Source organism: Myxine glutinosa, chromosome 3 (genome assembly GCF_964187855.1).
Source record: "Myxine glutinosa chromosome 3, kmMyxGlut1.1, whole genome shotgun sequence".
Lineage (NCBI taxonomy): Eukaryota > Metazoa > Chordata > Myxini > Myxiniformes > Myxinidae > Myxine > Myxine glutinosa.
In genome coordinates this window covers 197,290,000-197,434,178 of record NC_136263.1, presented here as the reverse complement: position 1 = coordinate 197,434,178, position 144,179 = coordinate 197,290,000, and the positions used below count along the sequence as shown (strand labels likewise).

General features: G+C 44.9%; 2 protein-coding genes across 6 annotated transcripts; one reads left to right on the top strand and one right to left on the bottom strand.

Moving 5' to 3' along the window:
- Positions 1-49,051: 49,051 nt before the first annotated feature.
- LOC137422881 (sulfotransferase 1C1) lies at positions 49,052-83,903 on the bottom strand. Of its 3 annotated transcripts, XM_078774960.1 has the most exons (9): positions 83,557-83,817; positions 83,046-83,209; positions 77,417-77,487; positions 67,418-67,552; positions 65,369-65,466; positions 60,169-60,295; positions 57,181-57,275; positions 53,253-53,427; positions 49,052-49,458 (listed from the first exon to the last, which is right to left on the bottom strand). In XM_078774960.1, exons 3-9 carry the CDS (start codon positions 77,472-77,474, stop codon positions 49,343-49,345), a joined length of 804 nt encoding a protein of 267 aa, XP_078631086.1. In that variant the 5' UTR covers positions 77,475-77,487; positions 83,046-83,209; positions 83,557-83,817; the 3' UTR covers positions 49,052-49,342. The 3 variants fall into 3 exon arrangements, with proteins under 3 accessions (XP_078631086.1, XP_067965610.1, XP_067965611.1); XM_068109509.2 differs by lacking the exon at positions 77,417-77,487 and having other exon boundaries at positions 83,557-83,903; XM_068109510.2 differs by lacking the exon at positions 77,417-77,487 and having other exon boundaries at positions 83,046-83,212; positions 83,557-83,865.
- A 9,228-nt stretch (positions 83,904-93,131) lies between these two features.
- Positions 93,132-129,857, top strand: ANAPC2 (anaphase promoting complex subunit 2). 3 transcript variants are annotated; one of them, XM_068109521.2, is made up of 16 exons: positions 93,132-93,327; positions 93,437-93,505; positions 99,015-99,405; positions 99,654-99,784; positions 103,556-103,695; positions 104,369-104,501; positions 105,907-106,084; positions 109,864-109,980; positions 110,927-111,044; positions 111,437-111,618; positions 113,937-114,078; positions 121,757-121,832; positions 123,704-123,928; positions 124,082-124,211; positions 124,400-124,680; positions 127,753-129,857. In XM_068109521.2, exons 2-16 carry the CDS (start codon positions 93,455-93,457, stop codon positions 127,975-127,977), a joined length of 2,520 nt encoding a protein of 839 aa, XP_067965622.2. In that variant the 5' UTR covers positions 93,132-93,327; positions 93,437-93,454; the 3' UTR covers positions 127,978-129,857. The 3 variants fall into 3 exon arrangements, with proteins under 3 accessions (XP_067965622.2, XP_067965623.2, XP_067965621.2); XM_068109522.2 differs by lacking the exon at positions 93,132-93,327 and having other exon boundaries at positions 93,348-93,505; positions 99,015-99,134; positions 99,249-99,405; XM_068109520.2 differs by lacking the exon at positions 93,132-93,327 and having other exon boundaries at positions 93,348-93,505.
- Positions 129,858-144,179: the final 14,322 nt, after the last annotated feature.

Here is a 144,179-nt window from a genome sequence, read left to right as displayed (position 1 = left end):
AAGCTATCTCTGAGAGCCTTTCACTCACTCTCCGCAGGCAGGTAGGTGGTCTTTCTATCTTTTTCGACTCCTCTCCGGCCTTGCACCCCCAGCTCTCTCTGTGCTCTGTCCCCCAAATATTCCTACAGGTCGCACAAGATCTGCCAGCAACCCTCTGATGGATAAACTGCCGAAATCTCGGCTGTCTGCTCACCTTCACTCTTTCATTCCTCTTTTCTCCCGCCTCTAGAACAAACTCCCTCACTCCCTTCAATCCCACTCCTCCCTCCAGGTCTTTAAAACAGCTGTTCACCACCATCTCTTATCTTCCCCCATCCAAAACCTTGATCTTTTCTACCCCCGCTAATTCACTCCAGATCCACCTTTTTTGAAATTCCAACTTCTTTCCTGGAAGTCCTGGCAGTGTCCATATGTTTTATACCTCTCCCACCCACCCCCCTTCCCATGCCCCCCCCCCCCTTCCCATGCCCCCCCCCCCAAAGCCCTCTCCCTCTCACAGATCTCTCGATGTCTCCATGTCTCTCGGTCCCTGCTCTCAAATGTTGTGTTTGTGTCCTACCCCCTCTCTCCCCATCTTGTCTTCCGCTCCCGATGTTATATGTTTTATGTGTCGGTTTGTCTTTCTGTGTGATTAATGTTCGCTCTTTCACGAGCCTCGATCTTGTATACCAAAAAAAAACAAAAAAAAAAACTCCCGCGATGAACCTAACTCCAGGGGCCTTTCACTCACTAACCACAGGCAGGTGGGTGGTCTTTCCGTCTTCTACCGACTCCTCTCTGGCTTTGCCCCCCCCCCAGCTCTCTCTGGGCTCTGTCCCCCAAATATTCCTACAGGTCGCACAAGATCTGCCTGCAACCCTCTTATGGTTAAACTGCCAAAATCAAGACTCTCTGCTCACCTTCACTCCTTCATTCCTCTTTTCTCCCACCTCTGGAACAAACTCCCTCACTCTCTTCAATCCCACTCCACCCTCCAGGTCTTTAAAACAGCTGTTCACCACCATCTCTTATCTTCCCCCATCCAAAACCTTGATCTTTTCTACCCCCGCTAATTTCACCCCAAATCCACTTTTTTGAAATACCAACTTCTGTCCTGGAAGTCCTTGGTGTCCTTGTGTTTTATACTTCTCCCACCCCCCCCCCCCCCCTTTCCCACGCCTCCTCCCCCCAAGCCATCTCCCTCACACACATCTCCCTGCTCTCAAATGTTATGTTTGTGTGCTTCCCCTTCTCTCCCCATCTTGTCTTCCGCTCCCTTTTTTGATATATTTTGTTTGTCTGGTTGATTTGTTTGTGAAATAAATGTTAGCTCTTTCACGAGCCTCGATTCCGTAAACAACAAAAAAAAAATCCCTTTCGAGTCACACCACCGATCAAACATGGTTTCCTTCATTCTGGCAAACTCCACATGGGTCTCACTCTCCCTCTTCCTGGCATGCCTGAATTTTTGCCGGCAAGCTTCACGGACCAATTCATAGGCTTTGAGAGTGGTTTTCTTCACAATCTCATAATCTGCACATTGGTCAATCGGTAAAGCCGAATAGATATCGTGAGTTTTACCCACCAAAACACTTTGCACTAACATAGTCCAGGACCCCACAGGCCATTTTAGCATTTGAGCCACTTTCTGAAAGTGTAAAAAAAACTTGGCTACCTCCTTTTCATTGAAGGGTGGAACCAGCCTCACTTGCCTACCAACATCCCAAGTGTTCTGACTAGTTGTCGAACTAGCCGGCATGGATACTACTTCTCTCCGTTCTCCCATTAATTCCAGCTCCTTGAGTTTAAGTTCCTTCTGATACTCCATGTCACGTTCCTTTAACTCCCTTTTGGCTCTCCTTTCCTCTGCTCTTTCCCCTGCTCTTCTTTCTTCTTCAGCTCTCCTTTCCTCTGCTCTTCTCTCTCCTTCAGCTCTCCTTTCCTCTGTTCTTCTCTCCTCGAGTTCTCGTTCCTGTTCTACTCTTCTTTCCTCGAGTTCCCTTTCAGCTCTCCTTTCCTCTGTTCTTCTCTCCTCGAGTTCTCATTCCTATTCTGCTCTTCTTTCCTCGAGTTCCCTTTCAGCTCTCCTTTCCTCTGCTCTTCTTTCCTCGGCTTTCCATTCCAAGTCTTTTGACCTTTCCTGGCTCTGCAGTTGCATCTCCATTTTCCGGAGCTCCACATTTTCTTTTTCCTCGGGTAACCAATCCAAGGCTACCTCTTTCATGTTCCTTGTTGTCATGTATGCAGTGCAAATGTTCACCGTTGTATCCCTACACCGGGACCGGGTTGTATCCCTACGCCAGAGCTCGGATGGCGCTGCTGTGAATCGGGCCTTGATCGGCAGAGTGAATAAACGCGTACGACAATTGATCGCAGTTTGTCGAGATACTTTACATGGCGACGAGGATAAACATCTAGACCATGACATCTTTCGGCCATATCGATGAATTCGACCCTCATGAGGGGGATTTTGACACGTATTCTGAGCGGTTGGCTTTCTACTTCGAGGCGAACGGCATTGCGACCGAAGGCCGGATGAAGGCCGTCTTCCTGTCCGTTTGCGGAGGTGAGACGTTCACACTTGTTAAAAACCTGATTCGGCCTCGGACAATCCAGGAGCTCACGTATGCAGAGCTCAAGGCCGCTTTGAAGGAACATTGCAACCCATCTCCTTCAGTCATCCTGTGTCGGTTTAATTTTTACATGTGCAGACAGCAGCAAGGTCAGTCGATCGCAGACTTCATTGCACACCTCAAAAAACTGTCACATCTGTGTGAGTTTGGGGACACGATCGATGACATGCTTCGTGATTTGCTGGTGGTTGGCATGTCTGATGACCGCACTCGTAGACGCCTGCTTGCTGAGAGAAGACTGACGTTCCAAAATGCCAGAGACACCGCCATTTCCATGGAAAGTGCTGAACGCAACGCTACAAGCATCGGTGCCACTCGCTCGTCTGGTACCAGCCCTGCTGTGAATCGGTTGGATCATGTTCAGCCACAACGTTGGAACAAGGCTCCTCGTCAGAAGCCAGTGCAGTCTCAAACCCACAACAACTGTTTTCGGTGCAACGGAAAGCACCCTCCGGAGACGTGTCGGTTCAAAGATGCCACCTGCCATTTCTGTTCGAAAACTGGCCATATTGCTCCAGCTTGCATCACTCGCAAATCGGGAAAAGGAAAAGCTGCTGACAAGATTCATCAGTTTATCGGTTCGGAGGAACCCGAGCTTGACCAGGTGAGCTCTGTTTCCGACAACTCAGAATCGTATGACCTGCTTCATATTGATTCTCACCATAGGCGGGACCCTCTTCTTGCCAATGTTGTCGTCAACAATCGACGATTGCAAATGGAGGTCGACACTGGTGCGGCCGTCTCGCTCATCAGCCATGCTGTTTTCACAAACCTGTGGAGTGATGCTGACCGACCCCATCTGAAACCTACTACCTATGGACTCTCCACCTATACAGGTGAGAAGATTGTTCCCTGCGGTACATGTGATGTCACGGTGGGCTACGATAACCGTGAGTTTCACCTACCCCTGATCGTCATTCCTGGAAAGGGCCCTTCCTTACTCGGCAGGAACTGGTTGAGCATAATTCGACTGAAGTGGGAAAGCATTCATCAACTCCGGGCAGCCAACGTTTCTCCTACCGCAGCATACACACTCAAAAATGTGCTGGATATGTACCCGGATGTCTTCAAGGATGAGCTTGGAACCTTGAAAGGACATACGGCTAAACTCAGGGTTGACCGGGATGCCAATCCTATATTTTGCAGGGCTCGCCCAGTCCCTTTCGCCCTGCGTGAGCGGATTGACAAGGAACTGGATCATCTTGAAAATCTGGGGATCATCGAGCAAATCCAGTATGCCGAATGGGCGGCGCCCATCGTTCCGGTCATAAAATCGGACCAGTCCATCCGCATATGTGGAGATTATAAAATGACCGTGAACAGGTGTTCTTCATTGGATAAATATCCAATCCCGAGGATCGAAGACCTCTATGCTCGTCTCACGGGAGGCAAGACTTTTACGAAACTCGATCTCAAATCCGCCTATCTACAGCTCTGCTTGGACGAGAATTCGAAACAGTATCTTACCATCAACACGCATCGTGGGTTGTATAGGTACCACCGACTTAGTTTTGGAGTGAAATCTGCACCTGGAATTTATCAGCGTGTCATGGACAGTTTGTTTGCCGCCGAACGCAACGTCGTTTGTTACCAGGATGATATTCTGGTTACTGGTCGTACGGACGCGGAACATCTACAGAACCTGGAGAGAGTTCTGAAGAAGATTTCGGACTCCGGCCTACGTTTGCGTCGAGACAAGTGCAAGTTTATGGTGCCATCAGTCACGTACCTGGGTCATACGATTGATGCCGAGGGTCTACACCCGACAGATGAGAAAGTCCGAGCTATCAAGGATGCTCCTTCTCCACGAGATGTGACCGAATTGAAGTCATACCTCGGTTTGCTTCAGTTCTATGGTCGTTACATCCCGAATGTGACCGACGTTTTGGGCCCCCTTTATCGGCTTTTGAGGAAAGGAGTCTCCTGGAGCTGGGGGTCTACTGAACAATCGGCATTCCAGACCTCTAAGGATCTGCTCAAATCGTCCAATGTTCTCGTTCATTTTGATCCAGAGAAGGATCTTGTGCTGACATGCGATGCCTGTCGGTATGGAGTGGGGAGTGTATTATCGCACGTGATGCCTGATGGTACGGAAAGACCGGTTGCATTTGCATCCAGAACGTTGTCCCCGGCAGAGAAAAACTATTCCCAACTTGACAAGGAAGGATTGGGAATCGTTTTCGGCGTCGGCAAATTTCGCCAGTACCTTCTTGGACATCATTTCACGATTCGCACTGATCACAAGCCGCTGATCAGTCTGTTTGGTCCAACTAAGGCGACATCTGACACACTACCGCCCAGGATCATCCGCTGGTCCCTGTTTCTCGCTGCTTATGACTACACCATATGTTATAAGCCCGGTTCGTCTATCACAAATGCAGATGCCATGAGTCGGTTACCCCTTCCAGAATCCGTTGATGATTCGCCTACACCAGGATCCATTATCGCACTGATGGATCATCTGGAAGATTGTGCTGTCGATTCCGGCCAGATCCGCACTCATACTCGACGAGACCCCGTTCTGTCCAGAACTGTCCAGGCTGTACAGCTTGGATGGCATTTGCTACCTGAGGGTGACCCAGATTTTGCGGCTTTTAAAGCACGTAAAAACGAACTCAGCGTGGAAAATGGTTGCCTACTCTGGGGATGTCGTGTCGTGATCCCGAAAAATCTGCGTTCCAGGGTCATGGATGAAATCCATGACTGTCACCCCGGGATTGTGAAGATGAAGTCACTCGCCAGAAACTATGTGTGGTGGCCGAATCTTGATGCTGATATCGAACATCATGTTCGACATTGTTACCCCTGCCAGAGCACCCGGAATACACCTGCGAAAGCGCCACTGCATCCCTGGGAATGGCCCAGCGAACCGTGGCATCGCCTACATCTCGATTATGCCGGGCCTATTAACGGCAGCATGATTCTAATAATTACGGACGCGCACACAAAATGGATTGATGCCTATGTGACGCGTGGTACTACGTCAGCCATTGTCATCGAAAGACTCAGACGCTGTTTCGCCACTCATGGTCTGCCCAGGATGATCGTGAGTGATAACGGTTCGTGTTTTTCCAGTACCGAGTTTGCCAAGTTCACACGTCGGAACGGCATCAAACATAAGTTTGTCAGCCCACATCACCAGGCTTCAAATGGCTTGGCCGAACGATCCGTGGGAATCATCAAATCCGGATTGCAGAAACTTCAGGAGGGAACCCTGGAAACAAAGCTGTCTCGTCTCCTGTTCAAATACCGCATCACGCCACAATCAACAACCGGTGCAGCTCCGTCTGAGTTATTGATGAAACGACACTTGAGATCGACACTTGACAATCTCAAACCAGACATATCATCAAATGTTTATCAGAGCCAGCTTAATCAAAAGTTGGTGCACGATAAGACGTCCAACAGTCGATGTATCAACATTGGAGATCCAGTGTTTGCCCGAAATTTTGGTGCAGGTGCGACGTGGCTACCGGGAGACATCATCGAGAAGCCAGGTCCACTGTCCAGTGTGATTCGCCTGCAGGACGGCCGCGAAATTCGTCGACATCAAGACCACATAACCTACCGTCACTGTGAGTCGATGGAGCCTGTAGCATCGTCACAGTCAGGACAACAGTTCGACCCGCCACTGCCGGAGATCGTCGTGGCCGCTCCAGCCGGCTCGGATGCCCCGAAAACCTCTGCAAACGCTACACCCTTCGTGGAGACCAAAGGAATCACCTCGGACTCTGTATCCACTGGTACACCGCGACCCAAAGGAATCACCTCGGACTCTGTATCCACTGGTACACCGCGACGCTCAATGCGTGAGAGAAAAGCACCCGACCGGTTGAATCTTTGAAGATGTTTTTTTTTCACGTTGACACATGTTCTATTTTCACGTATTTTCATTATTCTCATAACCGTTTGCACACATATTTTCACATGTTTTGGAAATGTTGATTTTGAAATGTCAATTCTGGAAATCTAGCACGTATTGCTCTTGGTAATTTTGGACTTAAAGGGGAGGATGTCATGTATGCAGTGCAAATGTTCACCGTTGTATCCCTACACCGGGACCGGGTTGTATCCCTACGCCAGAGCTCGGATGGCGCTGCTGTGAATCGGGCCTTGATCGGCAGAGTGAATAAACGCGTACGACAATTGATCGCAGTTTGTCGAGATACTTTACACTTGTCCCACCAGAGATTCTACCACCAATGTCTGCATCTCTGCTTTCTTCATATGAGCTCGGATCTCCAAGTTAAAATGTTTGGCCAATATCAAGAGTTCCGATCTTTTTAACGCTTGGAACTGTGCCTCATTAGGGGACGCAGCAAACTTTTCTGCGTCAAACACCATGGTGACTATTAGTTAGCACCTGTTAACCTTCACACAAAAATTTTCCAATTTTTTTTTTGGACAAATTTGGGAGTGTTAGAAAAATTCCAAATTTGGGAATTTTTGGGAATGTTAGGGAATTCTATCCCGGACGAGTGTTAGGGAATTTAATCCCGGACGAGCCCCCAATTTCTGTTATGTGCTCCTCCCCAACCCCCGGTCACGGTGTACCTCTGAGCCCCGAGAAGGGTCACAGCAGAAAAATGTGTTATTCTGTATGTCAAAGATCAATGGTGAAGCCACACCAATTGCGACAAACAAACAAATATTGTATTGAGATCACACAAGAATAACAGTACAACAACAATAATAATCAATTGTACAACCAATATATATTTCCTATGATGGTACCATCAGGTTCGTACAATATAACTCACTGTGTTCCAAGTGAGCGAAAAAAAGAACATTCCCCAATGTCTCTATTCCAGCATGAAGCCCAAGTCGATCCGCTCCAGCGATCGTCAGAACGATGTCCAATCGAGACCAGAATCCTGTTCAGATGACAGTCACAGTCACGCGGCCAAAGCTGCGCAAAGGTGCCCTCAAGGCGACGGGGAAATCCAAAGGCGCCCTCCAGGCGACTGGGAAATCACACCCTCGGGTATGGACGTTTCATGGCTCCAAACTGGCGACCTGCAGATTTACCTTCAAAATCCACGTGACACACACACACACCAGATAAACGTCTGGATGCGGTGAAAATGGTTCAAGCGAAGCGAAAAACCTTGCGCGATGCACAAAGCGCGCGAGTCAAAATGGCCGACGGCCCGTTCTCGAGGCGTAACGGCAGGACGATGATTCTCCTCAGAATCAACCGCCAAAACCTGACAAGCAGGTTGATCTGTCACAGCGATAACAACTCTGTCGCAAGAATCCCTTTCCCGGGAAACCCGAAGTTCGCTAGTGACCTCCATTCGTCAACGTTTGCTCCAGACCTCGAAGCAGCTAGGCTTCTTCCCCGACTCACTCGCTCCGCCTTCTTCTCCACCTCTGCCTCTTCGTCGTCGTCCGGTTCCGGTTTCATTTAAAACAGTGACTTTTTTACCTTTTGAAAATAGTAACCTCTTACTCCCTTAAATGACAACAATAGTACATGGAATCAAAAATGTTTACAGTGGATTAAAACCACAACAACGGAAGTGACGAATCCATAACAAGATATAATATAAAGTCACTCTCTCGTGGGGAATGTTTTATTGTGTGTGGATATAATATAAAGTCACTCTCTAGTGGGGAATGTTTTATTGTATGTCGATTTAATATAAAGTCAATCTCCAGTAGGGAATGTTTTTTTGTATGTAGATTTAATATAAAGTCACTCTCCAGTGGGGAATGTTTTATTGTATGTCGACTTAATAAAAAGTTACTCTCTAGTAGGGAATGTTTTATTGTGTGTAGATTTAATATAAAGTCACTCTCTAGTAAAGAATGTTTTATTGTATGTAGATTTAATATAAAGTCACTCTCCAGTGGGGAATGTTTTATTGTATGTCGACTTAATAAAAAGTTTCTCTCTAGTAGGGAATGTTTTATTGTATGTAGATTTAATAAAAAGTCACTCCAGTTGGGAATGTTTTATTGTATGTAGATTTAATAAAAAGTTACTCTCTAGTCGGGAATGTTATATTGTATGTAGATTTAATATAAAGTCACTCTCTAGTGAGGAATGTTTTATTGTGTGTAGATTTAATATAATGTCACTTACAATGTGGAATAATAATGTGGAATTTATTGGTCAACAGATCAAGATGAAATTTTTGAGCATAATCTAGGAATAAATTAGTGGAGAAAAAAAAATAATGATGACGTCATCGGTCACATGGTTCGGCCACCATATCTTCCTATAATTCACCAAATGTCCGTCCGTCTGTCTGTCTGTCTGCCTGTCTGTCTGTCCGTTCGAAGGTACCGTAAAAACTGCAAAACCGATCGCAACGATATTTTGGGTGGGTAATCCTGGGATCTCCAGGAGTATATTAGGCTATTTAGTTTTACCAATTTCAGCTTTGGTCTCCAGCATTCTCAGGTTTGGACTCCCGCATAACATTCGCGTTCTCATAACGTTCATTGTGATGATGTTTTCATTGTGATGATGTTGTTTTCCCGGGTGCCGCACAAACGGCTGCACCGATCGCTGCACGGCTGCACCGATCGAACTCGGTGACCTCGGACAAAGACCTTTTATAAGGACACGGGTTGAATCCCTGCTTGAGAGAATTCCATCCCCCTCCCCGCCATCACGGCCGTCTCTCCAACTCACAATCCCACAAGATATGTGGAAAGGACGACCCAAAAGCAATATAAACATCATTAAACATCATTCGTATATAAACATCATTAAAAGTAAATAATGACCTCGGCCAAAGTTCAAACGACATTTAATCTCTACAAGAGAGAATTCCACATAGCTATTTGGGCGGTGTATAAGCTAACAGATCGCTGTCTCCATCGATCTTGACAAGGCCGTAACACCTATCGGCTCAAAATCCTTTTAACTGTTGATTTGTTAGTTTTTACAATGAAGGAAACATTAGCAATGTTGTTAAAAGTTTATTTTGTGATTAATTTGTGATTGGAGTTATGTTTTTTGGAATAAAAAGGAGTTATTGAGTTCAAGTGAATGACGACATGCCGTGATGGTTTCTACTTTCTGAACGTGAACTTCATAGATCGCCATATGCAGATTCGCCACGGTCCCACGATCGATGTTTCCATACGTGAACGTACCCGTTTGTTTGTGAATGGGTACGTTTTACATGGAAGTCCTTCACGAACTTGCTGTCCATGTCTGACGTGTGACTGAAGGTGCTCCAGGAATGTGGAATTTATTGGTTTCATGCTTTAGCATTCACCGTATCTGCATTGCCTGTTTGCTGTTGGCCTGCCACTCGTGCGTAGCACGGGTATCTCACTAGTTTGTTTTAACACAAAAGCCTTAAAAAACCACTGAAAATACATACTGGTGAGTGTTTGCAATCTCTGATTGCTCTTTCTTGTTAATCTTGCAAAGTAATTCATTTGTGGTGTAATTTTGAATGAGTTATGTTCCTTTTTATATTTTTTTATTATCATTAATTAAGATAATCACAGAATATACAGTGTTTATAGGATTTTGACTCTGTGTTTAATCCCACTCTATCACAAGCAGGACAATTCTCTAATTTATCGTATGGAGCATCAGGAAATTCAACTCAACATCTGCTATATCGTTTGGATTCATCATGTTTATATAGTAAAACTTTGCTTGAACTAAAATTCATCTTCACTATAATCAGTGCTTTCGTAATCATCATCATTGATAAAACTACTTTCATAACTATCGTTTGAACACAAACTCTCACTATCATAACTGTCTTCTGTTCCAATAGCGATAGTATCACTATTGTACACCGCTCCTTTCCTATGCCATCTCCAGGCATTGCAAATCGTCACTGCCGGGCACCGAAGGGGACTCGGCAGTGACGCACGCTGAAAGGGAATTCTCAGTTTTCCCTGTGGTTGTTTTCTTGCTTTCTTTCTTGTTTGTTTGTCCTGGCGATATCTCAGCCATCCTTTGAGCTAGGAAGCTGAAATTTCGGCACAATAGTGAGCAAGTCCTTGTCAAAAACAGACTTTATTGTTTTTTGATTAATCAATTAATTGAGGAGTTATTTAATTATTAGCGATTAATTAAGTACTTATTTAATTAATCAAAATTCCTTTATCTTCTGACCATTAACTCAGGCACCTTTTGAGTTAGGAAGCTGATATTTGCACATGCCAATGACCAGGTGATTTGGCTGCAAATGCTATTTTTGATTTATTAATTAATCAATTAATCAATTACTCGATTAATTATTTAATTATTCGATTAATGACAAAAAAAAAATTTTTTTTTAAAGTTACAGGTTCTGATGAAATGGTGGTGGTTTATGTGTTCTCTGACCGAATTGATTAATAATTTAATTTTTTTTATGATTATTATTTATTTATTTTCATTATTAATCATTTATTTATTTTCTTAGTCATTTGGCCAATACCTCAGGCACCTTTTGAGCTCGGAAGCTAATATTTGGACATGAGTGACCAAGTGATGTGGCTATCGAGGATATTTTTGATTTATTGATTAATCAATTAATCAATTAATCGATTAATTATTTAATTCTTCGATTAATTACTAAAAATATATATATATAAAAATTCAGTTACAGATTCTGATGAAATGGTGGTGGTTTATGTGTTCTGTGACCGAATTGATTCATAATTTAATTTTTTAATGATTATTATTTATTTATTTTCATTATTAATCATTTATTTATTTTCTTTCTCATTTGGCCAATATCTCAGGCACCTTTTGAGCTCGGAAGATAATATTTGGACATGACAGTAACCAAGTGATGTGGCTATCAAGGATATTTTTGATTTATTGATTAATCATTTAATCGATGAATTATTTATTGATTAATCGATTAATTATTTATTGATTAATCAATTAATTAATTATTTATTTTTTAATGAGTTATTTAATAAAATTTCTAAAAGATACATCTTCGGATGAAGCACTAGTGGTTTAGTTATGCTATTAGCCAATTGATTAAGAAAACATTTTGTGATAATCTTTAATTGATTTTTATTATACAATTAATCAATCAATTCGTGTACACTTCTCCCTCCCAATGCAGTCTCTATGAGCTGCACTGCGGTATTGCCGGGTGCCGGAGGTGCCCCGGCAATGCCGCGCTGGAGGATATTTAATTATTTGGCATGGGGGCAGTGTACTTTGAATGTATCTGTACTTGTCATTACTATTACCACTATCATAATCCCCAAAATCTTCAGTTGTATAATGACTCATATTTAATTAGTAAAAAAAACATTACCCATAGCGAGTGAGAATGGGTGATAGAGGGGGAGCTATGAGTAGTAGTTGGTATATTGAGGATTTAATATTTGTAAATAGGTCATCTCAAAAGAGGGAGAAATCGGGAGGAACTTTTTAAGGATTTGGGGTTTAGTCAATAAGTTTCCATAATTTTTCTCATTCACTTCAATGTTAAATTTTATGTGAGCCAGAACCCGCTTTTTCCCTCCAATAATGTTGGTAAATTCAGCGTTAAAAAAGAGGAATTAAGAAACAGGAATTCAGTTGAAATTAAGAAACAGTTGGTGGAGCTGGTAACCTTGACAAAATCGTTTGATACCAGCTACGTTTTCCAATCCATGTTTGTTGTACCTCCAAAATACTGCTTGGGAGCGAGGGTGGAATTATGAAATCTCTGCTGGGAAACAGATTTCAACACATTTTGGGCATATCCCCTGACCGACGACAGCAGATGTTCTTTTAATGCCAACCAACCACCTCCATGCACCAATCCCTCTTCACATTGCTTCTTCAGCCCCCAACCCAACTCCTCTCTATTACCCCCCTTGGCTTTGCTTTTGACAATTTCCATTCAGTATTTCTCTCAGCAATTCATTCTGGTTTCACATTTGATGATCTATGGATCACTTGTTTCAGTTGTACTTATGAACATCAGTTACACTTTGGGATATCAGTTTCATGGTGATTGTTGTTGTGGTTCTTGTTTGAGGTCGATTTTTGAAATGTGCACCCATAAGTCGGACAACTGTCAGACCCCACCCACATTTGTCACTTGACTCCATCCACCATGACCATGGCACCCAGACAAAATAATATGGCCAGCATGGTTTTCTGGTGGGCCGAAGACATCAGGTCTCTAGGCCTCTGCTGATTATACACTGCCTGGGTTTGGTGCATCATACGTCCATTGGCTTTGTATGGGTCGAATGTTATCACGATGAGGTACCCCAAAAAATCTAGCCAATGGCAAATAAACGGCTCCCTAAAAAATAGCGTTACATAATTTTTGAATGGCTCCATATTGAGGATAAACAAGCGTTACGCCTTGGTCCCCCGTCGGTGAAGTGATGTGAGTTGACAAAGTGGAAGACGCAGAAAACATGGAAGAGTTGATAATATTTGCGGGTGGGTTGGAGACACACCCACACACCAGATTAGAAGTTAGTAGTTCGTCTAATTTTCAAGATATTCCGCTCACAAGGTTCAGACATATATGGTGGTGGCCATCTTGGATTTTGATGTGGCAACCCAATTTTCAATAGCGTTCTTCCTTATGCCTAGATACATCCACACACTGGATTAGAAGTTAGTAATTCATTTATTTTTCAAGATATTCCGCTCACAAGGTTACGCACGCACGGACGCACACACGGAAGTAGATGATAAATGTTGTTCCTGGGACAAACCCATTTAACATGGGAAATCCCTATCTAATGTCGTTTACCCCCCTGTCTTTTCCCACTTTTGGAAAACACCCCTATTGATCCAAAAGACTCTATGAGCCTTTTGGCCTTTTGAACCATGAGCTTATTGGCCTTATGAGCCAATTAATCTACTTGGGCTAATACATAATGAAGATATTTTAATTGAGCTAGGGTCGAATGGTAAACCCATCTTGATGTACCAGGCTGAACACCAACAGCTTGGAACCAATCCTTCATTGAACCTCCAAATCTCCATTCACTTACATGTTAATTTTCCTCTCACCATCACTTTTCTTCATTTCCCCTTAACACCTCTATTCCTTCCCCCCTTGGTCTTATGGTACTCTTACTATCAATGATCATTGTTGTTTAGTAGACCACTGAAACAATGATCCTACAAATATTTGTTTATGCGTGGGAAATAATTTAATTTTTTTATTAACTTTTTTAACTTTTAACTTTTCAATAAGTCTTATTTGATATTTTTCACATTCGTTATGTTTTTCATTTTTAAACGAAGGCTACAAAACTTGGATCTTTTGTAATTAATAGCTCACCTTTGAGAAATGACTTGTGATAAAACTTGAATAATTTCCCAGAAATCCCCATTGTTTCGTTTCCTGTTTTCACACACACCCTGAATTTCCTCGAAATGACGACAGGCAGCACTTCCCTTCCCGAAATAAATTTTACATTATAAAAGCCGTGTTAGATACAGTTTTAAACATTGGGAATCGACGGATCTGAATGACAACATGTCTTACTCCAGCCTTTACTCTGATGAAGATTATATCAACTCACCAGGACTTTGGTAAGTTTCATTCAGAATTAAAGTGTTCAATGAGAGTTTTGTATGTGATTAATTATACAACTCATGACTTAATCCCCCTTTATCTTTATTTTAGCAATGTGAATATTGTGAATAACCTGGCAGAATATCAAGTTTTTCCTCAAGAGATTCACAACGAACTGAATATGGGTTTGAACAACCTGCCTGTTTCACCATTCTTAGAAGATTCATGTGGAAGGTATGATATTAAATAAAATACGTTGGTGTTAAATGATGCTGCCTTAGTGTGTGTGTGTGTGTGTGTGTGTGTGTGTGTGTGTGTGTGTGTGTGTGTGTGTGTGATGTTTTGTCTGGTTTACTTCAGCGCAGTAATTTCTCCTTATTTTGTTTGCAGTATTAACCTCGAAGACCAAAATTTTGAGTGGGATGATTTTGATCTCCCTAGGAGTGGTTATTTCCTGCCAACCTGTGATACTCTACATTTTCAACTCAACGATCTTGACGCTAAGCTTGATTTTTTAGAGGTAAGCATGTGTGTGTATGTATTGTATGTGTGTATGTGTGTGTGTCAATGTGTGTGTACACCGTTTCGAATAGGTACACCATATCCCTGCACATCATAAGAGGTGATTCAGGGTATATCATTCATATATTTCTCTCCTTGCTTCACCCCCTCTTGTATTTAATAGAAAGAGATTCAAAACCTGAAGACATCTGCTGAACCAACCTTTGACCTATGCTGGGGAGAAGTTGAATGTATACCTCAAGAAAAATGTTTTGTTAATATAAAGATTTTGTTTTCAATATTATATGAATATATTTGCTTTGTATACAACTATTTAATAATTAATTACAAAAAGAGAATAAAGGAAAAAGGACGGAAAGGTGCGTCCCCCACCCTTGATCCCCCCCATCCCACCCCTCCCCTCCCCTTGTGTGTGTGGGGAAGGTGGGGGTGGGATGAGGGGGGATCAAGGGTGGGGGACGCACAGGGGGTGGGGGATGATGGGTGTGGTCTGTGTGGGTGGGGTCTGTGTGGCCGGGGTCTGTGTGGGCGGGGTCTGTGTGGCCAGGGTCTGTGTGGGCGGGGTCTATGTGGGCGGGGTCTGTGTGGGCATGACTTATGATTTTTTTGGATTTTTTTTAATTACCACTAATTAAATACACTTTACTAATTGTATTTACACTAATTACCATACACTTTTAGATTTAGTTTTCTTTTTACATTTGAGACAATAACTCATATTTATTTATCAGAAAAATTCTGAGAGTATCAAAACCTTTTTGGTTTTCAACATATACATTTCTATCTTAATTTTTAAAACATAAAGAATCCTTAGGAATGCCTTCACTCTCTCCTCCATTTATTTACAAATAAAAACGAACTAAAGTCAATAGCACCAACATCATCAACTATATGACCTTTGTCTTCTTCATGTAAATCTCCTCGCTGAACTCATCCCAACCATTTTAAAAATCATTATCTTAGTAAGAGTCGTTAATTCTTTATTTTCCTCTTCGGTGCGTTGAGATTGATTTATTTGCTGTAATACACTCAATCTTTTACGAATCTCACTGATTTCCATCTTTTTATATTTTTCCTCCCTCTCTCTTTTTTCCCTCTCCTCCTTCTCTCTTTTCTCCCTTTCCTCCCTCTCTTCCTTCTCTCTTTTCTCCCTTTTCTCCCTCTCCTTTTTCTCTCTTTTCTCCTCCCTTTTCTCCCTTTCCTCCTTCTCCTTTTTCTCCCTTTCATCCTTCTCCTTTTTCTCCCTTTCATCCTTCTCCTTTTTCTCTCTTTCCTCCTTCTCCCTTTCCTCCTTCTCCTTTTTCTCCCTTTCCTCCTTCTCCTTTTTCTCCCTTTCATCCTTCTCCTTTTTCTCCCTTTCATCCTTCTCCTTTTTCTCCCTTTCATCCTTCTCCTTTTTCTCTCTTTCCTCCTCCTTTTTCTCCCTTTCCTCCTTCTCCTTTTTCTCCCTTTCATCCTTCTCCTTTTTCTCCCTTTCATCCTTCTCCTTTTTCTCCCTCTCCTCCTTCTCCCTTTCCTCCCTCTCTTCCTTCTCCTTTTTCTCCCTCACCTCCTTCTCCTTTTTCTCCCTTTCCTCCTTCTCCTTTTTCTCCTTCTCCTCCTTCTCTCTTTCCTCCTTCTCTCTTTTCTCCTTCTCTTCTTCAACTCCTTCCTCATCCCTAGCTACCTTTGAGTTTGAGCCCCAAAGAATATTATACATATACTCATCTGGATTTTGAGATATTCTTGTATCAATAATTATTTTTCTCATAATAGGATACCAATAAGATTTGTTGATGATTTCTAAAAGAGTTTTATATTTCATAACTTTGAGAAGTTCATTTTTATTTAATATTTTAAACAAGTCTCTATTTGTGGGTTTAGCAATATCAGTATAAGGCCAGTTTTTTATGACAAAATTCCCATGTATATGCTCCAAATCATAAGGTATGTAATACCGAGCACCCTTTTCTTGTAGGTATCCTTGAATACAAAAATTATAATTCTCTTGTAGTCTTCTTCCTGCCATTTATGTATCAGAAATATATGTGAGATTAATATTATGACAGGTAATACCACCCCATCTTCCCACTACCAAATCGGTTTGTATTCCTCGGCTTTCTATCCTTATCTCATTACCTACCTTCTTTGTCATGCTAACCATCGCTATACTATCATATATTTTTCTTTTCTTAAAATCACGTATTTGTTGTTTACTAATTGTACTTCCACATAAATCCTTATCCTCGCCAAGCGGATAATATTCTTCTTTACGAGACTGATTCAAATCATGTAGGTCTTCTAAGTTTATTGAAAAAGACCAATTATACCCTAAATCAGGCATATCATACCCCCATTTATTAATTCGCATATTAACTATATGTCCTTCTTTATAAAATTCAATTGTAAGCAGGTAGTTAAATTCAATCAGGAAAGGTGTATGGTCAGTATAACCATGTGTTGTGGTTGTAAATTTTACTTGTTTAACAAAACGTGCTGTTTTCTTTAAAAATATATATTGTGATAAATCACTGAATCTAATTAAGTCATTCGCATCTGTAGGGTTTGGATAATTGATTAATTTTTAAGTATTCTTCATATTAATATTTTTACTTATACTATATTTTTGTCGTTCAGCCTGTGCCTTTGTATAATAATTTGATAAATCAATATCCTGAGAGGATTCTCCAAAGATAGAACCATCTTTTCCAACATGTCATTTATATTAGATTTAAAATGATATCATAAAAATTTTCATTATTGTTGAGTTGAAATAATACATATAAACAGAATTATTATTTTTTATTTTTTTATTTTTTGGATACTGGATCGAGGCTCGTGAAAGAGCTAACATTTATTTCACAAACAAACAAACAAAACAAACCAGACAAACAAAATATACAAAAAGAGGGAGCGGAAGACAAGATGGGGAGAGAAGGGGAAGCACACAACCGCAACATTTGAGAGCAGGGAGAAGTGTGGGAGGGAGAGGGCTTGGGGGCAGGAGGCGTGGGAGGGGGGGGGGGGGGAGAGGTATAAAACACAAGGGGACCGAAATTAGCGGGGGTAGAAAAGATTAAGGTTTTGGATGGGGGAGGATAAGAGATGGTGGTGAACAGCTGTTTTAAAGACCTGGAGGGTGGAGTGGGATTGAAGAGAGTGAGGGAGTTTGTTCCAGAGGCGGGAGAAAAGAGGAATGAAGGAGTGAAGGTGAGCAGAAAGTCTTGATTTTGGCAGTTTAACCATAAGAGGGTTGCAGGCAGATCTTGTGCGACCTGTAGGAATATTTGGGGGACAGAGCCCAGAGAGGGCTGGGGGGGCAAGGCCAGAGAGGAGACGGTAGAAGATGGAAAGACCACTAACCTGCCTGCGGTGAGTGAGTGAAAGGCCCTTGGAGTTAGCTTCATCGCGGGAGATTCCAATGATTCTGAACGCTTTGGTTTCAACAGCGTGAAGACGGGCTAGGTGTGAGGCAGGAGCACCAGACCAGAGGGGAGAGCAGTATTCCATAGAGCTGCGGATGAAAGCCTTGTACGTGGTGAGGAGCTCAGGCGTGCCAAGGAAGGACTTCGCACGACGGAGGATGCCCAGTCGGCGACTGGCTTTGGAGGCCAGATTTGAAATGTGGTTTTCCCAGGAAAGATCATGGCAAATAGTGAGACCCAAAAGCTTGAGTGACAGAACTTCTTGGAGAGGATTATTCAGAAAGTGGATGGGAGGGTTTTCCAGTCGGTCTTTTCGGAGAGACATCGTAAGAGTGTGAGATTTATCAGGATTGAAAGACATGTTCCATTTGTTTGCCCAGTCTGTGATTTTGTCCAGGTCTGCAGAGAGTGAGGAGGCTGCAGACTGCCGATCTGAGGGATGAGGAATGGAGCGACAGAGAGTAAAGTCGTCAGCAAAGAGATCGAGAGGATTTTCAAGAGAGTCAGAGAGATCATTGATGAAGACCAGAAAAAGCACAGGGCCCAGAACACTACCTTGGGGAACACCAGCCTGAACAGGAAGAGGAGATGAGAGAAACCCATTCAGGGCCACACGTTGACTACGACCAGAGAGGAAGTCCGCCAGCCATGCGTGGAGATTTCCATGGATACCAAAGGAGGCGAGTTTGGTGAGCAGAGCGGGGTGCCAGACCGTATCGAAGACACGTGAAATGTCAAGGGAGACAGCTCTAATTTCCTGTTTGGCGTTGAGGACCTCCATCCATTGTTGAGAAAGCAGAAGCAGCATGTCCAGAGTAGAGTGACCAGGTCTGAAACCAAATTGATGATCAGAGATCAAGCCATTGGAGAAGAAGAAAGATTTCATATCTGAAGCAATGATGGATTCCATGACTTTGCTGATAATTGGGAGAAGGCTGATTGGTCTGTAGTTACTGGGATCTGTTTTTGCACCTTTTTTGTGCAAAGCGGTGATGTTGGCTGATTTCCAAGCAGATGGCAGATGACCTTGAGCAAAAGAGAGGGTGAAGAGAACAGAGAGAGGGAGTGAAAGAGCGGAAGAACAGGATTTTAGGACCCGTGGGCTGATGCCGTCAGGACCAGTTGCAGAATCAGAGTCGAGGGTTGACAGAAACTTTTCCACCTTGTCAGGAGGAAAGGACACAGAGTCCAGGAGCAGCTGGGTACGACTGGGTACGGTGGGTACAGAGAGGGATTGTCAAGGGATCAACAGCAGCGTGCCCTGGGCATGCTGCAAGGCAGACTGAGCTACCGTGAGGTTTGTTCTACAGTACAGAACAGCACAGGGTGCAATGTCAGTCCCCTTTCAATAGCGTGTGTGGCCACCATTGTTTTGGATACAGGCAGTGCATCGTCGGCGTATACTGCCTACCAGTCTTTGGATGGATTGCTGCTGGATTCTGTCCCACTCAGTCCTCAATGTCTGAAGCAGCTCTGCCCGTGTCCTGGCCCTGCCAACTACGCGTCTCCCAAGCTCATCCCACAGGTGCTCTATGGGATTCAGGTCAGGGGAGAGCACAGGCCACTGCATGGTGTTGATGTTCTCCCCTTGGAGAAATGCAGTGGTAAAGCGAGCAGCATGGGGACGAGCGTTGTCATGCTGAAAGGTTCTCAGTTCTGGGTGGTCTAGCAGGAATGGCAGCAGATGAGGTCGCAGGATGTTATCCACATACTGCTGGGCGTTAAGATTCCCATCCACAACCACCAGTGGCGTCCTGTACCGGCCTGATATGGCGGCCCACACCATCACACTTGGGCCACCCCACCTGTTGGCTTGACGCACGCAACAATCGGCATATCGCTCGCCATTTCTTCTCCAGACATGCTCACGCCCATCAGGACTGTCCACACAGAACCTTGACTCATCGCTGAAAGCGACCTCATTCCACTGCACCAAGGTCCACCACTGATGCTGCTGGCACCATCTCTGTCGGTTGCGGCGATGGGCAGCCGTCATCACGGGGCCTCTGTATGGTCTTCTGGCAGTCAGACCATAGTCATGCAGTCGTCTTCGTGCAGTATCATTGGAGATCCGTGGGTTTGCACGCCCCGGAGTTTCTGCCGCAGTGCGGGATGCTGAACGGAATCGATCCCGCAGGTGACTTCGGACCATCTGCCTGTCCTGCCTTGCAGTGGTGACTCCCAGCCTCCCTGATCGAGGTCTGTCATCTGCAGAGTTGTGGAGGGTGTCTCTGTCCACCAGGGCCGATATCGTCTGGTGTGAACAGCCAAGGCGACGTGCCACCTCACGGTAGCTCAGTCCGCCTTGCAGCATGCCCAGGGCACGCTGCCGTTGATCCCTTGACAATCGTGGCATGTTGATTGAAATGCCCATTTTGCACTGGCCTTTTTAAAGCCAATATCAAGACATCACGTGCAGCTCATTAAAATCATCCCGTACCCCTTGGCTAATCACTGACAGTCAAAACGGCTGTTCAACAGCTGTGCTATGAAGTGACCATTGAAGGTTCAAGTGACCATCCGTGACCGTTTTGTCTGACAGTGAGGACACTGTTGTCCACAAATAAGTTCACACATTTACGACACGCAGTGTTATTGTTGATATTTAAAGGTTTCAAAGGTGGTAAGTTTCTTTTGCGTTTCAGTATATATTTGTTTGCGTTGTCTTAACTTCTTCCATACACAAGAAAGATTAGATAAACATTCAAATTATTGTGGTGAACATAAATCAACGGTAATCAATATGCCTAAAGAAGGCTCAAAGATCACATTCAAAGATGAAAAGAAAAAGATCAAACATCCATATGTTATATATGCTGATTTTGAAAGTATTCTAGAAAAAATAGATACTGCTTCTCCAGATCCAAAAGAATCATACACAAATAAATATCAAAAACATACTCCTTGCGGTTTTTGTTATTATATCAAATCATCCGTTGGTGATGAATATAACAAGTTAGAGGTGTATAGAGGCTCAAATACCCCAGAGGAGTTTGTGAAACGACTAGAAAAAGACTGTGTTCGATTAACCAAGATAATGAGATAAACCAATAAACCAATGTCCTTAACAAGTAAAAAAAAAGGGAATTTATAAAAAACAATGTCTGTCATATTTGTGAGGAGAAAATTGGTAAAGGTCTAAAGGTTAGAGACCATTGTCATCTCACTGGTAAATATAGAGGTCCGGCTCATCAAAGTTGTAATATTAATTATAAACTTCCCTCTTTCATTCCTGTCTTTCTTCATAACAACGCTCATTATGACACGCATCTATTTATAAATGAACTTTCAAAGACATCTGGACACATTTCAGCAATTTCTAACACGGATCAGAAATACAGTACATTTCATTCACAAAAACAATTCACACATCTCCTATTACTCATATCAGATTTCTTGATACATTTAAATTCATGGCAAGTCCATTGGCTAACTTGGTTCAAAATCTAAAAGAGTTTCCATGTCTTTCAGAGTATTTTTCAGATAAAGATTTTCTAACACAAAAGGGAATTTACCCCTATGACTATATGGACTCATTTGAGAGATTCAATGAAACACAACTTCCTTCAAAAGAAAATTTCTATAACAAATTAAACAACAGTCATATATCTGATAAAGATTATGTACACGCACAAAATGTTTGGGAAAAATATAACATCAAGAATCTTGGCGAGTATCACGATTTGTACCTCAAAACTGATGTGCTTTTATTGGCCGATGTATTTGAAGCCTTTAGATCTGTTTGTCGCACTGGATATGGATTGGATCCTGCTCACTACTACACAGATGATGGTGAAAATGATGATTGGAAAGCTATTGGTGAACGTCATCTCGGGATATGCTCCGCAGGTTGGTCGGACCGATGAAGAGAAGGACAAGTTCTGGTGTGCGATAGAGAAGCTGATGGAAAACGTGAAAGATGAGGAAGTTGTTGTGGTAGGAGGAGACCTAAATGGACATGTGGGAAGGAGTATGGACGGTTTTGAGGGAGTTCATGGGGGTTACGGATATGGTGTGAGAAATGGAGAAGGTGAAAGGATTTTGGAGTTTGCTGATGGAGCTGATTTGTTGATTTGTAATACTCAGTTCCAGAAAGAGGATAATAAGCTTGTTACATACACGCCAGGTGGGTCGACGACAACCGTTGACTACCTGATGGTGCGTAGGCGAGATAGGGGGCACTTCCGAGACACAAAGGGTGATCCCGGGGGAGGAGGCTGTTTCACAGCACCACTTGGTTGTCTGCGACGTAAGGGTGAAAGGTGCGAGGAGAGCTCGGCGGGTGAAGTACCAACCGAGAATGAAGGTGTGGAGGTTGAAAGAGGTGACAGTAAGGGAGGCATTAAAAGAGAGGCTGAGTAGGGTCGAGGATGATGTGGTTGAGCTTGAAAGTGGTTGGATGTCAATGAAAGCTCGTCTGTTGGGAGCCGTTGGTGAGGTATGTGGATGGACAAAAGGACCACCGAGGCACTTGGAAACATGGTGGTGGGATGATGAAGTTGGAAAGAGGATTGACGAGAAGAGGAAGAAGTTCAAGGAGTGGCAGAAGGCGAAGGGTACGGGAGCGGAAACAGCAGAGCATGAAATTATAAGGCAGCCAGGAAGGCTGCAAAGAAAGAGGTAGCAAAGGCGCAGGAGGCATGTAGGAAAATGTTCGGAGAACGCTTGGATTCGGAAGAGGGCCAGAAAGCAGTATTCAGGATTGCAAAGCAGATAGCGAAAGAGAGGTGTGATGTGATGGGGGTGAGCTGCTTGAAGGATGAAGTGGGACAAATCGTTGTCGACCCAGATGGAATTAAAGGAAGATGGAAAAGATATATGGAAATGCTGTTGAATACAGAGAATGAATGGGATGGCAACATAGAGAGTAACACAGTTTTAGGACCAGCAGAGAAGATAACTGAGAAGGAAGTTGAGGAAGCGATAAAAGCAATGAAGGGTAGAAAAGCGGGAGGGCCGACGGGAGTTGTGGGAGATATGTTGAAGGCAGCAGGAAGTTGGGGTGTGAAGAGAATGACAGAGATCTGTAATCTGGTGGTGAAAGAAGGCCGCATTCCAGTGGTTTGGGAACTGAGTACCCTCGTCCCTCTGTACAAGGGGAAAGGTGACCCTCTGGAGTGTGGCTCGTACCGAGCGATAAAGTTATTGGAGCATGGGATGAAGGTATTGGAAAGGGTGTTGGAGAGGAGGATAAGGAAGAAAGTGAAGATCGACGAAATGCCGTTTGGATTTATGCCAGGAAGAGGAACGACAGACGTGCTTTTCATTGTGAGGCAGTTGCAGGAGAAGTACATGGAGAAGAGGAAGAAGTTGTTTCTTGGGTTTGTTGATCTGGAGAAAGCATTCGATCGGGTTCCACGCAAAGTATTGACATGGGCATTGAGGAAGTTAGGAGTGGAGGAATGGTTGATCAGAGTAGTGATGGCAATGTACAAAAGAGCGCGCACAGCTGTAAGGACGAAGGATGGGAACAGTGGTGAGTTTGAGGTGAAGGTGGGAGTGCATCAGGGGTCAGTACTAAGTCCACTACTATTTGTAGCTGTGATGGAGGTGCTGGCTCAGAACGTAAAGGAGGGTTTACCGTGGGAGTTGTTGTATGCAGATGATCTGGTGTTGATTGCGGAAAGTATGGATGGACTGAAGGAAAAGATGAACACGTGGAAGGAATGTATGGAGACAAAAGGTCTGAAGGTGAATATCGGAAAGACAAAGGTGATGGCAAGTGGTGGTGAGGTGGAATGAGGTGAGGCATGTGGTGAGGTGGAAAGAACTGGGAAGTGGCCCTGTGCTGTGTGTAGGAAGGGTGTCGGAGTGAACTCCATTCAGTGTACAATGTGCGCTGAGTGGGTTCATCAAAAATGTAGTGGTCTGAGAGGGTCATTAACCAGTGTGGCAGCTACATTAAAATGTAAGGTGTGCACAGAGGGAGCTGCAGATGGAGGAAATGTTGAGTTGGATCTTGGAGACGGCGTGAAGCTGGAAGGTGTGAAAACATTTTGCTACCTCGGAGACATGCTGAATGGAGAAGGTGGATCAGACTCGGCAACGGTTGCTCGAGTGAGATGTGCATGGAAGAAGTTTCGGGAATTGAGTGGCGTGGTGATGATGAGGGGAGTGTCGTTGAAGCTGAAGGGAAAGGTGTATGCTGCATGTGTGAGAAGTGTTATGATTTATGGGAGCGAGACATGGGTAATGAACGTAGAGCAGCAACGAAGGTTGGAAAGGGTGGAAATGCGAATGGTTCGACGGATGTGCGGAGTATCATTGAGAGAGAGGAAGACAAATGATGAATTGCGAAAGATGATGGGAATAGAGCCTGTGATTGATGCTGTGAAGAGGAACAGGTTGAGATGGTTTGGTCATGTGTTGAGGAAGGATGAAAGTGACTGGTTGAGAAGCGTGATGGAAATGAATGTAGAAGGAAGTAGAAGACGGGGAAGACCGAGAAAGACTTGGCTAAAGATGGTGGAAGAAGAAATGCGGGCAAGGGGGTTAACAAGGAGAGATGCAGAAAATAGGGCAAAATGGAGAAGATTGTCATGGGGACCGCAAGGCTAACCCCCGCTCTAGCAGGGAAAATGGCCTTTAAAATGCATGTTGTGTGTTGTTGTTACTACACAGCACCTGGATTGGCTTGGAGCGCGATGTTGAAAATGACAAAACAAGCTTTGGATTTGATAACCGATGTCGATATGCTTTTTTTTTTTTTTTTTTTTTTTTGTATACAAGATCGAGGCTCCCCTCAAGCGCGGACATCGTCACAATTCGATGATTGAAAAGGCAAAAAGAGGTGGAATTTCACAAGTCTGCTCGAGTAGATACGGAAAAGCAAATAACAAATATCTTCCAAATTATGATTCAACGAAAAAGAGTTCTTACTTGATGTACTATGACGCGAACAACCTGTATGGCTGGGCAATGTCTCAGGCTCTTCCTTATGGAAAACTTAGATGGGTAAAGGAAAAAGACTACAAAAAGGTTTTACAAGATATATGTATCTCTACACAAAAAGAATTGGATGATTCAAAGGTTGGTTATTATTTTGAGGTCGATTTAAAATATCCTGAAGAACTTCATATCAAACATAAAGATCTTCCATTTGCTTGTGAGAAAGAAAGTCCAAAGAAAGAATGGTTGAGTGATTACCAACGATCGTTTGATATAGGTGAATCAACAGAAAAATTACTTACTACATTATATAACAAGAAAAATTATGTTCTACACCAAAGAAATTTGCGACAATATTTATCAAAAGGTCTAAGAGTAGAGAAGATCCACAGGGTTCTAAAGTTCAATCAAAGTCATTGGCTAAAGGAGTACATTGATTTTAATACACAAAGAAGAACAGAGTCAAAAACAGATTTGAGAAAGACTTTTATAAATTGATGAATAATGCGGTCTTTGGTAAGACTATGGAGAACGTGAGGAAAAGACAAAATATCAGACTAACAACATCTTGGGAACAAGCATCAAAATTAATTAGTAGACCGAGTTTTACTAGAGCTGAGGTCTTTACTGAGAACTTTTGTGCGATCCATTTGATTAAAGAGAGTTAGTAAGGGCATTTTATGAGATATTTCACAAATCTGTTAACTAAATTGTTACCAAAAAATTTCTTCACCAATATGTTTGTAAAGGTGTGTAATAACATGTGTTAAAATGTTGAAGTTCAACTCCCGTGGGAAACCCAGAAAAAAAGCTGTTGAATTCGGGTGCCGAAAAATTATTTTCGAGAATTTTTTTTTTTTTTTAATCGGCCCTTAAGTAACTTATGAGGGGTCAAATAAGGGTTTTTCATGATTCTGAGTTGATTGTTAACATTTATATTTTCACTTTTACATTTACACACAAAGTAGCTTTTATTTCACATACATATATAATACTCAAGAGTTATTTCTCATTCACAATGTCAGAAGTTTCAACAGTCATTGTCTATGTCTTCTTCAGACTCAACAACATCATGACTGCAGTTTCTGCATGTAATGCCATTACAGACTCCACAGGCCGAGATGCACGTGACCCCATTCTTCTTGCAGCTGCATCGCCGGTTGCTGCAATCTCCATGACAATTACAGCTCGTGAACTGCAATAGCTCCTCAGGAGCCGTGGGGTCCAGTGTTGGAACTGGCTCATACCCATGCACACCTATTGTCCATCCATAGTCACTGGGGTTCAGAGATCCCGCCACCACCGCTGCCCAGATCACCCACTGGTCACCCACCCACTGGTGATCACCCACCCCGTTGCCCAGAGTGTGTCACCTGGAGTGAGGAGTGGCTGATCATGAGCCAGGGAGGAGGAAAGCTCAGCGAGGGGGAGAAACATGATCGCGTTCGTTCCTATCTGTTTCCTGTTCGTAAATGGAATAATCTTTACTTCAGTTCCTCTCAGGATCTTAGCTTTGTCGAGTGCCTTCAACTTCACCTGGGGGAAAGCTGCTGTTGTCTGTGGATCTGGCAAAGGTGGTGCCGGAGAGGTGACTTCGATCCAACCCATTGAGTGAAAGGGAGTGTTTCCGTGAATAGAGACAATGTTTAAATCTATATTGTCTCCAACAAACTGAGTGACTGCATTGTTTGTTTCCCCAACCTCCATAAAGACCACCTGATCATTACTTGACAATTCACTTTCACTGGCTGGCACTTTGGCTGTCATCACTGATTGATCCTCAAGCGCAGCATCAACCGCAACCTCATCATTGATCTGTTCATCGGTTTCCTCCACAATGGTGTCAAGAGTGCCAGAAGTATCTGGAACATCATCTCCACTCCTACTATTAAGGAAGCAGTATTTGTAGTTTTGTGTCTCCGTGTAAGACTCAGTGTATCCCAGCTGGTGGAACTTGTTGAGCATCCATTTTGACCCAAATCTATGATCAAGTTGTATGGCAAGCCCCATTTGGTGTGGCAATACTCCAGACCGAGGTCGACAGGCCTTAATAAAATTCTGCCCCCAAACGGAAACTCTTTCGTCTGTCTTGACAATCGGTCTCAAGAACATCTGAAGGCTTGCAGGAACAAGTGTCAGCTGACTATCGATGTCAGTCATACTGTGTGTGGTGGGGTATGACTTTGGACCTAAATCAATCAAGGCAATATCATTGGATATGAACTTGAGTGCCGTCTTTATGATCTGAGTCTTCTCATCTCCATGGTCAAGATTAGCATGATGCTCTCGCAGAATATTGTCGGTGCCATCTTTGAGACAGAGTACATCTGCCCTTCTTTCCTGTGTTGTGAAATACAAGGTGTCTTCGTATTTCTCTAGAAGTTTTATCTTTAGCCAATGCTTTGAATAAGAAAGGCTCTTCTCTGGTGACTGATCAAACTCCTGCAGCTTTTCATGGACTTGGTCCATGTTCATTACCCCATGCTCTAATTCTGAGTCTAACCATTCGCAGAATTCAATAAAAACTGCCTCTCGCTCCTCATCAATACTCCTCTGTCCTCTCTTCCTTTTTCCTTCCTCATCAGTCTTGGACAAACTGTCACCTCTCGCAAACATAAGTTTGCATCGCAAATGGTACAGTGTTTCTTCTGATACCAAGTCGTTGATCCCTTCCAGGCGTCCAGTGACTTCAGTGCCCCAGTCATCCCCGCGACTCCGTGCTGTCTTCAGCAAGCTTGCCTTCAGTGTATCTGCAGTCAAATTATCTGGCACTCTGTATTTCTTTCTAGCTTGTGCTGGATTATTTTTGTAGAGCTGGGCTGGTTGGTTGCAAAGAATGCATACATCCTTATACAGGAGGTCAACTGACTGTGATCTTCTAGAACTGCAGCCAGTTGATGAACTGAACTCACAAGTAGTGCGTCTTCTCTTCAACTTTGATGACTCTTTCTCTGGCTTTGATGCTTGAGCTGACTTCTTGGTGGTTGCAACAAAGTTGTTGTACAGATCATTTTTACACTTCTGGTGGTACCTCAGTTTTCCTTCCTTTTGAGCCTCCTTCATACGTTCCACAACAGTAACATTTTCGACAGTTTCTGCTTGTTTCAATAAAGTTGAGTATCCCTTTGGAGTTGCCTGTATGAGCCTTTCAGCTGGTGTATCCGAGCGTGCACAGATGAAGCAATTGAGCACAGGTGGAGTAACGTCTTCATCCATATTGCTAGACTCCATGTCCTGCAAAGTAGAAAATGAGATATATTTAGAAATTATTTTTCCACAAAGGAGTGTCTGTGGTGAAATATAAATGTTAACAATCAACTCAGAATCATGAAAAACCCTTATTTGACCGCTCATAAGTTACTTAAGGGCCGATTTAAAAAAATAAAAATTCTCGAAAATAATTTTTCGGTACCCGAATTCAACAGCTTTTTTCTGGTTTCCCACGGGAGTTGACCTTCAACATTTTAACACATGTTATTACACACCTTTACAAACATATTGGTGAAGAAATTTTTTGGTAACAATTTAGTTAACAGATTTTCATATGTTTCCCTTACTAAGTATTGAAATGGACAAACCTATTTTTATTGGAACATCAATTCTTGATTTATCAAAGTCATTAATGCATGATTATTTTTACAATAACTTGAGGAAGAAATATCAAAATGATGTTAATCTACTTTATATGGATACAGATAGTTTTATTTTAAAGATCAATACTGATGATGTTTATTCAGACATGAAAAGGGACATTAATATCTATGATACAAGTAATTAGAGTCCAGAGAGTGAGTTGTTCTCTTCTAAAAATAAAAAGGTGATTGGAAAGTTCAAGGATGAATTGGGAGGAAATGTTATGATTGAATTTGTGGGATTGAGGTCAAAGGCTTATGCTTATAAATACATTGTGAATAACGTTGAAAAGACTGATAAGAAGTTAAAAGGTATAAAGAAAAATGTTATAAAAGAAACAATAAACTTTAAGGATTATTATAACTGTTAAACAACAAATAAAGAAGAGTTTAGAAAGATTAATGGAATAAGAAGTTATAAACATCAACTATATACAGAAGAGATAAATAAGAAAGCATTAGGAGCTTTTGATGATAAGAGGTTTATTTTAGAAAATGGAATTGATCGTCTCCCTTATGGTTATATAAGTATATAAGTGATAAGATATATAAGTGATAAGATATATATAAGTGATAAGATATATATGTGATAGTAGTGTATATATGTTGCTTCTGGGACACTCTCATTTTCCCATTGACTTACATGTTAATTTTTCCCCTCCCTCATTGCCCCTAAACACCTCTATTTCTCTCACCCTGTTCTTTACGAACCTTCTAACCTTTTGACATGTTATCCTTATTCATTAGACCACTTAAACAATGGTCCTTCTGTGTGAACCTGTGATCCTTCTGACCTTATGGACCTTTTAACCTTTTACTCGTAATATCATCTGGTGAAGCATCTTTGGCCCACTCAAACAACGACCCTACAAATATTTGTTTATGCGTGGGAAATAATTTAATTCTCTTGCCACTCTCTTCACCATCTAATATATTAACAAAAAATATGTTTGAGTTTGGTTCTTTATTAAGATATTTTAACTGAGCTAAGATAAAATGGTAAACCTCCCTCAATGTTCTTGTTTGAGCGCATCCAGTGCCACACACTTTTTGGTAGGCTCTGTCCACCTTTTGTTAAGCTCCGTCCACTTTTTGGTAAGCCCCGCCCCCCTTTTGTTAAGCCCCGCCCATTTTTGTGAAGCCTCACCCACTTTTGCTAAGCCCCACCCACTTTATAAACTCTTTAGCATTGTATCATTTCCAGGTAATACATTACATCATTTTCAGGGAATTCCCATCACATCATTTCCAGTTAAGACACGCCCAGGGAATTTCCACAGGAAATGACACACCCAGTCCTTATAAAAGGCACCGACCACACAGGCTTTTTCAAACACGCTTTCTGCTTCACTTGAGAATGGACTACTATGCCGAAATGGAATGGGATAACTTTGCTATTCCTTGGAGTCCTACTACCTGTGTAGAACTCAACCTTCAGATTGATGAACTGGACTCGAACCTCTTATCAATGGAGGTAAGTTTGTTTATTAATTTATTTATTTATTTAATTAATTAATTATTAATTTAATTATTGGCGCTGAGGAAGCGCCTTTAGCGATTGATTTCCAGCCAGTGTAACGCTAATTCCTGTCACAGGAATTCTGAGATCATATAAGTGGGCGTGGCAGTTCCTGATTGGTTCGTGTTGGGGAACGCCTTCTCGCTGCCGACGTGACGTAAATTCGCGCACGTGCACTGGTGATTGGCGCTGAGGAAGCGCCTCTAGCGAATGACTTCCAGCCAGTGTAACGCTAATTCCTGTCACAGGAATTCTGAGATCATATAAGTGGGCGTGGCAGTTCCTGATTGGTTCGTGTTGGGGAACGCCTTCTCGCTGCCGACGTGACGTAAATTCGCGCACGCGCACTGGTGAAGCTTACTCGATCTTACTCGATCTCATATTACATGTACTTTCATTGCATACAAATTATACTTCCTCCTAGAAATTCCATGCCCGAACCTCAGCGCAATCCAAGAGGATTCACTTGTTTATTTTAAAAAATTTTTTTTTTAGATGAGACTCGTGTAAGAGTTAACAAAGTTTATTTTAATATTCATAGAGCTTGATTTATACAAATAAAAATATTGTATTCAATTAATACATTGTTATTTTCTTTCACAGGAAATTGTATCTGAGATACGAAATGAAAATTCTGCTTTTAACACAACTTGGGATGAAGTTATTTTTTTGTTTGAAGACATTTTGAACAACCAAGACCCCCAGAACGAGTTCTACCTTGATGACCCAGCCAAAGAGTTATACCTTGGAGATCCACAAAATCCTGAAAAAGAGTTTTACCATGATGATACTTGTTGTGAGTTATCAAAACAAAACCCACTGAACAAGTTCTACCTTGATGACCCAGCCAAAGAGTTATACATTGGAGACCCACAAATTTCTGAAAATTGGGAAAGGGGAGTTCTCCCTGATGGTCCGCAGTTATACTATGTGAGACACATCATAGAAACCCTAAAAAATTGGGAAACGGGAATTCTCCCTGATGGTCCGCAGTTATACTATGTGAGACACATCATAGAAACCCTAAAAAATTGGGCAAGGAGAGTTCTCCCTGATGGTCCGCAGTTATACTATGTGAGACACATCATAGAAACCCTAAAAAATTGGGAAAGGGAAGTTTTCCCTGATGGTCCGCAGTTATACTATGTGAGACTTATCACGGAAACCCCCAATATTTCTGAAAATTGTGGTTCTACCTTGGGGACTTGGAAAGATGGTTATATTTTTGGAGACTCGGAATGGGGGTTTTGTTTTGATGACTCGGAATGTGATACCTATCTTGGAGGCTCAACAGGAATGTGGTTATACCTTGGGAACTTGGAAAGTTGGTTTTATTTTGGAGACTCTACCTGTGGGGTTCCTCTTGGAGACTCTTTGGATTCTAAAGCAATGAACAATGTTCTTTATTTAATGACGCTTGATTTAAGCAATATCAAGAAAGTTCGAGGAAGAAAATGCTGGAAAATTCTTTCTTCCCATTTCTACTTCTTCAAACTTGAAAGCCTTGAAAGACAGAATTGGAGGAAGAGGAAAAAAAAAAAAAGAAATACGTATTTAAAAAAAGAAGAAAAGAAAGATTATGTTAGGGTTTGGGTGGGATTTTGAATGTGAGGGTTAGGGATGGGGTTGGGTTAGGGATGGGGTTGGGTTAGGGTTGGGATTTTGAATGTGAGGGTTAGGGTTGGGGTTGGGTTCGGGATGGGATTGGGTTAGGGTGGGATTTTGAATGTGAGGGTTAGGGATGGGGTTGGGTTAGGGATGGGGTTGGGTTAGGGTTGGGATTTTGAATGTGAGGGTTAGGGTTGGGGTTGGGTTAGGGATGGGATTGGGTTGGGATTTTGAATGTGAGGGTTAGGGTTGGGGTTGGGTTAGGGATGGGATTGGGTTAGGGTTGGGATTTTGAATGTGAGGGTTAGGGATTGGTTGGGTTAGGGATGGGGTTGGGTTAGGGTTCGGTTAGGGATGGGGTTGGGTTAGGGATGGGATTGGGTATGGGATTGGGTTGGGTTAGGGATGGGGTTGGGTTAGGGATGGGGTTGGGGTTGGGTTAGGGATGGGTTGGGTTAGGGATGGGTTGGGTTAGGGATGGGGTTGGGTTAGGGATGGGTTTGGGTTAGGGATGGGGTTGGGTTAGGGTTCGGTTAGGGATGGGGTTGGGTTAGGGATGGGATTGGGTATGGGATTGGGTTGGGTTAGGGATGGGGTTGGGTTAGGGATGGGGTTGGGGTTGGGTTAGGGATGGGTTGGGTTAGGGATGGGTTGGGTTAGGGATGGGGTTGGGTTAGGGATGGGTTTGGGTTAGGGATGGGTTTGGGTTAGGGATGGGGTTGGGTTAGGGATGGGGTTGGGTTAGGGTTTGTATATTATTATGACTCACTCACACATACACACACACACAAAAGTTAAGCCCCAACTGAAACGTTGTGGGATTCTGTGTTTGGGGTTCACAGATTTAAAAACGTATCCCCATTATACACACACAAAAGTTAAGCCCCAACTGAAACGTTGTGGGATTCTGTGTTTGGGGTTCACAGATTTAAAAACGTATCCCCATTATACACACACAAAAGTTAAGCCCCAACTAAAAAGTTGTGGGATTCTGTGTTTGGGGTTCACAGATTTAAAAACGTATCCCCATTATACACACACAAAAGTTAAGCCCCAACTAAAAAGTTGTGGGATTCTGTGTTTGGGGTTCACAGATTTAAAAACGTATCCCCATTACATTTTATTTATTTATTTATTATTTTCAAGGGTATTAACTGCTTACTTGTGTTTTTTGTAATTCTTGCGATTAAAATGAACCCAAGATTTCTTCTCCATTTAAATCATATAATTTGTAGGTCCAAGGGACTGTATCCATTACATCAATGATTTTAAATAATTCACGAGTCCATTTTTGTGTATAACCTTTCTCAAAATGACTTTTCCATTTGTATATTCTTACAATATCACCAACTTTGAACTTGGGCTTTCTCAAATTAATCTCCTTTTCATATTCTAATTTTGTAAATGTTTCTGATGGTTTTGATTTTGTTGATGAATGAACTGTATTGTTGTAATTATCTACAATATCCTGAATTAAATACACCCATTTTTGAGAACCGAGTTGTGTGAATTTTTTATATAATTTCTCTTTCAAAGTACGATTAAAACGCTCAATAACAACTGCCTTTCCTTCATTAAAGGTGCTGTATAATTTAATACCCTTCCCCTTAAGAAATTTCATGAATATTTTGTTGTAGAACTCTGTTCCCTCATCGGTCCACAGTTTCTTTGGTTTTCTTTTATCCCTATCAAATATTAGCTTAAACGCTAACATTAAAGTATCACCCCTTTTATTTTTTAAAGGGACAACCCAGGCAAATCTACTCCTCAAATCAATAACGGTTAAAGCATACCTGTATCCCTTATCATGATTTAGTTCGATTAAATCAGCGGACCATATGTGGTCGGTGTATTTAGAATAAACTTTCCTTCTTTTAAACTTTGTGATTATAGGTTTATGTAATTCATTAGCCAAAAGCTCCTCAGTCTTGATAACATCATTGGAGTTTAATAGTTTTTTGGGAAATAACCAAGACCAAGTTTCAATTTAACACTTATCATTTTTTTCACAATAAACCTATCAACTTTCTCTCTCAATGTCGGATTTCGTATCAAAGACAAATTATACAACATTTCTCTGTCTGCTTCATGTTTTTCATCCAATGTGGTGGTATCCCCATAAGCAATATCATGCTTCATACACACTTCATCAACCCTATTTTTTGGTCTGGACCAAGGTTTAGGATTGTCAGCCTCATCTAATCTTTTATCCAAGTTTGTTCCTGGACCACAGAAAGAATACCCTGGAAGGTGTAATTCCCCTGGAATTCCAGTTGTTGTAAATTTACTTCCTGACAGAAACTTTTGTATGTCTCCTCCTCTTTTAGGAGAGATGAATTGACACTTTTTAGAGCCACACACTTGACATATTCCTTTTTGACAAACTCTATTATTTTTAGCTTTAACATAAGAGATATTTTTAGATTTAGTTTTCTTTTTACATTTGAGACAATAACTCATATTTATTTATCAGAAAAATTCCGACAGAGTATCAAAACCTTTTTGGTTTTCAACATATACATTTCAATCTTGATTTTTAAAACATAAAGAATCCTAAGGAATGCCTTCACTCTCTCCTCCATTTATTTACAAATAAAACTAACTAAAGTCAATTACACCGACATCATCAACCACATAATCTTTTCCTTCTTCTTCTTCTTTATCCCCACTTTCTCGTTTAAATCTCCTCCCTGAAACTGAAGACATTGACGTTGTTATTCTTGAAAATAATATTTTCATTAGACTTCTCATTTCTTTATTTTCCTCCTCAGTGCGTTGAGTTTGATTTATTTGCTGTAATACCTTCAATCTTTTATTAATCTCACTGATTTCCATCTTTTTATATTTTTCCTCCCTCTCTCTTTCCTCCCTCTCCTCCTTCTCCTTTTTCTCCCTCTCCTCCTCCTTTTTCTCCCTTTCCTCCTTCTCCTTTTTCTCTCTTTCCTCCTTCTCTTCTTTAACTCCTTCCTCATTTATCTTAGCAATTTTTGATATCAATATTTTCACAGCATTCATTCTTTCTTTATTTTCCTCTTCGGTGAGTTGAGATTGATCTTCTTGCTGTAATACATCCACTCTTTTTTGAATCGCTCTGATTTCCATCTCCCTCTCCTCCCTCTCTCTTTGTTCCCTCTCCTCCTTCTCTATTTTCTCTCTTTTCTCCTTCTCTTCTTCAACTCCTTCCTCATCCCTTGCTACCCTTGAGTTTAAACCCCAAAGAATATTATACATATACTCATCTGGATTTTGAGATATTCTTGTATCTATTATTATTTTTCTCATAATAGAATACCAATAAGATTTGTTGACGATTTCTAAAAGAGTTTTATAATTCATAACTTTGAGAAGTTCATTTTTATTTAATACTTTAAACAAGTCTCTATTTGTGGGTTTAACAATATCAGTATAAGGCCAGTTTTTTATGACAAAATTCCCATGTATATGCTCCAAATCATAAGGTATGTAATACCGAGCACCCTTTTCTTGTAGGTATCCTTGAATACAAAAATTATAATTCTCTTGTAGTCTTCTTCCTGCCATTTATGTATCAGAAATATATGTGAGATTAATATTATGACAGGTAATACCACCCCATCTTCCCACTACCAAATTGGTTTGTATTCCTTGGCTTTCTATCCTTATCTCATGACCTTCCTTCTTTGTCATGCTAACCATCGCTATACTATCATATATTTTTCTTTTCTTAAAACCATGTATTTGTTGTTTATTAATTGTACTTCCACATAAATCCTTATCCTCACCAAGTGGATAATATTCTTCTTTACGAGACTGATTAAAATCATGTAGGTCTTCTATGTTTATTGAAAAAGACCAATTATACCCTAAATCAGGCATATCATACCCCCATTTATTGATTCGCATATTAACTATATGTCCTTCTTTATAAAATTCAATTGTAAGCAGGTAGTTAAATTAAATGAGGAAAGGTGTATGGTCAGTATAACCAGGTGTTGTGGTTGTAAATTTTACTTGTTTAACAAAACGTGCTGTTTTCTTTAAAAATATATATTGTGATAAATCACTAAATCTAATTAAGTCATTTGCATCTGTAGGGTTTGGATAATTGATTAATTTATAAGTATTCTTCATATTAATATTTTTACTTACACTATATTTTTGTCGTTCAGCCTGTGCCTTTGTATAATAATTTGATAAATCAATATCCTGAGAGGATTTTCCAAAGATAGAACCATCTTTTCCAACATAAGTCATTTATATTAGATTAAAAATGATATCATAAAAATTTTCATTATTGTTGAGTTGAAATAATACATATAAACATAATTGACCACAACATTTAGAATTAATTTCTTGAACTTGAAATGTTTGATAAACACCATTCTGTAAGAATTGTATTACTTCAACAGGTGGTGGCATACCATAACTATCAAAATAATATTTATCCTGACTATTATGAATACAAACCCAATGAGAACCATTCTGTGTGTCTAAATTCATAATAATATTCTTTGTATTCTTATTTATATGTATTAATTCATCTCTCATACAAATAACCACATTATCAATTTTTAGTGTTTTACAATACTTAGCTAGTTCTATATTTGACGTTGTATTCTTTCCAAATTGTTTAAACCATTTATCCATTTATTTATGAGAAAGATACAATCCATTACCCCGTTTAGTTAGTTTAACACCCGCTTGAGCGATAGAGGAAAGCATATCTCCAACCAACAATCTAGCTTTATCAGGTAGACTTTCAAGTTTTTGAGCAAAATCTACAATTACACCACTTCCACTAATTTGTTTCTCCAACTCCTTGTTATGTCTTTCCAATTCTTTTTGAGCTTTTAGTTGTGCCTTCCTTTCATTAGCAGTTTTTACCGCTGCTGAAATACCACCAGTCAATGCTCCCGCCGCACTTAAACCAGCAAATAAAGGAATTAGAAACGGGAGAAATCCTCCTCTTGACTCGTCTATTGAATATTTCTTTAACATAGGTTTCGTCATTTTAATTTTAAGTGATCCAACATCATTTAGTGTTTTTACTTGTGTGTGTGTGAGTAAAACATCAATTCTTACAGCTCCTTTTCTTTGAATTGTATTAACATTAATAATACAAGGCTTTTGATTTTGAATACAAGATGTTAATTTATTAAGATTGATTTGATTAACATATACCCCAACCATTTATTTATGAGAAAAAACCTATGTGATATTAATCATAACACCATTATCTGTATTAATCTGTAATTCTGTTTCCTCCAAAAGCAAACAATATGCATTAACCTCTTCACTCTCCCCTCTTTCAATGTATAGAGAAGTATCCACTCGATTAGACTTTATAGTTTCCTTTTGAGAACTCAGGTCAATTGCGTAGATTGTATAAAGTTTTTGAAATGCAACCATATCCAAAATAGGATCATTATTACCATTACTTTCACACACCTTTTGGTAGGACTTGTAGGCTTCCGCATAATCATTTTTTTCCCAATCAATTTCCAATCTATCTCGCGGATAAAATGTGCCATCAAGAGAAACTCGAAGTTGTTTCACCTTAGCATTATCACTCAGGGCATTATTCTTATTAGTACCGTCCTCTCCATCTGGTTTTTTAAAAATGAGCCAGAGGTATCGTGGCTTTCCTTGAAGAACACCCAAATTCCAAGTGTAGGTAGTGTATTCCAGTTTAACGTGTTGACATCTTATTTTAAGGTATGATACATTTAGCGGTTTCTTTGAGTTAAGTCTTCTATTTAACATCTCTTCCGTTTTAAGATTAGGAGTATATTCACTGATATACCAACACAAATCATTAATAACAAATTTATTATTTTCTCCAAAAGCATTTTCAACCCCAAAAAGCAATCTATTTACATTATCATTCCTTTGTAGTTGAAATCTAATTTTAAGCCCATAAAAAACTTTATCATAATCACAAAATCCAAATATACCTTTCAGAGGTACTGCTACGGTAAAACTATTCTCAGCTTTTGCGTCATCATTATACATTGACTTCCTTTGACTATAACCAGGGTCTGCGTTTGTACCCATTGACATATCAGGAATAAAACCTTCAACAGCTCCCTTACCCATTCTATCACTAAACGAATATAGTGTAAATTTCATCATTTCAGATGTAGCAGAGACATAATCAACCGCTTCAACCTCTTGTGTTCCAATATACAGGCGGACACTGTCAAACATTTTCCAGAAGAAATCATTTACGAGTGTAGCATTAGTATTATTCGCAGCCTTAGTGAATTTAAATTTACACAGCAAGAAACTATCAGCTATATTCAAGTAAGTTTGTTGATTATTTATTTCAAAACTTTTTGTTCCGTTTGAATTCCAGTCTGTTCCTGTTATAGCATTTACCTTAAAATAGTCTTCCTTTTTCGTGGAGTTTGAAATGATAATTGTATCATCCAAATCATAGATACTATCAATCGCTTCCATACTTGTATTTATATAGTATTAAAATCGTTGAAACCCTGACCCAAGTATTTTAATGATTTTTTGTCGTTCTTGTGAAGATAGTTGAGTTTTACCTTTTTTTATTTCTTTGATTGCTTGTAATTTATGAGACTCCTTTTGAGCATCTTTTATACTCTTTATAGCACCCGCAACTGAACCCACGGCAGAAGCAGTTGAACCAATTAGGTCTTTATGTTTAAGGATGGTTGAACCAATACCCATTAGAGTATCAATTATCCCATCTCCTTTATTTCGAAATTGATGACCTACACCTCGTTGTCTCTTTGGTTTATAGTATCCTCTACCCACATACCTTGTATAGTATGGTGAAAGGTACATGCCCTCCCCTGTAATTATTTTATTTTTTCCCAACTCGTGTTTTCTCACAATAACCATTATTTATTTATTGAAAAACTTCACGTAGGTGAATTCTGATGGATATAATTTCATCATTAAAGGATATCATACGATTATCTTGGTCGGTTATCCTAAAATTTACTCTGTATATGGTTTTTCCTGACACAGGTAAATAGACAAGATTTTTTGGTTCCATATTAAATTTATAACCAATCGGGGTTGAGTATGCACTGAATGAAAATATTGTATTTGTTCTTATTCCATCGTTATAAGCACCATCAATCAAATCACAATGAATTAATACTGAATTTATACCGGAGGATATTTGGATAACATTATCACTGTAAGACGTCCCGTTAGTTTCAATCTTTTTTGAAGAGAAACCCAATAGCTCTCTAAACGAATTTTCAATCGTGAAATCAACTTTATAATTATTTTTTAGTTTAATAGTTGATTTTGAAGTGTGTTTTTGAATATCTATTACAATATTTTTTGGTTCATCACCTTTTTCTTTCATAAGGCGAGAGACTTCTGAAGATATTTGAGAAATCTCGTAAGCTCCAGGTGAAACGGTTATAGTTTTATATCCACCTCCTGGATTATAACTAAACTTGTTGTTTTTCTCTGTGATATTAAAAAGGGTATTGTAAGTTTCCATTGACAACAAAGATGCCTCATATGAGGTAAGGGGGTCAAGTTGTAGTGGGTAAGGGAATGAAGCTGTGTAATCGCTCGTTGTGAAATTAAAACTAAGAATTGTGCTTCTCATCTTATTTAATATCTAATAAAATATCTTTGTATTGACATTTATTAATTATTTTCATGTTCATCAACTGATCTAAAATGGCTGAGGATTCATTAAAACAATTGTTGTTTCCAGCCTTCTTACTATCTAACAACAATAATAGCCTATTAACTAATTGTGATGGGTCATTTGGAAGAAAACTAACACCCGAACCAAGCTTACTTAAAGCATCAATAATATGTTTCTCCTTCTCATTCTTCTTACTTTTACCAGCAACAGAAACTCCATAATCAAGTGCATTTAGCAACTCAATATATACCCTATCTTCCTCTCTTTCCATATCAAGTGGTTCCTCAAAATATTTTGAACCGCTGAATCCGGGGTTTGTTAGAAGAAACATTAATCTTGGAGTTAATTTAACATTTGGTTGAGTAGAACTCAAGAACATCAATTCATCATTAAATATCAATACCTTTTCTTCCACAAGATGAAACACTGCTGGTTCTTCTGTTGGAATGAGACCTGCTCTGGTTTTTGAACCCGCCGAATATTCATTGTTTTGAAGAGCTTCCACAACATAATTAGGGGGTTGATTTACCTCCTCAAGTTTCCGAAATAATCCCTCGTCATCATATTCTAATTCACAAAGTTCTTGTTTTGTTATCTGACTAAAATCTTTGAGCATTTGAAGTTTTTTCGGAGTAAATTCTACCGTGGGAACTGTAGGTGAGTGTTGAGTTTTCAAAAGTGGTTTAAAGAATTTCTCTTGTTTTCTTTCAAAGGCTTCTTCACCAGTTAGTTTCTGTCTCCGTTTCTTCTTTATCTCTTCCTGTTGTTTAACAACTTTTGAAACTAATTGTTGATGTTCCTTAAACTTTCTTTCTCTTTCTTCGGTATTCATTTTCTGTATTTATTTATTGAAAAATATCATTTAATGAATTGCAAAGGTCAATGGGAAAATTTTCCTTTTCTTCATCATTATAGTAAATGTGTTGAAATAAATCTTTTTCTTTAAATATTTCATCAAATTCTTTATTGGTATTAATACGAGTTGTTATTTCTTCTTCACTAATACTTGTATCTCTGCTTTTCATACGTTTGCGTTGAGTCTCCTCATCGATATCAAAACCGAATGATAAAATCTTAACTCCATCACCACACAATTGTTTAATAATTTGTCTCATTCCTTCAGGATTAGTTTCTAAAATCCCAAGACCATTAGATTTTACTTTATTTAACTCACTCTTACAATGTGAATATTTTGTAGAACCAAGAGAGACCTCCTCAAATATTTGACCTTCGTTCCTCAATCGCATATGTTCCTCCATTGAAATGTAGTAATAATCTTTCCCTTCTACTTCTCCTGGTCGCTTTGCTCTGGTTGTAGTACTCACAAAACGAATCATAGGGTGTTTTTAAAAAAAACTTACAATCTTTTCATTTTTACTATTCAAGAGTTTAGATTTATGAAAGTTCTTTCCAGAAGCAGATTTACCCACAAGGTTAAAAATAATTGTTGTCATTTATATATGTAATTATGTTTAAAATAAAAATACATCCTTTAATATCTCATCTTGTTTCACAACAATATATTTATATTTTCCAATCGTGTGTTTCATATAATTTTCAAATTCTTTTTTACTACATAACGTAGAGCAATTATCTCTCCAAAAATTATTTACATCTATTGAATTTAACTTAAATAAAATAAAAGTATTGGCATTGTTTCTTATTGAGCGTCGAGGGAGTTGAAAATATGACTGACTAAGATAAATACAATTACAAGAAGAATGTCTCCCTCTTGTATAGTAGCTATCCATTACTGTTTGGTTTCTCTCATTAACACAATCATCAAAGATGACGAGGTTCTTTTTTGATTTATCTAAATCTTGAGGTGAAGGTATATCATCCGTATTATCACTGAGAATACAAGTTATGGGTTTTGGTTTAGGTTTCTGTGTATCACAAAATAGTTGTATTATATCCTCAATGTTATAATCATTTAGTTTGTTTTGAAGTTTAAATAAACCGATAATGTCTTCCTTTTTAAGACCTGCATTAAAACCCTGTGAGAGTAGTTGATACTCGGGTTGAAAACTTGACTTCGTAAAAATTATTAAATTATCATAATCTAAAAAGTTGGGGGTAAGGAGCATCTTTAAAAGCAAACAGGTTTTTCCACATCCGCTTGAACCAACTATTAGACATCTCAATGAATTTGGAATGTTTTTATGGTTATTAAATTTTATCTTATTTTCCCAAACGGGTAAAAAATCATTCATTTATATATTTGGAAAACAAGTCATCCAACTTTTTTTGAGCTATTTTAGAAACTCTATATTTTATCCTGAGTTCGGGTTTAATTTCAAAATAATTCATTATTTTATTTATGTAGTATCTTGTATTAACATTTCCATTAAAATTATTTTGAATAATAAATATCATTAAACCCTTATACATTTCCTCAATACAAAGTCTCTTTCCTTGTAAGAAATGGTGTATTATCACCATAATGCTTAACATTCATCTCTCTTATTAATCTTGTAAAGTAATTCATTTTTGGTTCTAATTTAAAAGAGTTATATGTTTTTATATATTTCTTATTATCATTAATTAGAATATAATCACAGAATAAACATTGTTTATATGAATCCTCATCATTAAGCCCCACTCTATCACAAGCCGGACAATTCTCTAATTATCATATGGAGAGTCTGGAAATTCTAAATATCCTTCAGAACTTATCATATTTATGTGGTAAATTTTTACTTAAACTAAATGCAAGTTTATTCATTAATAAATACAATGTTTCAAAGCACAAAAGACAAATTTCAATCAATCTCTACTTCGGTGAAAGATATAGAAAAATATGTCAAAGATGTTAAATTGAACAAAGATAAATATGGAAATTTTTGGGTAAAACCAGTTATGGAAAATAACATGAGCCCCTCTATTTCATTTAAAGGAAGAGCTCTAACTATACCTGGAAAGACATCCATTAAAGTAAATCTAACAAAAGTTTCTCCTCTACTCCTGGCAATTTATTCAAAGCTTGAAAAAGTGATTGACCACGATACTTTGAAAAAGAATGATAACACCATCAACAATACTCGTGGAGAAATTTGTATTTACTTTAATAATCCAAAGGGTGTAGATCTAAGTAAAATGAATGATGTTAATATTTCTGGTGAAATGTCATTTCGTTCTATGATAGTTAGAGATTATTTAAAGATAACTTTTGATATTAAAAATGTAGAGATTGAATCCGTTAATGAAAGAAAGTATATTGGTATAGATGGAAAGGTTTTTTCTGCTAATTAAATATGAGTCATTACAGCAGTGAAGATTTTACTATTTCATTGAACTCGGACGATAGTGATGATAGTATTTCATTGAACTCGGACGATGGTGATGATAGTATTTCATTGAACACAGATGATAGTTATGATACTAATAGTTTGTGCTCAAATGATAGTTATGAGAGTAGCTTTATTGATGACTCTGAGTATGATTCTGAGTATTCATGTGATAGTTATGACTTAGATGATTCTGAGTGAAAAAGTGTTTTCGTTTAAGCACAGTGATATATATAAAACGGAGCTGTAAAGCTCAAAAGTGTTTTATTTTAAGCACAGTGATATATATAAAACACCACGTTTTCTCACGCTATAAATATGGTTTATTGTGATACTTGCGAGAAGGAAGTAAAATATTATAAACAACATATTCTCACCGCAAAACATACATACAACATTCTTAACAAACTTTCCCCTCTTCCACCTAAAACAAAACATTGTAAGGTCTGTAAAACAACCATCCTCAAGAAGGGGTTTAAAGCCCATCTTAAAACTAACAAACACGTGTCAAAATTGTTTACTATTAAAAATACTGATGGTGCTTTCAAAAGACATATCAGGATTCGAATCTTTAACTTCAAACCTCCCGAACCAAAGTCTATAGTTGATGCTGTAGAAATAGTCAAACCTGCTGTTCAAACATTGATTGAAAAAACACTAAAAGAAATGAAACCACTTAAATTTTATATGGGGGTAAAATTAGAAATGACAAAGGATAAAGGAGTTATAGATACACCATACATGAGAACTGAGCCACACTTTATATCTTCATATCAAGATTTTAAAACATCAGGAGTCTATGATGAACTTATTAAACAAGAGCAAGATGTGGATAATTCAATCGTAGGAAGTGGATTCAATATAGGAAAAATTATTTACATAGACATTCATATTCTTAAATCAGATCCTCTAAAAGCTTCTTCTTACATTGATTTACCCAGTGTTATCAAAAATAGAAAAGCAGTTATCAATATCAAAAATAAAGACAATAAATGTTTTCTCTGGTCTATTTTAGCACACTTACATCCTCCACATTTTCATGATGAAAGAGTATCTCATTATAAAAAATATGAGAATACATTGAATACGAAAGATCTAAAGTTTCCGATGACTTTAAATGATATTCCTAAATTTGAAAAGATGAATAATTTATCAGTTAATGTTTATGGTCTAACAGAAACAAACAACATTCAGGTTTTAAAGCTTTCTGAAAATTGTAAACAAACTCATATTAATCTTCTATATTTTAATTCAGAGGAAAATTCACATTATATATACATCAAAGATATTACAAAATTAATAAAACCACAAGTATGTAAAAGAACAAATAAAATATATATTTGTATGCGTTGTCTTAACTTCTTCCATACACAAGAAAGATTAGATAAACATTCAAATTATTGTGGTGAACATAAATCAACGGTAATCAACATGCCTAAAAAAGGCTCAAATATCACATTCAAAGATGAAAAGAAAACAATAAAACATCCATTTGTTATATATGCTGATTTTGAAAGTATTTTAGAAAAAATTGATACTGCTTCTCCAGATCCAAAAGAATCATACACAAATAAATATCAAAAACATACTCCTTGTGGTTTTTGTTATTATATCAAATCATCCGTTGGTGATAAATATAACAAGTTAGAGATGTATAGAGGTTCAAATACCCCAGAGGAGTTTGTGAAACGACTAGAAAAAGACTGTGTTCGATTAACCAAGATAATGAGAGAAACCAATAAACCAATGTCCTTAACAAGTAAAGAAAAAAGGGAATTTATAAAAAACAATGTCTGTCATATTTGTGAGGAGAAAATTGGTAAAGGTCTAAAGGTTAGAGACCATTGTCATCTCACTGGTAAATATAGAGGTCCGGCTCATCAAAGTTGTAATATTAATTATCAACTCCCCTCTTTCATTCCTGTCTTTCTTCATAACAACGCTCATTATGATACACATCTATTTATCAAGGAACTCTCAAAGACTTCTGGAAGTATCTCAGCAATTCCAAACACGGATCAGAAATACATTTCATTCACAAAAACAATTCACACATCTCCTATTACTCATATCAGATTTCTTGATACATTTAAATTCATGGCAAGTCCATTGGCTAACTTGGTTCAAAATCTAAAAGAGTTTCCATGTGTTTCAGAGTATTTTTTAGATAAAGATTTTCTAACACAAAAGGGAATTTACCCCTATGACTATATGGACTCATTTGAGAGATTCAATGAAACACAACTTCCTTTAAAAGAAAATTTCTATAACAAATTAAATAATAGTCATATATCTGATAAAGATTATGTACACGCACAAAATGTTTGGAAAAAATATAACATTAAGAATCTTGGTGAGTATCACGATTTGTACCTCAAAACTGATGTGCTTTTGTTGGCTGATGTGTTTGAGGCTTTCAGAACAATCTGTCATTCTGGATATGGATTGGATCCTGCTCACTATTACACTGCTCCTGGATTGGCTTGGAGCGCGATGTTAAAAATGACAAAACAAGCTTTGGATTTGATAACCGATGTTGATATGCTTTTGATGATTGAAAAGGCAAAGAGAGGAGGAATTTCACAAGTCTGTTCAAAGAGATATGCTAAAGCAAATAACAAGTACATTCCAAATTATGTTCCATCGGTAGAGAGCTCCTACTTGATGTATTATGATGCGAACAACCTGTATGGCTGGGCAATGTCTCAGGCTCTTCCTTATGGAAAACTTAGATGGGTAAAGGAAAAAGATTACAAAAAGGTTTTACAAGATGTATGTATCTCTACACAAAAAGAATTGGATGATTCAAAGGTTGGTTATTATTTTGAGGTCGATTTGAAATATCCAGAGGAACTTCATAACCTACACAAAGATCTCCCATTTGCTTGTGAAAAGGAAAGTCCAAAGAATGAGTGGTTAAGTGATTATCAACAATCATTTAATATAGGTGAATCAACAGAAAAATTACTTACTACATTATATAACAAGAAAAATTATGTTCTACACCAAAGAAATTTGCGACAATATTTATCAAAAGGTCTAAGAGTAGAGAAGATCCATAGGGTTCTAAAGTTCAATCAAAGTCATTGGTTGAAGGGGTACATTGATTTTAATACACAAAGAAGAACAGAGTCAAAAACAGATTTTGAGAAAGACTTTTATAAATTGATGAATAATGCGGTCTTTGGTAAGACCATGGAAAATGTGAGAAAAAGACAAAATATCAGACTATCAACATCTTGGAAACAAGCATCAAAATTAATTAATAGACCGAGTTTTACTAGAGCTGAGGTCTTTACTGAGAACTTTTGTGCGATCCATTTGATTAAAGAGAGTATTGAAATGAACAAACCTATTTATATTGGAACATCAATTCTTGATTTATCAAAGTCATTAATGTATGATTACTTTTATAATAACTTGAGGAAGAAATATCAAAATGATGTTAATCTACTTTATATGGATACAGATAGTTTTATTTTGCAAATTAATACTGATGATGTTTATTCAGACATGAAAAAGGACATTAATATCTATGACACTAGTAATTACAGTCCAGAGAGTGAGTTGTTCTCTTCTAAAAATAAAAAGGTGATTGGAAAGTTTAAGGATGAATTAGGAGGAAATGTAATGAGTGAATTTGTGGGATTGAGGTCTAAGGCTTATGCTTATAAATACATTGTGAATAACGTTGAAAAAACTGATAAGAAGTTAAAAGGCATAAAGAAAAATGTCATTAAAGAAACAATAAACTTTAATGATTATTATAACTGTTTAACAACAAAGAAAGAAGAGTTTCGAAAGATTAATGGAATAAGAAGTTATAAACATCAATTATATTCAGAAGAGATAAATAAGAAAGCATTGGGGGCTTTTGATGATAAGAGGTTTATTTTAGAAAATGGAATTGATAGTCTCCCTTATGGTTATATAAGTATATAAGTGATAAGATATATATAAGTGATAAGATATATATAAGTGATAAGATATATATGAGTGATAAGTTAAAAAGGGGGGGTTGGGGATTTTAACGGGCTACCGCCACCTTTTTTACTATTATATAAATGATAGAACCAAGTACCAACCAGACTAAAGAGTGGAGGTGTAATCAACCTTGGTATATAAATGGTAAACATAACGAATGTGAAAAATATCAAATAGGTATAATTGAAAAGACAACTGGTAAAACAATTTACAAAACAAATAAGAGAATTAATTTAAATACCGGTGAATTGGGTAAAAAAGATGGAAATATTTTTGAGTGGACGGAAAACTTTGATGGTTGTCAGGAAAATATATACTTTAATTTAAAAATGGTATGTGGCACTGGAGGCGCTCAAACAAGAACATTGAGGGAGGTTTACCATTTTATCTTAGCTCAGTTAAAATATCTTGATGAAGAACCAAACTCAAACATATTTTTTGTTAATGTATTAGACGGTGAGGAGAGTTGTAGGAGAATTAAATTATTTCCCACACATAAACAAATATTTGTAGGGTCGTTGTTTGAGTGGGTCAAAGATGATTCACCAGATGATATTAAGAGTAAAAGGTTAAAAGGTCCATAAGGTCAGAAGGATCACAGGTTCACACAGAAGGACCATTGTTTAAGTGGTCTAATGAATAAGGATAACATGTCAAAAGGTTAGAAGGTTCGTAAAGAACAGGGTGAGAGAAATAGAGGTGTTTAGGGGCAATGAGGGAGGGGAAAAATTAACATGTAAGTCAATGGGAAAATGAGAGTGTCCCAGAAGCAACATATATACACTACTAGTGATAAGATATATATAAGTGATAAGATATACATAAGTGATAAGATATATATAAGTGATAAGATATACATAAGTGATAAGATATATATGTGATAAGATATATATAAGTGATAAGATATATATATAAGTGATAAGATATATATAAGTGATAAGATAATGGGGTTAGGGATTTTAAGGGCCTACCGCCGCCTTTTTTATGAATATATAAATGCTAGAACCAAGTATCAATCAGACTAAAGAGTGGAGGTGTAATCAACCTTGGTATATAAATGGAAAACATAATGAATGTGAAAAATATCAAATAAGACTTATTGAAAAGGCAACTGGTAAAAAAGTTCACAAAACAAATAAGAGAATTAATTTAAATACTGGTGAGTTGGGTCAAAAAGATGGAAATATTTTTGAGTGGACGGAAAACTTTGATGGTTATCAGGAAAATATATATTTTAATTTTAAAATGGTGTGTGGGAGAGGAGGAGGTCAAACAAGAACATTGAGGGAGGTTTACCATTTTATCTTAGCTCAGTTAAAATATCTTGAAAAAGCACCAAACTCAAACCTCTTCTTTAATAATATATTAGATGGTGAAGAGAGTTCTAGGAGAATTAAATTATTTCCTACACATAAACAAATATTTGTAGGATCATTGTTTCAGTGGTCTACTCGGGATCATTGATAGTAAGAGTACCATAAGACCAAGGGGGTCAGGAATAGAGGTGTTAAGGGGAAATGAAGAAAAGTGATGGTGAGAGGAAAATTTACATGTAAGTGCATGGAGATTTGGAGGTTCAATGAAGGATTGGTTCCAAGCTGTTGGTGTTCAGCCTGGTACATCAAGATGGGTTTACCATTCGACCCTAGCTCAATTAAAATATCTTCATTATGTATTAGCCCAAGTAGATTAATTGGCTCATAAGGCCAATAAGCTCATTGTTCAAAAGGCCAAAAGGCTCATAGAGTCTTTTGGATCAATAGGGGTGTTTTCCAAAAGTGGGAAAAGACAGGGGGGTAAACGACATTAGATAGGGATTTCCCATGTTAAATGGGTTTGTCCCAGGAACAACATTTATCATCTACTCACGGACGGAGGGTAAAACCATAGTGCCCCTTTCGCTCCGCGGTGCGACGGGGGTCAACAAACCGTGACTGTGCGACGCATCAGCTCGTTCTGATATAACTATGGTCGAGGCTGTCATTGGTGAGTGGTGTCGAGTTAATCTTATAATAGCTCAATAAATGTGTTTCCGAGTCACGTGCTGCTCATCTTTTAAGAGTGATTTAAATGCGCGTTCCCCAATTTCGGCGCATTACCTGACTTTGGCGCACTGGCGCAGGTTGTGACCACAGTGGGTCATTCTTCATTGTTAACTTCCCAAATTCAAGCTGACGACATCTCAACTCATTTGTTCCTCTTTTCTCCAGTTTCTGGAACCATCACCAGCAGGCAATCTTGCTTTTCCCTTCAGAGTATCAAGCAGGCAGTGCAACACCATCCGTCATAATCACCCATCCCTGCACCCACTATATTTTTTTCCCCCAATAACCCAAGCTAACCAAACCCTTTACTTGATGCTTTTAGTGTTTCCTCCACTCCTCTCTCTCCACTTTTTCTGTTCATTCATTCCCTGACCTATGGTGTCCAACTGTCGCCCCACTGCCCCACTGTTAGATTGCTCTTCTATGAGCCTTGAATGAAGAAAAAAGAAAAGGGTCATGTGTTTTGAATTTTAAAATATTGTTTTTATTAATCCAAATAAATTATGGACTGATGCTTGACTGCAACGATCATCACAATTCGTGGCATTTAACAATAATTATATTTGATTTTGACGAGCAATTACATTTCTCAGAAGAATCGTTGATAAATCTTGATAGACCTGGTTGACTAAACAAGAATAGCGAAGAGAGGTGACCAAGGAAGAATAAATTCACAGCAAACTCCAAAAAGTGGTCTCATTATTTGGGGTTTGTATTCTTATGTCATGTGCGGCATTTAACAGCAATACATTCTATGGTAATGTGTGTTTGAACTTCAATGACCTTCCAGTAAAGTGCTTATCATACAAAGCATCAAAGGCTTCACTCTGGGCCACAGTCAAGTGATTCTTCCAATCTCCAACTTCACCTGAAATGTCAAAAAAAAAAAAAGGAATAAAAAGGATTATTTTTTTTGTTTGCGGATACATGAGTCAAGGATCGTGGAAGACATAGTATTAGTGCTCTGAACGGATCAGGACACAACAGGACAAAACGAACCGTTGAGAGAGTGGGGTAGGGGTCACCACAGCAGAGTTGAAGGCCAAGATTGAGGCAGACATGGACAAACAATGGGTGCGGGGAGGAATGAGGCAGGAGAGGATGCACGGAATGGACAAGATGGATATAGACGGCTAATTTTAGGAGGGATTGGGAGAGGGTTAATGAGGGTAGAATATATGGTTTTGGATTGAGGATTATCTGAGATGGTGGGGAACAGCTGTTTTGAAGAGCTGGAGGGAAGAGTGATATTGAAGAGAATGTGGAGGTTGGCTCCACAGGTGGGAAAAAGATGAAGGAATGAGTGAAGGTGACAGTGATCCTAGATTTTGGTAGTTTCACCAGAAGGGTGTTCATGGTGGTCCGTGTGTGGCCTACAGAAACCTGGGCATAGGGGGCGCAAAGCATGGCAAAAGCAGAGGGTGCAAGACCAGAAACGAGGTGGTAGAGGACACAGACCAACGACCTGTCTGTGATGGTGAAGTGATAGGCCCATAGACTCAGCTTCATAGCAGGAGCTTCCAATAATCTTGAAAGCCTTGGTTTCCACGGCATCAAGCTGAGTGGGGCAGGGGAGCCAACTCAGAGGGGAGAGTAATACTGCATCAAGCTGCAGATGAAGGCCTTGTAGGTGGACAGGAATTCATGCGTGCCAAGGAAGGACTTTGTATGATGGAGGATGTCCAGGGCAACTTTAAAATGTGGATTGCCCAAGAGAGATCCTGGCTGATAGTGAGACCCAGAAGTTTGAATGTCTGAACTTCCTCAATAGGATTGTTAAGAAAATAGATGGGGTGGGGCGGGTGGGTTTCCAGACGGTCCGGTCCTTTCAGAGAGAGATTGTGAGAGTGAGATTTGTCAGGATTAAAAGACATATTACAAGTGCTTGACCATCTTGTGATTTTGTCAAGATCTGAATGGACGGAAGAGGATGCAGCCTGCCTGTATGAATAATGAGGGGTTTCACGGCACATGCTGGAGTAATCAGAAAATAGTTAAAGATGATTTTCCAGGGAGTGAAAGAGATCATTGATGAAGATCATGAACAAGACGGGGCCCAGAATGCTGCCTTGAGGCACTCCAGCCTTCACAGAGAGGAGATTAAAGGATTCCGTTGAGACACACACGTGGACGACGAGAGAAGAGGAAGTCATAAAGCCATGTGTGGAGTTGACCTTGGAAGCCATAGTCAGAGAGTTTGGAGAGCATGTGTGGAGTTTCGATACATATATGCAGTCACGTGAAAAAGCAAGTACACCCCATGTAAAGTTTTGACTTTTCCAACATATTTCAACATACAGCTATTTGATCTTCATTTCAACAATATTGATAGATAAAGGTGATATAATATAACAAATATCATGAAACATTTACATTTTGTAGTCCATTGTATAATTTAAATAATCATAAATGCAAATTTTGCATGTGGAAAAAGTAAGTACACCCTTGGCTCTAATAGGTGGTATGGCAATGCCCCCTTTGGCAGAAACAACCTCAAGTAGGCGTTTCTTATAACTGTCTACCAGTCTCTGACATCGACTGGGAGAAATTTTTTCCCACTCCTCCATGCAGAATTCTTTCAGCTGTGCGATGTTTGAGGGGTTTCTTGTATGCACAGCTCGTTTCAAATCCCCCCACAACATCTCGATGGGATTTAGATCCGGGCTTTGAATTGGCCATTCCAGAACACTCCATTTCTCTCTTTTCAGCCATTCCTTGGTGGATTTACTGGTATGTTTAGGGTCATTGTCATGTTGCAAGGTCCACCTTCGGTTGAGCTTCAACTTTCCAACAGATGGTCTCACATTATCCTCAAGCACCCTCTGGTACAATGAAGAATTCATAGTGGATTCTATGATGGTGAGCTGCCCAGGCCCTGATGCAGCAAAGCTGCCCCAAACCATAATATTTCCACCACCATGCTTTACAGTTGGTATCAGGTTCTTGTGGTCAAATGCTGTCTTTGGTTTTCGCCAAACATGTCTTCCGGTACTGTGGCCAAATAGCTCTACCTTTGACTCATCTGTTCAGAGCACATTGTTCCAGAAGTGCTGGTCTTTGCTGAGGTGTTCATTGGCAAACTTTAGTCTTGCCCTGATGTTCTTTCTGGACAGCAAAGGTTTCCTCCTGGCTCACCTCCCATGTAGATCAAATTTCTGCAGCTTCTTTCTAATGGTGGACTCATGCACTTTGACATCAACAGTGGCAAGAGCTACCTGTAGGTCCCGTGATGACATTCTGGGGTTCTTAGAGACTTCTTTCAGCAGCTTGCGGTCTGCTCTCGGGCTGAATTTGCTGGGGCGGCCTGGCCTGAACAAGTTGGCAGTTGTTTGAAATCTTCTCCACTTGTAGATGATCTTCTGGACAGTCGAATGATAGATTTCAAATTGTTTGGAGATCTTTTTTAAATCGCTTCCCAGGCTCGTAGGCATCTATAACCTTCTTTCTGAAGGCATCAGAGAGCTCTTTTCATCTAGGCATGGTGATGCTGCACACATCAACAACAAAGAGCAAACCAAACTAAATGTCTGAGGTTTAAATAAGACTGGTTCCTCCAAGATCCTCTCTAACGATGTTCTAATCATTTGCGCCTGAGCTGGTGCACCTGATTCTAATTTTAGGTATTTGAAGTAGTGATAAATGTAGGGGTGTGCTTACTTTTTCCACATGCGAAATTTGCATTTATGTTTAGTTAAATTATACAATGGACTACAAAATGTAAATGTTTCATGATATTTGTTATATTATATCACCTTTATCTATCAATATTGTTGAAATGAAGATCAAATAGCTGTATGTTGAAATATGTTGAAAAAATCTAAACTTTACATGGGGTGTACTTACTTTTTCACGTGACTGTATATTTTTTTATTTTTTTTTAAACACCTTTGGAGGCCATTTTTCCCCGCAAAGTGGGGGTTGGCCTTTTTCGGGCACCGTGGTTGTTGTTGTTTTTGTTGGTCCCCTTTTTGAAGCAATGTTTTACGGCCGGATGCCCTTCCTGCCGCCAACCCTGTTTGTCGCATTTTACGACAAACAGGGAATTACCAGTGAGCTGGTACTCAATTTGCCGACCTCGGAAGGATGACAGGCTGAGTCAACCTCCCTGGCGTTAAGCGTTAATTCAGCGATCGACCCGGGATTCGAACCCAGGATCCTCGGATCCTAAGCTGGCACCTTAGCCGCTAGGCCAACCCCAGGGTTACTGTATATATATATTTCATAAATATTGAACCCATTTGGAGGTTGTTTTTCATTATTAAACTTTATTTATAAGCAAAGGGGTTAATTTCCCCATAAATGAGATATTTGAGTATGACTTGTATTGCCTCTCTGATAGGGAGCAGCGCTATGCCATATACATTTACATAGAGAGAATTGGGGTGCTCCTCCATCGTGAACCACTGCGACAATTTTCTTTTATCTCCTAAAGCCACCCCTGCACATACACCAACAGTTTTCAACTCATTCCATCTCGCGGTTCAGCATTGCATAGAAGTCAAACAAACACACAAACACTTCTCAAATTAAGTATTATTTCATTAGAAGTTGAAGAAAACACAAATACTCGTGTGACCTTTTCACATTTATGACTCAAGTATCGGTAGATTTGTTTTATCAAAATGTGTCATTACATTATTTAATTCACATTTTGGTGATTACCTTTTCTCAGGAATGGAGAGATTGATTGATTCATGGAAGGCAAAGTGGAGTAGTTGGTCATTTTGTTTGTTTTCATGGAGTCGAATGAAGTGTGATGAACAATCTTATCAATTACTTCATCAGAAATATCCTTTTCCAAGAATTTGATGATCTTCTGAACTTCACGCTGTAAGTTCTGTGGCAATAATGTGCTCAAGGTTAGCATGTAACACATACTCGTATATCATCACAGGCCTTGTCGTTCGGTCAATGTGTGGTTTGACTCAGAGGAAATTGCAAAAAAATTCCGGGTTTTTTTGTATACTAAGTCGAGGCTCGTGTAAGATCTATCACATATAACATATAATAAAAGGAGCGGGAGACATGGGAGGTAGAGAGAGGGAAGCACACCAAAAGTAGGGAACAGGGACATCGGGAGATCTTGTGGAAGGGAGAGGGCTGGGGCAGTGGGGCAGGGTCCATGGAATAAACAAGATGGACACTACAAGGACTTACAGGAAAGAAAAGGGAATTTGAAGGAGGTGGATTTGGGTGTATTAACGGGGGTAGAAAAGATAAAGGTTTTGGATGGGGCAAGATAAGAGATGGTGGTGAACAGCTGTTTTAAAGACCTGGAGGGAGTAGTGGGATTGAAGAGAGAGTGGGAGTTTGTTCCAGAGTCGGGTAAAAAGAGGAATGAAAGAGCGAAGGTGAGCAGAGAGTCTTGATTTTGGCAATTTCACAGGAAGAGGGTTGCTGGCAGATCTTGTGCGTCCTCAAGGAATATTTGGGGGACAGATCACAGACAGAGCTGGGGGAGCAAGGCCGGAGAGGAGTCGGTAGAAGATAGAAAGACCGCCAACCTGACTGCGGTGAGAGAGTGAAAGGCCCTCGGAGTTAGCTTCATCGCGGAAGATACCTGATCGCGCGTGGGAGATGGCTCTGATATTTACAATTAATTAATGTGAAGGTGTTTTGATGTCAAGAGATTGAGAGCGTGGGTTGAGAAAGAATTTGTGAAAGAATATGATGTACACTAGTTGTGTACAAAGAGGTGTGTGTGTGTGTGTGTGTGTGTGTGTGTGTGTGTGTGTGTTTTTTTTATGTATCTTTAAGGTAGTTGATGAGAACAGACTTGGGTATAAGGAGGCAATTGTGTGTGGTGTGTCCATGTCAGTAGTGGGAAAATGTTGGGTCTGAGATGAAAGCTCGACAGGAAGCGAACCTAAATGAGTGACAGCGAGTGTCTGTCGAGTGGTTCGTCTCAGAACCAACATTTCCCCCCTACTTGTGTTATTAGTCCCCTACCGGTGTACACCGGAAGGGACTATAGGTTTGCACTCCGTCCCTCCGTCTGTCAGTCTGTCAGTCCGTCACGCAAAGAACAGTTTTCCAGACTTTTTTTCTAAACTCTTAATGCTAATGATTTCAAACTTGGTACGTGGTTTCCGCATGATAAGTTACAGATCAAGATCGAACTTCACGACGTTTCGATCATTTTTGACAAAGTTATGGCACTTTGAACTTTGGTAATTTCCCCAACAGTTTTCCGGACGACAGACTGCTGGTAGGGGACATGTATTGCAGCGGAATACTCAGAATGCTTGTTCTGTCTGTATTATCTATCTGTTTGTCTGTCTTTTTGCATGTCAATCACCTGCAGGTCACAATTTTAAACTGATCTTCACAAAAGTTAACCAAACGGTGTAGTTGGTCATATTAAGGAAGGAACCTATTGATTTTGAGTTAAAAAGGTCAAATGGTCAACATAGGCCAAAGGTCAACAACGTTATCAAATTTCTAAAATCTTCAATTTTCATCCGCTTAACTTGAAATTTGAAGAGGATTTGCACATTTGGTCATTGAATTCAACCATCAATTATTTTTGATGTTTTGATTCAACGGTCAACCAACTTAGGTGCAATTTCTAAAATCCTCAATTTTCATCTGATTTACTTGAAATTTGAACAGGGTTTTCATGTCATGTCACTGAATTCAACCACCAATTATTTTAAGATCAATTTTGTTGCAGGGATTTCGCAAGTATCGTGCTCTCCAAGACTTCTTTCTTGTTTGTCTATTAGCAGGATATCCCAAAACGTTATGGACAGATTTGGATGAACCTTGGTGTGCAGGTTGGGCGTGTGACGAGGACCAATTAATTAATTGGATTTTGGTGAAGATCCGGATCTGGATAATAGAATTTTAAAATGGTTTCTTCACCATTGAGAGATGAGGCCAAAAACGATATATAGCACAATATCTCAAAAACTTATGGACGGATTCACATTAAACTTGGTCGACAGGTTGGGTGTGTCACGAGGACAAATTGATTCGATTTTAGTAAAGATCCAGATATGAGAATTTATTACTTTAAAAAATTGATTCTTCACAATTGCAAGAAGGCATGAAAACCAATACATAGCAGGATATTTCAAAACGTTCTGGACAGGTTATGACAAAACCTGGTGGAGGAGTTGGGTAGTTGACAACACCAAGCCGATTAGCTTTTGGTTAAAGTCCGGATGCTGATCCGGCCTATCAGTGGGTTACGAAACGTGAAATGTTCAGCCTGGCGGAAGTATGCACTCCGTTGAGTGCCATTCTAGTTTTAACTTGTAACTCTTTTTCTCTGCATTGATTACGTTCTTCTTTCATACACTGCAGAAGATGAAACACCTTGTATAAATTTGGCATCAGAATGCCTTTGGTTTTTATGCCTCCGCCGACTGCATTATGTTTTCAGGTTATCCGTCCGGCAGTCCATCCGTCCATCCGTCCGTGATAGGTTTTCGTTACTGCGATAACTTGAGAATGGCTGAAGAGATCTTAGTCAAATTTGGTGCAGGTATGTACAATGAGGTAAAGATTAACTGATTAGATTTTTAGGTTAAGAGGTCAAAGGTCAAAGTCTGTAATCGGTCTATAATTTGAGAACAGCCTCACTCTCTTCAATCCCACTCCACCCTCCAGGTCTTTAAAACAGCTGTTCACCACCATCTCTTATCCTCCCCCATCCAAAACCTTGATCTTTTCTACCCCCGCTAATTTCGGTCCCCTTGTGTTTTATACCTCTCCCCTTCCCCGCCCCCCCCTTCCCACGCCTCCTCCCCCCAAGCCCTCTCCCTCCCACACTTCTCCCTGCTCTCAAATGTTGTGTTTGTGTGCTTCCCCTTCTCTCCCCATCTTGTCTTCCACTCCCTCTTTTTATATATTTTGTTTGTCTGGTTGATTTGTTTGTGAAATAAATGTTAGCTCTTTCACGAGCCTCGATTCAGTATACAAAAAAAAAATAAAAAGAAGTCAAAGGTCAAAGTCTGTAATAGGTCTATAACTTGAGAACAGCTGTGGTGATCTAATTGAAACTTGGTACAGGTATGTATAATGATGTAAGGATTAACTGATTCGATTTTTAGGTCAAGAGGTCAAAGGTCAAAGTCTGTAATAGGTCTATAACTTGAGAACCGCTGAAGTGATCTCATTCAAACTTGGTACAGGTATGTATAATGATGTAAAGATTAACTGATTCGATTTTTAGGTCAAGAGGTCAAAGGTCAAAGTCTGTAATAGGTCTATAACTTGAGAACAGCTGTGGTGATCTAATTTAAACTTGGTACAGGTATGTATAATGATGTAAAGATTAACCGATTCGATTTTTAGGTCAAAGGTCAAAGGTCAAAGTCTGTAATAGGTCTATAACTTGAGAACGGCTGAAGTGATCTAATTCAAACTTGGTACAGGTATGTATAATGATGTAAAGATGAATCGATTAAATTTTGGGGTCATGAGATCAAAGGCCATGCCAGGTAAAAATGTGATAACTTGCGAACAGCTGAATGGATTTAAATAAAACTTGGTGCGAGTATTATAATGATATAATAATGTGGGCAGAGGCATATCGGTCGACGTGACGTTGAAGTGTTGTTCTCGTTTTTTTATTGGTTTTTACCTCCTTCATGTCTTCATAAAAGAGGTAGAGGATGGGATGTTTGTCCTTGTTCTCCCACCAACCTTTCACGTGGTCCCACCATGAACCCCAACCCACTAAAACATTGGAAAACAAAGCCATGGTGGAGGAATTGCAATGTCAGGTAACAACACTAAAGAAAGATGTATCATTGTGGCCTAACTCAGGTACTTAAGCATTGCATTGGTGCTATAGTTTAAAAAACACCACTAAACAGGTGTAACTTTTGGGCCTCACCATCAGCCATGATATTTCTTGTGCAGACCATATTTCCAACATGGCCTCCAAAGCTGTTGGTGTTTCACCTTTTTCATTTCGTTCCCTTCCATTCTGCTCTAGCTCTTCCACGAGCCTCATCGTGTATACAAGAAGAACGAAGTGTACATATGTCCCTGCTCATTTGGTGCATTTGCATATAAAATTTAAAGTGCTTTTATAGATTTTTGTTCAAGAACTCTATAAAACTGATCAATATCTATGGCAAGTCAATCATGTCAATGATCAATAACCTCGCCTTGATTTATCAAAATAAAAGACAATGTGTGTCAGTCAGTCAGTCAGTGTGTCCTCTCCATAACGACAAAACCATGAAACGTAGCGGCCCAAAACTTTGCATACATACCAAGGCAACCCCAAAAGAGTGCATGAATGAAAACTGGGTATCTTATTATAATAGAGCAAACGTATATGGTTATGTATGTCGCTATGTTTATATGCGCTGAAAACGTCTTCTTCTTCTTCAAAAAAAAATTACCACTCTCATAATTGCGTTAAGACTGCTGAGACCCCACAGACCTTTGACGACCCTTTAATTCCCCCAAGACCCTTCAGACCACCAAGACCCCTGAAGACCCAAAATACCATGAAGACCCCCAAAGACCCAAAAGACCCAAAACACCCGAAAGACCCAAAATACCCTTACAAGGCCCTGGGGCTCAAAAAGACCCTGAATACCCAAAAACCCAAAAGACTCCGAAGACCCAAAACACCCCGAAGACCCAAAACACTCCGAAGACCCAAAACACCCCGAAGACCCAAAACACCCCGAAGACCCAAAACACCCCGAAAACTCAAAACACCCCGAAGACCCAAAACACCCCAAAAACTCAAAACACCCTGAAGACCCAAAACACCCCGAAGACCCAAAACACCCCGAAGACCCAAAACACCCCGAAGACCCAAAACACCCCGAAGGCCCAAAACACCCAGAAGACCCAAAACACCCAGAAGACCCAAAACACCCTGAAGACCCAAAAGACCAAAAAGACCCCAAAGACCAAAAAGACCCCGAATACCAAAAATACCCCGAAGACCCAAAATACCCCGAAGACCCAAAAAGACCCAAAGACCCTTAAATACCAAGAAGAACCAAAAGACCAATTAAGACCCAAAAGCCCCTGAAGACCCCGAAGACCCAAAAGACACTGAAGACCCTTAAGACCCAAAAGCATCTGAAGACATCAAAGACCCAAAAGACCCTGAAGAACAAAAACACCTCAAAGACCCAAAATACCCTTAAAGGCCCAGAGGATCCAAAAGACCCTGAAGACCCAAATAGCCCTGAAGACCCAAAACACCATGAAGACCCAAAATACACCGAAATGGTCAAAGATGCCTATCCCTCTGAAACGACGTGTGGTGAGGCGTGCGGGGCGCACCGAGTCATGCTAGTTTGTATAAATATAAACACACCTTTTGAAGAGAAATAACGCCACATCTTCATGAAAGGCTTTATCCTTGATCCGCTCAACATCACCTCGCAGCGGTCTTAGCCACCATTTTGTTTTGGCCTATTCAAACATGCCTTGCCTTGGAAACACGATCTACTCTCATGGACTAATTAAAGTATATAATCAAAATCTGTGTTCGGAAATGAGGATCGCATCTCGTGGACTAAATAAGTGTCTTGAGGTTCCCAACTGAGTCCACTGTCATAAGACAAATACAATAACTGAGATACTGTAACAGCCTTCTAAGCATGCCATCCGGTTATCTCTCTTTATTATAATATTTTACCTCCCATGTCCCCATCCCATTATTTATTTTAACATGTTTGCTTTAAATGATTTGCTGTGTTTTTTGAGCCATGGTTCTGTCCTACAGCACAAGTAAATTCCCCCGGTCAATGTAACCGCGTGTGCTCTGAAACCGGCGTGTGGTGAAATTAGGAAAACAACCCATAGTTGTGGATTACCCGCACATGCATATTCACCGCTCGGGCATGTCCCACCTGCTTGAAGCCCTAGAGGGAAGGGTTAGATTGAACAACCTCAGGAAGACAGTTCCACAAACAGAACATGGACTTTGAGAGTTTAACCAGGAAGGAGTTACATGAAACGATGTCAAGAAACTATGAAACGTTGTCAAGGATTTGTCAATATGTCATGTCCCTTCTTTCAATGGCGTTCCAAGAGCTCTGTTGCAATGTCTGCACGAGTTTCCTTTTAATCATGTCACTTCCTTTGGTACCAACCTTGTACCAGGCTAATTGAATTTCTATGTGGAATGGATTCCTTTCCTCAATTTTAACAACGACACCAAATTCATCAGCAATCCCGAATGTTGTAATCCTCTGATGCTCCAAAATGAGCTGTTCAATACATTTCATTTTCTTGAATGATGGTTGATGGTTTCACGTGAGGATGCTCAAGATGGTGGCCATGTTTAAATGTGCTGCACCATTTAACCACAATTATGGGGAAAACGAGCATCACCAAATTTTGAACACGACTGTGAATTTCAGGCCATTGGATATTCCTCTTCAAGAAGAATTTAATTGATACACTTGTGTAACTAAGCGACCATCTTGGTCTTACCCAGAATCCTTTTATTTACTTAGTGAGCAGAATAGCTTATTTCCTTTTTACATAAATTTTCCTACCCAAGTAAAATGCACATTAGATCACATAACAATGGACACCCATAATCCTAACAGTATTATCAGCATGAAATGTCAAAACTCTTCCTTACATTTGCCAGCAAGGAAGCGTTCCACGTAAGTCTCCCAGGTTCCAGGGTGTGGCTCAGTTTCATCCATCAATCCAAAGTAGTAATATGAAACCACGATGTCTTTGGCATTTCTTGCGACATAAATCACCTTTACAAGTAACAGCACAAAGTCACACATGTTGCAGCATCACATAAATAAATCGATGAATGAATTTTCCACTGAATAAATTAATGAATACAAGCATGAACTAGAAAGCATCTGAAAATGCAAAGCCCACCCGCATCCGCTTTGTATTCAGACTTATTCCGTAAGCTAAACATGACAAAAACAGCTAAAATAAATACAAATACATTGACAACTTTAGGGCGACCTTGACCTTTTGACCTCAAAAACAAGAGGCTTCAGTGGCCCAAAATCCAAACCTTGTTCAAATTTCAAGTCAATCATAATAAAATACGCAATATGGCATCTGTCTGTTTGATTTTTTTTTTTGATTTTTTTTTGTTTTTTGTATACAAGATCGAGGCTCGTGAAAGAGCTAACATTAATCACACAAAAAGACAAACCGACACACAAAACACAAAAAACAAGGGGAGCGGCAGACAAGATGGGGAGAGAGGGGGAAGGACACAAAAGAGAGGGGGAGGAGGGGGAAGGACACAAACACAACATTTGAGAGCAGGGACATCGGGAGGCCTTGGGGGGAGGTGGGAGAGGAATAAAACATATGAACACTGCAAGGACTCTGGGGTGAATTACCGGGGGTAGAAAAGATCAAGGTTTTCGATGGGGGAAGATAAGAGATGGTGGTGAACAGCTGTTTTAAAGACCTGGAGGGAGGAGTGGGATTGAAGGGAGTGGGGGAGTTTGTTCCAGAGGCGGGAGAAAAGGGGAATGAAAGAGTGAAGGTGAGCAGAGAGCCTAGACTTTGGCAGTTTAACCATAAGAGGGTTGCAGGCAGATCTTGTGCGACCTGAAGGAATATTGGGGGGACAGAGCACAGAGAGAGCTGGGGGAGCAAGGCCGGAGAGGAGTCGGTAGAAGCCAGAAAGACCACCAACCTGCCTGCGGTGAGTGAGTGAAAGGCCCTCGGTGTTGACTACATCGCAGGAGATTCCAATGATTCTGAAAGCTTTGGCCTCAACAGCGTGAAGCCGAGCAAGGTGTGAGGCAGGAGCACCAGCCCAGAGGGGAGAACAGTATTCCATTGAGCTGCGGATGAAAGCCTTGTATGTGGTGAGGAGCTCAGGTGTGCCAAGGAAGGACTTCGCACGACGGAGGATGCCCAGTCGGCGACTGGCTTTGGAGGCCAGCTTGGAAATGTGGTTTTCCCAAGAAAGATCATGGCAGATAGTGAGACCCAAAAGCTTGAGCGACAGAACTTCTTGGAGAGGATTGTTGAGAAAGTAGATGGGAGGGTTGTCCAGTCGGTCCTTTCGGAGAGACATTGTAAGAGTGTGAGATTTGTCAGGATTGAAAGACATGTTCCACTTGTTTGACCAGTCTGTGATTTTGTCCAGGTCTGCAGAGAGTGAGGAGGCTGCAGACTGCCGATCTGAGGGATGAGGAATGGAGCGACAGAGAGTAGAGTCGTCAGCAAAGAGATAGAGAGGATTTTCAAAATAGTCAGAGAGATCATTGATGAAGACCAGAAAAAGCACAGGGCCCAGAACACTACCTTGGGGAACTCCAGCCTGAACAGGAAGAGGAGATGAGAGAAACCCATTCAGGGCCACACGTTGACTACGACCAGAGAGGAAGTCCGCCAGCCATGCGTGGAGATTTCCATGGATACCAACGGAGGAGAGTTTGGTGAGCAGAGCAGGGTGCCAGACCGTATCGAAGGCACGTGAAATGTCAAGGGAGACAGTTGTAATTTCCTGTTTGGCGTTTTTTTTTTGTTTTTTTTTGTATACTGAATCGAGGCTCGTGAAAGAGCTGAAGGACCTCCATCTGAGGACTGTTGAGGACCTCCATCCATTGTTGAGAAAGCAGAAGCAGCATGTCCAGAGTAGAGTGACCAGGTCTGAAACCAAATTGATGATCAGAGATCAAGCCATTGGAGAAGAGGAAAGATTTAATATCTGAAGCAATGATGGATTCCATGACTTTGCTGATAATTGGGAGAAGGCTGATTGGTCTGTAGTTGCTGGGATCTGTTTTTGCACCATTTTTGTGCAAAGCGGTGATGTTGGCTGATTTCCAAGCAGATGGCAGATGACCTTGAGCAAAAGAGAGGGTGAAGAGAACAGAAAGAGGGAGTGAAAGAGCAGAAGAACATGATTTTAGGACCCATGGGCTGATGCCGTCAGGACCAGTTGCAGAATCAGAGTCGAGGGTTGACAGAAACTTTTCCACCTTGTCAGCAGGAAAGGACACAGAGTCCAGGAGCAGCTGGGTACGACTGGGTACGGTGGGTACAGAGAGGGATGGGTTTGGGACACAAGATTTAGAGGCAAACACAGAGTTGAGGCATTCAGCTTTTTCACGTGCGGAGTCAGCCTTTAAGCCGTTTGAGGTGAGGGAGGGGATGGAGGGGGAACAAACACCAGAAACAGATTTGACCAGACGCCACCAGGATTTGGAAGAGGGAGACAGATAAGAGAGTTCGGTCTTGAGAATGGTGAGATATTGTTTCCTGGCTCTCCTGAGGGTGGACACACACTTGTTTCGGGCTTTGTGAAAGGAAATGAGATTTCCTTCCGTTGGATTTGCTTTCCAGGAGACGAAAGCAAGTTGTTTCAGGGCAACAGCCTCACCACAAGATTCCGTGTACCATGGACGGGAGGAAGGGTATGACAACTGAAGACGAGATGGTATAAATCTGTGCATGAGAGAGAGCAATTTACTTTGGAAGAATTCCCAGGATGAGTTGATGTCAGAGGCGGTAGAGATGGGAGACCAGTCCAGATGATTGATGGCTGCTTGAAGATCGTGCCAGTTGGCCTGAGTGAAATGCCAGACTCGTCGACGCTGAGGAGGCTCTCTGAGAATGGTCAGAGAGATGTCCACTTTGACAAGCACATGATCAGATGAGCCGATTGGAGCAGAAGAAGAGCAACAGACATTTTCAGGGAAGTTTGTCATAACCAAATCCAGAAGAGAAGATGCTCCGTTGACTGAGATCCGGGTCTGGAAATTGACAGATTGTGTCAGTCCCAGTGAGTCGCAGATGACTGCTGCGCAGATGATACATGTTTGTGTCAGTCCCAGTGAGTGATGATTTTTGACCGCAATACATTCCGTCATCACTTATCCAATCTCAACCAAACTTGACAGGATGACTAAGGGTCACACAATGAAGGTTGTAGCAAATTAATTTCCTCCCCTCCCCAAGGGGGGGTTTCTCCGCCAAAGGGGTTTTCCCCACCAATGTGGTTGTGTGTTGAGGTGTATATCCTTGTTAAGATAGCTTTATCGTGACGTTTTTCCAAAGGCCACTTCTTATAACAAATGCAAAAACAACACTAAATATAATAGGATAATATGAATGTTATTACAAATCAATATTAATATGAATAATATCCCCCTCCCCAAGGGGGTTTTCCTTCTTCAACAAACACCATGTTAACGTGTATAAACATCTCATCATGCCATTTTCCTGGGAGCACCTCCACCAGAAGTAAAAATATTATAAACCACAAACATGTATGATTACCTTTTGAAACAGTCGCTCCTGTTGTATAACACTAAACTGAAAGGCAGAAAACCCGGGGAGTGTTCAGTTATCAAGCAGATAGCTAGCACTTGCAAGCGAGCCATTCCTTATCAACGGTTTGAATGGAATTCTTGCTTGAATGATTAAACCACTTGGTGAGAACTCTACAGGAAACTTTGTAACTGAACACACCCCTGTTGGTCTTGAGGCCTGATCTGACTAGATCTACTGTAATCTATATACCACAGAGAGGAATGGCCCATTCCTGCTACTCCCGTAAGGAACAGATGTACCGTACTAGTGTTTTAAAATAATGCTTTTACTTGCTATGAAACATAATCTCTTCTAGTCTCCTTGACTATTCCGTATACAATAGCTTCAAACTGTCAGTTTTGAAAAAAATTGTGCTAGTATATATGTATGTATGTATATGTATATATATGCAAGTTGCCTGAATGCGTCTGAATGGGGTAAGCGTCATAATCACAGCATGTACCATGCTGAATGATGCATCACTTAAGAGCTCTTGGGTCAAGACTGTACACGTGGAGGTTTACAATGATTGATACTCGTGCAATTTTGATTTATATTCATTTTTGTTGTGATTGGGAAACACATTTAATGCGATATTACAAAATTAACTTGACGCCTCTTATTCATGTCATCCTTCCCACGGCTATATCAGAACAAGCTAATTCGACACGGTCACGAATTGCTTAATCCCAATATGGGGGCATTCAAAAATGTTTGAAATACCCGCCGAACAAAAAACGACTCCCTGCGAACAATTGACGACGCTTTCGAACCCCCGCGCATGTTTGGCGAACTTTTGGAGCCTAAAATACGAATGTTGGACTTTGCCATTTTTTCGACATTCGCATCCTTCGCGAACCGTTCGCATGTCCTGTGAAAACCCACCTTAATCAGCAGAGGCCTGCGGGCGTAATGTGTTGAAGCCCACTAAAAACCAAGATGGTAGCCATATAATTCCATCTGGATGCATTGGTGGGCGGAGTCAAATTTACAGGTGTGGGTGTGGTCTGGCAGCTGTCCAACCAATGGGTGCACATTTCAAAAATCGACCCCAACAAGAACCCAAATAGTATGGCAGATAGGTGCAGGAATTGTGCCTTTGATGATGCAAGCATGGCATTTGGCACACAGTCAGAGTATGTCCTAAGGAAGACATTTGGCTATAGGGCCATTGCAGATTTGTCCTTTTTTGAAAAATGGCCGCCATTGTTGTCACAGGACAAATCTGCGATGGCCCTATAGCCAAATATCTTCCTGAGGACATACTCTAACTGTGTGCCAACTCTCGTGCTTGTATCATCAAAGGCACAATTCTCCCAATTATTTCACCTATCTGCCGTACTAAAACAAGAGCAATGCTAAGCTCTTGTAGTCCTGCGACATGTCACAGGTAAAAAGGCACAATTAATCTAAAACTTGAATGTGATTTAGAGTATATCTTGAAGTTTGAGTAAAATTTAAAAACAAAATCAAAGTGTTGATGTGCAACGTGCACTTATTATAGTTCAGAAAAAGAAGAACATACATACTTTGCAATCCTTTTCCCAAAAGCCCTTTGGAACGAGCTGGTAAGGCAAATGTGTTTTTATCATCCGTGGAGATTCCATTTTATTAAGAATGTCGACACCTGCAAATAACAAAGGGATTTTGCTGTAGTCAAAGTTTCATTGTGTAGTTCGATTTGAAGGAATAAATTTCTGCAACGCACAATTAGAATGAACACTGACAGAGCACAATCCGGCATCCACGTCACTTGGGTCCAAGGAAAACATGAAAACATCAATGCAGATAAAGAGTTAAAATGAAAAACTAGCACGGCACTTGGTCGAAATCATACCTCCGCCAAGCAGAACAGTTTACGTTTTGTATCCCACTGATAGGTCAGATCTGGATCTGGACCTTAACCAAAATCGAATCGGCTTGTTCCTTTGTTCTGTAACCAACTCATCCATCTGGTTTTGTTATAACTCGTCCACAACATTTTGAAATATCATGCTAAATATCGTTTTTGACCTATCACGTATTGGTGCATGAAGAATCATTTCAAAAAACTAAAAATTCTCGTATCTGGATCCTTATTCGGATCTTTACCAGAGTTGAATTGATAAAATAAACTGAAATATTGATGAAATTGTCGAGAGCAATGCACAGGGTTAATATTGTTACGTTTGTGGGGGTAGGCATGAAATACCTTAAGAAAGTTCAGAATGTGTAGGTTTTAGTATGGACCGTATGCCACGAAGAAGAAAAATCTCAAAAATACACTCACACAGCCTCATGAATAAAAGATGGACGATTGCTCTTGGCCTTTCTTGCTCATAGGGTTTCTTGCTCAAAGAGTTTCTTGCTCATAGGGTTTCTTGCTCATAGGGTTTCTTGCTCAAAGAGTTTCTTGCTCAAAGACTTTCTTGCTCAAAGACTTTCTTGCTCAAAGACTTTCTTGCTCAAAGAGTCTCTTGCTCAAAGACTTTCTTGCTCGAAGGGTTTCGTGCTTGTAGACTTTCTTGCGCATAAGGTGTCTTGCTCGTTGGGTTTCTTGCTCATGGCCTTTCTTACGCATAAGGTTTCTTGCTCATAAGCTTTCTTGCCCGTAGGCTTTTGCGTGTTATGTATTACAAGCAGGAGTACCCGGCGTGGGTGGGGGGGAGGAAGGAGAGGGAGGGGTGAGGAAGGGAGTTGGGGGAGTGGAAGGGGGAGGAGAGAGAGAGGTGAGGGGAGAGGGAGGGGACACCCTGTGGATGTGTACCACATATACATCGTTTGAGGGGAGGTGTGTGGCTTTGACAGGTCCCTCCGTTTTGGGGGGAGGAGAGGGAGGAAAAAATTTCCCATGCAAAGAGTGCTTTAAACTCAGTGTTGCCCAGTTAAAAAAAATTAAATTGTAATACCCTCTGCCACCATCACTAGGTGGCGCTACATGGAACATATTTACATAGAGAATTTACGCCCCTCCCCTGGCCCTCCATATCCCCGCATGAGGCCGCGGCCACACAGCCACACATTTACTCCCCAGACAAAGTTGTATTTGTATTTGTACCCCGAGTAAAGTATATAAGCGTTTACAGCTGGGGTACCTGGCATTGCTCAAGCGAAAAATAAACATTAACATACAAAACAATTACATCCAAATCAGAATCCATCACAAATGTCAAATCATCATTTTACCTTTTCGTTGAATATATGCTGATGAATGTGCCGTTGATCACGTTTCTGAGTTAAGTATGATTTCGTTCAGCAAGAAGAAAAAGCCTAACCACCAACTTTGACCCCTTCTGGAATTGTTTGATTATTTGTGTTCAAATGTCTGGTAATTGTTTTGTATTTATTTATGCGAATGTGTACTTGTATATAACTGTCATTAGTCAAAAAGGCTTAGGCACGATAGAGCGATTTTTTTAAATATGGAAACGTGGAATGTCCTACCTACAATGACTCTACAGCAGTGAACCTCCTGAAATACATAACATAATTGTAAACAACATATCACTCTGAAGGTTTGCAGATTCAATGCCAAAAATAAAGGTTTTACACCATTTTGATTGAACAGTTTTAATATCTTGACATGTGACATTCTTTACCAGACTGTCTATTGAAGGAAGGTGGCACTGTGAATTCCAGGAAAGGAAATCGGATGTAACTTGGTGCTCTTTGGCAGAAGTTCACATCTCCATTGGAGTAAACAAGATCCGTAATTTCTTGTATCCATGTTGTTCCTGCACAACAATCAAGTAAATAATTATTTGTTACAAACTTAACAATGAAAAAAATGTCACTTGAATGTGTCTACGATTTGACCATCCCATCTCATGTAAACATTGAAAATGAGGCATATCTGACCAGATATAGGAGTAAGAAATTAATAATAAATACCTGAGTTATTAAATTTAAATGTCAGCAATCAAACGACTTTGGTATAAATGTCTGACATAGAGCAAAATAGCTCAGAACTCAGGAGCGTAAGATCTCAAGGCAGCCACCAAAACCAATAAGCCAACACCAGGCTTTAGGCTCAGTGATGATCCGAAAAAGAGCTCCTTGGGTAAAGATACTATGATGTAGAACACCTGGAAATCTGTTGCTTTCCTCGACTCACTCACAAACATGCATCCCGGGTCTCATCAACATCCTGCAGTGATACTTTTTTGTATTTTTAACCACCCTTTCTTAATACATGGTAGCAATTTTGTCTTATTTGGCTGAACTTTGTATCAAGAAAGAAATCGGAGACCAGATTTATACCAAGTGTGGGCTTAAAGTCATTCACCCTTTCATGTTTGCAGCATCCACAGCCTCACCTGCCACGGTGCGCCCTGCAGCAGCTGCCATGTGTCCTCCAGCCAACTCCACACGTTCTCCGGTCCGTGCCACATGTCTTCCAGCCCATGCCACACGTCTTCCAGCCCATGCCACACGTCCTCCGGCCCATGCCACACGTCCTCCGGCCCATGCCACACATCCTCCGGCCCATACCACACGTCCTCCAGACCATGCCACACGTCCTCCGGCCCATGCCACACGTCCTCCGGCCCATGCCACACGTCCTCCGGCCCATGCCACACGTCCTCCGGCCCATGCCACACGTCCTCCGGCCCATGCCACACGTCCTCCGGCCCGCGCCACACCTCCTCCGGCCCACGCCACACGTCCTCCGGCCCACGCCACACGTCCTCCGGCCCGCGCCACACGTCCTCCCGCCCACGCCACACTTCCTCCAGCCCACGCCACATGTCTTCCAGCCCACGCCACACGTCTTCCAGCCCATGCCACACGTCTTCCAGCCCATGCCACACGTCCTCCAGCCCAGGCCACACGTCCTCGAGCCCATGCCACACTTCCTCCAGCCCACGCCACATGTCTTCCAGCCCACGCCACACGTCTTCCAGCCCACGCCACACGTCTTCCAGCCCACGCCACACGTCCTCCAGCCCAGGCCACACGTCCTCCGGCCCGCGCCACACATCCTCCGGCCCACGCCACACGTCCTCCGGCCCACGCCACACGTCCTCCGGCCCGCGCCACACGTCCTCCCGCCCACGCCACACTTCCTCCAGCCCACGCCACATGTCTTCCAGCCCACGCCACACGTCTTCCAGCCCATGCCACACGTCTTCCAGCCCATGCCACACGTCCTCCAGCCCAGGCCACACGTCCTCGAGCCCATGCCACACTTCCTCCAGCCCACGCCACATGTCTTCCAGCCCACGCCACACGTCTTCCAGCCCACGCCACACGTCTTCCAGCCCATGCCACACGTCCTCCAGCCCAGGCCACACGTCCTCGAGCCCATGCCACACGTCCTCTGGCCCGCGCCACACGTCCTCCGGCCCACGCCACACGTCCTCCGACCCACGCCACACGTCCTCCGGCCCACACCACACGTCCTCCGGCCCACGCCACACCTCCCCCGGCCAGCGCCACACGTCCTCCGGCCCACGCCACACGTCCTTCGGCCCACGCCACACGTCCTCCGACCCGCGCCACACGTCCTCCGACCCATGCCACACATCCACTGGCCCACGCCACACCTCCTCCGGCCCACGCCACACGTCCTCCGGCTCCGCCACACGTCCTCTGGCTCCGCCACACGTCCTCCGGCTCCGCCACATGATGTCCACTGGCTCCCCCACACATCCTCTGTCCCCCACCCACCATTCCCCAACTATTAATTAACTTAAACTTTGCTAGCCCCCAGCCATACCCACCGCCCCTTGCCCTCACCTGTCCCTTGCCATCCCCCGGCCCACACCACACGTCCTCTGTCCCACGCCACACGTCCTCCGACCCAAGCCACACGTCCTCCGGCCCACGCCACACGTCCTCCGGCCCACGCCACACGTCCTCCGGCCCACGCCACACGTCCTCCGGCCCACGCCACACGTCCTCCGGCCCACGCCACACGTCCTCCGGCCCACGCCACACGTCCTCCGGCTCCGCCACACATCCTCCGGCTCCGCCACACGTCCTCCGGTTCCGCCACACGTCCTCCGGCTCCGCCACACGCCCTCCGGCTCCGCCACACGTCCTCCGGCTCCGCCACATGTCCTCCGGCTCTACCACATGTCTTGTCCCCCGCCCACCATGTCCACCAGTCCCCATCTATCATAGTAACTTAAACTTTGCTAGCCTCCAGCCACACCACCCACTCCTTGCCCTCATCTTCCCATTCACTCAGCGCCTACGCCCCTTTCCCCACTGCTGAACAGGTTGGACCACCATTGCTTGAAGTCTCCACCCTTACATCACAGATTTCTTCATTCAGGTTACTGCTGCACCATGGGACATTGTGTTGAACAGAAACCTTCCTCTCACAGGATGTCTCCAATTGCTGTCTCTCTCTCTCTCCATAGCTATTATCTCTTCCTTTTCAACAGGCCCCACCACCATGCCAGCTGTCTAGGTGTTATATCTACAACAATCAGCCAAGGCAGTGCAGCGAAGGCCTTCTTGACTTTGTGGGTCAGATCCAATTTTGAACTTTGTTTGAAGCCCATTGACAGAAGGCTCAGAATAAGGGATGGGGAACAAATCGTCTCAAATATGGGAGCATTTGGACGAGGAGAAGTGTGGGGGGATGGGCCTGAGAGCAGGAAGATGTAATGGGGGAGGACAGACACTGGTGAGGGAGAGATGCAGGGAGTGGTTACAGTGAGCAGAAGTGGGTATGATTGGTGTTTCAAAGAGTAAAATATAATTTAGATGATATTTAGAAATAACCTTCTTTTTTTTTAATACACTGACTGTAGTACAGTTGATGGGACAGGTCATGTGACTGTGTTTACATTAATGTGGAATAATATCAAATTTGTGACATTCTGCTATCGCAATAACTCCATATGTACAGCTCCAAACTATGTTATCTTTGGATATAATATGTTGGTCCAGTTTTGGGAGAAAATGGACCATATAGCTTGGAGACCATATAAATGCTTTGGTTTGCAGGACTGAGAGATACATACATGTTTCAGCATCCTGCCAAATAAATCAAACAAACATGATCCATATGGTTTAAATAGAGTCATAGAAAACCAGAGTTTAGCAAACTTAACGATAGGCGCCATGTTGTTACTCAACTGTTCACTTGCGGTGTAGCGTTTATTGCGTACAATTGGAACGTACCTTTGAGACCTTTAGACCCCTTAGACCTTTTGGGCCTTCACAACCCTTTAACTTTAGACCCTTTAAGCATTCAGACCCTTTTAAGTTTAGAGCTTTCCGGACTTTTGATTTTAGACCCTCAGTCCCTCAGACCCTCAGACCTGAGACATATCATACCCTAAGTTCCAGCATACGATCACGGTCGGGGTGGGAAAGTAACCTAATTAATGCCCTTAAGAAAACAACTGCATTTTTTTAATTATACACAATAGTTTGGCTTTGGCGTTGGCATGGAAGGACAGGAGGAAAAAGGGAAGGATCCCAAAAGCAGCAGAATTGGGGGAATGGGTGGGGGGAAGGAAACTTAAATTATTTCATGGATTTTAAAAAGATTAATTGTGTTGCACTCACGGTTTCACTCAGAGCCAAATATCTGAGCTACTTATACCACCCACCGCAAAATGGTGGTGCAACATCGGGTGGCGGAGGTTGGATTTGTCCAAAAAGAAGGCAAAATATCCTCCTTGGAAAATAAAATTTAGCATCAACATTGTTCATTCTTGTTCCCCTTCATTTCAAAAGTGCGTGTTGAACTTTTCAAACACTGTTTTGAATGTTGAGGAACTGGCTGTCGTAAATGGGAGACAGACGAACACACGGATAGACACCACGGTTTGCAATATATAATAGATGACTTCCCTTCCAAGAAGTCTCAACACAGAAAGAGACCATTCGGCCCATCAAGCATGCACAATGGTTGTCAACCTATAACAGTTTTGTTTTTATACAGAGTCGAGGCTCATGGAAGAGCTAGAACATTACATGGATCAGGACAAAAGGAACAGTAGAGAGAGGGGAAGGGGAACACCAACAGAGGAGTTGAAGGACAAAATAGAGGGAGACTTTGACAAGCAATGGAATGGGGAAGAATGAAGTGGACAGGATGGATACAGAAGGAAACTTCTCCTCTCTCCCTCCCTTTGACCTTTTGATCTAAAAAAAAACAATGGCTCCTACCTTTTGATTAGTGAACCAATTCAGTGACCCGATATGCAAATTCTTTAAATTTTAGGTCAATCGGGTGAAAATTGGTGATTTTATGGACCCTTGACCTTTGACCTTTTGATTAAAAAAAAACCAATCAGCTTCTAGCTTTTGATTGGTGAACCAATTCAGTGACCCAATATGCAAATTTTTCAAATTTCAGGTCAATCAGATGAAAATTGACGATTTTGTGATGCTGACCTTTGACCTTTTATCAAATTATTAATTTGCCTTCTATGCATTATCATAACTAGCAACGGTACCCGCCCTATGGGCGGGGCTTCAATTGGGAGGCCCAAATGAAAAGGCAAAATATCAGAAATTGAAGGTTTCTTAAATTTTTAACGATTCATAGTGTTGCAGTTTTGAGTCTGTCAAGTGAGCGTAATAAAGGTTAAAGTTTGCCCCCCATAGTTAGTCACACAAGCAACATGTAGCCTCGCTATAGTATAGTTATGTCTTAGTATTTGTAAGCTTAGTCCTTTTCCTTTGTTAGTTCTGTGTTGAGTAGAGCCAGGAGAATAGGCCCTACTTCTACCGATCTTTCTACATCCGTAGGCTCGATCCATTTTGCTAAACGTTGGTTGATAATTGGGCGAGTTAACACGAGGCAGGCCTAGGAAGGTCGGGGCAGAGTCGAGGGTGGAGCGGCAGAAGCGATGATGGTAAGCACGAGCCGCCAAGCAGAGCTCGGAGGTGGTGACGGCGGCGTGGCGTCAGAGGGCGTGGTGAGAAGGTTCGGGTGAGTTCCAGAAGGTTCGGGGGGCGTAGCTATAAAACCGGCTGCGCGAAAGCCCTCGAAAGGACTCGCAGAGGAACGGAGGACTCGCAGAGGAACGCAGGGCTTACAGCAGAGGGCTTGCTGCGAGAGATAAAGATAAAGGACTAGCGCGGGAAAGCCGAGAGCAAAGGAGAACTCGCCGCCGTTGATGAACTTCACGCACTTGCATGAGAGCGGTACAGATACGCGGGCGCAGCCAGACGCGCTTGAACCGAATACCGCGCATTTTGAGACGCGCGAGTGAGAACGGCTGAGTAACCGCTAGCCGCGGTAAGTCCGCCCTTTGCCGTTACGCCCCAACATCTGCTTTGTTCGAGAGACGTGCTACGAGTCCCTGCCTTCGCCTGCCACCATCTTCGTGGGACGTGCCGGCGCCGTGGAGAGCCGGACGGGGACCATCTCTCGACGCGTTGGGGAACACCTACCCATCTGCAATTCCCTGTGTGAGTGTGAGACGGGCCCGTTGTCCAAGGGATAAGTTAAGACTGTTTAAGGTTGCTCTGTGTCTCTTCGTCCTTGAACTTGTATATACGTGTGGGAACTAATTAAACCATTTGTTCCTCCTTTCTTCCTGATTCGATCATTCCTGTGATTTCCTCATTTGACTAAACGTGGCACGAATAAGATCGCTCCAATCGGGTTCCACTAATTAAGACTGTGCAGACCACGTGTACGCAATCCGCTTGGCGTACTCACATCACACGTGGTTCGTGCGAGGCCTGTTTCCTCGCTCCCAGGGCAGCGCGGGGAATTAGGTATGAGTGAGAAGTAGTCCCGACACACTACTCCGCGTGTGTCCGGGAGGGACGTCTCAAGTCTCGGTTCCGCCAAGCCCAGAAAGACAAGGGGATTAATCCCCCCTTGATAGGGGGATTAAGGACGGCGTAGAGAACCGCAACAATTGGTGTCAGGAGTGGGATTTGGAACCTTGGACAAAATTTTTTAGACGAATTGGCGCCAAATTACGAGCGACCAAAATTTAGTTTTTTTAAATCCAAAATTTAAATTCGTGCCATGGCGAGCCAAAGCGGTCGAATGCCGGTGGGGGTAAAAAATGAAAAATTAATGACCCAGGACCGAGAGGGACAGTTGGTAGTAGTGGAAGCTGAAAAGGGTGCGGCAGCTGGGAAAGAAAATGGCGGCCTCCCGTACATGACGGCGATAGCCGGGCCCGCAGTGCCCATGGACTGGGGCCTTTTTATGATGCATTTTGGTGCATCTATGGAGGGTGACAGTAAGGGATTGGATGCAATGATGGCTACCCGGAGGATCGACATGGAAAAAATGAGGAACGAAGCAAGGTACAACTGGGATGGATTTCAGGAGCAAATAAACACCACGATGAAAAGAATAGGGGAGGACATGAGGCGCAGGTCGAGCGGGAAGGTCGCGGTGGTACGCAACGGGGTGAAGCGATGCGAGGAACGCGTGGAGAGCGAGCTTGGGCAGAGCGCAGCCAAATTGACCGGGAGCATAGAGATCGCGACTCGGGGTGTAAAAGAGCCGACGGCCGCCGAATTGGACAGGGAAAATTCATGCGCGCCGGCGATCGTCGAGGAAAAAGAAATTGCAGAAACAATTGGGGCCGAAGAGACGGCAGAGAAAGTAAATAAATCATGGGAGGTAGAAATGGAGCCTGAACAAAGTTTGCATTTGCACTGTGATGTCAGGCTTGCTGACAAAATGAAAAGTTTGCAGGTGGTGCTGCCGGAAAAGAAGGTCCCTATGGTGAGCGGGAATGTGTTTGGCGGGAAAAGGTTTTTGGCGCGCTTGGGACATAGATGAAACCCGCGCGGACGTGGAAGGGCCACTGCGCGGTGTACGAGGGTGAATGGCACGCGTGTGCGAGAAAAGTGTGCACCAGAGCGCGAGTGTATGACGGAATGTGGGTGGGAAGAGGGCGTCGAAGAAGAGTGTGTTACAGAGTGTGCGATGGCCGAGGAGAGTGAGAGAGAATGCACACCAGAGCGTGTTGTAGAGAGTGTGCGGGAGTGCAGACCAGAGCATGCGATTGAGTGTGTACCAGGAGAGTGCACACCCATGGACGTTACGGAGTACGTAACGAAAGAGTGTGTGCGAGGGTGTGCGATGGCAGATTGTGTAACTGAGTGTGTGAGTGGTATGAGTGCGCCTATGTGTGCAGGTGCGAGTACGGTGTGTGAGAAAGAAGGCACACCGGACCGTGTGCGGAGAGAGCGTGCAGTAACGGAATGCATGGAGTGTATGGGAGGCGCTGGAGCGCCGCGGTGTGTGAGTGAGGAGTGGTCGAGTGTGGTGAGAACGCGGCTTGAGCATCGACGCAGACCGGGGTAGCGTTTGGCGCAACGTATAGCCGATGTGAGCCCTCGGTGAGTGGTGTGCTTTGTGTGCGGTGGGGATCGGCGCTGCGGCGGTCTCACAAGGACCGGCGTGCACGGTTTGCGCCGGGCCCCGCCCTGTATGGTCGGTGCCGCGCCTTGGTGGGAAAGACAATCGGCACGGTTCAGGGGGGCGAGGGGGTAGGAGAGTTCGGAGCAGCGCCCCCTGGCGGCTGCGGTGCTCCGACCGTGGGTGGTTGGGCCATCGTGCGTGGGACCGCAAGGCCTCGCGCAGAGATGGCGCTCTGAACCTCAGCCCAACCATGCCTCCTCCCCTGAATCGAAAATGCCGGACGGACCCAACCTACAGGCGACCAACCACCCGCATGCATCGCTCGGCTTTTCGAAGCCGAGCTGTGCCGACGATGTATTTCCACCCGGAGAGGCTCAAGTATAGTGGACAAATAGGAGTCGTGTTGGGGAATGGTACCCTGTGTGGGGGAATGGTAGTTTTACCATTCCTCGCACTACAGGGCTCATGAGCATTAGATTAGGGGGGTGGCAGTGACATGCACATGGGGGACCAGCGATGGTTACCTCCATGGGGCACCGAAGCTAGCCGAGGGCAGGCTAGGATAATTGATAGGGATTTAGATGACGGTAGAGGACAAGATTTAAGTAGTGACATTTGTACCATAGTGGGGACGTAGCGAGATTAGCTGAATGATAATGACGAGTGTGTGCTTAGTTTAATGGGAAGACGGGGAAGCACGCGTTTTAGGGGAAGTAGTCAGTTAGATGATGCTGTGTGTGAGGATGGATCTATGTATTGAGCAAATGAGGAATTGGTTGAGAATAACCAGGGATTGTGTATTGAGCAAATGAGGAATTGGTTGAGAATAACCAGGAATTGTGTATTGAGACAGATGGAGTTGTGTTGGAGTGTATGGGAAAAGGTGTAAGAGCACAAAAGGTGTGCGAATTTGGTGTGTGAAAGAAGTAGTGTGCGAGATCAATGGTGTGCGAGAGGAATAAATGGTGTGGAATGCTTGGTGTGAAGTAAAAGGTGTGGAATGCATGGTGCGAAGGAGTGAATGGGGGGAGATGGACCCATTCACAAATACCCGGGGTGGGTAGTGTAAAGTTAGGTAGAGGGCTCAGGTAAATTGTTTGGATATTGACACCTGTGGTGCGGGAAGTGGCAAGTAGTGCTTTGGTTGGGTGCATGAGGCAGTGAATGGCTGGGCATGTGGCTTTGTTGGTGCGTATGGTTATTGGAGCACTCCGCCACTGGTAGTTTGTCGGCCAGGTGAGGCCACAGGTAGGCTCCGGGAGCCGGTCAGAGTAGTTGTGAGTAGTTGTTCAATGGGGCCCGAGGATCCAAGAGAAGGACCCGGGTAGCCCAATGCCAAGGAGGGCATCAGAGGGGTAAAGAGCCAGAGTGGGCCTTCCCCAGTTAGGTAGTCGCAGGAGCAGGTAAGCTCGGGTGGCGACTTCAGTGGCGTAGGTGCGCAGGTAGTTGGACCTGCTAGTGGAGCCACACGACCCAGCCCCGAAATTGTGCAAGGGCACAGTGTGAAAAATTGGGGAGTGAGACCCAAATTAATGGGCACCGCAGAGTGGTCAATGGGAAATTCAGTTTTTAGAACCACATAGTTTAAAGAAGGCCGATTGGCAGGGTATGACCCCGGGTAGTGTAAGTGAGTTAATGTCATTAGAGTAGTTAGGAAGAGAATTCCCTTTGCGCCATCCACATCCATTCAACGAGGATGACAAAGCTCCGTACCAGCACCAAGTGACTGATTTGAGTAAGTGAGATGCATCATGACGTAATGGGACATTGCATTTGTTCCATTCCTTCCTTCCAGGGAGGGATTGGGAGATAAATTTGGTATCAGAGGGGGATATGGGAGACGGGACATAGAGACGGATTTGGATTTGTAAATACAGGGAAGGGCAAGGGTAGTGTGAGCTGACGTTGGGGGGCATGGACGGTTTGGGACGAGCTTGCTCTGCTCGCTCTTCCGCGCCCCTCATGCTGCATTACCTTGTATTGCTGTGTACCTTTGTGCCCTTTCCGCTTTGCCGGTTGTGCTTTGTCTCTCCCCCACCCCAGGACCATTTTGGAGGTGGAACTGTGCAGCTGCACCTTGCTGCACTGTGCAGCCCCCTGCTGCACTTTGCTGCATATGTGCAGCTGAACTGCGTGGCACTTTGCTGCCGTATCATTGTTATAACTTTGCTGCACGTGTGCAGCACTTTGCCACAAACACTTTGCTGCACATTGTCACATTACACATTATGGACCACAAGTTTTGTGGCCTTACACTTTGCTGTGCAGCACTTTGCTGCAAACTCACCTTGCATCTTCGGACCACTTGTTTTGAGTGGCATCAATGTCATGCAGTTGGACCACATAGGGTTGGCCCTGCTGGCAAAATAAAAACGAACACACTTTTTGTACATTTTTATTATTGGTGTGCTAGGAAATAAGAACTGTAAGTTTTATGCACACAGAAGATGCAGGAAGCAAGAAGAAGATGCCAGACAACAGCAGAAATGTGAATTGTGAACTGTGAATTGATTAATGTGTTTTGTGCTTTGCTGTGCTTTTCTCTTTCCCTTCCAATCTTCTTTCCAAAAAGGACAGGTCCTGGGTCATAGAACTGTAAATAAGTTAGATTGTGTGCTTGTATATAAAAATGTTGCCCACCGGCTTTATGTTTAGTTTGAAAATAATTCCGCAATTTGGTTAATTGTGGGCGTGAGTCTGTCAGTTAGCTACTCAACGCAGTAGGTGGGACATATTCAGTGTTTTAAAACTGTCGCATACACGGGTTAGAATAAATGTTAGGGGGAACCACATCTAAGTGTCACACATAATTAAAAGTTAGTCCCAACTCTTTCTCAAAACCGGTCGTTCCAGTTTTTGTAGGTTCGACTCGGGGACGAGTCTGACGAGGGAGGGGGGCAGTGTTGTGGTTTTGAGTCTGTCAAGTGAGCCTAATAAAGGTTAAAGTTTGCCCCCTATAGTTAGTCACACAAGCAACATGTAGCCTCGCGATAGTATAGTTATGTCTTAGTATTTGTAAGCTTAGTCCTTTTCCTTTGTTAGTTCTGCGTTGAGTAGAGCCAGGAGAATAGGCCCTACTTCTACCGATCATTCTACATCCGTAGGCTCGATCCATTTTGCTAAACGTTGGTTGATCATTGGGCGAGTTAACACGAGGCAGGCCTAGGAAGGTCGGGGCAGAGTCGAGGGTGGAGTTCACGTTACGCTTCCTTTGAAGCACAAACCCGAAAGCACGGGATTGTGTGTGTTCCTCTCCATCGGAGATCGACATGGAGAAGTTAATCTTTGCTGTCGGTGAGATCGTCGGCATCGAGAATGTTAAGGTGGTTTCGCACATGAACAAACGTCTTGTTTTTTTTCATCTCCGAAGTTCGGAGGGTCGCGCAAGTCGTGGAGCACAGGGTTTTTTTCGACCCTGATATTTACGTTCCCTTTTCCCCCCTGGATACTCCTGCAAAAAAAAGTTGTGATTTCGAATTTACCCCCCTTTGTTAAAAGTGAACAACTCATATCCCAATTTAAAAAATACGGAATGGTTGTGCCTCCGAAAACGATGATTCTGTTTCGAAGTCAAAACGACAAACTGAAGCACATTATGTCGTTTCGCCGAATTCTCTACATGATTCGACCTGCAGGTGCTTCGGCGTTTCAGGCGATACTTTCCTTCAAAATCGACGGGCATACTTACATGGGGTATGCTAACACGGAAACCCTGGTGTGTTTCGGTTGTGATGAATTCGGCCATGTAAAAAGATGGTGCCCCAGAGACATGCCGAATCAAGCTGCCAACAAAGGTCCCTCGACCCAACAACTCCCAACTCCCTCAGGTAACACTATCAACGTAGAGCCAGCAGCTTCAAATGAAGCACCTGCTCCTACAACCAAAAGTACTAAAAGACCCCTTTCGCCCCCTCAAAGCACCGCTGAACCTGGATCGAAAATTCTGGCTGCTTCAGCCACCCTTTGTTCCTTTGCTCAGGTGGTCGCAGGTGCTCGCCCCACAACACAGGTCCCATGTACTTCTGTGTCGTCAGATTGCCCCTCCTCTGACTCACTTGTCACCTCAAAAGTATAATGTTGTGACGCTAATGATGCATCTTCTCTTTCCACTCTTTCTGTCCCCCCTCCTCCTCCCCATTCCCCCTCCTTACCTCCTCCTACCCCTTCTCTCCCCCCCCCCCTCTTGTTCCTCCTCCTCTCCCTCCTATTCCCGTCATCCCTCACCCCCCTCTCCTTGCTATTCTCCTCCTCCCCCTCCCCTTTCCCTTCCCTTTTCTTCTTCTTCTTCTTCTCCTCCTACACCACCTCCTTCTCCTCCACTTCCCCCTCCCCTCCCTGCTCTGCAACCTCTAACTACCACGACCAGTGCGCCCCATTCTGAGTGTACCACCCCTACACTTTCTGAATTACTTCAACCTTGCATTACCTCTGCTAAAGATAACATCGCCATTGTTACAACTATTGACCCACCCAAACATGTAACCACTGAGTTTGTTGCCCCTACTGCACCCTCGGTTTCCCCCTCTGAAACAACCATGGACATCGAGCAAATGGGTGAAGGCCCTGAGGATAATGAGGGCTATGATTCAGACAGCTGCTCCTCTCTGGCATCAAGTGCATTTGGTGAGGAGCTCCGTCTCTCTCTCCCTCTGTCTCTCTCTCCCTCCGTCTCTCTCTCCCTCCGTCTCTCTCTCCCTCCGTCTCTCTCTCCCTCCGTCTCTCTCTCTCTCTCTCTCCCTCCGTCTCTCTCTCCCTCCGTCTCTCTCTCTCTCTCTCTCCCTCCGTCCGTCTCTCTCTCCCTCCGTCTCTCTCTCCCTCCGTCTCTCTCTCCCTCCGTCTCTCTCTCCCTCCGTCTCTCTCTCTCTCCCTCCGTCTCTCTCTCCCTCCGTCTCTCTCTCTCTCCCTCCGTCTCTCTCTCCCTCCGTCTCTCTCTCTCCCCCTCCGTCTCTCTCTCCCTCCGTCTCTCTCTCTCCCCCTCCGTCTCTCTCTCCCTCCGTCTCTCTCTCCCTCCGTCTCTCTCTCCCTCTCTCCCTCCGTCTCTCTCTCCCTCCGTCTCTCTCTCCCTCCGTCTCTCTCTCCCTCCGTCTCTCTCTCCCTCCGTCTCTCTCTCCCTCCGTGTCTCTCTCTCCCTCCGTCTCTCTCTCCCTCTGTCTCTCTCTCTCCCCCTCCGTCTCTCTCTCCCTCCGTCTCTCTCTCCCTCCGTCTCTCTCTCTCCCTCCGTCTCTCTCTCCCTCCGTCTCTCTCTCTCTCTCCCTCCGTCTCTCTCTCCCTCCGTCTCTCTCTCTCCCTCCATCTCTCTCTCCCTCCGTCTCTCTCTCCCTCCGTCTCTCTCTCCCTCCGTCTCTCACTCCCTCCGTCCCTCTCTCCCTCCGTCTCTCTCTCCCTCTCTCCCTCTGTCTCTCTCTCCCTCTCTCCCTCCGTCTCTCTCTCCCTCCATCTCTCTCGCCCTCCGTCTCTCTCTCCCTCCGTCTCTCTCTCTCTCCCTCCGTCTCTCTCTCCCTCTGTCTCTCTCTCCCTCCGTCTCTCTCTCCCTCTGTCTCTCTCTCCCTCCATCTCTCTCTCCCTCTCTCCCTCCGTCTCTCTCTCCCTCTCTCCCTCCATCTCTCTCTCCCTCTCTCCCTCCGTCTCTCTCTCTCCCTCTCTCTCCCTCTGCCTCTCCAACTCCAACTCTGTAGTGGCCCTGACTTTGTGAATCCGACGTTACACCATCCTGGATGTGGGGGATCTCTGGGTCCCTCCTGTGAGATCGATCGGCTGTCTCTGTGCTGCGGGCTTGCTTGAGAGAGCTGTCTGGGGCTATACAACAACAACAACAACAACAACAATACAAGACTGCTCGATAGAGCTCAGACAAGTAAACTCGGTCAAAATGATCCGACTTTAAATACTCCATCTCCAGCTGCTCCTGGACTCCGTGTACTTTCCTCCTGACCAGGTGGAAAAGTTTCTGTCAACCCTCGACTCTGATTCTGCAACTGGACCTGACGGCATCAGCCCACGGGTCCTAAAATCCTGTTCTTCCGCTCTTTCACTCCTTCTCTCTGTTCTCTTCACCCTCTCTTTTGCTCAAGGTCAACTGCCATCTGCTTGGAAATCAGCCAACATCACCGCTTTGCACAAAAATGGTGCAAAAACAGATCCTAGCAACGACAGACCAATCAGCCTTCTCCCAATTATCAGCAAAGTCATGGAATCCATCATTGCTTCGGATATGAAATCTTTCCTCTTCTCCAATGGCTTGATCTCTGATCATCAATTTGGGTTCAGACCAGGTCACTCTACTCTGGACATGCTACTTCTGCTGTCTCAACAATGGATGGAGGTCCTCAATGCCAAACAGGAAATTAGAGCTGTCTCCCTCGACATATCACGTGCCTTCGATACGGTCTGGCACCCCGCTCTGCTCACCAAACTCTCCTCCTTTGGTATCCATGGAAATCTCCACGCATGGCTGGCGGACTTCCTCTCTCGTCGTAGTCAACGTGTGGCCCTGAATGGGTTTCTCTCATCTCCTCTTCCTGTTCAGGCTGGAGTTCCCCAAGGCAGTGTTCTGGGCCCTGTGCTTTTTCTGGTCTTCATCAATGATCTCTCTGACTCTCTTGAAAATCCTCTCTATCTCTTTGCTGATGACTCCACTCTCTGCCGCTCCATTCCTCATCCCTCAGATCGGCAGTCTGCAGCCTCCTCACTCTCTGCAGACCTGGACAAAATCACAGACTGGGCAAACAAGTGGAACATGTCTTTCAATCCTGACAAATCTCACACTCTTACGATGTCTCTCCGAAAAGACCGACTGGACAACCCTCCCATCTACTTTCTGAATAATCCTCTCCAAGAAGTTCTGTCACTCAAGCTTTTGGGTCCCACTATCTGCCATGATCTTTCCTGGGAAAACCACATTTCCAAGCTGGCCTCCAAAGCCAGTCGCCGACTGGGCATCGTCCGTCGTGCGAAGTCCTTCCTCGGCACACCTGAGCTCCTCACCACATACAAGGCTTTCATCTGCAGCTCAATGGAGTACTGCTCTCCCCTCTGGGCTGGTGCTCCTGCCTCACACCTAGCTCGTCTTCACGCTGTTGAAACCAAAGTGTTCAGAATCATTGGAATCTCCCGCGATGACGCTATCTCCGAGGGCCTTTCACTTACTCACTGCAGGCAGGTTGGTGGTCTTTCCGTCTTCTACCGACTCCTCTCCGGCCTTGCTCCCCCAGCTCTCTCTGGGCTCTGCCCCCAAATATTCCTGCAGGTCGCACAAGATCTGCCTGCAACCCTCTTATTGTTAAACTGCCAAAATCAAGACTCTCTGCTCACCTTCACTCTTTCATTCCCCTTTTCTGCCGCCTCTGGAACAAACGCCCTCACTCTCTTCAATCCCACTCCTCCCTCCAGGTCTTTAAAACGGCTGTTCACCACCATCTCTTATCTTCCCCAATCCAAAACCTTGATCTATTCTACCCCCGCTAATTTCACCCCAAATCCACTTTTTTGAGGTGACTTTTGTCTTCTTTCCTGGAAGTCCTTGGTGTCCTTGCGTTTTATACCTATCCCGCCTCCCCCCAGGCCCTTTCCCTCCCACACATCTCCCGATGTCCCTGCTCTCAAATGTTGTGTTTGTGTGCTTCCTCCCCTTCTCTCCCCATCTTGTCGACCGCTCCCCTTTTTATATACTTTGTTTGCTTGTTTGTTTGATTTGTTTGTTTGATAAATGTTAGCTCTTTCATGAGCCTCGACTCTGTATACAACAAAAAAAAAAAACTCGGACATTGAATATTATTGTTGTTGTTGTTGTTGTCATTAATATTGTTACTCAATCATTATGTTCTTGACTGCTGGGGACTTATTCAAATATTGCCTCTGCCTGATGGGATAAGAGTTTGCCGATTCGAGGAATGGCGCCACTCCCAGTCCCCATATACCTGCTTTCGGGTAGGTGGCGAGAAGCAAGTCATCGGGCCTCGTCTCAAAGTTCTGCTTTTCCTCCCAGTTTGCCACAAAATACTCCACCATCGGCACTCCTTCAACAGACGACATCTTTCCACGTGACTTCTCATGAACATCATCCATGTTGCTGAATGTTTATCTGCTGGATTAAAAAACATTTTCAAAAAACGTCCGTGGTGTTAATCTACCGAGAAAATAATTCAAACAAGCAAAGCGTGACAAACGCCCTCCACAAAGCTAAAACAAATCAACAATAAACAAAATGACTTTTCGAACCACACGGTTCACAAAAGGTTCTGTCGGCCCACTGGTAACTTTGGAACTGATCTGTCTCAATGTTCACAACACCCCATGAATGCACTCATTATTTACCACACATGGAGGTCACCATTCCTTTTGTTTCGCTAATAGTGCGATCTATGCAGCACCAGGGAAGTGCACATTGGCAATACAAAGAAGGCAGAAACAAAGAACCGTTTGGCCTACCTGAAAAAGGGAATCCAAGACAAAGTGCGAGGACACTCGGTGATGACGAGTGTGTGGTTCGCTGAACAACGCCACACTCTTGACACGACAGCCGAATGCAGATTGCGACACCAGATGAGAAACTTGGATTTGCAGCGGCAGCAAAGCGTTCAAAGTTCTTTACATAAACGTGGAAACAAAGGTACGTCGAGATATGGAGGGGAGTGTAAGGCAAAGGTAGCATTTAGCACACACATAATTACTGCATTCGATCGTGTGTGTGCGTGTGTGTGCGTGTGTGTGCGTGTGTGTGCGTGTGTGTGCGTGTGTGTGTGTTCGTGAACAAGATATCTGGAAAAGTTCTGAACGGATTTGGATGAAAGTTGGTGGGATGATTGCCCTTGGGATAAGGAAGAATTGATTAGTTTTTGGTGAAGCTCAGGATATTATTCCGGATCCAGGAATTTTTTGAAGGATTGTTTACCATTCGAAGATAGGGCTCTTTTTTTTTTTTACATTATCTTCTATATATTCTCTAATTAACATTGTGATATGAAAATAGTTTTCATATGTGTTGTAAAAGTAGTTTAAACTCGTGGGTATGCGTTAGAGCAGTGTATTTTGTTAGCAGCGTCGTCTTCAAGGTTCTTTTTTTTCTTCTAATAAAGACATATTCTGTCATTTTAAAACCACCAAAGTGTGTATTCGGTTTCCCCGTTTCATAAAATGTATCGTTTGATACGTATAATGCTTTAAAACTGTTTTTTTTGTTTCTTTTACCTTAGAAGAGATATCACATTTACCTCAGCGAATGTCAATCGCGTGTCAGTATTTGATGAACTTATAAAGATTTAGGTGAGTTATAAGTGTGACGAGCATGTGCACGGGATTCTTCCCAGAAGAATGAGAGGTCGCATCAGCTTCGACGACTTAAAATGAGCGAGTTTTGTTTTGACGTATGGGCCAGTTTTACATGTTGTATCCCTAAGGAATGAAACGAACGTTTTCCTGGCTTACAATTTTATTTGAAGTCACACATGCCTCAAAATACACTCACTTGTATAGAATTGAACGCTGAATCCGAAAATGTAAGTGAAATTGGCTTGTTTTTTTTTTACATTATCTTCTATATATTCTAAATACATATCTGTGCAGTGTCTGTCTTGTGTTGTAACTGAAGTACTCCCTCAAACTTTTGTGAAATCGTACTATTCCAACTTGACCCACGGTGGGAGTATGCGCTCTACTGAGTGGCGTTCTAGTTACTATTATATTACTACACACATTATATATTGTCTTAGTGTTTGTATATATATATATACAAACACTACGTATAAAATATAAACAGCACGACCTTAACAGAAGTGGAGTAAACAAGTAAAGTAAAGAAGAATGGGAATCAGACCTCAGGTGCAATAAATCTTACCTTGTGGCGGACACATGGTCAGTGGGCAATAATTCCGCGCACCAGTGGGTGGCGCGAGCGTCCGGGCGTGGAAACGCAGCTCGGGCCATGCCCGGAGCGAAGGCGTCACGAGGCGCAGGGTGGACCTGAGGACATGCCCCGCCTTTTGGCCGACCGGCCATGCCCGGGGGCAAGGCTTGGCCTCGGGACATATATGCGGGCTCGATAGTCGAGCCCGCCCAGTGCTTACGTGTGAGCTGTTAATAAAGCATTTCAGTTTGTACAACGCATTGTGGCCTACCTTCTTGGCAAACGAATCGTGTGTGCACAGCACCACACTGGTGACCTCGACTGGTTCAGCCGTAGCTGACCCCTGAACGCGCCATGGCTACCAACGCTGTCGCCGTCAAACTCCCGGAGTTCTGGGAAGCGCAAGCCGACGTTTGGTTTGTGCAGGCCGAAGCTCAATTCCAGCTCCGGGGCATCACGGCGGATGAGACCATGTACTACCACGTGGTCGCCGCCCTCGGGCCCGGCACTGCCGCCCGCGTCGTGTCCATCCTTCGGCGCCCGCCGGGCGACCACAAGTATGCGGCGCTCAAACGTCTCCTCCTCGCCACGTTCGGGCTCACGGAGGCCGAACGCGCCGACCGCCTCCTGGACCTTCCCGCCCTCGGCGACACACGACCGTCCGTTCGGATGGATTTTATGTGTCCCTGCTTGGAGACCAGCGCCCGGATTTCCTTTTCCGCGCGCTTTTCCTCCGCCAGCTACCTGTGCGGGTGCGGCTCGCGCTGGCCAGTTCAAACTTAACGGAACCCCGCGCCCTGGCCGGAGAGGCGGACAAATTTTTTGCGGCCTGCGACACGCGGTTGGTGTACTGTGCTGCCGTAGTGGATCCCGGTGCGGAGGCTACAGCGCCCCCTGTTTCCCTCGTGGCCGCAGCTACGCCCCGCCCACCACCGCCGCCGGCACGGCCGCCGCTGCAGCCACCGCCACAAACCTGGTGCTACTATCATGCCAGGTTCGGCCGCAAGGCTAGAGCGTGCCGCCCGCCGTGTTCTTTCGACGGGTCGGGAAACGACCGGGCTGGCGCACACTTGCGGCCATGAGCGTCGGCCATTCCGGCAGCCTCCTGTTCATCACAGACACCTCGTCTGGTCATCGTTTTCTGTGCGACACAGGAGTGCAAGTAAGCATCCTCCCTGCCTCCGCGTCCAACAAGCAAGCCGTGGGCCGGGGCCCCGCCTTGCTCGCTGCCAACGGCACACCCATCCACACATTCGGGAAGCGTTGCCTCTCGCTGCGTTTCGGAGGACAGCGCTTCAAATGGTCGTTCGTTACCGCCAGCGTGCCAATGGCCCTGCTCGGTGCGGACTTCCTTTGTGCGAATGGGCTGTTGGTGGACGTTAAGCGTCGATGTCTCGTCCAGGCCGAAACCTTCAGCTCGCTCGCTTGTTCGCTGAGCGGCTCGTTGAGCAGCTCGCTGAGCGTCTCACCGAGCGGCTTACCAAGCGGCTTGCTGAGCGGTTCCGTCCCGGCGAAGTTAGTCTGTACGCTTCCGGCAGCGGACGAGTTTACCCGCCTCCTCGCCAGTTTCCCGGCACTCACGCGGCCCACGTTTTCAGCGGTGGCCGTCAAACACGGGGTGGAGCACCATACCCCCACCGTCGGACCACCGGTCTATGCCCGGGCGCGCCGCCTCGACCCCACGAAGCTCGCCGTGGAGAAAGCGGCGTTCGCCACGCTGGAGCGGCTGGGCATCGTACGGCGCTCCAACAGCGCATGGGCCTCTCCTCTGCACATTGTGCCCAAGCCCGGCGGCGGATGGCGGCCGTGCGGTGACTACCGCCGGCTCAACGACGCCACCACCCCCGACCGCTACCCGGTCCCGCATATGCAGGACTTTTCCGCCCGGTTGGCAAACATGACCATTTTCTTCAAGGTGGACCTCATCCGGGACTACCAACAGGTCCCCGTACAACTAGACGATGTACCAAAGATGGCCGTCATCACACCATTCGGCCTCTTTGAGTTCCTGCGGATGCCTTTTGGGTTGAAAAATGTGGCCCAAGCGTTCCAGCGGCTCATGGACAGCGTCTTGCGCGACTTGCCCTTCATCTACGTCTACCTGGACAACATTCTAGTCGCGAGCGTGTCCCGGGAGGAGCACCTGCTCCACCTCCGCACGCTCTTCAAACGCCTGGGCCAGCATGGCCTGATAATCAACCCCGCGAAGTGCCGTTTCGGCATCACCGCCATCGACTTCTTGGGGCACCGCATCACACGGCACGGGGCCATCCCTTTACCGGCCAAGGTGGAGGCGGTCAGGCGTTTCCCGTGCCCCCACACGATCAAGGGGCTCCAGGAATTCCTGGGCATGGTGAATTTTTATCACCGCTTTGTGCCCCGCGTCGCCCAGCTCCTGCGCCCCCTACACGAGGCCCTCCGGGGGAAGCCGGGCAAAGGTGACATCGCCTGGACGGAGCCGATGGCCGCGGCGTTTGCGGGCGCCAAGCTGGCCTTGGCCAACGCCACCATGCTGGTGCACCCGGCGCCCGATGCACCTATCGCCCTCACCACTGACGCGTCGGACTACGCGGTGGGCGCGGTGCACGAGCAGTGGGTGAGTGGTGCTCGGCAGCCGCTGGCGTTTTTTAGCCGGCAGCTTCGCCCGCACGAACGCCGGTACAGCACCTTCGACCGCGAGCTGCTCGGGCTCCACCTGGCGGTCCGACACTTCCGCCATCTTCTAGAGGGCCGCCCGTTCATGGCCTTCGTCGATAACAAGCCCCTTGTTTTCGCGATGGCCAAGGTCGCAAGGTCGCCGAGCCATGGTCGGCCCAGCAGCAACGTCACCTCTCTGCCGTGTCTGAGTACACGACGGACATCCGTCACGTCGTGGGTAAGGACAACCCGGTGGCGGATTGCCTTTCCCGGTCCGTCGCACACGCGGTCTACCTCGGGATCGACTATGCCTGGATGGCGGAGGACCAGACCGCCGACCCCGATGTCCAGGCCTTGCGGACCGCCGTCACGGGCCTCCGAGGTGCCGTTCGACGTCGCGGGCACTGCCCTCTTGTGCGACGTCTCCCTCGGCCGGCCTCGCCCCATCGTGCCCGCTGGTTGGCAGCGCCCGGTTTTTGACGCCATCCACGGCCTGTCCCACCCGGGCACGAAGGCCTCCCAGAAGCTCGTCGCGGCGAAGTTCGTCTGGCATGGCCTCAGGAAGAACGTCTGCGACTGGGCCAGGACGTGCCTCGCGTGCCAGCGCGCAAAGGTCCACCACCACACCCAGGCCCCGTTGGCCCCCTTTACGGTGCCCGAGCGTCGGTTCGACCACGTCCACGTCGACTTGGTGGGACCTCTGCCCCCCTCGCGGGGTTTCACCCACCTCCTCGCCATGGTGGACCGCACCACCCGGTGGCCGGAGACCGTGCCATTGGCGGCGACGGCTGCGGCTGACGTCACGCAAGCCTTCATCGCCACGTGGGTTGCCCGGTTCGGCGCCCCCTTGGACATCTCGTCCGACCGCGGCCCCCAGTTCACCTCGGAGCTCTGGGGAGCTGTGGCGCAAGGGCTCGGCGTCAAGCTGCACCGCACCACGGCCTACCACCCCCAGGCCAACGGCCTGTGCGAGCGCTTTCATCGCTCAATGAAGGCCGCACTCTGGGCCAACCTCCGCGACGGCAGCTGGGCCGACAGGCTCACCTGGTTCCTGCTGGGCCTCAGGACGGCGCCCAATGACGACCTGCGTGCGTCCTCGGCGGGGCTGGTCTTCGGACAACCACTGCGGGTACCGGGCGAATTTATCCCCGACTCCACGGCCCCTTGGTCCGCGGCGCAACAGCGCTCCACCCTGCAGGAGACCGCCAGGAGGTTCGCCCCGGTGCCGACGGCACACCATGGTTGCCCGTCCTCCCACGTCGCCCCGGACTTCGCACGGCGGAGTACGTTTTCGTCCGGCACCATGCCCACCGGGCACCGCTGCGGCCCCCGTACGACGGGCCCTTCCGCGTGCTGGAGACCGGGGACAAACATTTCACCGTGGACATCGGCGGTACTCCGGATCGTATCTCCGTGGACCGCCCCAAGCCGGCCCACCTCGACCTGGACCACCCCCCGCCAGCAGCTCTGCCTCCGCGTCGAGGCCGCCCTCCAGCGGGCAGTCCCCCGCCCCCCCCCCCAGCCCCGCCGTCCCGCTACCCCCCAGCCCTGCACGCATCGCCAGAGGGCGTTTCGGCCGGGTCATCCGGCTGCCCCGCAAGCTCACCCTTCAGGTGCGCGGGAATTCTGGGGGTGTGCGTGTGGCGGACACATTGTCAGTGGGCAATAATTCCGCGCACCAGTGGGTGGCACGAGCGTCCGGGCGTGGAAGCGCAGCTCGGGCCACACCCGGAGCGAAGGCGTCATTGGCGCATGGTGGAACTGAGGACATGCCCCGCCTTTTGGCCGACCGGCCACGCCCGGGGGCAAGGCGTGGCCTCGGGACATATATGCGGGCTCGATTGTCGAGCCCGCCCAGCGCCCACTGCTTACGTGCGAGCTGTTAATATAGCATTTCAGTTTGTACAACGCGTTGTGGCCTACCTTCTTGGCAAACGAATCGTGTGTGCACAGCACCACAACCTCAAAGCGCATTTGGCTTCAAAGTTAAAACACCACTATGGAAAACCAAAGGGGCCACAACAAAGGGGGTGCACACTGAACAGAAGCAACCGTCGCGCCAATAGACGTGGAAGTAGTGGGGTCTGCAGCGGGTGCGATGGTGTCATTCTCATTAGCTGGTGGGCACGTAGATTTTCCACCACCACACCATTTATCCCTCCAGTAGCCCGGTGTCACCCAATGATCAAGCACCAGGGAACAGCAGGCCAGCTTCATCCCAGCAATGTGGGCAAAGCCTAGATGTTATGACTTTGCACAGATGATGGTGAGGATGGAGGTGGGTTAAGCGAGCACGATGGAGGTGGGTCAAGCTAGCACAATGGAGGTGGGTCAAGCTAGCACGATGGAGGTGGGTCAAGCTAGCACGATGGAGGTGGGTCAAGCTAGCACGATGGAGGTGGGTCAAGCTAGCACGATGGAGGTGGGTCAAGCTAGCACGATGGAGGTGGGTCAAGCCAGCACGATGGAGGTGGGTCAAGCTAGCACGATGGAGGTGGGTCAAGCTAGCACGATGGAGGTGGGTCAAGCTAGCACGATGGAGGTGGGTCAAGCTAGCACGATGGAGGTGGGTCAAGCTAGCACGATGGAGGTGGGTCAAGCTAGCACGATGGAGGTGGGTCAAGCTAGCACGATGGAGGTGGGTCAAGCTAGCACGATGGAGGTGGGTCAAGCTAGCACGATGGAGGTGGGTCAAGCGAGCACGATGGAGGTGGGTCAAGCCAGCACGATGGAGGTGGGTCAAGCCAGCACGATGGAGGTGGGTCAAGCTAGCACGATGGAGGTGGGTCAAGCTAGCACGATGGAGGGGGGTCAAGCTAGCACGATGGAGGTGGGTCAAGCTAGCACGATGGAGGTGGGTCAAGCTAGCACGATGGAGGTGGGTCAAGCTAGCACGATGGAGGTGGGTCAAGCTAGCACGATGGAGGTGGGTCAAGCTAGCACGATGGAGGTGGGTCAAGCTAGCACGATGGAGGTGGGTCAAGCTAGCACGATGGAGGTGGGTCAAGCTAGCACGATGGGGGTGGGTCAAGCTAGCACGATGGAGGTGGGTCAAGCTAGCACGATGGAGATGGGTCAAGCTAGCACGATGGAGGTGGGTCAAGCTAGCACGATGGAGGTGGGTCAAGCTAGCACGATGGAGGTGGGTCAAGCGAGCACGATGGAGGTGGGTCAAGCTAGCACGATGGAGGTGGGTCAAGCTAGCACGATGGAGGTGGGTCAAGCTAGCACGATGGAGGTGGGTCAAGCTAGCACGATGGAGGTGGGTCAAGCTAGCACGATGGAGGTGGGTCAAGCTAGCACGATGGAGGTGGGTCAAGCTAGCACGATGGAGGTACAACCAATCATCTTCAAATTTTTCACACTTGTTTCCCTTCATGACTTCTACTTTATTATAAAGTTTCACGGCGATCAATGAGGCGGTTCAAGAGATATAATTTTCAAAGGATTTTCGTTGTATTATTAATCGATGCCAAACCATTGCAAATTCCAAAAGGTCATTTTAGCACTCAGACCTGGGGAAGATATGTGTGAAGTTTCCACTCGATATGATCAAAAATGAGGGAGGAGGTCGGTTTTAAAGGTTTATGCTTCACAACGTCATAACTCCTAAACCAAGTGATCTATGACGTCATGGTCACTGAACTTTTTGTTTGTCATGGGTGTGCAATCATGCATGCAAAGTTTGGCTCGGTATGTTCAGCCGTTTCAGGGAAAAAGCGTTTTTAGTGTTTTTCCAAAAAAAAAAAACAATGTGGCGGCCGAACCATGTGACATATGACGTTGAAATTTTATGGATTCTGATTTTTTTTTTCACTTAGGTCATCGACAAAAAATATATTCATGGCATAAAGGGTTCTATTTGTCAAATTCTAGCCACTTACCGTTAGCACTTTTAATATTGTAAATAAACATATTTTTTGGTCCCAATGCAGAGTTCTTTAGAATGAGCCGTGACTCTTTTTTTTTTTTCCATTGAGCCGTTTCGGAGATATACAGGGTGAAAGTTTATGTATTTTCCCAAGAGGTGCCCACACCACGTGACCTATGACGTCATAACTAGCAGTGAAAACATTCTACAGGTCCAGCCAATCACTTGGTATAAATTTCGTGCCAATTGGACTAATGGTTGCTGAGAACATTGATAAGTTTTGGGATATAAAAAAACAGGGGGGAGGATGGGGGAGGGGAGGGAGGATGTGGGAGGAGGGGCGGGGAGGATGAGGGAGGAGGGGCAGGGAGGATGGGGGAGGGGGGCAGGGAGGATGGGGAGGGGGGCAGGGAGGATGGGGAGGGGGGAAGAGGGGGGGGAGTGGGGAGGAGGGGAGAGGAGGGGGGAGGAGGATGAGGGAGGAGGGGCGGGGAGGATGGGGAGGAGGCGGGGAGGATGAGGGAGGAGGGGCGGGGAGGATGAGGGAGGAGGGGCGGGGAGGATGGGGGAGGATAATGGGGGAGGGGGAGGGGAGGAGGGGGGAGGAGGGGGGAGAAGGGGCGGATGGGGGAGGGGGAGGGGTGGGGAGGATGGGGGAGGAGAAGGGGCGGATGGGGGAGGGGAGGGGTGGGGAGGCTGGGGGGAGGAGGGGCGGGGCGGGGAGGATGGGGGAGGGGGCAGGGGGGCAGGGGGATGGAGGAGGAAGGGGTGGGGGGTTTAATAGGTATTCTTCTGCATTGTGTGAAGAGGAAACCTGATAATAAACTAGAACGGCACTCAGTGGAGAGCATACCTCCGCCAGGTGAACAGTTTACGTTTTCGGTTTTGTATCGCAGAGTAGACCAGAAAATCACAAAACAGAATCACATTTAATCAAAATAATCCGTCCACAACTTTTTGAGATGTCCTGCTGTGTATCGTTTTTGGGCCTATCTCCCAATGGTGAAGAATCACTTTAAAATTTTACTATCCGGATCGGATCTTCACCGAAATTGAATCAATTCATGCCTTGTCACACACACAACCGGAACCTGTCCAACAAGTTTCGTCCAAATCCGTCCATAACTTTTGGAGATATCCTGCTATGTATCGTTTTTGGCCCGATCTCCCAATGCCAATGGTGAAGAATCACTTAATAAATTAAATAATTCTCATATTCGAATCCATATTCAGATCTTCACCAAAATCTAATCATTTCGTCATTGTCACATACACGACCTCTCTGACAAATTTCGCCCGAATCCGTCCACAACTTTTTGAGAACATGACAATACATATACAGTGCACTGCACTGTACCTCGGGTCTCGGGAGACATTTAAACGTGGAGAAGGCCATTCAAAGCCTACGCTGGTGTTGCTGACTTGTGGTTGATCCGAAAAGGAAATCTGAGTGAAGAATAAAAGCAACATCGCCATTACTTACTGCACGAGTTCCCACATTTTGATTTGCCAATGCAAATATTTTGCCGAAATTAAAAATAAAGATGCTTCGAACATGTGAATTTTCCCATAATTGTTTAACGTTCCACATAATATGATCAATTTTCCTAGTAGGGGAAACCGGGAAAATAAAGGAACTTCAGACATTTCACTACCTGACTGGGCGGTGTATAAACAATGCATCATTACTTCCTTGGTAGTTGGTATCGTCAGTTTTGAAAACGAACGAGGGATGTGTATATGGTGAGTGTGTGAAGATTCGTGATGTCCATCGGTGTTTAGAAGACTGTGGAGATTGGGAAAGAAAAAATATATGATGTTCCTTTGAGGAGGTTCGCGCCTGCTCCAGGTGGGTTTGTTGTGTGTGGATTCGATTCAATTTCAATGTATCGGAGAAACAATTAAACCTGAAATTCAGTTACGTGTCGGTCTCTCGTGTGAAATATTTATACTTATAGGGATACGCGACATTCACTATGGACGGATCGGCCTGTTCCAGTGCGTGGGAAAGTCTCACCGCGTTGTTGGTAAGTCAAGTGTGCAGTTCCGCCCGGTCTAGTCAATCACACTGCGGCCCGGTCTAGTCAATCACAGTGCGGCCCGGTTTAGTCAATCACAGTGCGGGTCGGACCCGGTGCGGTCTCGTCATTCATAGTGCACCCCGGTCTAGTCAATCACAGTGCGGCCCGGTCTAGTCAATCACAGTGCGGGCCGGACCCGGTGCGATCTAGTCATTCACAGTGCGGCCCGGACCCGGTGCGATCTAGTCATTCACAGTGCGGCCCGGACCCGGTGCGGTCTCGTCATTCACAGTGCGGCCCGGACCCGGTGCGGTCTCGTCATTCATAGTGCGGCCCGGACCCGGTGCGATCTAGTCATTCACACTGCGGCCCGGACCCGGTGCGATCTAGTCATTCACAGTGCGGCCCGGACCCGGTGCGATCTAGTCATTCACAGTGCGGCCCGGACCCGGTGCGGTCTCGTCATTCACATTGCGGCCCGGTCTAGTCAATCACAGTGCGGCCCGGTCTAGTCAATCACAGTGCGGCCCGGTCTAGTCAATCACAGTGCGGGCCGGACCCGGTGCGATCTAGTCATTCACAGTGCGGCCCGCACCCGGTGCGATCTAATCATTCACAGTGCGGCCCGCACCCGGTGCGATCTAGTCATTCACAGTGCGGCCCGGACCCGGTGCGATCTAGTCATTCACAGTGCGGCCCGGACCCGGTGCGATCTAGTCATTCACAGTGCGGCCCGGACCCGGTGCGATCTAGTCATTCACAGTGCGGCCCAGACCCGGTGCGATCTAGTCATTCACAGTGTGGCCCGGACCCGGTGCGATCTAGTCATTCATAGTGCAGCCCGGTCTAGTCAATCACAGTGCGGCCCGGACCCGGCGCGGTCTCGTCATTCATAGTGCGGGCCGGCCCTGGTGCGATCTAGTCATTCACAGTGCGGGCCGGACCCGGCACGGTCTCGTCATTCATAGTGCGGGCCGGACCCAGTGCGATCTAGTCAATCACAGTGCGGCCCGGTCTAATCATTCACATTGCGGCCCGGTCTAGTCATTCACAGTGCGGCCCGGTCTAGTCATTCACAGTGCGGCCCGGTCTAGTCATTCACAGTGCGGCCCGGTCTAGTCATTCACAGTGCAGCCCGGTCTAGTCATTCACAGTGCGGCCCGGTCTAGTCATTCACAGTGCGGCCCGATCCCGGCGCAGTCTAGTCATTCACAGTGCAGCCCGGTCGAGTCAATCACAGTGCGGCCCGGTCTAGTCAATCACAGTGCGGTCTAGACATTCACAGTGCGGTCCGGTCTAGTCAATCACAGTGCGGCCCGGTCTAGTCAATCACAGTGCGGCCCGGACCCGGCGCGGTCCAGTCATTCACAGTGCGGCCCGGACCCGGCGCGGTCTCGTCATTCACAGTGCGGGCCGGACCCGGTGCGATCTTGTCATTCACAGTGCGGGCCGGACCCGGTGCGATCTAGTCATTCACAGTGCGGGCCGGACCCGGTGCGATCTAGTCATTCACAGTGCGGCCCCGGTCTAGTCGTTCACAGTGCGGCCCGGTCTAGTCATTCACAATGCGGCCCGGTCTAGTCATTCACAGTGCAGCCCGGTCTAGTCATTCACAGTGCGGCCCGGTCTAGTCATTCACAGTGCGGCCCGGTCGTCATTCACAGTGCGGCCCGGTCTAGTCATTCACAGTGCGGCCCGGTATAGTCATTCACAGTGCGGCCCGGTATAGTCATTCACAGTGCGGCCCGGTATAGTCATTCACAGTGCGGCCCGGTATAGTCATTCACAGTGCGGCCCGGTATAGTCATTCACAGTGCGGCCCGGTATCGTCATTCACAGTGCGGCCCGGTCTAGCCATTCACAGTGCGGCCCGGTCTAGTCATTCACAGTGCGGCCCGGTCTAGTCATTCACAGTGCGGCCCGGTCTAGTCATTCACAGTGCGGCCCGGTCTAGTCATTCACAGTGCGGCCCGGTCTAGTCATTCACAGTGCGGCCTGGTCTAGTCATTCACAGTGCGGCCCGGTCTAGTCATTCACAGTGCGGCCCGGTCTTGTCATTCACAGTGCGGCCCGGTCTTGTCATTCACAGTGCGGCCCGGTCTAGTCATTCACAGTGCGGCCCGGTCTAGTCATTCACAGTGCGGCCTGGTCTAGTCATTCACAGTGCGGCCTGGTCTAGTCATTCACAGTGCGGCCTGGCCTCGTCATTCACAGTGTGGCCCGGTCTAGTCATTCACAGTGCGGCCCGGTCTAGTCATTCACAGTGCGGCCCGGTCTAGTCATTCACAGTGCGGCCCAGTCTAGTCATTCACAGTGCGGCCCGGTCTAGTCATTCACAGTGCGGCCCGGTCTAGTCATTCACAGTGCGGCCCGGTCTAGTCATTGACAGTGCGGCCCGGTCTAGTCATTCACAGTGCGGCCCGGTCTAGTCATTCACAGTGCGGCCCGGTCTAGTCATTCACAGTGCGGCCCGGTCTAGTCACTCAGTGCGGCCCGGATGCGGCGCAGTCGAGTCATTCACAGTGCGACTTGGACCCGGCACGGTCGAGTCATTCACAGTGCAGCCCGGACCCGGCGCAGTCTAGTCATTCACAGTGCGGCTAGGTCTAGTCATTCACTGTTCGGCCCAGACCCCGTGCGGTCGAGTCATTCACAGTTCGGCCCAGACGACCTGGTGCGGTCTAGTCATTCACAGTTCGGCCCAGACCTGGTGCGGTCTAGTCATTCACAGTGCGGCTAGGTCTAGTCATTCACTGTTCGGCCCAGACCCCGTGCGGTCTAGTCATTCACAGTTCGGCCCAGACCTGGTGCGGTCTAGTCATTCACAGTGCGGCCTGGACCCGGTGCGGTCTAGTCATTCACAGTGCGGCCAGGACCCGGCGCGGTCTAGTCATTCACAGTGCGGCGCGGTCCAGTCATTCACAGTGCGGCCTGGACCCGGCACGGTCTCGTCATTCACAGTGCGGCCAGGACTTGGCGTAGTCCAGTCATTCACAGTGCGGCCAGGACTTGGCGCGGTCTTGTCATTCACAGTGTGGCCCGGACGTGCCGCGGTCTAATCAGTCATCGTGCGGCCAGGTCTAATCATTCACAGTTCGGCCGAGACCCGGTGCGTTCAAGTCCACAAGTGTATGTCCACCCTCAGGAGAGCCAGGAAACAATATCTCTCCATTCTCAAGACCGAACTCTCTTATCTGTCTCCCTCTTCCAAATCCTGGTGGCGTCTGGTCAAATCTGTTTCTGGTGTTTGTTCCCCCTCCATCCCCTCCCTTACCTCAAACGGCTACACAGCTGACTCAGCACGTGAAAAAGCTTAATGCCTCAACTCTGTGTTTGCCTCTAAATCTTGTGTCCCAGACCCATCCCTCTCTGTACCCACCGTACCCAGTCGTACCCAGCTGCTCCTGGACTCTGTGTCCTTTCCTCCTGACAAGGTGGAAAAGTTTCTGCCAACCCTCGACTGATTCTGCAACTGGACCTGACGGCATCAGCCCACGGGTCCTAAAATCCTGTTCTTCCGCTCTTTCACTCCCTCTCTGTTCTCTTCACCCTCTCTTTTTCTCAAGGTCAACTGCCATCTGCTTGGAAATCAGCCAACATCACCGCTTTACACAAAAAGGTGCAAAAACAATTCCTAGTAACTACAGACCAATCAGCCTTCTCCCAATTATCAGCAAAGTCATGGAATCCATCATTGCTTCGGATATGAAATCTTTCCTCTTCTCCAATGGCTTGATCTCTGATCTTCAATTTGGTTTCAGACCAGGTCACTCTACTCTGGACATGCTGCTTCTGCTGTCTCAACAATGGATGGAGTTCCTCAATGCCAAACAGGAAATTAGAGCTGTCTCCCTCGCTATATCACGTGCCTTTGATACGGTCTGGCACCCCGCTCTGCTCACCAAACTCTCCTCCTTTGGTATCCATGGAAATCTCCATGCATGGCTGGCGGACTTCCTCTCTAGTCGTAGTCAACGTGTGGCCCTGAATGGGTTTCTCTCATCTCCTCTTCCTGTTCAGGCTGGAGTTCCCCAAGGCAGTGTTCTGGGCCCTGTGCTTTTTCTGGTCTTCATCAATGAGCTCTCTGACTCTCTTGAAAATCCTCTCTATCTCTTTGCTGATGACTCCACTCTCTGCAGCTCCATTCCTCATCCCTCAGATCGGCAGTCTGCAGCCTCCTCACTCTCTGCAGACCTGGACAAAATCACTGACGGGGCAAACAAGTGGAACATGTCTTTCAATCCTGACAAATCTCACTCTTATGATGTCTGTCCGAAAAGACCGACTGGACAACCCTCCCATCCACTTTCTGAATAATCCTCTCCAAGAAGTTCTGTCACTCAAGCTTTTGGGTCTCACTATCTGCCATGATCTTTCCTGGGAAAACCACATTTCAAATCTGGCCTCCAAAGCCAGTCGCCGACTGGGCATCCTCCGTCGTGCGAAGTCCTTCCTTGGCACACCTGAGCTCCTCACAACATTTAAGGCTTTCATCCGCAGCTCAATGGAATACTGCTCTCCCCTCTGAGCTGGTGCTCCTGCCTCACACCTAGCTCGTCTTCACGCTGTTGAAACCAAAGCGTTCAGAATCATTGGAATCTCCCGTGATGAAGCTACCTCCGAGGGCCTTTCACTTATTCACCGCAGGCAGGTTGGTGGTCTTTCTGTCTTCTACCGACTCCTCTCCGGCCTTGCTCCTCCAGCTCTCTCTGGGCTCTGTCCCCCAAATATTCCTAAAGGTCGCACAAGAATTGCCTGCAACCCTCTTATGGATAAACTGCCAAAATCAAGACTCTCTGCTCACCTTCACTCTTTCATTCCTCTTTTCTCCCGCCTCTGGAACAAACTCCCCCACTCCCTTCAATCCCACTCCTCCCTCCAGGTCTTTAAAACAGCTGTTCACCACCATCTCTTGTTTTCCCCCATCCAAAACCTTGATCTGTTCTACCCCCGCTAATTTCACCCTAAATTCTCTTTTTTGAAATACCAACTTCTTTCCTGGAAGTTCTTGGTGTCCTTGTGTTTATACTTCTCCAACCCCCCCCCCCCCTTCCCACGCCGCCTCCCCCCAAGTCCTCTCCCTCCCACACATTCCCGATGTCCCTCACAAATGTTGTGTTTATGTGCTTCCCCTTCTCTCCCCATCTTGTCTACCGCTCCCCTTTTTATACACTTTGTTTGTTTGTCTGTTTGATTTGTTTGTGTGATAAATGTTAGCTCTTTCACGAGCCTCGATTATGTATAAATAAAAAATAAAATAAAAAAGTGCATTCACAGTGCGGCCCAGACCTGGTGCGGTCTAGTCATTCACAGTGCGGCCCAGACCTGGCGCGGTCTAGTCATTCACAGTGCGGCATGGCCCAAGCGAGCTTCGCCCTGCACTAGCCCATAGGCCTTGCCTGCCTTGTAAGAGAAATTCTCTCAAGAAGATCCAATATAGTACTTCTCGGGATGTTTCTTGTTGTGGTATCGACTTCTCGCCCCTCCTCTCCCCTCCTCTCCCATCCTCCCCCAGACACCAGGCTCCCCGAGCGATGCGAAAACAGTATCCAAGAACGAGGATGCACGCTCTGCTTTGGGCGGGCTCGCTTGCTTTGATCTTCACTTGGCACTCGAGCCGTGGTACTTGGACAAGGTCCGAGCCTTTTTGCAACAGACTATTGCCCCAGATTTCTGGATTTCCATCGAGAAGGTTGTCAATTCAGATGAGGCTGTGCCCATGAGCAGTGTATGTGGACTCATCAACCAGGTGCAAGGAGGTGCATGCGTTGGCCTGCAACGTTGTCGTGATTTTCACCAAGCCTTCCGCAGCCTCAGTTCGAACTTGGAGCCTTTCATGCGTGGTCTTGACATCTTGGAGGGCTGGAGAGCGAACGGTCTTCTGCCTGCTGGAGCACATGGGCCAGGTGATTCAATGTGATACGTCATTGTTGGGTACTCTGATGATGTTGAACTAGTTTCTCACTGAGAACATGACCTTGCATTGGATTATCTATTTTTTTTCAATGATATCCATTTCGTGTTGACTTGCTCTGGAGTAATACACGGCCAAGTTGCTTTCATTGTTTCACCACCATGTACATTCGAGTAGAGATTGATGTGTCGCTGGTGCTGTGAGTACCTTGGGTGAGTCTGATGTATGTCTGCCATGCAGGGTCGTTGCACGATCACGTCCTGATGCTGTTGAAGGCCTTGGTGTTCTGCCGCTCATCACCCGAATTCCTAAACCTTGCCCGGGATGTTTATAACAGATTCTTCATAGCATTCTTACACCAAGACCAAAAGGTGGGTCTTTCACCATGGAGCATGTCAGTCATTGTTGTTACCTCCGCCAACAAAGATAGACAGAGGTTATGTTTTCACATCCGTCTGTCTCTCTGCACGTCTGTCTGCTTGTTTGTTTGTGATCAGGATGTCTCAAAAATTATGGATGGATCCAGACAAAACTTGGTGAGCATGTTGGGTATGTGACAAGGACGATTTGATTATACGTTGGTGAAGAGCCGGATCTAGATATGGATACGATATTTTTTTAATTTTTAAGTGATTATATTTATTCACCATTGAAAGATTGGGCCAAAATGATATATAGCATGATTGTGTATGAACCACCTATAGAGGCTATTTTTCCACGCAGAGCAGGGGTTGGCCTATTTTGGGCATTGTGGTCCCCTTTTTGAAGCAATGTTTTATGTCCAGATGCTCTTCCTGCCACCAACCCTGTAAGTCGCCTCTTGCGACGCACAGGAAATTACCAGTGAACTGGTACTCAATTTGCCGACTTCAGAAGGATGACAGGCTGAGTCAACCCTCCTGGCGTAAATTCAGCGATCGACCGGGATTCGAACCCAGGATCCTAGTGTTACGTGGTCCCCTCGGTGAATACCTGGTCTCGGTGACCCCCGGACCGTGAGAGGAACTTCGCCAGAAAGTTGTATTATATATGCGCTTTCGCCACGCAATCCATATGAATTCCACCCAAGAGAAAACTGATGTTCAAGGATATATTTCAATGGTAATGATACCATACAATTTCAATGATACAATCACGGATATTCCCCGAGCAATCAACAACAAACAACCATCAACAATTCCCAATCCACAATCAATTCCCTATATGATTAAGATGGCCATCTTATATATGTGTGTCCACTTCTGTACTCACGACCCCCTTTTGGTCTCTGCCCCTCACAATGTCTCTGGGCCCCTCCTGACCGAGATGCTGGTCGGCGTCGCCGCACTCGGGCGGTTGAACGAACCCCGGGTGGACGTGTTTCCACCGGGCAGGTATCGTACCAGGCACCGCGGCTGCAGCCCCTCGTGGCCACGCGAAGCGGGTACGGTAAAGCAAGCCAAAAGCCCCACGCCGCTTGCAAGGCGTGTTAGGCCCCAACGTGCGACCCGTACGCGTCTGTTTAGACGGTGCCGCGAACGGTGCCAGACGCGGGGTCGATGCACGGCCCCACGTCAACTTGACGTCTCCACCGGGTAGGTACACGTCCCGGTAACTCCTCTCGCCAGACGGGCTTCGGAACGCCGCTTTTCCACGCAGCGCAAGGTCGATCCCACCTTTCGTCGGAGCGGGGCGAGGAAGAAGAATACTCGTCGCTTTTCTTCCTCGTGTCTTTTCCTCTTCCGTTTCCGGACTCTTTTCAGAAGGGCTCCTGACCCTCCAACCACAACAACCCTTAATCTATTACACCTGGATAAGCAAAGACCTGAATGGTAATTCACCTACATTCACATAAATATGTAACACTAGGATCCAGAGCTGGCACCCTAACCGCTTAGCCAACACCAGGCTCGATTGTGGATGAGTTGTGACCAAACTTGGTGGATGAGTGTTGGTTGACAAGAACAAGCATTTCCAATTTAGTTCAGGTCCTGATCCAGATCCGACCTATCAATAGGATATAAAACGTAAACTGTTCAGCCAGGCGGAGGTATGCGCTCTACCGACTGCCATTATAGTTACAATTTTTATTTCATCGATCCTAAAAATTCCTTAACAGCTATCTTTTTTTTTTTTTTGCATCATTGTTTGTTTTGAATGAGGATAAGAGGGAATGGTTGTTTGCGCTTCATAGTTGATATCTGCCATGCCATCTGCAAGTACAAGTTCATATAAACTATATTGTGTTCCGTTGTCTCTTGCGCCGTTCCGCCGTCTCCTGCGCCGTTCCGCCGTCTCTTGCGCCGTTCCGCCGTCTCTTGCGCCGTTCCGCCGTCTCTTGCGCCGTTCCGCCGGCTCTTGTGCCGTTCCGCCGTCTCTTGCGCCGTTCCGCCGTCTCTTGCGCCGTTCCGCCGTTTCTTGCGCCGTTCCGCCGTCTCTTGCGCCGTTCCGCCGTCTCTTGCGCCGTTCCGCCGTCTCTTGCGCCGTTCCGCCGTCTCTTGCGCCGTTCCGCCGTCTCTTGCGCCGTTCCGCCGTCTCTTGCGCCGTTCCGCCGTCTATTGCGCCGTTCCGCCGTCTATTGCGCCGTTCCGCCGTCTCTTGAGGCGTTCCGCCGTCTCTTGCGCCGTTCCGCCGTCTCTTGCGCCGTTCCGCCGTCTCTTGCGACGTTCCGCCGTCTCTTGCGCCGTTCAGCCGTCTCTTGCGCCGTTCAGCCGTCTCTTGCGCCGTTCCGCCGTCTCTTGCGCCGTTCCGCCGTCTCTTGCGCCGTTCCGCCGTCTCTTGCGCCGTTCCGCCGTCTCTTGCGCCGTTCCGCCGTCTTGCGCCGTCCCGCCGTCTCTTGCGCCGTCCCGCCGTCTCTTGCGCCGTCCCGCCGTCTCTTGCGCCGTCCCGCCGTCTCTTGCGCCGTCCCGCCGTCTCTTGCGCCGTCCCGCCGTCTCTTGCGCCGTCCCGCCGTCTCTTGCGCCGTCCCGCCGTCTCTTGCGCCGTCCCGCCGTCTCTTGCGCCGTCCCGCCGTCTCTTGCGCCGTCCCGCCGTCTCTTGCGCCGTCCCGCCGTCTCTTGCGCCGTCCCGCCGTCTCTTGCGCCGTCCCGCCGTCTCTTGCGCCGTCCCGCCGTCTCTTGCGCCGTCCCGCCGTCTCTTGCGCCGTCTCTTGCGCCGTCTCTTGCGCCGTCTCTTGCGCCGTCTCTTGCGCCGTCCCGCCGTCTCTTGCGCCGTCCCGCCGTCTCTTGCGCCGTCCCGCCGTCTCTTGCGCCGTCCCGCCGTCTCTTGCGCCGTCCCGCCGTCTCTTGCGCCGTCCCGCCGTCTCTTGCGCCGTCCCGCCGTCTCTTGCGCCGTCCCGCCGTCTCTTGCGCCGTCCCGCCGTCTCTTGCGCCGTCCCGCCGTCTCTTTCGCCGTCCCGCCGTCTCTTGCGCCGTCCCGCCGTCTCTTGCGCCGTCCCGCCGTCTCTTGCGCCGTCCCGCCGTCTCTTGCGCCGTCCCGCCGTCTCTTGCGCCGTTCCGCGCCGTCCCGTCGTCTCTTGCGCCGTCCCGCCGTCTCTTGCGCCGTTCCGCCGTCTCTTGCGCCGTTCCGCCGTCTCTTGCGCCGTCCCGTCGCCTCTTGCGCCGTCCCGTCGCCTCTTGCGCCGTCCCGTCGCCTCTTGCGCCGTCCCGTCGCCTCTTGCGCCGTCCCGTCGCCTCTTGCGCCGTCCCTTCGCCTCTTGCGCCGTTCCGCCTTCTCTTGCGCCGTCCCGCCGTCTCCTGCGCCGTCCGGCCGTCCCGCCGTCTCTTGCGCCGTCCCGTCGCCTCTTGCGCCGTCCCGTCGCCTCTTGCGCCGTCCCGTCGCCTCTTGCGCCGTCCCTTCGCCTCTTGTGCCGTTCCGCCTTCTCTTGCGCCGTCCGGCCGTCTCTTGCGCCGTCTCTTGCGCCGTCCCGCCGTCTCTTGCGCCGTCCCGCCGTCTCTTGCGCCGTCCCGTCGCCTCTTGCGCCGTCCCGCCGTCTCTTGCGCCGTCCCGCCGTCTCTTGCACCGTCCCGCCGTCTCTTGCGCCGTCTCGTCGCCTCTTGCGCCGTCTCCTTGTCTCTTGCGATGCTCCACCATGTTTCACACCTTGGCTGTTGTTCACCCATTTCTGAAGGTGATGATTCATCATTCCGTGATTTAACTCTCTATCCTCATTACATGCACCTTAGGGGAGTTCTCAAGGTTTTCCGAGAAAGTCCGATGGGGAAGGCAAGGCCGATGAGCCTTTTTCACTTGAAGAGCAGACTGGATTGGAAGTGTGCTGCTGTGATGAAATCATGGGCATCTTTCACTCCCTCAATGACATCTTGTGAGTGTTATGTGTTTTTTTTTTGGGGGGGTGGGGGGGGGGGGGGTTTGCAATGATGTTCTTGCGGTTGTGTTAAGTCACCGTAGTTTTTGACGTACAAGTCGATACTCCCTCCCACCCCCACCGCCTCGACTTGTACTCACAATCTATGGCTTAAGACTGCCGATAATAATGCTTTAGTTTGTTTTAAATATTGTACCTCTATATGATAACAAACATGTTGGAAATCTCTTTACATTTCTAATTTATCTGAAATGTCATCCCACAAAGTGGTTCAAGTAATATGGACAAAACAGCTCATTAATATTCACGACCCTGAAAGTACCGTAGACAGCGATGGATTTGTTGTGTGTCAGAGAGGAATTAACACCTCCATTATTTTAACTGACAGTTTTGTTGACTGCCGTAGTTGATCTAGCTTCGTCTTGTACTCCAAATCGATTTAACGATGAAGGAAAGAAAAATGAGAAAATTTGCCTGTGCTCCACATCGACATCGACGTCAGAAAATATGTTGAGTGTATTCTTCGGTCATCTGTTTACTTTTGGGTCTAATGGTGCAAGCAACGAAATGACCTACAGACAAGGCCCATCTTTCTCCATGGGCTGAAGCCATTTTGTGTTCGGATTGGTTAACCGAGCACGTGCTCTGATTCGAGTTTGTGCATCCACAGGCACGGTTTGCAGCTGCTCGAGCGTGTCGGTGCGGAGGCAGCAACGGCGGTGCTTCAGAGCACCATTGCTTCTCGCGTCGAGTCTGCCTGCTGTGGCGAGTATGAACAGCCTTTCCTCAGCCGACTCGAGGAGGTATGCTTGTGCATTTATTTATTTTATTTTTTTGAAGATATTTAATTTAGGATTTTTTTTTGTTTTGTTTTGTATCTGCAAAATTGAGGCTCATCGAAGAACGAGGTGATTGGGAAGAAAAAATGGTAAGGCACAAACAGACAAAGGGTCAGTGGGGAAACCAGCAGAAGAATGAATGAAATGATAAAAACGCTCTACTCGGCCTGGACAAAGATGTGCAAATGCAAAGGTACTCGACAGATGTGCAAGTGCATTATATCAACAAATCGACACCAACAACAATCACCAAAAATAATGAAATGGGACCACTGGAATAGGTATCCACAGCTTTTCAAGACACTCTCAGAGCAGAGGTCATTTCTGTTTGTGAAGGAACCTGGTGCTGTGTGGTCATTCGCAGATTCCAATTGTATGAAGTTTGCAAAGTCTGAAATGTATTGTTATGGGGTAGCAGAGTAGCTGTTTTACAGCTACCTCAGGGAATAACGTCCCTGCCGTATACGAGTCTCTGCTCAGCTTTCTCCGGCTGACAGTACTTGGTATGGGCCCCTTGTCCATGTCAGGGACCCGCACTGCCTTGGGGGTTAGCCTCTTTAGGCTAAGGCTATGCGAAGGACATTCAGATGTCAAACTGCACCTGTAGGTCAGCCTGAGTGGTGCTACATCGTGAAAGTCAGTTGTGGCACAAATTTAGGCATCATTGCGCAGCATCTGCAGACACCTGTGTCCACTTTGGACTTCAATGGCAGCCGTCGTCATACCGACGACCTGGCCAGTCTGCTGGACAGTGTATCAAACTTCACGTTGCATTTACTGCACCTGCAGCCAACGACGCTCGAAGTCATAGAGAGTGGGAGAGGGATAGCACACACCTCTATCACCTTAATCGCTTCTCTGTGCAGGTTTTTCCATTCATTGGCACCTGCCCACCTGCTCACCACCCATATTTATACAGCCATCGCACAACACATCATGCTTAGTGAGCACGCCAACGAAGGGAAGAGATTCGTCAAAAGTGACGACTCGCACCATCCATCCATTGTTGTGGAGTTACACCTTACAAATGATTTGTCTTTTTGTATTTTCCCCACAACTGAGCTGTGATCGCCCAACTTGCTCGGCTCTCGGATGAACCCAATGCATTTGATTCACTTCATGCTGCTGGTTTGCCTCTGCTACTCCGTCAGTGTTTCGAGCAGCCACCCTCTGTCATTTAACTCTTTCACGTGCCTAGACTTCTGAAAACCCCCCAAAAACATGGGAACGGCCAGTTCCTCACCCTACAGAGAAGTTGTATGACTTACTCCATTCATCTTTGGAATTCTCCATTAGTTTGATGGCAATATGTCTTGCCTCCTGGGTTGTAACGCTGCCGTTGTCCTTGTCACCATCTGTGTTTTTCCAGTGGCTGGAGAGTAAGGCTCTGTGCTGGTTGAGGAGCGTGCTGGCGGGGCCCGAGCGAACTCGCCCCATCGCAGGCCACGCTGAAGCTTCGCTGGGTCGCTGGTTACCTCGCCTGCAGCACTTCCTGTATCGTGTATATGCGGAGATGCGTGTCAAGGAGCTTTTCAGTATCATTCGAGGTTTGAAAACTTTTAACTTCTTCAGATGCTGAGCTTTGTTCAAATTTTGTGTGTCCTCACAATACAACAACAGGCATTTTAAGTCCATTTTCCCTGCTACAACAGGGGTTAGCCTTGCAAGCCCCATGCTACAGTGGGGCTTAGCCTTGCGAGCCCCATGCTACAGCGGGGGTTAGCCTTGCGAACCCCATGATGATCTTGTCCATTTTGCCCTATTTTCTGCATCTCCCCTTGTTAACCCCCTTGCCCGCATTTCTTCTTCCACCACCTTTAGCCAAGTCTTTCTCGGTCTTCCCCGTCCTCTACTTCCTTCTACATTCATTTCCATCACTCTTCTCAACCAGTCACTTTCATCCTTCCTCAACACATGACCAAACCATCTCAACCTGTTTCTCTTCACAGCATCAATCACAGGCTCGATTCCCATCATCTTTTGCAATTCATCATTTGTCTTCCTCTCTCTCAACGATACTCCGCACATCCACCGAACCATTCGCATTTCCACCCTTTCCAGCCTTCGTTGCTGCTCTACGTTCATTACCCATGTCTCGCTCCCATAAATCATAGCACTTCTCACACTTGCAGCATACACCTTTCCTTTCACCTTCAACCACACTCCCCTCCTCGTCAGCACGCCACTCAGTTCCCGAAACTTCTTCCATGCAGAGTCACAATGTTGAGGCAAATCTGTTTTTAATGTATTGAAATAAAGTATTGTCGCAGGCTTGGGGGTCACTGCTTCCCAAAAGGCGCACTCTAATGGCCAAGCCCTTAAATAGGTGGCAGCGACTCCGAGTTATGACCAGGATTCTGAACAGTTGGAATAATCAGTCTGTTTAACCACTTAATAGGGAAACTGGGCTCATGCCCGTGTTGGTGACAGAAAGCCAACTTATCAATTTGCACTTTGCTTCTATTACGCAAGATACCTTAAACCCATTAACTAAGCAAAACATCACCAAAATATGTCCAAGTAATCTCCAAACTCTGAAGCCAGAGTAGCCGTAGTATGCGAGCTTGTTGAGATTCTGAATCAACCACTGATCAACTTGGTGGTGTCGTGAGCAGCAGGAGCAGAAGTAGGCATTGCAAGTTGTGTGCAACGCAGTTATCTGTTTCTGTCCATCCACCTCTTATCGCTGCACCCATCCATCTCTCCTTTCTTGTTTTCTTTCTGGTGATATCATATCCTGAAGGGGGATTCACACAGATAAGTACATTGCGAGCACCCTCACCAATGTCTCCTCTTTGATCTGCACCCTCCGTTTCTCCGCAGCATCTGCTTCGCCTCGGTCTAGTTCACACATCTCTTTGTTGCATGCCTCATTACCCCATGTGTGCAAAGCGAATAACTAGGTTGAACAATTGGTTCACCCTGTCTGTCTGCCCATCTCCAAACGTCAGTTTATCATCGAGGAACACCTTAATTTCAATTGAATGTTATATTTTGAACACAAATCGGAACACGAACACCTGGACTTTCGTGGTACTTGATCTCTGAATTTGACCCGATCGCGCATGCGCAGCGAGGAGTGAGATAATTTATTTTGGTCTGTCTGCCTGTCTGTCAGTCGAACAGAATTTAAAATCAGGTTGGTTGTGTGATAAGGATTGATTGATTAGCTGATTAGTTGGTGAGGATCTGGATCCGACACTGGAATTTTAAGTGATTTTTCACAGTTAAGAGATGGGGCCAAAAACAATATTTACCATGATATCGCAAAACGTTGTGGATGGATCGTAACAACTTGGTGGCCAGTTTGGGTGAAAGACAAGAACAAACGCATTACATTTTGGTTCAGGTCCAGGTCCAGATCCAAATGTGGACTTTCAGTGGGATACAAAATGTAGTCTTCAGCCTGGTGGACGTATACACTCTACTTAGTGTTGTTCTAGTTACCCTCACCAGAAGAGAGGGTATTGTATTTGAGGCCGTTTGTCTGTTTTTGTCTGCCTGTCTGTTTATTTGTTTGTCCACACAGAATAAATAGGATTTTCTCTGCAACCGTTGGTCCGATTGCCAGGAAATTTTCACCATAGATGCTCCTGCTCCTGTATAATTTTTTTGATGATAATTATGACGTCGTAGGTCACGTGGTATGGGCACCATATTGGAAAAACCGAAAAACTTTGCACCTCTATATCTCCGAAAGTGCTGCATAGATAAAATTGAGACATGGGGAATCTATATAAATAAAACTGTGTGTGTGTGTGTGTGTGTGTGTGTGTGTGTGTGTGTGTGTGTGTGTGTGTGTGTGTGTGTGTGTGTGTGTGTGTGTTACCGATAGACTTAAACGGAGAGGCTCACGTCCTTGATTTTTGGCATAGACATGACCATTGGGCCTGGGAAGGACATGGCCTACCTAAAAATGACCTTCGATGACGAGATCTATATTTTTTATTCATATTTAACTTAGCGCATTTCAGCGAGGAACATTATACACTGAATCTCAGCCTGTGCCAGAGCAGCTCGCTGATTCGCTCAGAGCGATCACGTGATGTTCCATCCTCGCCGCCAGACTCGCTCACGTACTTGATTTTTGGCATAGACATGGCCATTGGGCCTGGGAAGGACATGGCCTACCTAAAAATGACCTCCGATGACGAGATCCATATTTTTTATTCATATTTACCTCAGCGCATTTCAGCGAGGAACATTATATACACTGATCTCAGCCTGTGCCAGAGCAGCTCGCTGATTCGCTCAGATACGGCTTCTTCTTCTTCCTGATCAGCATCACTCTTACCTCAGAAACATGATGGACACCACATTCACCCCATTCACCTGCCAGCATATATATGAACCCCCTTCCTCTCCTGCCTCCCACCTCCCTCCTCCCCTCCCCTTCCCCCCGTCCTCCCCCTTCCCCCCCCCAAGCCCCCTCTCCTCCCATCTTCCATCCCTCCCTCCCACCTCCCCTCCTCCTCCCTCCCACCTCCCCCTCTCCTCCCCCCCATACCTCAACCCCCTTCCCTTCCCTCCCCTCCCACCCTCCCCTCCACTTCCCCCCCTCCACTTCCCCCCCTCCACTTCCTCCCCTCCCCTTTCCCGCCCCCTCCTCCCCCACCCGGCAACGCCGGGTACTTCTGCTGGTAACATATGTTTATGATGATGTCATCGGTGCCTCCATTATGACGTCATAAATCGACAAGTACCAAACATCATCCGATCAAGATGAAATTTATTGAGCGTCATTTATGGATAAATTGGTGGAGAACAAAAATAATGATGTCATCGGTCACGTGGTTCGGCCACCATATTTGCTTTAACACAAAAAGCCTTAAAAACCACTAAAAACACGTCCTGGTGAGGGATTGCAATCTCCAATTGCTCTTTCTTGTTTCTCATTGCATTTTGTGGGGTAATGGTTAGAGTGTCCGAGCTGAGTCTTGGAATTCAGAAGTTTGAACCTGGCCAAGTCACACCAAATACTTTTATAAATGGTATTCTCTACTTTCTTGCTTTTGCTCAGCATTTAAAGGCTAGAGCATGGGAAAAGCCCATATAGGTTGGCATCCATAGAGAAGAGGAAATTCCTCCTTGATTGCCCCCATTGAGTTCAGAGAGGAAAGCGATGTCAGAGTGTCGCTGGTACCCAGAATGCTCGGAGGTGACATCACTTCCCCCAATGGCTGTTTGTGTGAAAGTCAAGTCTGGTGTGTCATGTATAGTCTGCATGCGTGTGTGATTTGTGTCGCAGCTCATCCACGAGCCTTCGAGCCTAAAAAAAAAAAAAAGCAGTACGTCTTCATGCCTGGTCACCACACTTTGTTCCTAGATTACCCGGACTCCCAGAATGCCCTGCAGGAATTGCACCAGTGTCTGGAGAAAACGGGCCAATGGCAGCTGGTTCTGACTCTACGTCAGGCCCTGGAGACGCGGCTACTGCACCCCGGTACGGAGCGTTTCGGCAGCGGAAGGACGCCGGTGGGTTTGGCAGGTTTTAGCGGAACATCCTGTTCCGTCCTGTGATAATTGTTGATCCTGATACGTGTGTTGATGTGTGGCCTCTAAAATTGAGAGTGATGTTGATGTTGTGTGGCCTCTAAAAATATACTTCTTGTTGTTGTGCATTGTAAAAAGGGACTACTAATAAAAAGGAAGAGAAAATTGCATATATATTGTGAGCCCGTTATTGAACTTGTTTTCCGTTTTTGTGACGTCATACGTTTGCGCCTGTTTGCTTCATGGACCTGAACCCTTTCTACTTGCACAGTGGTATTGGTTCACGAGTTATCAAGTGACCACTATATTCGTGTGTGTGTGTGTGTGTGTGTGTGTGTGTGTGTGTGTGTGTGTGTGTGTGTGTGTGTGTGTGTGTGTGTGTGTGTCCAGCATAACTACCCGATGATATCATCCGATCTTGATGAAACTTCGGTGGGAGGTTGATATCATGATCTAGTTGTGTCCTGCCTCGATTAGGCGTATTGCGCCCATTGTGGGCGGAGCCACGCCCAAAAAAGATGTCTTTTTAGGGGGTAATCGAGTTCAAGCTACAACTTCTCCGAGGGAGTTGGTGGAATCTGACAGGGGTTTCGATATTTGGTGAGGCGAATGTCATGTGTCTAGCCCCACGGAGCTCGAACTTTCTTTTTTTTTTTTTTTTTTTTTTTTTTCATTTCATTTTTCACCGAATTTTCAGTATTGTGCAGCTAACTAACCTCAAAACTGATTGTGCATTATTTTCTATCTCATTTCAAGGTCAGTAACCTTCGTTTTGACATTTCCAGGCCTGGCCTGTCCGGGCCTGTTTCGGTTATAGTCCGTCCTTTGTCATTGAATATCGCTCGCTCGTGAACCATCGTCGTCTCCTGACTTGTTCATTTTTGTATTGCGGACAGGTGTGAACACCGATGATATTATCACTCTGTACATCTCGGCCATTCGTGCCCTCACTCATCTGGATCCATCCGGAGTGCTGCTCGATCGTGTCTGTGAACCCGTTCGCAAGTACCTTCGGTAGGGGGTCTACGTTGACCGTGGCAAGGATTGATAATTTATTTTTGTGAAGACAAAATAAGTGCTGTTCCTCACCTTGAGCAATTTGTTTGGCACCTTTTGCATTTTGCAATTGTTGGCATTTTCTGGTATAGTGGTGCACACAATTAGTGTTGCAAAAACCTCCTGCAACATTTGCTGAACAGTTCGGAACATCTGGAAAGCTCTTGTGAATGTGTACGTGGTCTGGTCCTAGTAGAGACCCAACCACAATGACCCAGTCCATCTGAGGCACATTAAGCATGTAGAGTCGCTTGTTTCTAGGGATCGAATCGCATATTAATATCTCCATCCTTCATCGCATGATTAAACTAAAAACAAGTTAATTTGATGAACTCTCGCGTGGTTGTGAGGTGCCGTGAGGATACAGTGCGGAAGATCGTTGCTGGCCTGACTGAAGACACCGATGGGCCGAGCGAGCTGGCGGGCGAGCTGGCCCGTGGAGAGCCCATTGAACTCGATCAAAGCTCGGCCAGCGACGACGATGCAGAAGAACCAGAAAGCTGGAAACCACAACCGGTTGATGCAATGCCAGGTTTGTCTTCCATCGATGCGACGCCAGACGTGTCTTCCCATTGACGTTTTCACCATCCATCCTCGTGTATTGCGGCCAAAATACGAAGATGTATCCACCCCCGCGTCTTCCGTTCCTTGTTATCCAATCCCTGGTCTTATTGTTATGGTTCCCAGACGGAGGCGAGGCATTAAGTGTTTCGTCTTCATGTCCGTGTCACACTTTTTGAAGAACATTTTTTTCCTTTATTTAATTTTTTTCATCACTTGTTATTTCAATTTTCAAATTTCTTTTTTTCAAATATTTAATTTCTTTTAATTTATGTGATTTAAAAAAAAATCAATTACGTAATTTTTTCATTTAATTATAGTTTTTTAATTATTTTTTTTAAATTTTATATTTTTCAATTATTTTTCAATGAAAAAAATGTTTGTTACCTTCGCAAAAGCGGAAGGTTATGTTTTGATCGCTGTGTATTTATTTGTATGTCTGTGTGTGTGTGTGTATGTTATTCGCATAACTCAAAAAGTATTCAACCGAATTGCATGAAATTTGGTGGGATGATTGGTTATTATACGGGACACATTTGATTAGATTTTGGGAGCAATCGGGTCAAAGGTCAAGGTCACGAAAAGGTCAAAACTGTTCACTGTTCTGTTCCCTACACTCCCATGCCAAGTACAGAACAGTAGCTGCGGCGAAGGTATGCGCTCTACCGAGTGCCCGTTCTAGTTTTTCATGTATTTAATTTTTCCATTATTTCTAATTTTAAATTATATTGGTTCCCAGAGGTTTATATGTTTAGCCATGGTGTCCGTGGTTGTCCGTTTTTAGAAAAACAAAAAACGTTTTTATTTTATTTTATAATGAGGCAGAATTTCAAATGCTACCAATTGGCTAATATGAGGAGTTGGTCAAACCAGGAAACATCAGCGATCTGCGATCACAGCCCTCTAGCTTTACTTTTCGCTTGATCAACCACCCTATTTGCATGAATAGTATAAACAATCTCGATATTCTAACAGCCATTGCATTTATAAACAAATTGTATTCGTTTTCTGGCATCAATCCCTCACACGTTTTCTTGATGAATCAACTCGTGTTTCTCAGTTTGGATCCCTTTGAGTCTGAAATGGACCTGTATTTATGCCACTGCCCCCGAAGGTGGTCGGAGGCATTATGTTTTTGCGTTGTCCGTCGGTGTGTACTCCGGTTTAGAATAGGTACACCGTATCCCTGCGTGTCGTAAGAGGCGACTCAAAGGGTTGGCGTCAGGAAGGGCATCCGGCCATAAAAAACATTGCCTCAAAAATAGAACCATGACAATTTGGAGAAGATTGTCATGGGGACCGCAAGGCTAACCCCCGCTCTTGCAGGGAAAATGGCCTTAAAATGCCTGTTGTTGTTGTTGTTGTTGTTGTTGTTGTTGTTGTTGTCCGTACGAGCTAAACCTCGTTTTTCTCAGCAACCACATATCCAATTGAGATGAAACTTTCAGGGTAGGAGTGACACCAATGCAGAATGTTTTTATGATAATTGTGATGTCATATGTCACGTGGTATGGCAGCCATCTTGGATTAAACGCAAGGAATTAAAAAATTATTTCTCGGAAACCGTTCAATGGAAAATTTTGAAAAACTTGGCACATTGTCAAGTACTCCCAATGGGGAATAAAAGCATGATAATGATGACATCATAGGTGAAGTGGTATACCAGCCAAAAATGCTTTAATGGAATTCCTTATCCTAAAAATCTGAAATTGCATGCACATGATCTATGACGCATTTGTGTTGAAATATTAAATTTATGACATCATAGGTCACATGGTTTGCCTGCCATATTGGATTGAAGGAAAATATAAAATAATTATATCTCTGAAACCGCTTACCATATCGATGCAAAATTTTACAAATATCATCTAACGCCACTGTTGCATATAGTTTAAAGATGTTGATGTCGTAGGTCATGTGGTTTGGCAGCCATCTTGCATAGAAAAACGAACCTAATCCAATCAACACTTAACTTCACAAACGTGTACCCATACATATGCAGAGTATACATTTTTATGGCCATATGTCATGTGGTTATGGCAGTCATATTAGCTTGAAAGCCGATTCTCTGAAACCGAATCCCTTCTCTGAAACCGCTTCACCGATTGATGTGAAACCTGTCATGGCTGGTGAAAATGTGATATTTGAAAACAGCTGAAGGGATTTAAATCAAACTTGTTTATTTTTAGGACAGGGAACGAAAACATCTACCTGATGTGGGACTATGTGGAGGAATATTGGCGGCACAGTCGCATTGCTCTAGTTTATTTATTTCCCTTTGTTCCACAGAAAAGCTTTGCTCGGGCCGACGCTCATTTGACATCATCAGCTTGCTGGTCAGTATCTATGGCAGCAAAGAGGTTTTTGTGAACGAGTATCATACACTCCTTGCCGATCGTGTCCTTCAACACTTCAACTACAACATGGCTCGGTAATGTCATACCAACGTCTTCATTTGTTTCATTCATTGTTCCCTCTCCCCTCTTCTCTCTCCTCCTCTCTCCCTTCCCCTTCCTCCCCGGGAAATGCCAGGTACGTCAGCGAGTCAGAAATAAAAATGAAATGACAATGTTGGAGGAGGGGAAGGATAGGAAGGGGGGATGGGATGGGGGAAAGGGGAATGATGGGAGTGGGGGTGGTGGGGAGGGGAGAGATATATAGTAGATATATCTTTGGGGGAGGGGGACTTTGACAGGCCCCTCCGTTTGGGGGGAAAAGGAGTAGGGGAGAAGGGAAGGAGGAGAAATTTACCCGTGCAGAGTGCTTTAACCTCAGTGTTGCCCAGTTAAAAAGGCAAATTGTAATACCCTCTGCCGCCACCACCAGATGGCGCAACATTAAAGACATTTACAAAGAGAATTGATGCCCCCACGCCCACACCCTCGCCTGATTGTGAGATGCGGTGCTGTATGGTGGCCTATGTTACTCCCACACAAAGTTGTATTTGTACCCCAAGTTTGGAGTTTGTAACTTAAAAGATGTAGCCGTGCATGGAACACGTACACACACACACACACACACACACACACACATATATATATATTGTTACGGATGCGGCTAGGATGTTAATTGGCCGAGCGGATGGCCGCCGCACCCGAACAGTTACCCCGACTAACCCGATTCCTGAACGTTGGCCAAATCATGCCACAGATATTCAATGAGGGAAAAGACAAAGGCGACACGGATGTGAAGAAGAGGAAGACAGAAGTAGGGAATACGAATATAATTTATTTGCTATTTACAACCAAAAGTAACCAAGGAGAAGGAAGGATAATAAAATAATTTACAGAAGAAATCAAGGAGACACAGTGAAAATTGCTAGCTTATCTAAACAGGCTTAACTTATACCCTGGACAGAACAAACAAAAGACGGACTCACACGAATGGGGAATTTGCAGGCAGGAATGACAGGAGGTGGGTGGCTGGAGGGGGAGGAAGGCACGGAGCTGGCTGGAGTTTGATCCCGCACGGGACGTCGGGCTGGACCTCGACGGCCACCGATGCCACCGATCCTGTGGTGTGCGCGGGGTAACGGGTCGGAGCTGCCTGGTGGAGCCAACGCTGCTGGTGGGGGGGTCTGGCGTGACGGGTTCTCTCTCCCTCTCTCACAAACTCGCAGGACTCTCTTTTGGCTTGTCTGTGTTCTGATCTCCTCCCTCCTCGACTCTTCTGGGGGCGTCTTCCTCGGGTTATATAAGCCCCACCCTTGACCCTTTTGCGAACCTCCCCCAAACGTTCTCTCTCCGCTCTCTAAAGCCAACCCCTCGTTCTGGGTTGGTCGGCAAGGGCTGGTTCACTCCTCCCCTCTATGACGAGGTGGAGACACGCCCTTCTTCCCCGACCTTACCTCGTGGCTAATGGTGGTTGTGGGGCGATTCGAGCTAGCCCCAGCCAAAGGGCAGCAATGGCGAATGAAGAAAACCGCCCAAATGCAGCTGGCAATTGCAGCAAACCTGGCAAACCTGGCACTTTGAAGATGCCATGTCGGAGGGATCTACTTTATTTAATGCAGTGCAATGGAGTGTCACATTAATGGAAGACAAATCCTTAGCCTAATACACAGAATAAGGAAATAACTGTCAACAAGGGGGGAAATCTATGATTGGCTAACGTGAGTGCTTATGAACTAATTACGGGACGCACTTTGACCTTTATACATAACTGGAGCAAGGAGGGCGATATTTTTACAACATTTTACACAACAAAAAAAAAAAAACACCATTCTCATATCCACAACAATATATATATATGTATATGTATATATATATATATACAGACTTGGCATTTAATATGGAATATTTTTTTTGTGGGGGTGAACTTACTTTTCAAGATGACTTAGAACCAAAAGTTCATTGGAATTATGTTGAAATTATTCTAGATTTTGTTAATGTGACGTTTAAAAGAAAGAAAAACCACATTTGACATTTCGAAGCAAATAAATTGATCCTCGAAAGTGATGTAAACTGATATCGAACTCGATTCACGGACAGTACTGTGTTAAACTTCTGTACGTTTTCCTTTCCAGAAGTATCTCTTTATTTTGCACATTAGCCAAAAAAAATTTCAACAAAAACAAAAGCTAAATTATGACTGGGATTACAGACAGTAAAATTACAGTTCAGTACTTCGTGTAACCCCCACGAGCATTCAGGAGAGCACGTACACGTTGAGGCATGCTGTTCACGAGATTTGCCAAGGTTTGGACAGGAATCGCTTGCCATGCAGTGACATTAGCCTGCTGCAATTCACGCACAGAGGTCGGCTGCTGGTCCAAGTGGTCGATTTGACGCGTTAATTCTGCCCACAAGTTCTCTATCGGATTCATATCCGGGGACATGGCAGGCCACTCCATATGCTCGCTCTACACCACGTTCAGCAAGAAAGTGTTGGATCATGCGAGCACGATGATGCCGTGCATTGTCATCTTGGAAGACAAAGTTTCCTCGAAAGGCTGCACGAGCAAATGGAAGCAATGTTTCTTCCAGAATGACCCTGTACTTGAACTGGTTCAGGTTTCCATTCAGAACAACCAGGTCAGTTTTGCCCCCTGCATGTAAAGCAGCCCAAACGGTCACCCCAACTCCTCCAGCTTGGACTCTTGGCACTATACAATCTTCGTTGTGGGCTTCATGCACTTGTCTGCGCACTCGGACGCGGCCATCTTGACGATAGACCAGAAATCTAGACTCGTCACTGAAGGTCACGTGATTCCAGGGTCCTGGCTGCCATTGACGGTGCTCTCTGGCCCACTGCAATCGGCGCTGGCTGTGTTGTCTGGTCAGGCGTGGCTTTCTCAGGGGACACCTGGCACGATAGCCTGCTTGAACCAGTCGTTGGTTGACTAGCCTTCTGGATACAGGCGCATTTGTCAGTTGATGCCACTCAACCCTATGCCGATTAGCTGACTTTGTACGGCCATTGCAGACTAACCGGTGCAGCTGGCGATCATCTCTCCTTGTGGTTCTGCGTGGACGTCCTGGCCTCGATATTGGAGTAGGGACACCCCTCTGAGCATTTCGTTTCAGGATCTTTGACACCTGACCTTGAGTGATGCCATACTGCCGAGCAATAGCACGCTGTTTCATGCCAGAATTTCGTAAAGCCACCACTCCATGACAAACAGCATTGTCAAGTTGACGGACCATCTCCAGAGGAAGCGGCAATAACTTTTGTAGACGTGCAGCAGTTGTTTTCCACTAATACAGAACGCAACAACCCTTGTATACCCGATTGTGAAGCCAATCGTCAAATGTACCTGTCCTTACATTTTGTCACGCCACCTGTGATATAATCCTGTTATTGACTTCTTGCTGCGAAAGACATTCAGTGACATGGTTCTTTCAACAAAGACATCACCGAAGGGTAAAAAAAACTCACCAGATTGATATACTGAGTTCAGAAAGTAAACCCAAGTCAAGAAGAAAAAAAAATTCCATATTAAATGCCAAGTCTGTATATGTATATATATAGATATATAGATATATAGATATATAGATATATAGATATATATACATCTTACTATAATTCACCAAATGTCCGTCCGTCTGTTCGAAGGTACCGCAAAGACGGCTGAACCGATCGCAACGATATTTTGGGTGGGTAATCCTGGGATCTCCTGGAGTAAAATAGGCCATATTGTTTTTCCAATTTCAGCTTTGGCCTCTAGAATTTTCAGGTTTGGACTCCCGCATAACATTATTTTCCCGGGTGCCGCACAAACGGATGCACCGATCGGACTTGGTGACCTCAGACAAAGACCTTTTACAAGGACATGGGTTGAATCCCTGCTTGAGAGAATGCCAACCTCCTCCCCGCCATCACGGCCGTCTCTCCAACTCACAATCCCACGACATATGCGAAAAGGACGACTCAAAACCAATTACCTTCTCTTTGATTCATATATAAACATCATTAAAAGTAAATAATGACCTCGGCCAAAGTTCAAATGACGTGGGTTTAATCTCTGCATGAGAGAATTCCATATAGCTATTTGGGTGGTGTATAAGCCAACAGATCGCTGTCTCCATCGATCTTGCCGAGGCCGCAACACCTATCGGCTCAAAATCCTTTTAACTGTTGACTTGGTAGTTTTTACAATGAAGGAAACATTAACAATGTTGTTAAAAGTTTATTTTGTGATTAAAATACACATTGGCTTGTGATTGGGGTTATGTTGTTTGGAATGAAAAAAGAGATATCGAGTTAAAGTGAATGACAACATGCCGTGATGGTTTCTACTTTCTGAACGTGAACTTCGCGGATCGCCATATGCCGATTCGCCACGGACCCACGATCGATGTTTCTATACGTGAACGTACCTGTTTGTTTGCGAACGGGTTCGTTTTTCATGGAAGGCCTTCACTATCTTGCTGTCCATGTCTGATGTGCGACTGAAGGTGCTACAGGAATGTGGAATTTATTGGTTTCAGGCTTTAGCACTCGCCGTATTTGCATTGGCTGTTTGCTTCTGGCCTCCCACCCGTGCGTAGCACAGGTATCTCACAAGTACAGTGCATTCAGAAAGTATTCAGACCCCTTCACTTTTTTCACATTTTGTTATGTTGCAGCCTTATGCTGAAATCGTTTAAATTCATTTTTCCCCTCATCAATCTACACTCAATAGGCCAATACCCCCTAATGACAAAGAGAAAACAGGATTTTAGAAAGTTTTGCAAATTTATTAAAAAGAAAAAACTGAAATGTCACATTGACATAAGTATTCATACCCTTTGCTATGACACTTTAAATTTAGCTCAGGTGCCTCCCATTTCTCTTGATCATCTTTGAGATGTTTCTACACCTTGATTGGAGTCTACCTGTGGTAAATTCAATTGATTGGACATGATTTGGAAAGGCACACACCTGTCTATATAAGGTCTCACAGCTGACAATGCATATCAGAGCAAAAACCAAGCCATGAGGTCGAAGGAACTGCCTGCAGAGCTCAGAGACAGGATTGTGTCAAGGCACAGATCTGGGGAAGCCTACAAAAAAAAATCTCTGCTGCATTGAAGGTTCCCAAGAGCACAATGGCCTCCATAATTCTTAAATGGAAGAAGTTTGTAACAACCAGGACTCTTCCTAGAGTTGGCCAACCGGCCAAACTGAGCAATCGGGGGAGAAGGGCCTTGGTAACAGAGGTGAACAAGAACCCGATGGTCACTCTGGCTGAGCTCCAGAGATCCTGTGTGGAGATGGGAGAAACTTCCAGAAGGACAACCATCACTGCAACACTCCACCGATCTGGGCTTTATGGCAGAGTGGCCAGACGGAAGCCTCTCCTCGGTGAAAGACACATGAAAGCCCGCTTGGAGTTTGCAAAAAAGCACCTAAAGGACTCTCAGACTGTGAGAAACAAGATTCCGTAGTCTGATGAAACCAAGATTGAACTGTTTGGCTTCCGTCAAAAAATTGTCAACTCGGTAGTGAGTGTTGCAATTGAGGACAGACGATTTTTACGCGCTACTCGCTTCAGCACTCGGTGGTCCCGTTCTGTGAGCTTGTGTGGCCTACCACTTTGTGGCTGAGCTGCTGTTGCTCCTAGACATTTCCACTTCACAATAACAGCACTTACCGTTGACCGGGGCAGCTCTAGCAGGGCAGAAATTTGACGAACTGACTTGTTGGAGAGGTGGCATCCTATGACGGTGCCACGATGAAAGTAACTGAGCTCTTCAGTATGGCCCATTCTCCTGCCAATGGTTGTCCATGGAGATTGCATGGCTATGTGATTCATTATATATACCTGCCAGCAATGGGTGTGGCTGAAATAGCCGAATCCACTAATTAGAAGGGGTGTCTGCATACTTTTGGTCGTCGTGTAGAGAGAGAGTTATATGGAGCTATAGATAGATTTTTTTTTTTGCCTTTTATAGGTGTAGAATGTAGATTATTTCTTGTTGTCAAAAAGTCTTTGTGGAAAACTCCAATGTTCACTCTCATGGAATAGCTTTCATAAAAAGAACGCAATGTTGCAAAAGCAACAGCAACAAGCGTTACGCCTAGGTCCCCTGTCGGTGAAGTGATGCGAGTTGACAAAGTGGAAGACGTAAGGCGGCCATCTTGGATGTTGACGTGGTGACCAAATTTTCAATGGCGTTCTCCCTTATGCGTAGATACACCCACACACCAGATTAGAAGTTAGTAGATCGTTTATTTTTCAAGATATTTCGCTCACAAGGTTCAGACATATATATGGTAGCGGCTATCTTGGATTTTGACGTGGTGACCCAATTTTCAATAGTGTTCTTCCTTATGCCTAGATACACCCACACACCAGATTAGAAGTTGGTACTTCGCTTATTTTTCAAGATATTCCGCTCACAAGGTTCAGACATACATGGCGTCAGACATACATGGCGGCTGCCATCGTGGATTTTGACGTGGGTTGCACCCACACACCAAATTAGAATTCGGCCCTTCGCTTATGCATGCACGCATGCACGGACGGACGGACGGTCGCACACACGGACGGAGGGGAAAACCATAGTCCCCCTTTTGCTCTGCGGTGCGATGGGGGACAACAATCAACTTAACATAACAACCCCATTGTTTGACTGCAAAGGATAAGGTTTAGGTTTTTCTTTCCCCCACAACCCGTATTAGCATTTCCCTCGATTGTGAGCATAAAGTAAAATTTTCGAAAAATAAAAACGTTGAAGTAATTGGCAATAGCTAGGCCACAAAAGGTGGACAGAGAGGTTATGTTTTCATCACTGTCTGTCTGTGTCTCTGTTCGTCTGTTTGTGAGCCATAGCTCAAAAAGTTATGCACGGATTCGGACGGCATTTGGTGGACATGTTGGGTGAGTAACAAGGACGAATTGATTCGGTTTTGATGAAGATCCGGATACGAGAATTCCTTAAGTAATGGCACTTTTCCACCACGGTACCGTACCGTACTGTAATCAAAATCCATTTTTTTGTTTTTCCATTACCAAGCGAACTGTACCCGTGCTAAATTTGGTCCCTGCTATGGATAGGTACCAATCGAGCCAAACCCTGACCTATGGGTGGAGCTAGCAATACTGCAGACATTTTTGGGCGTTTCGTCACTTCAGATAACTCAGCCTACTTTCATGGTTCAGTTGTGCGATGGAAAAACAACACAGGGATTACCGTACCGTTCTGTGCAATGGGAAAGGTCCATAATTTGTCGCCGATGAGATATAGGGCCAACAACGATATGTAGCACGATATCTCAAAATGTTATGGACGAGTTATGACGAAACTTGGTGGATGAGTTGCGTGGATGACGAGAACAAGCGGATTCGATTTTGGTTCAGGTCTAGATGCACATCCAGCCTATCGGTGGGATACAAAACATAAACCTGGTGGAGGAATGCTCTCCACCGAGTGCCGTTCTAGTCCAGGATGTTTTCAGAATCGTTGTATATCTTAACCAAGTGATGTTATTCGGTTTTTTTATTAAAGGTCTTTCCTTCCTCTTGTGGTCCATTTTTCTTTGCACTTTAAAATGTGGTCTTTTAAATAATCATTTTAAATAATGTTTAATACCTGTTTTCATATTTTTATTGTTTTCTCTTTTGTTGTCTGTAAAATGTTGTTTTAGTTTTTGAAAATGGTAAACAGTACGTTTGTCCTGTACAGAGAAGTGAGAAACCTGGAACTTCTGAAGCTGCGTTTTGGTGAAGCGGTCATGCATCGCTGTGAGGTGATGCTGAAGGTGAGACGTTTACTCTGCACACGGCACAGTCCTATCTGTAGGTATGTACCTCTTTATTTACTCTGTTTAATCATGTTGGGAGAGCGGTCCAGTAAGCCAAACATGTACATCCTTTATGTGCAAACCTATTGGGCCCCTGTTTTGATCATCGATATGTACGTTACCTAATGGGCTTACGCACACCATTTTGGGTGCAAATTTATATCCTGATAATTCATTTACTTAAGTTATTAGCTCCGCCACTGAAGGTAGACAGAGGTTATGTTTTCACCGTTGTCTGTGTGCTTGTCTGTGAGCACGAATGATATCTCAAAGCATTGTGGACGGATTCAGAAAAAATTTGGTGGACAGGTTGGATGTTGCATGTTGTTTCAAAAAGCTGTGGACAGGCCATGATAAAACTTGAAGGATGACTTGGTTAGGTAAGAAGAACCAGCTGATTATATTTTGGTTCAGGTCCGGATGCAGATGTGGTCTACCAGTGGGATACAAAACATAAACTGGTCAGCCTGGCAGAGGTACGTGCCTCTGCCAGGCTGAACTGCTCGGCAGAATGAGTATGTGGTGGAGAGTCTGTGGCCATGTTCTCCTGAAGTGCATTTTGACTCGTTTTTTAGCTCACCTGGAACGAAGATCCGGGGAGCTTATGCGATGGCGCGTTGTCCGTCAGTCGGTCCGTAAACACTTGCGACTTCTCTGAAACCGCTGAATGGATTGTGACAAAATTTGGCACAAATTATATTTGTTGTGTTGCGACCAAGTTTGTTCACGGCATTAAAAAAAAATCTGGGTCTAGGGGATTTACGGGGGGTCAAAGTGGTTTTAGGTTCAGAAACTACACACACTATTTCGATGAAACTTGACCACAACCTTCACCACCCGTTATGTACCAAAGTTTGTTCACGGCATAAAAAAAATCTACCCCTCTAGGGGTATACTAGGGGGGGGGGGGGGGTTGTTCCCCAAAATAGGTATTTTCTTCTTTGTTTGTTTAAAGTCTTGTGATTATGTTTGTATGATTCCACATGCGGCGCTGTCTTCTAGCAACCATTGAAATTGGTTTGAAATACTTTTAGTCAGTGTCGTATACTGTTTATTCTACCAGGTGAGCGCCAGGGGTATTGCCCCAATGTTTTTAATTGGGATCTAATTAAATTTTTACGTAGCGTAGCATTATCGGGAACTGAGTTCTGAAGTGGTGGAAGAAGAAATGCGGGCAAGGTGGTTAACAAGGGGAGATGCAGAAAATAGGGCAAAATGGAAAAGATTGTCATGGGTAACCCCTGCTCCAGCAGGAAAAATGGCCTTAAAATGCCTGTTGTTGTTTGTTGTAGCATTGTCGGGATGACCTAGATGTACGCACACTCATCTGAGTTGTCTGGCTTTTTAAAGCTTGTAAAAGGTTGTTCGGTACTTGTGGTTCAAATCCTGACCCAGCTATCAGCTTGGGTGACTTTCCAACCTCCGAGCCAAATCCTGACGCACCTGGTATTTTGCATGGTTCGAGGAATGGTTGTACATGCCATCCCTTTCATGCATGTTAAAAAGGGTGTCCCGTCTGCCAGCATTGGTCGGTGGACATAAAAGATCCCACCGTATCTTTCACCAAGAGTTGGTGAGTTGTCGCCGGCACCATGAACAAATTCCAAACTCCTATCCAAATCACCTTCTGTCAAACGTCAGTTTGTCAAACGTCAGAGGGTGGCAAGCCAAGGTTGTTGCTTCGTGAAAGATTTGGAACAAAAACCTTCCTCAATGGAAGTAGTAGTGGTAGTTGTAGTTTTGGGATGAAATTTTTTTTTTTTTTGCATTACTACATTCATGTTTAGCGTGTTCTCGAAGCTACGATTTTATTTTGTTTGTTTTTTTAGGACGTGGCAGATTCTCGTCGCATAAACAGCAACATCCATGAAGCTCAGGTAAAGCAAACATCCGAGGATGGGGGCTCTGAGGGTACCGGTGAAACCCAGCTGGTTCTCAATGCCATGATTCTCTCTGGAGAGTTCTGGCCCTCACTGAAGGAGGGTAAATTGGAACTTCCTGCGGAAGTGAAGACGGCGATGGAGGCTTACACTCAAGAGTATGAGAAGCTTAAGGTAAATGGAAGTGCTTGGACGTAGGTATTTGATTCAATGTGTATGGTGACATGCATGAACGGGAGAATGTTTCCTTTGTTGGATATGTGATTGATCCACACTTTACATACTTGATGATTAAATGACCGCTCACCTCATTTGGTTTTGTTGCAGGCAGCCCGTTCTCTCAATTGGAAGCCACATTTGGGCCTAGTGATTCTGGATGTTGAGCTGAAGGAGCGAACGCTCTCTCTATCGGTGTCTCCGATACATGCCGCTCTCATCATACATTTCCAGAACAAGAGTGAGTCATCTATTTATTTACTTTCTCACTGTCTTGTTCTGTCCTATAAGATCAACATACACCATTATTGGTTCTGCTCCCTTCACTTTTCTTGCATCTGGCTTGTGGTAAAATACCATATTGGTCAAAAACCAACACCGTGTTCCTATATGATTGCCATGAATCGGTTACTTGCTTCATATGGACAGGTGTTTGGCATCTCTCGGAACTGAGCGAGGAGTTGGCAACCGCTCCGGCTATCCTACGTCGACGGCTCGCATTCTGGCAGCAGCAAGGGGTGCTTCAGGAGGGGCCTTCTGATGTCTACTCTGTGCTGCTGGACACTGAACTGACTGAGGCGGCGGGAGTCTTGGATACAAACGGCACGGGTTTGTGGAATCCTGTGAAGGAACCTCTTCTTCTTGACAGTGATGATGAGGGTGACTCAGCCACAGCTTCACAAGCCGACCAGAGGCAAGAGGAGATGCAGGTGATGCACATAGGCTTCTTACTATGGGTGGCACTTCTTGTCATCTTTTTATTTATTTTTTTGTATACAAGATCGAGGCTCGTGAAAGAGCGAACATTAATCACACAAAAAGTCAAACCGACACATAAAGCACAAAATAAGGGGAGCGGTAGACAAGATGGGGAGAGAGGGGGAAGGACACAAACACAACATGTGAGAGCAGGGACATCGAGAGAACTGTGGGAGGGAGAGGGCTTGGGGGGAGGTGGGAGAGGTATAAAACATATGGACACTCCAAGGACTTCCAGGAAAGAAGTTGGAATTTCAAAAAAGTGTATCTGGGGTGAATTAGCGGGGGTAGAAAAGATCACGGTTTTGGATGGGGGAAGATAAAAGATGGTGGTGAACAGCTGTTTTAAAGACCTGGAGGGAGGAGTGGGCTTCAATGGAGTGTGGGGGAGTTTGTTCCAGAGGTGGGAGAAAAGGGGAATGAAAAAGTGAAGGTGAGCAGAGAGCCTAGATTTTGGCAGTTTAACCATAAGAGGGTTGGTGGCAGATCTTGTGCGACCTGTAGGAACATTTGGGGGACAGAGCACAGAGAGAGCTGGCGGAGCAAGGCCGGAGAGGAGTCTGTACAAGACAGAAAGACCACCAACCTGCCTGTGGTGAGTGAGTGAAAGGCCGTCGGAGTTAGCTTCATCGCAGGAGATTCCAATGATTCTGAAAGCTTTGGTTTCAACAGCGTGAAGCCGAGCTAGGTGTGAGGCAGGAGCACCGGCCCAGAGGTGGGAACAGTATTCCATTGAGCTGCGGATGAAAGCCTTGTATGTGGTGAGGAGCTCAGGTGTGCCAAGGAAGGACTTCGCACGACGGAGGATGCCCAGTCGGTGACTGGCTTTGGAGGCCAGCTTGGAAATGTGGTTTTCCCAAGAAAGATCATGGCAGATAGTGAGACATTAAAGCTTGAGCGCAGAACGTCTTGGAGAGGATTGTTGAGAAAGTAGATGGGAGGGTTTTCCAGTCGGTCTTTTTGGAGAGACATCGGAAGAGTGTGAGATTTGTCAGGATTGAAAGACATGTTCCACTTGTTTGACCAGTCTGTGATTTTGTCCAGGTCTGCAGAGAGTGAGGAGGCTGCAGACTGCTGATCTGAGGGATGAGGAATGGAGCGGTAGAGAGTGGAGTCATCAGCAAAGAGATAGAGAGGATTTCCAGAGAGTCGGAGAGATCTTTGATGAAGACCAGAAAAAGCACAGGGCCCAGAACACTACCTTGGGCAACTCCAGCCAGAACAGGAAGGGGAGATGAGAGAAATCCTTTCAGGGCCACACGTTGACTAAGACCAGAGAGGAAGTCCGCAAGCCATGTGTGGAGATTTCCATGGATACCATAGGAGGAGAGTTTGGTGAGCAGAGCTGGGTGCCAGACCGTATCGAAGGCACATGATATGTCAAGGGAGACAGCTCTGATTTCCTGTTTGGCATTGAGGACCTCCATCCATTGTTAAGACAGCAGAAGCAACATGTCCAGAGTAGAATGACCTGGTCCTGAACCCAAATTGATGATCGGAGATCAAGCCATTGGAGAAGAGGAAGGATTTGATATCCGAAGCAATGATGGATTCCATGACTTTGCTTATAATTGGAAGCAGGCTGATTGGTCTGTAGTTGCAAGGATCTGTTTTTGCACATTTTTTGTGTAAAGCTATAATGTTTGCTGATTTCCAAGATTCTGGCAGATGACCTTGAGAAAAAAAGAGATTGTGAAAAGAACAGAGAGAGGGTGAGTTAGAGCGGCCGAGCAGGATTTTCGGACCCGTGGGCTGATGCCGTCTTGTCCAGTTGCAGAATCAGAGTCGAGGTTTGACAAAAACTTCTCCACCTTGTCAGGAGAGAAGGACACAGAGTCCAGGAGCAGTTTGGTTCTACTGGGTAAGGTGGGAACAGAGAGAGATGGGTTTGGGACACAAGATTTTGAGGCAAACACAGAGTTGAGGCATTCGGCTTTGTCACGTGTGGTGCCATTTGAGGTCAGGGACTGGGTGGAGGGGAACAAACACCAGAAACGGATTTGACCAGATGCCACCAGGATTTGGAAGAAGGAGACAGGTTTGAGAGTTCATTCTTGAGTGTGGAGAGATAGTGCTTCCTGGCACTCCTGAGGGTAGACACACACTTGTTCCGAATTTGGTGGAAAGAACTGAGATTGCCTTCAGTTGGATTTGCCTTCCAAGAGGCAAAAGCAAGTTGTTTCAGGGTAACTGCCTCACCACAAGATTCAGTGTACCATGGATGGGACGAAGGGTAAGACAACTGAAGACGAGATGGGATAAATCTGTGCATGAGAGAGAGCAGTTTGCTTTGGAAGAATTCCCAGGAAGAATTGATGTCAGAGGGAGTAGATATGGGAGACCAGTCCAGATGATTGATGGCTGCTTGCATACCGTGCCAGTCAGCCTGATTGAAATGCCAGACTCGTCGGTGCTGAGGAGGCTCTCAAGAATGACCAGAGAGATGTCCACTTTAACCAGCACATGATCAGAAGAACCGACTGGAGCAGAAGAAGAGAAGCATGCATTTGCAGGGAAGTTTGTCATAACCCAGTCTAGATGAGAAGATACTCCATTGACTGAGATCCGGGTCGGGAAATTGACAGATTGTGTCAGTCCCAATGAGTCGCAGAAGTCCTTTGCTGAGGTGCCATGGCTGGTGAGAGAGGAACCCACACCCAGCCAACTGGCATGATGACAGTTGAAGTCGCCACATATGAGGAAGAGAGAGTTGGGATGAGTTGATAGAAGTTGGTCCATGTTTTCAGACAGCGAAATGTAAATGGAGTCATCACTGTTTTGAGGACGGTACAGAACACATATGAACAAAAGGTGGGAGCGGAGAGGAAGCCGTAGCCAGAGGTACTCCTGGGGGTGGGGTGGAGAGAGGGCAGTACAAGGAGAGTGAGGAAGAGAGTTCCAGTATTTCTTGAATTGTTGGATTAAGTGTGTGTGCGTGTGCGCATATTCCATTTGATTGAATTAAGGTGAAACGTTTCACAAAAGCTTTTGAATGCTGCTGATTCTGTTTTTGTATCGCGCAGGTTTTCTGGACCTACATTCAGGGCATGCTCACAAACTTGGAGAGCCTGTCGCTCGAGCGAATACACTCGATGCTGCGCATGTTTGCTATGATGGGCCCGACGAATGGCGGGACCGGGGCAGAGTGCAGTCTGAATGAACTGCGATCGTTCTTGAATCGCAAGGTTAAAGATAACCAGCTAATCTGCACTGCTGGCATCTACAAGCTGCCAAAACCCAACCTTTAACTGATCCCCATGTTTTCTTTTATGTTTTTTTTATTTTGTTTGTTTTTTATTTTCTACACCAAACGTTTGTTCGTCATTTCATCAATTTCCTGCTGTGTGGTTCAGTAACTTCGGCAGTGATTGTGAGGATCTTTGTAATTTTTATTTATTCACAAATGTGTTTGTATATTTCGAATGGCAGTATGTAACAAGCATCTTCCTGATTTCCTGTTACTTGTAAGCACGGAAGTTTATAATAACAGTGGGGGGCATCTGACCATGACAGACAAACAAACTAATAATGTCCATGGGCAAAGGTAAGGCTCCGGGAAGGTTAATGTCTGTTTATACTGTTGCGGATCTCAGATTACGGCTCTCCCCTTACCGAGGGGGGTTTAATCCCCTCGTCTATTACACTGGCCGTCCGAGTCCTCGAAGATATCGCGCTCCTTTGCAGGGTTGAGGTTGACCAGGGTGACTGGTCAATGGAGTCCCAGATACCTTCGCCAACCTCGCCGCAAAGCAGGGCGCTACTTCTGCCCGAGCCACGGACAAGATGGAATTTTGCCGAGCGGTTTAGCAATCCGCAGCTCGAGCCGTTAGCAAAAAGACTAACCCGATTCTGAGCGGTTCCTATATCGTGCCACCGATATTCAATGGGGAAAAGACAAAGACGATCGGACGAGAGGTAGCCAAAGAATAAGAAGGGTGAAGGAAGAACAAATATGATTTATTTACTATACTACAAGAGGAAACGAAAGAAGGGAATATACAAGGAGAAGGAAATAAAAGGACATAGGGCAACCTCTTATATAACACGCCCATGACAATACAAACACACTTACACGAATGGGGTGGTGGTGGTGGTGGGAAGGAAGAGTAGGGTCCAAGCAGATGGTTCCAGGCTCCGGGTCCGCCGCGAAGAATGGCAGGCAGCTGGCGTCGTTGGCGCGCGACCGGACCTTACAAATGTGAGGGGCTGGAATGCGCGTACGTATAGCGTGCCGAACGCTCTCAAAACCACGGCAGTTCGTATCGAAAACAATCGTCCCAAACGATCCTCCGCGCAATGTTCTTATATTCACCGCCTCTGCGCTGTTCGCTCAAGTTTGCCGATCTTCTCTCCTTTCTTGATCATCTGCTCTCTCCCCCGCATCTGCCGATCTCCCCCGCATCTGCGTGAAAGGGCTTTGCGCTTGCGCTTTTATCACAAGCCTCGCCTATCAGGCCGCGTCCGCTTTGCTCCGCCTACCGGTGAACACGCCTCGGCCCGGATTGGTCACGAGGGTTCATTGTTACCTCCCCTCGTGACGCGTTGATGGGGCCACGCCTATGTTCCTGGCCGCTCCTCCCTTCTTCTCCAACTTGACCGCGTGCGTAATGGCGGGGGGCAGGAACAAACCAAAAGGCAGCGACGACGGCAATACGGCTACTGACACTTTGGAGAGAGAGAGAGATTGGGGATAATTGAAGGGGCCAAGGTTATTTGATTAATACAACGCAGAGTCAAACGATTGGGAACAGATCCTTAACTGAAATATAGACTAATGAAATAACTAAAGAAGAACCTATGGTGTCCTACGTGTTATACATGGCCTAACTAGGGTGCGACCTTTGACCTTTATACCAAAAATGGGAATATTTACAGGTGATTATTTATAAGGGAATATTACAGATATTTAGAAAGTGGAGCGTTCTAAAAACCACAACAATACGTTAGCTACCTGCCAATACACGTGTACAGGCTTTTCTTATTCTCTTGTGGATTCTCACCATCTGTCTATTCCTCACTGTTCTGCCTTCCATCAATCATTTTGGCTCCATCATAACCCTCAATTCTGCTTGTGTTCATGTACAGTATATACAGTGCCTTGAGAAAGTAAAGTATTCACACCCCTTGACTTTTTCACATTTTGTTGTTGCGGCCTGAATTTAAAATGAACTAGAACTGCCACTTTATAACTGCTGGCAGTGATGACCGGTTTCCTCCGCCTTCCCGCTTTCATACAACCCTGCTTTTCATACAACCCCACTTTTAATACAACCCCGCTTTGATACAACCCCACTTTTAATACAACCCTGATTTGATACAACCACGCTTTGATACAACTTCGCTTTGATACAACCACGCTTTGATACAACCACGCTTTGATACAACCACGCTTTTATACAACCACGCTTTGATACAACCCCGCTTTGATACAACCACGCTTTGATACAACCCCGCTTTGATACAACCCCGCTTTGATACAACCCCGCTTTGATACAACCCCGCTTTGATACAACCCCGCTTTGATACAACCCCGCTTTGATACAACCCCGCTCTGATACAACCCCGTTTTGATACAACCCCGTTTTGAAACAACCCCGTTTTGAAACAACCCCGCTTTGAAACAACCCCGCTTTGATACAACACCGCTTTGATACAACACCGCTTTGATACAACACCGCTTTGATACAACACCGCTTTGATACAACACCGCTTTGATACAACCCCGCTTTGATACAACCCCGCTTTCATACAACCCTGCTTTCATACACCCTGCTTTCATACAACCCTGCTTTCATACAACCCCGCTTTCATACAACCCCGCTTTCATACAACCCCGCTTTCATACAACCCCGCTTTCATACAACCCCGCTTTCATACAACCCCGCTTTCATACAACCCCGCTTTCATACAACCCCGCTTTCATACAACCCCGCTTTGATGCAAACCCGCTTTGATGCAAACCCGCTTTGATGCAAACCCGCTTTGATGCAAACCCGCTTTGATGCAAACCCGCTTTGATGCAACCACGCTTTGATGCAACCACGCTTTGATGCAACCACGCTTTGATGCAACCCCGCTTTGATACAACCCCGCTTTGATACAACCCCGCTTTGATACAACCCCGCTTTGATACAACCCCGCTTTGATACAACCCCGCTTTGATACAACCCCGCTTTGATACAACCCCGCTTTGATACAACCCCGCTTTGATACAACCCAGCTTTGATACAACCACGCTTTGATACAACCCCGCTTTGATACAACCCCGCTTTGATACAACCCCGCTTTGATACAACCCCGCTTTGATACAACCCCGCTTTGATACAACCCCGCTTTGATACAACCCCGCTTTGATACAACCCCGCTTTGATACAACCCCGCTTTGATACAACCCCGCTTTGATACAACCCCGCTTTGATACAACCCCGCTTTGATACAACCCCGCTTTGATACAACCCCGCTTTGATACAACCCCGCTTTGATACAACCCCGCTTTGATACAACCCCGCTTTGATACAACCCGGTTTTGAAACAACCCCGCTTTGATACAACCCCGCTTTGATACAACCCCGCTTTGATACAACCCCGCTTTGATACAACCCCGCTTTGATACAACCCCGCTTTCATACAACCCCGCTTTGATACAACCCCGCTTTGATACAACCCCGCTTTGATACAACCCCGCTTTCATACAACGCCGCTTTCATCCAACCCCGCTTTCATCCAACCCCGCTTTCATCCAACCCCGCTTTCATCCAACCCCGCTTTCATCCAACCCCGCTTTCATCCAACCCCGCTTTCATCCAAACCCGCTTTCATACAAACCCGCTTTCATACAAACCCGCTTTCATACAAACCCGCTTTCATACAAACCCGCTTTCATACAAACCCGCTTTCATACAAACCCGCTTTGATACAAACCCGCTTTGATACAAACCCGCTTTGATACAAACCCGCTTTGATACAAACCCGCTTTGATACAAACCCGCTTTGATACAAACCCGCTTTGATACAAACCCGCTTTGATGCAACCGCACTTTCATATATAAAGTTTCATGTTGATCAATGAAGCGGTTCAAGAGATATAATTTTTTGAATATTTTTGTTCAATTTATTTATCGCTGCCAATCCATGCGAGCTATCACAAGTTCCAAAAGGGCGTTTTGGCATGCAAACATGTGGAACATACACTACCGGTCAAAAGTTTTAGAACACTTCAATTTTTCCTGTTTTTATTGAAATTTACACAGTCTAATGTCTCGATGTACTCTGAAATTAAGCATAGAACAAATAAACAATTGGAGATAAAAAAGAAATCATAGAATCATTTTGTTTAACAAAATTTAATTTAAATATTATGACAGCAAAGTAGCCACCTTTTGCAGATATAACCGCCGAACACACACGTGGCATTCTTTCTACAATGGAAATCAAATATTGTTCGGGAAGTTCTTCCCAACACTGTTGCAGAAGTTCCCACAAATGTGTTGCACTTGAAGGTTGCTTTGCTTTCACCCTTCTGTCCAGTTAATCCCAAACCAGCTCGATGGGGTTTAAGTCTGGAGACTGTGCTGGCCATTCCATGATTTGAAGCCTACCGTCTTGTTCTTTTCGTCAAAGGTAGTTTTGACGTACCCTGGAGGTGTGTTTAGGGTCATTATCTTGCTGTAGGATGAACCCATGACCAACGAGGCATATACCAGAGGGTATTGCATGGCGCTGCAAAATGCTGTGGTAGCCCTTTTGTTTCAGGGTGCAAGTCGTGGAGTCTGGATCCAGCAAAAGAGCCCCAGACCATCACGCTTCCTCCTCCATGTTTGACAGTTGGTGTCACACACTGAGGAACCATCCTTTCGCCTTTACAACGGCGTACAAAAACACTGCGTGATGAACCAAATATTTCAAATTTTGATTCATCGGTCCATAAGACCTTCTTCCAGCCTTCATTAGTCCACTGGCGGTGCTTCATGGCCCGGGCAAGCCTCTTTTTCTTATTTTGCCATCTTAGCAATGGCTTTCTTACTGCCACTCGACCTGTCAAACCTGCAGCTCGAAGTCTTCTCTTCAGTTAAAACTGAGACTTGCTTACTCCGACCAGTGTTAAGCTGTGTTTGAAGCTGTTGTCCTGTGAGCCGCCTATCACACAAGCTGTCGACTCTCAGAAACTTGTCTTCTGATTCTGTTGTGGCTTTGGGTCTGCCAGACCTCTTCCTGTCAGTTTCTTCCAGTTTCCAAGTGCCTTTTGATGGTGTAGGAAACTGTACTCACTGACACCTTGGCTTTCTTTGCAATTTCTCTAAAGGAAAGACCTACACTTTTAAGGGTTATAATGGTCTGTCTGTCTTCCTTTTTTAATTGCCTTTTTCTCATCATTATGATAGCAATATACTACTTCCTGCAGTGTAATATTGTCAAAATAATGCTTCAGCGGGTGTAATAACAGTCTGTTCCAATACTGCTTTTATACAGACAGGGGGTTTGTAATCAAGTAATCAGCAGAGGTTGGGACACCTGTAGGAATTGTTTGCATCAACTTTCAAGGCTTAATTTACTTACATTGCTGCAGAACAGCTGTAAATTGTTAACCCATTACTTGTTCCCTGAAGAAGGCCTTTTTTACAATATAACTATGCAATTTACATTATTTTCCCGTTTTTGCTAACCTAAACTTTTTTTTAACTTCGAGCAGTTTACTAATTACCTTTGTACCATTTCAGGTTATTCACTGCACTTGAATTGCTTAAATTTCAATAAAAACTGAAAAAATTGAGGCATTATAAAACTTTTGATCGGTAGTGTAATTGTGAAGCTTCCATTCGATATGATCAAAAATGAGGGAGGAGGTAGGTTTTAAAGTCGTATGCTTCTAAAAAAATTAGGTCCTGTTATGGATTCATCCCTGGTGTGGTGTTGGGCTAGCGGCTAGGGTGCCGGCTTAGGATCCTAGGATCCTGGGTTCGAATCCCGGTCGATCGCTGAATTAACACCAGGGGGGTTGACTCAGCCTGTCATCCTTCCGAGGTCGGCAAATTGAGAACCAGTTCACTGGTAATTCCCTGCTTGTCGTAAAAGGCGACAAAAAGGGTTGGCGGCAGGAAGGGCATCCGGCCGTAAAACATTGCTTCAAAAAGGGGACCGAAAAAAACAACAACAACCACGGTCCCCGAAAAAGGCCAACCCCCGCTTTGCAGGGAAAATGGCCTCTAAAGGTTGTTGTTGTTTTTTTATGGATTCGTCACTTCCGTTGTTGTGGTTTTCATCCACTTTAAACATTTTTGATTCCATGTACTATTGTTGTCGTTTAAGGGAGATAGAGATTACTATTTTCAAAAGGTAAAAAGTTAATGTTTTAAATGAAACCGGAACCAGAGGAAGAGGAGGGAGAAGGCGGAGCGAGTGAGTTGGACAAGAAGCCTAGCTGCTTCGAGGTCTGGAGCGAACGATTGGCGAACGAGGGTCATGAGTGAACTTGGGGTTTCCTGGGAAAGGGATTCCTGCGACAGAGTTATCGCTGTGACAGATCAACCTGCGTGTCAGGTTTTGCGGTTGATTCCGAGGAGAATCATCGTAGTGCCGTTACGCCACGAGAACGGGCCGTCGGCCATTTTGACTCGCGCACTTTGCGCTTCGCTCAAGGTTTTTCACTTCGCTTTAACCATTCTCACCACATTCAGACGTTAATCTGGTGTGCGTGTGTAACATGGCTTTTGAGTGGGAAATCTGCGGTTCGCCGATTTGGAGCCGTGGAACGTCCATACCCGAGGGTGTGATTTCTCAGTCGCCTTGAGGGCACCTTTGGCAGCGGGACTGTGACTGTCATCCGAACGGGATTCTGGTCTCGATTAGACATAGTTCTGACGATCGCTGGAGCGGATCGACTTTGGCTTGATGCCGGAATAGAGACATTGGGGAATGTTCTTCTTTTCGCTCACTTGGAGCACAGTGAGTTATATTGTACGAACCTGATGGTACCATCATAGGAAATATATATTGGTTGTACAATTGATTACTATTGTTGTTGTACTGTTATTCTTGTGTGATCTTAATACAATACTTGTTTGTTGGTAACAATTGGTGTGGTTTCACCATTGATCTTTGACATACAGAATAACACATCTTTCTGCCGTGACTCCTCTCGGGGCTCGGAGGTACACCGTGACCGGGGTTTGGGGAGGAGCACGTAACGCTCCCAAACCATACGCGAGGACAGCAACTACGACATTGTATGGAAGTTGCTACGACATCACAGACCCCACACTTTTTGTTTGTCATGGGTTTGCGGTCATGCATGTAGAGTTTGGTCTCTATCTGTTCAGACGTTTCCGAGAAAATGGGTTTTTAGTGGTTTTTCAGGCTTTTCCCCTTAAAACAATATGGCGGCCGAACCATTTGACCTATGACTTCATTATTTTTTTTCCTGCATCAATTTATCCCGAGATGATGCTCAATAAATTTCCTCCTGATTGGATGAAGTTGTTTTTTTGGGGGGTTTTTTTTTTTTTTACTTGTCGAATTTTGATGTCATAATGCAGGCACCTATGACAGTATGACATCATCATTCACAGGGGTTATTCTCCATGGATAGTTCTTTGCAATGAGTTGTCTTTTGGAGATGTAGAGGTGCAAAGTTTTTTGGTTTTTCAAAGACTAGTACACCTGCTGATTACAGGAGTGGCAGGGAGGGTCAATCCTCTTTCTGGTATATATATTGGTCGATCTATGGTCGGGTCTCAAGAACATTGGGTGTGTTAATTTACCAAGTTTGTTGTGGAGAGATCGCCATGTGGTTTAAGCATTTGAGCAAGCATTGCATTCAAAACCGTTAAGGAACAGCTGGCTTGGCAAGCGCAAGCTAGCTGCTTGGTAAATGAGCACAACCCGGTCTTCCTCCCTTTCAGTTTTGTGTCAAAGCAGGAGCGAGTTTCAAAGGTTCACTACGAAAAATGCCACGGTAGCGGCAGAAAGGGCCATGTTATTAACCCAACATTTGTGGGTTGTATAGAGTACAGTAGATGTTCGCTCTGTTCTGTAAGTAAACCTTGGCACACCTGAGCTCCTCACCACATACAAGGCTTTCATCCGCAGCTCAATGGAATACTGCTCTCCCCTCTGGGCTGGTGCTCCTTCCTCACACCTCGCTCGTCTTCACGCTGTTGAAACCAGAGCGTTCAGAATCATTGGAATCTCCCACGATGAAGCTAACTCCGAGGCCCTTTCACTCACTCACCGCAGGCATGTTGGTGGTCTTTCCGTCTTCTACCGACTCCTCTCCGGCCTTGCCCTCCCCCCCCCCCCCCAGCTCTCTCTGGGCTCTGTCCCCCAAATATTCCTACAGGTCGCACAAGATCTGCCTGCAACCCTCTTATAGTTAAACTGCCAAAATCAAGACTCTCTGCTTACCTTCACTCCTTCATTCCTCTTTTCTCCCGCCTCTGGAACAAACTCCCACACTCTCTTCAATCCCTCTCCTCCCTCCAGGTCTTTAAAACAGCTGTTCACCACCATCTCTTATCTTCCCCCATCCAAACCCTTGATCTTTTCTACTCTCACTAATTTCACCCCAAATCCACTTTTTTGAAATACCAACTTCTTTCCTGGAAGTCCTTGGTGCCCTTGTGTTTTATACTTCTCCCACCCCCCCCCCCTTCCCACGCCTCCTCCCCCCAAGCCCTCTCCCTCCCACACATCTCCCGATGTCCCTGCTCTCAAATGTTGTTTGTGTGCTTCCCCTTCTCTCCCCATCTTGTCTACCGCTCCCCCTTTTTATATATTTTGTTTGTCTGTTTGATTTGTTTGTGTGATAAATGTTAGCTCTTTCACGAGCCTGATTCTGTATACAAAAAAAAGAAAAGAAAAAAAAATTGAAATTCTACCAATACTGTTTAGATTTTGATGATTTGCATGTGATATGATTTAACGGATGTTTATATAAGTCGTTTAAAATAAAAAAGTTTAAAATTTAACAATAACTAAAATAATATTTCTATTTCTAATAAAATTAAGTCTGGCAGACCGTTTAAAATAATAAAACAATTTCTGATATTTTGCCTTTTCATTTGGGACTCTCAATTGAAGCCACACCCGTAGGGCAGGTACCGTTGCTAGTACTAGTAATGTCCCTCTTCCCCAAGGCGTTTTTCCTTCAGTGATAACGTGTATAAATAGCTTATAGTTATAATGGCGTTTCCGTGGGAGCAACGGCTTCTACAGGAAGTAAAAATATTATCAACCACAAACACGTATGCTTCGCTTTTTCAACAGTCGCTAATACTCTTTATAACACTAAATGAAGAAATTTGGAGGAATCCCGATATCCGTAAAGTAAGGAAGGACTTCGCACGACGGAGGATGCCCAGTCAGCGTCTGGCTTTGGAGGCCAGATTTGAAATGTGGTTTCATTAATAAAATTTTTCATTCATAAATTTCATTAAAAAAATTTTATTAATAAAAAAATTTCATCCATAAAAGCCACATCACTTCATATCGGTAAATATTATTCCATCGTGTTTCAAATTTGGGCAAAGGGCTCTCCAATATTTGATGTGTTCACGGTTTGAATTACGTAACGTAACGTTTGTGACGATGTTTTCATTGTGACGATGTTTGCGTTCACGGTAGTGTTTGATGTGACGGTGTGAACGTAATTTCGCAATGTTTTTCGTTTTTATTTTCGTAATCATTTAATGAACGTTTCATGTTCAATGAACGTTTCATGAGCGTAATGATCATTAAATGAATGAATGAATGTCATGAATAATTTGATGTGAAGCGAAAGACGCCTCAGAGCTGTCACATTAACAATCGCTATGTCGTATGTACTCCCTATACGTGTTTCCTTCATTGGAAAAACTACCAAGTCAACAGTTAAAAGGATTTTGAGCCGATAGGTGTTACGGCCTTGGCAAGATGGATGGAGACCGATCTGTTACCGTATACACCGCCCAAATAGCTATGTGGAATTCTCATGTAGAGATTAAACTCACGTCATTTGAACTTTGGCCAAGGTCATTATTTACTTTTAATGATGTTTATATACGAATCAAAAAGAAGGTAATTGGTTTTGGGTCGTCCTTTCCCCATATCTCGTGGGATTGTGAGTTGGAGAGACGACCGTGATGGCGGGGAGGAGATTGGCATTCTCTCAAGCAGGGATTCAACCCATGTCCTTACAAAAGGTCTTTGTCAGAGGTCACCGAGTCCGACCGGTGCAGCCGTGCAGCGATCGGTGCAGCCGTTTGTGCGACACCCGGGAAAATAACGTTATTCGGGAGTCCAAACCTGTAAATGCTGGAGGCCAAAGCTGAAATTGCAAAAACAATATACCCTATTTTACTCCAGGAGATCCCAGGATTACCCGCCCAAAATATCGTTGCAATCCGTTTGGCCGTTTTTTACGGTGCCTTCGAACAGATGGATGGACATTTGGTGAATTATAGTAAGATTAATATTGTTTTGTAATAGCATTAACAATATGCGATTATCATTAATTTTGTTATTAAAAGTGTCTTAGGAAAAACGATAAATCTACGCCACGTAGATGTCTTTGGACAAACGCCACGATAAAGCTAATGTAACATTGATATACACAACACGCAACGCCATTGACGGCAATGGCGGGGAAACCCCGCTCGGGGGAGAAAACCACCTTGGGGAGGGGGGCAAATGAATGCGCTACAACGTTCATTAGGTATTGCCCTTCGTCATCCTGTCAGGTTTGGTTGAGATTGGATAAGTAACGACAGAATGTATTGGCGGCAAAAATTCATCAGACAGATGGACAGACAGACATGAAATCGCGTATTTTAGTATGATTAAAAGCGTCTTTGGAAAAACGCCACAATAAATCTTCTTATTTGGACAAACGGCACGATAAAGCTAATTTAACATTGATATACACCTCAACACGCAACGCCATTGACGGCAATGGTGGGGAAAACCCGCTTGGAGGAGAAAACCCCCTTTGGGAGGGGGCAAATGAATGTGCGACAACCTTCATTATGTAGCCCTTCATCATCCTGTCAAGTTTGGTTGAGATTGGATAAGTAAGAACGGAATGTATTGGCGTCACAAATTCATCAGACAGACGGACAGACAGACACTAAATGGCGTATTTTAGTATGATGGTGCCCATACCACGTGACATATGACGTCATAATTAGCAGTAAAAAATTCTACAGGTTTAGCCAATCACGGTGAAAAGTTCGTGCCAATTGGACCAACGGTTGCAGAAAACGTTAATTTTAAAGTTTTTGGACATGAAAAACAGGCGGAAGAAGAAAAACTATAGCAGAAACAATAAATGTTCCCTGTGCATTTCATGTAGAGAACCTAATTAAATTGAGATTTTTGGTCACTGATCTACACAATACAGGGTATCCCCGCTTCATGGCGTTCTGCTTTTAACGCCGCATTGTTATAACGTTGATGCCGATTAGATACCATGATGCTTCACAGAACGTCGTGATTATTTACCCATAACTTGCTATTACGACGTCGGTTATAGAAATGTCATGGAAAATCTTCAGTGGTGCTATGTAATTTATATACAAGAGAAGAGGCCCAGCAGCAAGCAGTCAACCATTGATGCTTTCTTTTTTCGGGAGGGAGGAAAAAAAAAAAAACAACCATCACTATGTCACGTGGGGAGAATGATGTGTGAAATGGCAGAAGCTAAGCCTGTGTTAATGAGGTGTGAATGGGTAATTAACACTCGAGGTCCTATTTCCTGCATTTAGCAAGGTATGGTCAAAAAAGCCATGTTTGTGTGAATAGATCAAATGTTGGCAAGATGAAACATCATGATCAAGTACAATATTAGTATGAATGGATGTTTGTAAACCGGAAACTCTCTGTATTGTATTAAAATGTACAAAACAGAATATATAAACAATGACAAGTGTGTGGATTTACTAAAAAGTGATGCACATAATGTGGACAAGGAACCCAACCCCCTCCTCCCCTCCACCCCTTCCCTCTTCCCCTCCACCCCTTCCCTCTTTATTGTCTCCCGTCGCACCGCGGAGCGAAAGGGGGACTATGGTTTTCCCCTCTGTCCGTCCGTCCATCCGTGCGTGCAGGCATGCGTAAGTGAAGGACCGCATTCGAATTTGGTGTGTGGGTGCAACCCACGTCAAAATCCAAGATGGCCGCCGCCATGTATGTCTGATGCCATGTCTGTTAACCTTGTGAGCTGAATATCCTGAAAAATAAGCGAAGTACCAACTTCTAATCTGGTGTGTGGGTGTATCTAGGCACAAGGAAGAACGCTACTGAAAATTGGGTCACCACGTCAAAATCCAAAATGTCTGCCGCCATATATGTCTGAACCTTGACATGCTGCTTCTGCTGTCTCAACAATGGATGGAGGTCCTCAATGCCAAACAAGAAATTAGAGCTGTCTCCCTCGACATATCACGTGCCTTCGATACGGTCTGGCACCCCGCTCTGCTCACCAAACTCTCCTCCTTTGGTATCCATGGAAATCTCCACGCATGGCTGGCGGACTTCCTCTCTAGTCGTCGTCAACGTGTGGCCCTGAATGGGTTTCTCTCATCTCCTCTTCCTGTTCAGGCTGGAGTTCCCCAAGGCAGTGTTCTGGGCCCTGTGCTTTTTCTGGTCTTCATCAATGATCTGTGACTCTTGAAAATCCTCTCTATCTCTTTGCTGATGACTCCACTCTCTGCCGCTCCATTCCTCATCCCTCAGATCGGCAGTCTGCAGCCTCCTCACTCTCTGCAGACCTGGACAAAATCACAGACTGGGCAAACAAGTGGAACATGTCTTTCAATCCTGACAAATCTCACACCATTACGACGTCTCTCCGAAAAGACCGACTGGACAACCCTCCCATCTACTTTCTGAATAATCCTCTCCAAGAAGTTCTGTCACTCAAGCTTTTGGGTCTCACTATCTGCCATGATCTTTCCTGGGAAAACCACATTTCCAAGCTGGCCTCCAAAGCCAGTCGCCGACTGGGCATCCTCCGTCGTGCGAAGTCCTTCCTTGGCACACCTGAGCTCCTCACCACATACAAGGCTTTCATCCGCAGCTCAATGGAGTACTGCTCTCCCCTCTGGGCTGGTGCTCCTGCCTCACACCTAGCTCGTCTTCATGCTGTTGAAACCAAAGCGTTCAGAATCATTGGAATCTCCCGCGATGACGCTATCTCTGAGGGCCTGTCACTTAATCACCGCAGGCAGGTTGGTGGTCTTTCCGTCTTCTACCGACTCCTCTCCGGCCTTGCTCCCCCAGCTCTCTCTCTGGGCTCTGTCCCCCAAATATTCCTGCAGGTCGCACAAGATCTGCCTGCAACCCTCTTATGGTTAAACTGCCAAAATCAAGACTCTCTGCTCACCTTCACTCCTTCATTCCTCTTTTCTCCTGCCTCTGGAACAAACTCCCTCACTCTCTTCAATCCCACTCCTCCCTCCAGGTCTTTAAAACGGCTGTTCACCACCATCTCTTATCTTCCCCAATCCAAAACCTTGATCTTTTCTACCCCTGCTAATTTCACCCCAAATTCACTTTTTTGAGGTGACTTTTGACTTCTTTCCTGGAAGTCCTTGGTGTCCTTGCGTTTTATACCTATCCTGCCTCCCCCCAGGCCCTCTCCCTCCTAAACATCTCTGGATGTCCCTGCTCTCAAATGTTGTGTTTGTGTGCTTCCTCCCCTTCTCTCCCCATCTTGTCGACCGCTCCCCTTTTTATATACTTTGTTTGCTTGTTTGTTTGATTTGTTTGTTTGATAAATGTTAGCTCTTTCACGAGCCTCGACTCTGTACACACAAAAAAAAAAAACCTTGTGAGATGAATATCTTGAAAAATAAGCGAAGTACCAACTTCTAATTTGGTGTGTGGGTGTATCTCGGCATAAGGAAGAACCTTATTGAAAATTGGGTCGCCACGTCAAAATCCAAGATGGCCGCCACCATATATATGTCTGAACATTGTGAGCGAAATATCTTGAAAAATAAGCGGAGTACCAACTTATAATCTGGTGTGTGGGTGTATCTAGGCATAAGGAAGAACCTTATTGAAAATTGGGTCGCCACGTCAAAATCCAAGATGGCCGCCTTGCGTCTTCCACTTTGTCAACTCGCATCACTTCACCGACAGGGGACATAGGCGTAACGCTTGTTTACATTAATTATTGTGAGATAAATTGATCCCTTTAATGTAACCACGACCTGAATCAGGGACCATGTGTACCCCATAATGTGAACGTGGAATTTATTAATTTTTTTAGAAATTTTTACAAATCATCATCATACTTAAATACACAATTTGGTGTCTGTCTGATGATTTTTTTGACCCCAATACATTTCGTCGTTACTTATCCAATCTCAACCAAACTTGACAGGATGCCGAAGGCTTACACAATGAAGGTTGTAGCGCATTCATTTGTCCCCCTCCCCAAGGGGGTTTCCTCCCCCGAGCGGATTTTCCCCGCCATTGCCGTCAATGGGGTTGCGTGTTGAGGTGTATATCCGTGTAAAGTTAGCTTTATCGTGGCGTTTTTCCAAAGATGCTTCGAATAACAAAACTAACGATAATAGCCGGCGAAGCCGGTGTTGTCAATAAACGAGTACGTATTATGTTGAAAACCTGATTATGCCTTGGCTCGAGAATCCCCGAAGCGCAGTGGAGGCAGCCATCTTGCGGATGCGGAAGTATGCATAACAAATTTAAAACGTTCATTAGGAGTTTCTTTCACCCGTCATCGTTTGATTCACAATCTTATGCACCTCCAATGTATTAATAAAATAATTTAAGACCAACATCGGCCCGCACGGGCCTGGTTATCTTCAACAAAACGCGTCACCAAACACCGGACCCAATGAGAGTCGAGCATTTGCAAAAATATTTCTAAAATGAAATCACTCAATGGTGGCCGCCATCGACCGGATGCGGAAGTTTGCATAAAACAATTGCGAAAAAGTTCAATAGGAGTTTGTTTCACCGGGCGTTCTTTGATTCACAATCTAATGAAACCTCTAATTAGTAATTAAAATACGTTAAGACCAACCTCGTTATCTTCAACGAAAATCGTCATCAAACACCAGAACCAATGAGATTCGAGCATTTGAAAAAATATTATTACTCGTTTCGGAGGGTGAAAACGGCGTCAAATATTCTAACATTGACGAAGAATTATTTTTTAGAAATCTCGCGGCCGTATGGGATCGTTTTTCACGGCCAGAAATGTGGTATAAGCGGTTTACATATTTAGTTTAGAAATACGGATAGTTTTTCACGGCCGGAAATATCCGAAGTTGAGACGGAATTCACCGAATTAATCACTGCAAGCTAACGTCTTCTGGTGGAGGAAGTTGCCGTGCCCGGAGAGAACCAGTCCTGCCAGCGACTGAAGTTAGAAGACTACACTCATACTGTGAAAACGTATGTTAAGCCCAGTTAAAATTTCTTAAAATAGGCCTTAAGCTAGCACATCGTATCGTTACTTCCTTAAGCTTCTTGTGACATTTATTGTATGCAGGTATTGGGGAGGACTGTCTGCTCTTCTCTTTTACAAAGTCTTACCAGGTACGGTACCTACTACACCTACCTACTACCAACTACCTACCTACCTACTACCAACTACCTAACCTACTGATGCCATGGTGATGGGTAAAATAGTGGCAAGAGGTATGCAGGTATTGGGGAGGACTGTCTGCTCTTCTCTTTTACCAAGTCTTACCAGGTACGGTACCTACTACACCTACCTACTACCAACTACCTAACCTACTACCAACTACCTAACCTACTGATACCATAGTGATGGGTAAAATTGTGGCAAGAGGCTTTGGCTTCGCCGGCTCATTGCGGCTTTGCAGTCGGTACTAGTAGCATAATATTAATGTTATTACAAAACAATATCAATACCAATAATGTCCCACCTCCCCAAAGGGTTTTTCTGCTTGAAGAAACGTTGTCAACATTTATAAATAGCTTATCATGGCGTTTTTATGGGAGAAACGGCCTCTACCAGGGGTAAAAATATTATAAACCACAAACACGTATGCTAAGCTTTTCAAACAGTCGCTAATGCTGTTTATAACACTAAATGAAGAAATATGGAGGAATCCCGACATCCGTAAGGTAAGTTTTACTTACAGAACTGAGTGAAGATCGACTGTGCTCTATATACCCCATAAGGGTTAGGTAAATAACATGACCCTTCCTGGTGCTAACATGGCCTTTTTCATGGAGGCCTTTTGAAACCTGCTCCTGCTGTTTAACATGTAACTGAAAGGGAGGAATCCCGGGTTGTGCTTATTTACCAAGCAGCTACCTAGCGCTTGCCAAGCCAGCCGTTCCTTAAGGGTTTTGAATGGAGTGCTTGCTCGAATGCTTAAACCACTTGGCGATCTCTCCACAAGAAACGTGGTAAATGAACACACACCCAATGTTCTTGAGACCCGACCATAGATCGACTGTAATCTATATACCC

What these genes read in the sequence shown, in the direction of transcription:
- ANAPC2 (XM_068109521.2), top strand. Translation starts at nt 93,455, where the DNA reads ATGGACGGATCGGCCTGTTCCAGTGCGTGGGAAAGTCTCACCGCGTTG. An exon ending in CCCGTTCGCAAGTACCTTCG is followed by an intron (nt 111,045 to 111,436) that starts GTAGGGGGTCTA and finishes CGTGGTTGTGAG; the next exon opens with GTGCCGTGAGGATACAGTGC. An exon ending in AGAGGCAAGAGGAGATGCAG is followed by an intron (nt 124,681 to 127,752) that starts GTGATGCACATA and finishes TGTATCGCGCAG; the next exon opens with GTTTTCTGGACCTACATTCA.
- LOC137422881 (XM_068109509.2), bottom strand. Translation starts at nt 83,193, where the DNA reads ATGGATGATGTTCATGAGAAGTCACGTGGAAAGATGTCGTCTGTTGAA. An exon ending in ACGCTTCCTTGCTGGCAAAT is followed by an intron (nt 57,276 to 60,168) that starts GTAAGGAAGAGT and finishes CCAATGTTTTAG; the next exon opens with TGGGTTGGGGTTCATGGTGG. An exon ending in CTCTCCATTCCTGAGAAAAG is followed by an intron (nt 49,459 to 53,252) that starts GTAATCACCAAA and finishes TTGACATTTCAG; the next exon opens with GTGAAGTTGGAGATTGGAAG.